General features: G+C 40.0%; 1 long non-coding RNA gene across 1 annotated transcript; it reads left to right on the plus strand.

Moving 5' to 3' along the window:
* The first annotated feature begins 43,608 nt into the window (after positions 1–43,608).
* On the plus strand, positions 43,609–116,612 carry LOC123393339. Its single transcript, XR_006608104.1, has 3 exons — positions 43,609–44,102; positions 105,459–105,536; positions 115,218–116,612. It is a non-coding gene; the product is annotated as an uncharacterized LOC123393339 (long non-coding RNA).
* Positions 116,613–144,179: the final 27,567 nt, after the last annotated feature.

A 144,179-nucleotide genomic window follows, 5' to 3' on the forward strand; every position in this document is an offset into this window, starting at 1 on the left:
CTGTGAGGGTGTTTTTTGGATATTGGTATTTTTTAAATTTTATTTTTAAAGATTTTATGTATTTACTTGAAAGAGAGAGAGAGCAAGGAAGAAGGGTGGAGGGGTGGTAGAGGGACCAGAAGATTCCGTGCTAAGCACAGGGCCCAACTCAGGGCTTGGTCCCACGACCCTGAGATCATGACCCCAGCCAAAATCAAGAGTCAGATGCTCAACAAAATGTACCACCAAAGCACCCAAATATTAATAATGAAAACAGCAAACATTGAGTAAAGCAGATTACCCTCCATAACACAGGTGAGCCTCGTCCAATCAGTTGAAGAGCTTAAAGAAACAAAGACTGACCTCCCCCAAACAAGATGGAACTTCAACAGATGACAGCCTTCAAATAAGAACTGCAGTATGAGCTCTGTCCTGAGTCTTCTGTCTGACCCGTAGATTTTGGATTTGCCAGTCTCATCAATCACATGAACCAATTTCTTAAAATTGCCCTCTCTCTATATACACACAAACACACATACACACATACATATTGATTCTCTGTCTTTGGAGAACCCTGACTAATACAGGGGTATTCTGATCTCAATGGGAAAGTCTCTAGTCTCTAGTCTCTAGTCTTAGCATACTCATATTCATGTCCATGACGGTGTCTCCCACATACTTCCCACACTGATACTGGAGGAACTGGTTATCCCTGCCCCTCCCCTGACAGCCTTCATGATACACCTGGGTAGGACCCCCACTTGGGTTAACAGCTATCAAGGAAAGCCTAGTCTTTGGAAGTTGGACCCTAAGCACCTACCCCTGGTACCTCCTTAACCTCACTCATTCCAGTGTGTTCTCAGGGAAATCACCCAGTTCTGCTGGCTCCAAAGGTCACCTACAAACCTCCCTGGGACTGAAAATCAATCCTTAGTTCTGAGCCACACCAGTTTGCATCCTCTGCTGAGTTCATGCAAATGTCAAAGCAGCAGGAGAGTGCCACAGTAGGAAGAGGCAATCAATCCTGCCCCAGAGACAGCAGGCCACCTAGCAGCTCACGTACTTGCTAACCAGAAACCGTGCACAAAGGTCTGATCCTGTCTTTAAAAGTCCTTCATTCCAAAGTATTCATTCGCTCATTGGGATTGGCCTGGATCTCAGCGCCTTTGGGCCCTTACATACCGTCTCGGCTTTGCTCCTGCTTCCCCTCTGCGTGGGGTGCTTTCTTCCATTTTTCTATCAGAAAACTACCCATTCTTCCAGCCTTCTCTCAAATGTTACATGTTTTCTGAAGTCTTTCCTGACCCCTGCCAGCAAAAGTTAATTACTCCCTTAACTGTGTTCCCAGAGACATTTAAATTTCTTCTGAAGATTAGAAAGGACACATCAAAAACAGGGTCATATTAACCAAATATTCAGACATCAGCCCAATGAAAGCTGTTCGAGAAAACTGATCTAACTATGAGAAGGTTCAGGTTTTACTGGTTCTATTCTCTCAGTACCAGTCTTTAAAAATGCAATTTGTAGGAGCACCTGGGTGGTTCAGTTGTTAAGCATCTGCCTTCGGCGCAGGGTGTGATCCCAATGTCCTGGGATCAAGCCCTGCATGGGGCTCCCTGCTCGGCGGGAAGCCTGCTTCTCCCTCTCCCAATCCCCCTGCTTGTGTTCCCTCTCTTGCTGTGTCTCTCTCTGTAAAATAAACAAAATCTTAAAAAAATTAAAAAAAAATAAAAATGCAATTTGTAAACAGGCTGACAGCACTGGACAGCTCAGTAGCGGCTACTTTCCAGAGATTAGTTGGCTCATAAACCAGATATAAGCCTCAAATATGAGAACTCCAAAATATAAAAACATGTAGTGCAGTGCTCATGAGGTAAGTCCTGGTCATTTCTCTCCACGTAGCTGGGTGTGCACTCTACAACTACAACTGTTCATATCATAATCACTCTTGTTACCTCTATTCCTTAGATCCTTCCTCCCTAAGAGGGAATGGAATTGTGCTGTCTTCAAAATAGTTCAAGTGGCTATTAATTTATTCCACTGAAATGTCCTAATAAGATGCCCCCCAAACTTTCCAAACCATCACATGTCAAATCCATTTAAATGCCCCGGACTGACTTTAGCACATATCATGTGGTGATTTGCAAAAGAAACAATAAATCTGAGCTACTCGTGGAAATAGATGTTGGACGGGATGGCCAACAGACCGTGCTAAGAACTACCATAAACACGCCCTGATTTTTGCAAAGTTCATCTGTAGCCTGGAGCCCGCAGAGTGGTGTGTGGTGGCGGGGGAGGGGGGCAGCAGCTTCAGTTTGGTACCGAACTTAACATTCACGTTTTCTGGGCAGGTTACATTCAAACATTAATTACACAGAAGTAATAAAATAATCTCACCCTTACTGAAACTCCCAGCATCCTGTGTTTTTCCCCACCACAGCATGAGGGGTGCCATTGTGGCTTTTATACCAGATAAGTCAACTCATCACTTATAATACTGCTCCAGAGGCGGGACTGGGTTCCGGCAGCTTCTGGACGTCCTGTCCAACCTAGTGGTTGGCACAGAGCAGGGACTGCCCCTTCTGTGCTTGGTCGAGAACCAGTCTCTGGCTGGGGTGTCTTCCATGTCTCTCAAAACTTGGCCTTGATGTTGTATGATGATAAAGGCAAGTCCAATGACTCATGTCCCACCGATTATACCTGGCACTCAGCAGTATTTTTTACAAACCCCCTTCTCCTGAAACACCCATGCACCTGGTCCCCAGGGCGCCACACAGCCCTAGTGTCCAGCTTTGTGGCAGTCCTTCTCAAGTCTAGAAGCCTCTTCTTTCAGGAGCTCAGGCTTCCAACTTCCCCAAGCTCACACCCCAGCACCTCACATCCCATCGGACTGTCTTATATCCACCTGCAGGCCGCTGACTTCTTCAAGTATCTCCTTTTCCAGCCTCTCCCAAGAGCTCCAGACAAATCCACACAGCAGACACAAAGGGCACTCGAATACAACTCTTCTACAGCCTCTCTGGAAATATGCCCCTCGGACTTCCCGGTATCCATAAGGAGGCACAATGACTCCCTCAGGCAATACGAGACTGTCCCCTGCTCAAACACCAGGGCTACTTCAGCAGCAAATCCCATCAGCTTTATCTCCCACTTTCTGCGACTTTCTGTCACCACGGCCTCTCCCCTGGACCACAGTGTCAGCCCCTAACATTAGTGATGTTTTTTTTTTTTTCTAGTAATAAATTTTATTAGTGATATGATAGTCTCCATACAGATCATAAAACATACCCATAGTTTAAACCATAAATTTATCTGTCTCCCATTTAAGTACCTAAAAGTAGATAGTTCAAAGCTATAGTGTTGGGACCCTGGATCTATCAATCACATCACTCTATTGTAGAAGTTTATATTTGCAAAATCATTTCATGTTCCAAGATATCCAGTCATCATAAGTCATGATATCTCTAATTCAGTGAGAATTAATTCTAATTCAAGGAGAAATTCTAAGATAAGTCATGATATCTAAGATAAGTCATGATATCTCTAATTCAGTGAGAATTAATTCTAATTCAAGGAGAAAGAGAAGGAGAATGAGAAGATGAAGACAAAGATGAAAGATGAAGAAGATGAAGAAGAAGAAGAAGAAACAGCAGTAGAAGCACCAGAGGAGGAGGAGGAGAAACAAGAGGAAGAAGGGTGAAGAGGAGGAAGAGGAAGGGTTTATGTTTCTTTTTTTTTTTAATTTTTTATTTTTTATAAACATGTATTTTTATCCCCAGGGGTACAGGTCTGTGAATCAGCACTCACCAAAGCACATACCCTCCCCAATGTCCATAACCCCACCCCCTTCTCCCAACCCCCCTCCCCCCAGCAACCCTCAATTTGTTTTGTAAGATTAAGAGTCCCTTATGGTTTGTCTCCCTCCCAATCCCATCTTGTTTCATTGATTCTTCTCCTACCCACTTAAGCCCCCATGTTGCATCACCACTTCCTCATATCAGGTAGACTATAGTTTCAGGGATCATTTCTATAGTCTGTTAGTGATGGTTTTAAAGTATAAATCGAATCCCATCACTTCCCTGTTCAAAGCCAGTCCAGGGCTGCCTGGGTGGTGCGGTGGGTTGAGTGCCGGGTCTAGAGTTGGGCTCAGGGTTGTGAGATCGAGCCCCACGTCAGGGCTCCATGCCCAGAGTGGAGTCCGCTTGGGACTCTCTCTCCCCCTTTCCCTATACCCCTCCCCCTTCAAATAAATAAATACATCTTAAAAAAAAAAAAAAAAAAAGTGCCAACCTAAGGCTCCTCATTACACTCAGAAGTGGTCTGGTTTCGTTTTTTCTGAGGAGGTTGGGAAAGGTGTGGATTAGAGGGGATTTTATTTTTGTTGTTGGCAATCTTAAATATATTTTCAGGGTGGGGGTGAATACCAGAGATTTCTACTATGTAAGGCTCCCTTCCTCTGATTCTAAGTACTATACTGATTTGAAGATCCAACCATACACTGTTACGGCTTAAAACCCTTCCATGGCTCCTCACTGCTCTTGGACAAATACCAAAATCCTGCTGTGGCCTGTAGACCCTGTTCCAAGCCCCCTCCTCCTCAACCCCCAAGGCTGCAGTGAAGCAGAAAGAGGCCTAGATGGGAAGGAGCTTAGGCCAGCATTCTTGGCCCTGCCACCTCCTCCCAGCAGCCCTCCCTAATTTTGCCCACATGAAGGTCCTCTCTTCAGAACATCCCAGATTCTTACCTTCACACCCTGAGGCTGGACAGAACCAGGTCCCTTTACGCCTCTGACTGCCATTCTTCCCCTCCTTCACCATGGTCTCCCCCCACCACAGCCTTCTGGCAGCTGCCTCCACAAGCTCATTCCCTCTCGGGGCCCTATTTCCTCTGCCTGGAACTGCATCCCCTTAGATGATCACATGTTCACACGCTTACTTTGCTCTTACGATCTTCAAAGACCTCTCTCCAGAGTGGCCCCTCCTATCCATAACTGGGCCGAAGCATCCTGTCCCCTTCTCTGCTTTATTATTTAAATAAGTTGTTTAATATCTGTCTCCTCCACTAAAATGAAAACAGGGAGGAAAGGACTTCTACGAACTCATTCGCCACGGACTCCCACTCGGGTCTTGGCTGGCAGTTCAAGCTGACCGGAGCTGGCTCTGCTCGCCCAACCTACGTGCCACAGAAAAACCCACCCGGATGCGACTTAGTGACGGCATCTCTGAGATACAGAAAAAAGAGTTTAGTTGAGCATCTGAACGTGCTTCCTTCGTTCAATGAACCATTTGTAAGACCTTTATTTCCCACACCTGTGCCTGAGGATTGCCTGAAGGACTGAACGGGCATGAAATCAGAACTCTTCCAATTGCAAATGTACAGAAAGCCAATTCCAAATAACGTATTCCAGAAAGAAGGAAAAAAGGAAGAGAGGCAAGGAGGAAAGGAAAGGAAGGAGAGGAGACGAAGAGCAGAGGAAGGAAGGAAGGAAACAAGCAAGCACGAAGCCATCCAACAGCTCAGAGGAGGATCTTTAAAGAATATTGTTAGGACACATTTTCTCTCCCATCTCTCACCTCGCTCATCCTCTTTATGAAAGCTGTATTCTCCCCTGCTATAAACATGCTCCCTCTGTGTAGCAAGGGAGTAACAACTGTCAATTTCAGGACTGTAATCATTAAGTAATTCCAGTGGAAAGAGGATTTCTTTTTTCCAAAAGCCTTTTATCAATCCCAGGAATGACTCGAGGGGCCTGTGCGTCCACCACTGGACACATGCCTTGTCCAGCGGGACACGCCTGAGGGCGGTGCTCACCCCCGCGGTCCAGCTGAAGACTAATAGAGCTGGGGCTGGCCAGCATGCTAAGCAACCAGACTGAAGGAGTGGGCAACCCACAGCAAGCAGAACGAACCAGGATTTGCGAATGTCTTTTTTATCCCAGGTATGACAGACATTTTTCATCTCAACCTGCACACAGAATTTAGGTCTAGAAGAAAATCTCTGTACTCAGCAGCAAAGAGGGGAGGACAAACCTCCCACTCTTTATCTGCTCCCACATAGACCCACGTGGACCTTCTATGTTCACAGAACCCAACATGCTCACAAACGCCAGAGAAGCCCTAAAGCTAATCTCCCAGGACAGCTGCAGAGATAAGTAATGATCAATAAGTCAAACTCAAAATTGAATTATAGGCGGAAATATCAGCATAGTTATTTATCTACAGCTCCCCCTTTGGTGTCATCTGGAATTACGGTTTTAAAGACCATTCACCCACCAGTAACTCTCAAGTCATTTCTCTAGACAAACCTCTCGCCTCAACCTCACACTGGCCAGTCCAATAGTCTGCATGTCAATATCCAAGAGGCAGCTCAAACCTACGACATGTAAAACAGAAGCCCTCCTCTTCCCAAATCTGATCCTCTCTCTTGTCTTCTGCTCAGAGGTGGCAACTCCGTTTCACTTCTCAAGCAAATACCCTTGAACTTGAATTTACCCTGAATTCTCTCTCTTCCACCTGACATCTGAAGCTTCACCCAATCATGTCAGCTCTGCTTCAAAGTATGTAAAAAATCAACCTAGAGCTGGCACTTCTCTGCCGCTACCCCCTGGCCCGAGTCACCAGCATCCCTTACCTGGGCCACTGCAACAGCTTCTCAGCTGGTCTTCCGGCCTCTGCACTCAGTGTCCAACCAAGAAACCAGAGTGATCCTGTTAAAAAAAAAAAAAAAAGTAAGATCATGTCACACCTCTGTTCTCAAATCCTCTGCTACATGCCCATCTCATGAAGCCAGAAGTCAAAGCCAAGGAGCCTTGTGCGATCTGGTCCCTGTTGCCTTCCTGACATCACGTCCTGCTACTGGGCCCCTCACTGGTTCAATTCAAGTCACCTGGGCATTCTTGTCAGTCCTCATATATACCAGGCATGGTCCTGTTGCAGGGTTTTGGACTAGCAATTTTTTCCACCTGGAATCCTCTCCCCTAAAAATCTTTACCTTTACCATTATGAAAGCTGCCCAAATGTACCCCCAGGCAAACGCTTCCTCTCTCATTTCTTCACCTTATTTTTCTCTAGGTCACATCTCTCCACTGATATATAAACGTTTTGTTTGCTGATTGCCTGTGTCTCCCCAACAGACTACAACCTCCATGAGAGTGGGTGTGTGTGTGTGTGCATGTGTGTGTCTGTGTGTGTGCTCTATCACCAGTGCCTGAAACTGTGCCTGGGATGTAGTAGGTGTTCAGTAAGTATGTGCCAAATTAATCAATTACCTATCTGTAAATTTCTCTTGCACCCACCAAAAAAAAAGAAAAAAGAAAAGTATATGACTTAAAGAAAAACCCTCTCTTGCCTCCTCCTCATCCTCTCGCTCATACAGACTTTAAGAAACAGAAAAATATTTTTAAGAGTATCTGCTTTTTGAGCCCAATAGGTTAAAAGAATGTATTAAATAAGAACTACTTGAAATAAGATACAAGCATAGAAAAATGAAATATGTAGTAACTGAAATAAAATCAGTAGGTATACATAAAAGCAATTCATACCATAGAGAATAAACTTGAGAAGCACTCCCAGAATAAATGCCAAATGAATGAAGTTGTAAAAAAAAAATGCACAAAAGAAATGGCATACTTGAAGGGCAAATCTTAGATAGGAAACCCACCCGTAAAAGAACAAATGGATAAGCAACAATAATAGAAGGAAGGAGAAGATAAAATATTCCAGACCTAAAAAAGCAAACTTGACATCAGAACTTGATAGGTTAACATCTTCCAGAGAAACTTAATGAACAGAAATAAATATTATGACATAGCCTCATAAAAATTTAAAACTTAAGGAATATTTTTAAGGTGTCCTAAAATCAACCAAACAGGGGGAAAAAATCGACTACAGTTTCTTTTCCATTATCTTTTCTATAATAATAAATGCCAGACAATAAGGCCGTTTACAGCACATGGAGGAGAAAAGTTTATGATTTAGGATTTTTATAAGTATCTATGTGCTATCCATATGTTAGGACAACATCTGTTAAGCAACTACACCCACAAATGAGGAATGTTATTAAAAAAAAAATCAGCTAGCAGATGAAAAAAGCTGATAAATTTACCTCCCAATAAGTTTTTTACAAAAACTGACTGATGATACATTCCAACTCACCAAGAGGTTAATTTAAGTTAAGTTAAAAAAAAAACGAAGACAATTAATAGAAAATAATTACCAGTAGACATAGAAACGGGTTAACTGCCAAGAGATAATTAAATAAATACATTAATAGTTATGAAAAAATGATATAGTCTAACAAATATAATTTTAATTAATATAATATAGTAACTGAAACAGAATGCAAAACATACATTTATTGAAAAAAAGAGCATGTTATTCCAAAAGATTTGTTTATTTGTGTGTTAACTTTCAGATTAATTTCATGGAAGTATAAATCTGTGTGTGCACTGACGGAGTGGATAATGGTAGGGAAATTTGAAAAGCAAGAGACTAAATTCTTATTAAAATGTGAAGCACTGGTAGAATTTAAAAGAGACTATCTTCCTTCAATATACAAAATTTTGGAATAAACCTAACAAATGTGTGCAAAACATGCATGAAAAAAAAATACAACTCTTTTGAAAGACACTAAAGACTCAGAAAGAAATGTCATGTCTGTGGGTCAGAATAATATACTCAATTTTTTAGACATTTTTGTTTCTTCTCAAATTGAACTTTGAATTAAATGCAATTCAATCAAAATTCCAGACATGCTTTTTTTTTTTTTTTAACAGAACTTGGAAAGTCAATTCCAGACTGTATATGGAAGAGCAAAAAGCAAGAACAGCACTTGAAGACAGAAAAGGTAAGAGGATTTGCACTCTCAGATCTTAGGACTTACAATAATAAAACTGTAGTGACTGATCACCATAGTGTGGCACTAACTTACGGACAAATGAGACAGAACAGAGATGACCCTCTGAGCCTCTTACACATGAAAATGTGATGTATGGCAGAGGTGGCATTGAAAATCACAAGAGAAAGGATACAAGTTTAATATATGGTGCCAAGACAACTCATTATCCACATGGGAAAAACAAAATTGGATTCCGCATCACAGCACACTCACCACACCAAGTATTAAAGACTTGAATTCAAATTGAAAACCTAAAAAACTTAAATATATAGGAGAATATCATTATGGTTTCAGGTTGGAAGGAAATTCTTAAGTCACATGAAGAGATAATGAAAGAAATTATCAATACATTCAACCATCTTAAAATTAAGAACGTCTGTTCCTAGAAAGATACCCTGAAGAACCCCTCATGCACTGCTAGCTGTAGTGTAAAATGGTACAACTACTTTGGAAAACAGTTGGGCATTCTCTTAAAATTTAAAATTTAAATGCACACCAATCATACACCCAGCCATTCTACTACTCAGTATGCTAAAAGACAAAAGAAATACATGTTCATCCAAAGGCTTCTGTGAATGGCTTTGTTTTTAACAGCCTAAAAATTGAGACAACACAAATATGCAACAAAAACGGAATGGATGGGGCACCTGAGGGGCTCAGTTGGTTAACTCTACCTTCAGCTCAGGTCATGATCCCGGGTCCTGAGATCAAGGCCCTCATCAAGCTCCCTGCTCAGCGGGGAGTCTGCTTCTCCCTCTCCCTCTGCCCTTCCCCCTGCCCCCATTTATGCACACACACTCTCTCAAATAAATAAAACCTTATAAAAATGGGGGGAATAGATAAATAAATTGTAGCCTATCCATATAATTGAGTATTAGTCAGAAATAAAAACGAATTAACTATATATGCAACAACATGGATGAATCCAAAATAATTGCACTAAGTGAATGTAGCCAGGCAAAACTGAATGCAGACCATATGATTTCCTTTGTATAAAACTCTAAAAAATGTAAATTAATCTAGGTGACAAAATAGATCAGTGGATACCTGGAGATGGGGAGTGTAGGGAATAAGAGAAAAGGATTACTAAGAGGAACAAGGGAACTTTTGAGAGTGCTGAGTAAGTTCATTATCTTGATTGCATTGATGGCTTCCTATGTATATAGATGTCAAATTTTTTTTAGTTGCCTATTTAAAATAAGTGCAGTTTATTGGAGGTTAATCAAAACTCAATTAAGCTGTATTTTTTTAAAAAGGTATCATAAAGAAAGTTAAAAGACAAGCCAAACACTGGAAGAAGACTATTTGCAATACATATAACCATCAAAAGAATAGCATTCATTATATATATTTTTGTATATATATAAAATACACACACACACACACACACACACACATATATATATAGAATAGCATTCAACATATATTTTTAAAGTCCTTAAACCATGAGAATAAAGCAAGTAATACAGTAAAACAGGCAAAAGACATAACAGGCATTTCACAGAAGAGGGACGACAAATGGTAAATAAACTAAGAAGAAGATGCTCAATCCCATTAGTAATCAGGAGAACATAATTGTAAAATCATAATAATGTACCATTTTACTTCCACATATTTATGGAAAACAATACAAAGCATATGCAAGGATGCAGATCAATAAGAACTCTTACACATCACTGGGAGAGCTAAAATGGTATGCCACTTCAAAAACGAATGCTGCCTTCACATAAAAACTGAAGCTCTTCATACTCTATAACCCACCAATTCTGTTCTCAGGAACACACTTTAGAGAATTCTTGTACATGCACATTAGTCAACACCTACAGCAGCATTCATAGCACCATTATTTACAATAGTAACAAACTGGAAAAAACTCAAATGCTCATCAACCAGAGAACAGATGAATAAATTGTAGTATATTCTTTCAACCAAAAAAAATTTATCAGGAAAAATATGGATATACTAAGTCTAAATGCAACAACACAGATAATTCACAGAAATGTCATATTGCAGATGAAGTACCAAGCTGCAGAGAATGTATCTATGGTATACAATTTTTTAAAATTAAAAAAAGCAAAAGCAAACAAAGCATTGCTTTAAAAATGCAAACATACGTGACAAAACCTTAAAAATAACTTCAATGAGCAAGTCTTTCACCTCCTTGGTTAATTTTATTCTTTTGATGCTATTATAAATGGGACTATTTTCTTAGTTTCTCTTTCTGTTGGTTAATTAGTGTGTAGGAATGCAACAGATCTCTGTATATTAATTTTGTATCCTGTGACTTTACTGAATTCAGTTATTAGTTCTAATCATTCTTCACTGGAGACTTTAGGGTTTTCTATACATAGTATCATGTCATCTGCAAATACTGATGGTTTTACTCCTTCCTCACTGATTTGGAGGCAATTTAATTATTTTTCTTATCTGATTGCTGTGGCCAGGACTTCCAGTACTATGTTGAATAAAAAAGGCAAGAATGTGCATCTTTGTCTTGTTCCTGATCCTACAGGAAAAGCTTTCAGCTTTTCATCCTTGAGTATGATGTTAGCTGTGGGTTTGTCATGTATTATGGTCTCTATTATGGTGAGATATAGGCCTGCTATATCCACCTTGTTGAGTTTTTATCCTAATTTGGAGTTTTTATCATAAATTGATGTTGAATTTTTTCAAATGTTTTTTCTGCATCAATTAAGATGCTCATATGATTTTTAGCCCTCATTTTACTAATGTGATGTATTACATTGATTGAATTTGTGGCTATTGAGTCATCCTTGCAGTTCTGAATAAATTTCATTTGGTCATGGCATATGATCCCTTTAAGGTACTGGTGAATTCAGTTTGCTAATATCTGTATCTATGTTCATCAGTGATATTGGCCTATACTCTTTTTTTTTTCTATACTGTCGTGTTTTTGGTTTGACGGTATCATTGGCCTCACAGAATGAATTTGGAAGCATTCCAACCTCTTCAATTTTTTGGAAAAATTTAATAATAGATATTAATTCTTTATTAAATGGTTGGGGGAATTCACCTGTAGAGCCATCTGGTCTGTGACTTTTGTTTGTTGAGGGTTTTTGTTTTTTTAAGGTTTATCTATGTATTTGAGAGAGAGAATGAGCGAGCAGAGGGACAGAGGGAGAGCAAGAAAGAAACCTTAGGAGACTCCTCACTGAACTTGGAGCATGAAGTGGGGCTTGATCCCACAACCCCAGATCATGACCTGAGGTAAAACCAAGAGTCAGATCCTTAACTGACTAAGCCACACAGGAGCCCCAAGAGTTTTTTGATTATTGATTCAATTTCATTACTAGTAATCAAGTTGTTCAGATTTTCTATTTCTTCTAACTTAGTCTAAGAGAATAATAAATCCCATAGACTGGTGCTTACCAGTGAAGGGGAGGCTAGGAAGAACACACCAGTGAACTGATGGGGGTAAGACAGCATTAAGGTAAATGCTGATGTTCTGGTTAAGCTTCTGGGTTCCAGTTACCTTGGTAACATAGATTTATTTTTACAACTTACACATGTGTTTCAACATTTTGTATGTATCAAATACTACATGGTAAAAACATTTGAAAGAAAAAATTTACACTTCTTAGCATGATAAATAGCAATAAGTTAATATTCAGAGATATAAGAAAAATGTTAGAAATACAGTAGATAAGTTGTCAGGTTAACGAAGAACAATTTACAAGAGACCAAATGCACCCAGAAAATAAACTTGGAAAAAGATTCATTCTCACCTAAAATCCAGAAAATTGCCTCTTGAAGCCACATATTACAGCCAACTAAATTATCAGCTATTATATAGCTATAATTCTATTGTACACTTACAATCCTGGAAGTTGTTTATCCTAAGATACTACTAAAAAGTCAATAAGCAAAACATTTTAGCATCTGAAAATATTCTTCTACTTTAAGCCAAATATCTTATTTTTTATAATCTTTATTTTTATAGTTCATTCATCATAGTGAAAAGTAAATATTCAACAACATGAAAAATATCTAGAAAATCATCATGTATCTCCTCAAAGGCATAAAAGTTGATAGTTTTGAACATTATGCAACAACAAAAAAGCAATGTTAATGAACATTTGATGAAAAAAAGGTAAGGATGTACACACATCATTATGACAACTATACTTTTAAAAAGAAACAAGCCTATAAAAAGTCATGGAATTAAATACTCTAGAACTATAACACTAGTTTTATTGGGTTGATAACAAAGTTTTTATCTGTTTTTTTTTTCAATTTCTTTTTACTATTCTCTATATTCCAAGATTTTCGTATGTGAATTATACTTTTTTTTTATCATTAGGAGTTAATAAGAAAATGAAAAGCTAGTGCTTTAAATATTAGGCTTACCATTTATAAACAAATTAGTTTTATCTCCCCCAAAGTCATAGGAACATTATCCAAGCTGGTACTAAATAAAATCAAACACCAAAACAAAACAAAACCTAACAAAGTGAATTTAAAAGCACATAAGAGTTAAAAAAAAGAAAGCTAAATTTAGTTGGAATGGTGAATAAAATGAATAGAGAAATATTTCCTTGAATTCACATAAAAGGACAACGCAGAGAAAAAAGTTGCAACAGCCTTTTTCTCTCCACACAGAGTGGTTCATTTTTTTCAGTGTGAGCACAGAAAAGAATATGAACCCCTGAAACATATTTTTCAAGTGAGAAAGTATATCCATTTGAACTTGACTTTTAAGATACACACATTTTTAAACAACAGGACACAAAGGTGAGGAGTTGGTGTGCATATCCATTAGCAGACAGCTGCTTATAATTTTGGTTTAGAGTTGGAACACTATTCTTGGAATAACCAATTGTGTTCAATTTGTAACAGATGTAACCAAGTGTTTATTACAGTAAAATGCTAGTTTCTGTAAGTCAAAAGTTCAATGAATAAACAAGCCCTGTATGTAAGCAGAATGACATTTATTGTTCCAAACCAAAGAATTCACTCTAATCAGTGGTGGACATTAATTATTCCATTAACTATAATGTTCTTAATTTTATTCCACTTGGAAGAAAGGGGGAAGCTAGCTCATTTGTTGCATTATATTTAATTATTCTCATAGATCCCATACATGATTGCAATCATAAAGTTAAACATAGGGAAATACCTAAACATTTCACATGAATCAACATTTCGCCCACATAACCATCTTTAATCAAAAGAGGGGGAAAAGTCTGATTCAAGACCTAGTTCACAGTCTCTCTATAGTTTTTATGTAGGAACATCAAATCACACCAGCCTTCCTGCCAAAGAGGCTTTCTTTCAATGTGCCTTTTAATGGGTGTCCCTATGCTGTTGCCCACTGAAACCTTCACACAAACCATTCTCAGGGCAAGTTTCCAGAAAGACTGACTCAGTCACCCTATTTTATGAAAACCTTCAGTTTTCAGTACTCCTTTATGGAATGGGCTGAGCTAGGGTGCAGACAGCAGGATAGCTAGCATCCAAATCCAGGGTTTAAAAGGGTAGAAAAATGCTAGAAATACAGAAGCAGTTATAGCTGAAGACATAAGAAGGAAGGAAGATCGGTGAGATTGGCGGGCTGCAAGAACTTTGCTAGAAAATCTGGTGTAAAATACCGGATATTGGAGGGAGCCCACTGGGTTAAACTGAGGCAGACACAACCACTTCAAACAGCTGAAAGAATGGACTTGAAGGGTTCAACTTCCACCTGGGACCAAGGTCATGGCCAGATGGGCAATTTCTCCCGGGCATAGGACAATCTGAAGGCAAAGCTATCAGATAAACACGGCATCAGTTAAACTGGTGCATCAGTTAACTCAATGACAAGTAATCAAAGCATAGCTCATATTAAAATAATTACACACATATTATGGAGGGGAATAAGTTGCAACACGAGGACTTAAATAAATTTTGATTTTTTTTAATTTTTTATTTTTTTAGACCACTTAGGGCTAACTACCCTAGTTTGGAATTATGCCTTCATTCTCTTCTTCCTCCTTCAGGGATAATTACTCAGGGGTAAAATTTGCGAGAATCTACTAAGTTACCCAACATGGCAATAAAAATCTTTCACAATAAGATTCTTGTCCACCTTTCAACCTTATCTTCCCCTATAATAAGTAAATCTTCCCCTGTGACAGATAGATTGATCTAGTAACACTGCCAAAAACAAACAAACAAACAAACAAATCTTGGACAACACCTTAAGAATGCTAAAAATTCTAATTCTACTAATTGTGTAAAAAATGTACAAGTATTGGGGTGCCTGGGTGGCTTAGATGGTTAAGCATCTGCCTTTGGCTCAGGTCATGCATGATCTCAGGGTCCCGGGATAGAGCCCCACATCTGGCTTCCTGCTCAGTGGGGAGTCTGTTCTCTCTCTCCCTCTCTCCCTCCACCCCACTTGTGCTCGGTCTCTCTCTCAGAAAATTGATAAAATTAAAAAAAAATTTAATGTACAAGTATTACGTTCTCCTTTGTATAACTTCAAATATTCACAATTAGAAGTTACTCATGAGCCCATGTCAACTACTGAGAAACTTACGAAGCAGGAATAAATGTGCAAACATCAATGTGCAGAGCAAAAAGAGATGATGCCAATTAAAGCTCACACATTTTTATTTTAGAAGAAACCAACATACCATTACTATTTGTCTATTTTTAAATTTGTATATAAACCCCTAATAAGGTGACTTTTTATCATTTTCCCAGGACACAGCAGTTAAAAAGTAGATAATTACATAAGCAGGGGGGAATGAGAATAGTAGCAGGGACAAGTGCCCTACCAAAAAGTGGAAGCAAGTGTTAGAAACAGTGACAGCAAGAGTTAGAAACTAACCAACCAGACACAATCATCAAAAAGCCAAAAAAAGTGTAGGGCCATTCAGTGCAGAAAGACATCAAAGACATCAATAGCCCCAAACAAGTGGCATGGACAGGCTGATGGTCCTTGTGCTGGATTCCTCAATATCCACTTGACCCCAAATTATAACAAGTTAATCACTCTCTGTTGGCCAGTGACTGGTCTAAAAATGGTCATGCAAACCAATCCTGTCCAATGAGTTCTATGATGAGGTCTGTGCAATGACCCCCAAGAATTCATTGGCCATTTGCCACAGACAGAGAATGGTGCCCAACACAAGAGGTAGGGCAGAATTAAACAGGAACAGAAGAACAGCTAGACCCAAATACTAGACTCAAAACCTGGCCATCAGGAGCTATGTGAACTGTACTATCTACCTATTAAAGCATTTTTCCATTGGGATTTCCATTCCATGCAGTCCAGAACTTCTCATCACACAGATTCAGTTGAAGACCTGGCCTCAGCTGAACTGGGTGACTTGGGAGTAAGGGACTTAATCTCTTTGAGCCTCAGCTTTTTCACTGAGAAAAGTTTCCTCATTGATAACTGTGAAAATTTAAGGCAAAAACATATTGCATCATATGGCAGTCTGTTCCTCCAAAGGCTGGCACATCCCAAAAATCAAGACTAGAAACAGACTATATTTAAGAAGCTAGATCGAGTGGAACATATTTTTGTCCAGATTTATTTTAAGGTAATTAATAACAAATTCTAGGAAGTTTTTTCTTTAACATGACAATGAGTATCCTAATCCCAGAGCTAATAACAGATCTAATGGAAAGTGCTGTAACTGTTTATTGATATATATGCATAATATTTTAATTTATATATATGTAATTTTAATTGTGGTAAAATTTACCACAGAATTTACCATCTAAACCATTTTTTTAAAGATTTGTTGATTTGAGAGAGAAAGTGAGAGGCCACACAAGTAGGAGACACAGAGGGAGAGGAAGAGAAGAGTCTCAAGCCGACTCCAAAATGAGCCTGGAGCCCAATGTGGGGCTTGCTTTCAAGACCCTGAGATCACAACCTGAGTCGAAACCAGGAGTGGGACACTTAACTAACTGCACCACTCAGGTACCCCGACCATCTTAACCATCTTAAGTGTCCCATTTAGTAGCATTAACTACCTTCATATAGCTGGGTTATCATCACCACCTTTTATCCCCAAAACTCTTTTCATCTTGCAAAGCTGACACTTTGTACCCATTAAACACTCACTCCCTACTCGCCCTCCCTCCCTTGCCAAGGGCAAGCACCATTCTATTTCTGTCTCTATGAATCTGACCACGCTGGGTGCCTTATAATGGACTTTTTTTTTTTAAAAAAGATTTTATTTATTTATTTGACAGATAGAGATCACAAGTAGGCAGAGAGGGAGGCAGAGAGAGAGGAGGAAGCAGGCTTCCTGCTGAGCAGAGAGGCCGATGTGGGCTCAGTCCTGGGACCCTGGGATCATGACCTGAGCTGAAGGCAGAGGCTTTAGCCCACTGAGCCACCCAGGTGCCCCTAATGGACTTTTTTTGTAACCGGTTTCTTGCACTTAGCATAATGTCCTCAAGGTTCACGCCTGTTGTAACATGGCTCAGAGTTCTCTTCCTTTTTAAGACTGAATAATATTCCTGTGTGTGTGTGTTTACCACATTTTATTTATCAATTCATCTGTCAACGGACACTTGGGTTGCAATGGCAAAATATCTGGAAAACCAAAAAGAAAGGAAATCTGAATAGAAACAAGAATAATGAAGGAAAATGCAGGAAACCTTGTGTGCCTGATTAAATGCAAAGGAAAAATTCCAAAATTGTTATCAGAAGCACCCACTGTGTGTGTTTAGGCATCAGGATTGATTTCTTTTCAACTCTGAACAGAGGCGTTTATGCTAATTTCATCCATTGCCCCAGAAGGCAAATACTCTGATTCCTAAATGAGGGAAATTTTTCAGTAAAATTTTAACACCTTATTTATACTAAAGGGAACATACTCAGAGAACATTCCAAATGACCTTCGTTGGTTTGGATCGGTTTAGGTAACCAAGAACAGGGATTATTGATTTACTTATACTTTTATATAAGCACTAAAAAGGAGCAACAGCCCAGCAGTGAAAGCAATAGCAGGATTTCATTATTTTTTTTAAAAAGAATAAAAGATGTTATTCATAATAGTGACCCTGACTCCAACAGATGATAATGCTTTACCTATTATTTTACCCACATGCTGTGCAGTGCCTGGGGTCTGTCAGAGCCAAGCAGGTGAAAGGTGACAACTCTAAGACATTAAATTAAAATAATACTGGGAACAGGAAGCCCTTAACCCACTTTCCAATCTGCTTAGTGGTCGCACTTTTGGGGCAGAAGTGGTCAGGATGGGATGAAGGAGTGGGTTCTGATGGCAGTCTGGAAGTTTTATCTGACTTTTCAAGGGCACTCCCTCAAGGAAACTGGCTAATTTCCCAGATGTTTTATGAAATTCTCACATTTTCATTCCAAAAATGATTTTTTAATGGGCCTTAAAAACGAGGACTTAAAGACAACAAAAGACCATACAAAATTGGGTGCGTGGAAGCTATTATTAATGCCCTGAATCCAAAAATATTCCTAGGGTCTTTGATAAAGTTAAAAAGGTGTCAGTGGAATTCATACCTTTTCATTTTAATTTTCTAAGCAAAACCCAGACGCACAGGTTTTTCATCCCTTAGAGGACATGAGCCATTTCTGTATGGGTGACCTGTGAATGTTAGTGCAATAATAATTCTAGGCTTAAAGTGGTTAATATACTTACACTGGATTTTTAATCTCTGAAATTTTGGATGGGTTTTCCTGTCCCAGAACAGAGTATTCTTACAATATGTCCAGGAGGGAGCTTTGAGACTCCAATGCCCTTTTTTGTTTAACCAAATGGAAAACTGAAGGCAAAGAGAGGTGTTTAGGGCAGGTAAATAACAAAAGTGGAAAGGGGCTAATAGGTTTTTGGATTCCTGTTACCTCTCCTTTCGTCTTTGGGGAGGTCCTTTGCGATGCTATAGTACTTCAGCCCAGTCCCTCTGCCTGTCTCACCTCCTTCTGTTGCCTCCCCCACAATTCCTTTCATGCCTCTATTCAGCTCAACCTCAAAATCCAGCTCAAAGGTCATTGCCACAAGGAGATTTGAAAAAAAAGTAACCCTCTGTATTCTAATTGGTTTCTTTACTCAATACTTCTCCGGGATCTTGATATTTCATTATTATTTACTGTATATTACTATAAAATATTGGTAAGCAACACCTTAAATTTTTCATTTTATTTTACAAAGGCACACACACACAGGTTAAATAGGTTAAATGCTATCTCAAGGTTTAAAAACAGAAATACTCTGACACTACCCCACTCTCTCCCTAAACCACCCCTCTTCTGCCTTGGAGGCAAACACCTTCGAATTTCTCAGCTGTTTGATCTGGCATTTACTTGTCTCCCCGTTTCCCCATAATATGTAATATACGGCTATTTCTTGATTTAACAAGGTGAATATCACATAACATAAAATTAACCTTTTTAAAGTGAGGAACTGAGTGAAACTTCAGTACATTCCCAATGTCGTACAGCCACCACCTCTACCCACTTGCAAAGGATTTCCATCATCCCAAAGTAAAACCTCTTACCCGTTAAGCAATTTCTCCCCATTCCATCTTCCCCCACCCCAGTCCGTGGCAACCACCAATCAGTGTTTGGTCTCCATGGATCTATCTGAATATTTCTTTTAAATAAAGTCATCCAATAGATAAGCTCTTCTCTCTGGCTTCTTACCATAACATCCTGGAGGTTCAACCATGCCATAGCATGTACCATGACCTTGCTCCTTATCCTGGCTGTATACTATTCCATGTTTTGTAGACTCCTGTACAAATACATGTACTTGTTTGAATACCTGTTTTCAGTTCTTTTGGGTATGTACTTAGGAGTGGAATTGCAGGAATATATGGTAATTCCACGTTTAGCTTTTGGAGGAGTCATGAAGCACAGAACTTATCTTGTGTGTACACTCCAAATAAATTGAAAGGAAGGCCTTACTCTGAATTAAGTCTGCACTGTGCTTGCTTGTTTTCCTTCTTTCCGTCTCTTTTTTTTTCCCCAAGTTATATGGCTCCTGATATACCTTTGCAGATACTCCAAAACTACTTATTCAATAGTGACTTCATCTACATAAACCTGGAGATTGCTCTAAGAAAATATTGCAAACAATATGGTCCTTCTTAACTAAGAGAAATCCCATCATTTATCTTCTTTCGCTAAACAGATTTCAGGTTTAAAAAAGTATAGATTTTCCTTGCTTGCCATCTCTGTACATTTATTCCGCATCAAACTAGTCCTGATGTTTTCTCCACCCACATACTCTTCTCCCCAGATAAAGGATTTATCAGTAACTAAAAAATAATGCAATTTTAAAACTGCTTTAAGGTTGTGATGAATAACAAAGCAAGCAAATGAGAATCATTTAAACGTGGAAAAAACAAACAAGACAAATCCTGAATCATGAAATATTCCCGTGTGACAACAAAACTTGCATATAAACAAATGGCTCTTCAGAATATCCTCTGCTATCCTATACACCATGTTGGAATATTTTGAAAAAGAAAACTGTTCTCCTAGGTACAAAGATATTTAATAGATGAAAGGCCATTTCAAAGGCCGTCCCTTAGGTTAACTCCTGGCACCACACTATTGAGGATACAGGGTGAGGAGGGACAGAACATTCGAATTGATGCTGCACCTACTAAATCACACCCTGAAAATGGAAACAAAGCGGATTTATGCTAACCAGCAGGAAAGCCTGATCGTAATAACTCTGACACTAAAACACAGCTCTAGAAAGTTAAGAAACCCATATGAAAAATGTTTTAAGAAGACACACATATTTTAATGGGATTTATATGTAATCCACTATGATCATTGCTATGATCATAGGGTCTGGGTCTCATTATCAGCATTAGCTGCACTTTTCCTGAACAACTGGTTTGTTTTTACATGGTAGACACAACGAATCATGTCGCTGATGATGTTTTTACCTTGGCATTGGCTGCTAATGAGCTCAGAGCCCAATTTTCCAATCCACATCTCCAAGGAGGAGGATTTCATAGCATACATTTTGTATACTAATCTCATCCTCTGGTCACTTTCTTCCTATTCCTGTTTCCACTCTCACTGTATGTATCTCGACTGCTCTGACTTGAGTTAAAACCCAATAGGAAGAATGTAAGAATATAAAGAAATCAGCATCTCCAGCCATCCCGCTCACAACCGGACTTGGGATATTAGGATTCTAACCTTATATGGTATCTTTTCTGTAATCATTTAAGGTTGGGGCAATCTTAGGGCGGTCTTTACTGTTGAGCTTGAGAACATGGGCACAACTTTCTGGGCTTCACTTTCCCTCGTAGTCAGTGGGTAAAATTCATACCTCATCGTGTGATTGCGATGCAGGACTTACACAATCCATGCAAAGAGTTTAGTACTCTGCATGGACCATACTAAGTGCTCAGTAAAAATCGGCTCTTGTTAGCCACGTATATTAACAAGACCTCCTGTGAGCTGAATTTAGAGCAAATTGAAAAAAATCTGAAAGCAGAATCCAATTTACTTCATTTACAAGTGCACTGGCATGAGGGAAACCCAGTATTTCTTAATACCAAGAAGAATTTTGAGTTTAGAGAAACCTGGAGGTGAAGATAAGGTGAAGAGGTAAAGACAAGTTGTAAAAAGAAGGGCAAAGTAGACAAAGAGCTTAGTATTGAAGGAAAATGCTATTTTTGTGCATGGTTTCTGTTTATTTGTTTAAGGTGTGTTTGTGCCCTGTGTGCATGTTTCAGATGGGGGAAACATGTGGGGTGCCTGGGTGGCTTGGGTCCTGATCTTGGGTTCATGGGATCAGCCCTGCCTCAGGCTCTACCCTTAGCCAGGGGTTGGGAGGGGGAAGTCAGGGTGGGGGGAGAAGGGAGGAGGAGGAGGGTAGTCGGCTTGAGAGCCTTTCCTTCATTCCCTCTCCCTCTGCCCCTCCCCCACCATGCTCCTGCTCATTTGCTCTCCGCACCCTCCCAAAATGGGTGAAACACTAATATACACCATGAAAGGTTCAGGGACAATGACAACAAGTATAAACAAACCTTACATATGAGAAGTTGAATACATGAAAAATAAGTACCTCAAAGAACTACAAAAGATGTCAAAGATTTAAAAAAAAAAAAAAAGGTCATGTCCATTTGCTGTTATGGACATGTGAATACCTTTTAATTTACACAGTAGATGGAGATATAAAAAGCTGCTCCTAGTAAACTAGATCAGCTTTCCCCACAGACTTGTAGCTTCAAATTTTGCAATGTGTGTCCAATGCTGGGCCAGACTGGAGGTGGGGAGGGGGGAGAGTCACCAGAGGGAGATGTCAGTTGTAAATACAATACTTGGGAAGGTCCAGCAAATTTCATTTTATTTGGGAAAAGACAAAGTAGGGTTTACCCTGTAAGTGCAGGAAATCCTAACTGTATATACTGAATTTGTTTTAATTTGTAATTTGTTACCCCAAATTTTTATATGTTGAGTTGATTTAACACAAGTGATGCCTAGTACAAAATGATGATGAGTTTACCTGTTCAGAACCACGACAAAATGTACGCATAAGAATCCAACACAAAGGGAATTTGATAATCACACTAAGCCCTACATCATATATCAGAGTTTTGTTTTAGATGGATTTAAATAAAGGTATTGCTCATTTATTTCATAAGGAGAAACTTTCCAAATGCCCTGAGCAAACTTTTGCTTCATTTTGGTGCACAGTTCATATATTTTAATGATACATTCTCATCTAATGTGGAAGTATAAGCATAAAGTTCTTATATATGGCAGTAGTCAGAATGCTCCCATAAGAGGAATGAAAAGAACAATGACTCCTTTCAAAACAGAAACACACCATTTGTATCACTCGCGCCACAATTTCTACTTTCTTATCACAGTTAGAGCAAAAATAAAACCATTAACTTGCAAATTAGGGGAAAGTGTTTCCCTTTAAAACAAAACTTTTTTTTAAAGATCATGTCCTTCAAAGGTCATTTTGGTGAACTTAGTAATGCCATTTATCTTTTAAATAAAATGCTGTAAAAGTTAAATGTAAAATCATGTCGGCTTTGCTTTTCTCTCATGGGCAAGTTTAACTGTTGAAATTTAGGTAATGTGATTATTTCCTTTAGAATCAGTTCCACTTTTTTTTTTTTTTTTTTTGGAAAGATAATGTCTACAGATGAGAGAAAATGAATATATACGTTTTGACATTGAAATTCCCAAAGTTACATGATAATCATCTGCTTCATGCTCATTTTAAATCTCCCTGGTATATACTTGAGGCTTCACATTGTGAAGCATAAAATAAACATAAAATCTGATAGCTACATCGAAGAGACTCCAAAATTAATCAATTTTTATCATTAGGTCACATAATATTCAATAGTAAAGAGGAAGTAAGGTAAAATAAGGAATCACAGGCTCATCATAAATAAATTATTTAGGACATTCTATGTACAAACTCTGGTCATAGTACTTCCATCAAATTTATTTACTTCTTCACTCACTTCATTGACTGAACAAACATTGAGCTAACTGCCAAAGGGATAAAAATGAACAGGCCTCGTCTCTCTCCTCTACCATCAAAAGGGAGAGACAGACATGCAAATAACAGTTACAATATAATCAAATAACTGTTAGACTAGAAGTGCTTACTTATGCTGGGAAGGCACAGGAGAAGAAACTACCCTGGGGATAGAAGAACCACCCCACAACTTACCTGAGAGGTCTCAACTACCAGTTGTACATGGACAAGGTCAAGGAAGAAATCTAAGAGAAGTGCAGGTTATCAGACTTGGACAACTCGCTGGCATCTATCTCTGAGGAAGCAAATATAGAATGGGGAGTAATCTGGAGGAATGGAAGAAAGGGGAATTATTTCTGATTGGTACTTCTTATGTCAGTGTATATGCAGGTCTGGCTTCAGAAGAGAACTCTAAGCTAAACAGATTTGAGAGTAAGTGTGAAGCCAAGAATATAAAGGAAATTTCCTAGAAGTACCAGACATAGGAGATCATGAAGCATTAATTTTGCAAAGGACTGGAATAATCTAAACTGACTATTTTTTTTAGAATATTTTCAACCCCAAAATCACATCACATATTCTACTGGGAATTAAAGCCAAACTTTATTAGAGACACTGAAGAGTTTTAATGGGTGGCTTATGTAAGAAAAACTCCTACAGCTAATGATGATAATGACAAAAATATCACCATGCATATCAACACAAGCTCCTAGATGGAGAAAAATTTGGCAGAACCTTAATAATTAGACCATAGAAGAGCAAAACTTCCATATTAACTGAAAACATGATCTGCAGAATGGTCATGATTACTGAAATGATCATTCCTATAATGCTGGTAAACAGGCAAAGGGCCTTTAAAATGTTTGCTTATGGATGCGTTTTTAGAGAAGAATGGTATTTGGATCTTCCTTCTGGTCCATGACAGTCCGCTTGGGTAGGAATCAAATGAATCTGCTAGAAGTACAGAAGCAAAATTTCTGATGATAAAATAAAACTGAAATGATGAGTGACTGTGAATGGAAATCAACAGCTCTTGATATTGGCCTTATGGTTCTTAGAAACGGAGACATGTCTCAGAATGATAGCCAGGGGCAAAAGCCAAAAGAACAGTTTTACAGACCAGAACTCATGCCTGATGGGCTTGTAAGGGCCACCCCAGGTACCCGAGCAGGTAAATGCAGTCCAAAGTATGATCGTTTCAAAGAGTACTATTCCGTAATGTCCTAACAATTTGCTCTCTGCACGCCTATCGTCTGCTGTGTCAATTACTCCATGACTTATCCCTCCCCCTGCTCTTTTCCAAACCCTTAGATCACAGCTGGAAACCTTGGCTTGACTTGGCTTCCCACCCTGCCCAGTTTACAGAGATTCCTACTAACCTCCTGCTGTTACCTTTGGCTTGTTCCCCACCTTCATCCTCTGAGATTACATATAGAACCAAATGCCTGTCTGCTCCACTCCACCCCAACCAGCCCTCTCCTTGCTGCTTTTGGCATACCAGAAGCAATTCTATACTTTTAAGAGGCAATTAACAACTGAATAGGTAATATTCAACTCATCTTAAAATACTCAATTGACAGCAATAAGAAATAAGGCATGCATTACTCAATTAAATGGTATTTATAGTGATTAATAATTAGATTACAGTTACATGTGCAACTTCATCAAATGTTAAAAAGTAGAAATAATGGCATAACATTTGATCTTTCACAGTAAACACAGAAGTTCAAAGGCCCTATGAAAATAAAATTCAACTGCTTCTGACATTTGCAATGAATATTAATTCAGCTTGAATTATTTGTTAAAAGCTTCAAAGAAAAACGCCCTTGAAATAATATAGGTTCAAAATAGATACCTGCTAAGTTGCAGTTACATTACAACACAATCATTTTAAAATTTACCCACTAGCATTCAATTTCACATCCACCTCCTCTCTCTTCGGGACGGGGTTACTGCACAGCTCTGCAGTTAACAAAGAAATTGGCAGCCCTTCATTCCCTGGGCCCATAATGGCGGCTACAGCCCTGCCCCAACAAGTCAAGGGCACAAAGGAACTGGAGGTTGGAGGGAGGGATGTTTATTCTCCTTCCTTGTACGCTTCAGCCCTCGAGCTTCAAAGGGGTAAAGTCTAGAAGCTATACTTCTCCCTTAGCAGCAAAGTCCCTACCTAGAGCTGATGTGAAATTTGCAAAGTGCAAGGTACTGTTCTTGGATGGCAGTCACGGGTGGGCTCATGGGTATCAGCAGACAACCAAAGTGACATTTGACCCAGGGATTTGACATGTCCATATTTCCTAAAAATGATTGTCCTTGGCTTGGCTCTCCCATCTTCTAATGGTTGTGTGCGTCTCTAAGTCCCAGAATTAAACTTGTTCCCATGAAGGTGTCTTAACTGACTCCGCGTGTTCTCACTCACTCTTTCCCAAGAGGGAAGAGTGGTTGGTTTGATCTTCTGAAGCTTGCTATTCCTTGGATGATGTTTTACCAGCAGGTAGGGGTACATTTTCTTTCACAGGGACCCAGAGGACTTGTCCATATTCCTTCTTCCATGCAATAGGCACATCTGGACAGCGCCCCCCCCTGCCCCCGCCAAATCTTCTGTATTTGTTTTTTATTGCTGCTGTAAAAAAAAAAAATGACCACGAAGTGAGAGAACTTCATTATCTTAGAGTTCTGAAGGTCAGAAGTCTGTCTCATGGGGCTAAATCAGGGTGTTGGCTGGGCTGTGTTCCTTCTGAAGGCACTAGGAAAGAATCTGCTTCCTTCCCTTTTCTATCTCCTGTAGATGGTCCACATCACCCAACTTGTGGCCCCCCATCACTTCAGTGTCTGCTTCTGTCATCACATCTTTCTCTGCGACCCTTTGCTCCCTCTTAAAAAGACCCTTGCGATTATAAGAGAGCCACCCAGGTAATCCAGGATAATATCCCCCTCTCGAGATCTTTAATGTAATCGTATCCACAAAGTCTCTTTTGCCATGTAAGGTAAAATATTCGCAGCTTTTGGGAATTAGGATGTGGACACTGGGCGGCCAGGCACTATTCTGCCACGTCTTCCTCTGGAAGCAGCCTGCCAGCCTCTTCCACATCCAAGCAGGTGGTACCAGGGTCTGCTATGGATATCTAGTCTCTCCATCCCTCTGCAAGCACACTTGAAGTTGTAAGGCCCAATTCTTAATAAAGAATAGAAGTACAAAGTCCTACTTTGAATGAAGCCAAAGCACATACTGTAATACAGATTGCACAAAGCTCTGCATTGAAGATGATACAGACAAAATCCCTACTTATATTTTCCATCTGGCTAGCAATCTTGCCTGGTGGGTTTGCGTTACAGATCAGAATCCTGGAGAATGAGAAGAGGAGATGGTGTCCCAGTCCCCAAAAATCATTATACCCACTCTGCAGATATGTGATGACCTACCCAACTATTCTCTTATAACAGACTTGGTTTCTCTTTTTTTTTTTTTTAAAGATTTTATTTTTAAGCAATCCCTACAACCATCATGGGAATCAAACTCACAACCCTGAGATCAAGAGTCACATGCTCTACCATCTGAGCCAATGAGGAACCCCTCTTTTTTTAAAAAAAAAAAAAAAGATTTTATTTATTTATTTGACAGACAGAGATCACAAGTAGGCAGCACGGCAGGAGAGAGAGAGAGAGAGAGAGAGAGAGAGAAGGAAGCAGGCTCCCCGCCGAGCAGAGAGCTGGATGTAGGGCTCGATCCCAGGACCCTGGGATCATGTCCTGAGCTGAAGGCAGAGACTCTAACCCACCGAACCACCCAGGCACCCCAAACTGACTTGGTTTCTAATGTACCTCTTCTGCAATTCAGGTTTAGTGAAACAGACTCTTCAAAATCAAGGCACACCTGTAGAAATCTGAACTTGAGTGCAAGTTCAACACAACACGGACCCTCTGCAAAATATAACGAATTCTCCAAAAACACTTTCACTATTTGACACTAAAATACAGTAAAATCATAACGCCCTGTATTTTCCTATTTCCTATCGGTACATAACAAGAAGCCTAGAGAATGCTGATCAGCGAAGCAACTCTGCTCATTCCCACTGAATTAACAAGCAAACCCACGCTGTTCACACTGTCAGTTTCTTCAGCCAATACAATCCTCATTAGCTATAAATAAAGTTGTCTTCCTGACATTCGTAACTGAATATCTAAATCAATATCAGATGCAGAAATGTCCTTGGTGACAACAGAGCAACTTTGTTTAAAGAACATAATACCTGCTAGGAGCCTCATCATCTGTTTAACCGAGAATAGCATTATTTGATTAGAACACAACAAAGCATTAATGGAAATTCTAAAACAATAGGATGGCAAAGCCAGAAATTACGCTGGCCTGAATTGTAATGCAGCTCAGGGATTCTCTGGCCTAGAAAAATGCAGGCTGCAGAAGGTTACAGAAAGGCCCTATTCCACTCCTGCCACTGTATTTCTTATTCCCTCAAACATCATTCATTCATTCATGTCTGTCCATTCATTCATTCCCTCACTCTGCGTTTATTATATGCCCAACCCCGAAGATCTGAAAGTAAACAGCATAGTCCCTGCCTTCGATTTGTTCACAGAAAAACATTCAAAAGATGAGCTCTTCACATGCTCTGCCAAGAGCTATAGCAGAGGTCACTGGGGGCGAGAGGAGCAGTCAGTCATTTTACACAGAGCTCCCAGCAAGAAGCAACACAGCCAAGTGGCGGTGCGTGGGTCTGTGGAACCAGGCCACCTCTTGGTGACTAATCTGTGCTTTTTAGTGCTGTGTATTTTTTTTTAAGATCTTATTTATTTACTTGAGATAGATAGCATTGGGGGAGGGGCAGCAGGAGAGGGACAAGCTGACTCTGTGCTGCGCAAGGAGCCTGATATGGGGCTCAATCTCACGACCCAGAGATCATGACCTGAGCCGAAGTCAGGCTCATGTCTGAGCTACCCAGGTGCTGGGTATGAGTCAGAAATTATGACAGCACTTTAGGCACAAGAAGAGCTATACAGACATAGTGATAAGGGCTAGACAGGCATAATAAATGCTATAGAAGTGTTACATAACTAACTTGACCTTTCAAAGAGAGGTAAGATTTTGAGACAGGCTTCGAAGAACAGATAAACACCCGAGTTTCTCTTTCTTTCGGGATCTTCCCCCACTGCTGGTGGGGCAGCTTCAGGGAGAGCCCTCCCATACGTCTACTTCCAGAAAAAGCTAGCTCCCTCAGGAGGACCTCCACTGCCCCTTTCTCTCGTCTAAGCACATCCAACATCCTCTGGGAAGTTCCCCAATGCCTTAACGGTACCATCTGCAAATCCTATCAATTCTAACTCGAAACCAGATCTCTAGTCTGTCCATGTCTGCCCACGTCACCTTCCACAGTCCTATCTGGATGGGTCACCTCCGTTCTGGTCCCATTTAACCTCTTCTCCACAAAGTAGCAAGTCATTGTCCTAATATGCCAAACTTTTCATGTTATTCCCCTCCTTAAAACTGTTCACACTGCCTACCCAGCCATCACACTATGGGTTTTTACCCCAAAGATTCAAATGTAGTGATCTGAGGGGGCACGTGCACCCCAATGTTTATAGCAGCAATGTCCACAATAGCCAAACTATGGAAAGAACCTAGATATCCATCAACAGATGAATGGATAAAGAAGATGTGGCATATATATATACAATGGAATACTATGTAGCCATCAACAAATGAAATTTTGCCATTTGCAATGATGTGGATGGAACTGGATGGTATCATGCTGAGCGAAATAAGTTAATCAGAGAAAGACCATTATCATATGATCTCCCTGATACATGGAATTTGAGAAACAGACAGAGGATCATGGATGAAGAGAGGAAGAAATGAAACAAGATGAAACCAGAGAGGGGAACAAACCATAGGAGACTCTTAATCTCAGGAAACAAACTGAGGATTGCTTGAGGGAAGGGAGGGGTGGGGATGGGGTGGCTGGGTGATGGACATTGGGGAAGGTATGTGCTATGGTGAGTGCTGTGAATTGTGTAAGCCTGATGATTCACAGACCTGTGAATGTCAACTAAAAAAATAAATAAGTGGGGGGCGGGCTGTTCACACTGTGCTCAAACAAGATCCACACTCCTTACCAACCTCCAAGACACTCTGTGAGGAGGCCCCTACCTAATTTCCCTGCATGCCTCCTTGCCTGTGCTCCAAACACAGTGGCCATCTTTCAGGTCTGCATTCAAGCTTTCTCCTGCCCCAAGGACTTTCTCCTGCCCCGAGGACTTTGCCTATCAGCCCCTCTCCCTGAAGCCTCTTTCAATGGCTTCTTTTCCTTTAGAGCTCAGTTTGAGAAACAGTGTCCACCAGAGGAAGGAGTACTCAAAGGGAAGGTGGGCAGGTGGAAAGGGCATCCCAGCTCTGCTGCCTCAGGCTAGGTGAGCAGGGAAGTCACCTGGTGGTGTTTCTGGGCCTATGCGTCCACCTGTAAAGTCAGGGGAGGGGGCCAGATGCATGCTCATTCTTCTGTCCAGCTCCCAACCTTCTTCTTCTGCCCTTAAACGAACGTGACCTTGTCATCTTCTCTTCCTTCCTTCCTTCTCTCTAGGACCAGCCTGAACCATCTTTCCATGCCTCATTCTATTTCATGTCCCCCTGGTCTCCACTCTGAACCTCATAAAAGTGAAAACCTAAAATAAATGGAAAGAGCAGAAATAATGAGGGATACTTCCTTCTTTCAGGAAAACAAGAAACAAAACTATGATTGGTGAATCCAGACAAGGAAATTTAAAGAGTGAAAACATGCCATGTGCTCTGAGCTCATGATGCAGGCCTGTAGTCTGGACTTGCAGGCCATGGTGGTCTGGCTCTTTCAATCGGCCTCCTGCCCGTTCTTCCTCCGGCTCTGTGCTCTCCACCCACACTAGCCTCCCTCACTCATTCCCCAAGCAGAGCCTTCAGGCACGCTGTTCCCACCACCGGAACGTTCAACCAAACTCCCCGATTACCCACGGTCAGGCCACCAGAACCCTTCCCTTCATTGTCTTGAATGCAGCTGTACTGCTATATTTAATTTGTGACTATTTTTATTGTGTCTGCCTACTCCTTTAACCTCTATGTTCTCATAGGATAGGAACCACCTCTATTTAAACTTATAACAAATGTACCTCCATCACACCTATTAACAGAATATTAGCAGAAAAAGAACGGAACAGAACACATCCTATATATAATGTATTCCCAACAGTAAGTCCCCAGCGTGGTGTCCACTTGGCAACCAAGAATCCTGTGGTCTCTGCAGACCCTGCTGGGGTTTTCTTCCCCATATCCATGCTGCTGCCTGGGGTCCAGAACACCACTGACTCCCTTCTCTTCTTCCCAGCTTGCATTTGTACTGTTCCTGAAGTGGCTAGAACAGCAGTATTGAGAATGAAGGACAGGAGAGGAGAGGCCACTAGTATGCTGATACCCAAACAAGATGAAGATGTATCACTAGGAAAGAGAATTACAGACCAATATCCCTTATGAATATAGACACAAAAATCCTTAACAAATACCAGCAAACTAAATGTAGCAACATAGAAGGACTGTGCAACACGACCAAGTGGAATTACCCCAGGAATGCCACACTGGTTTAACATGTGATTAACGTAGCATATCACTTTCACAGAACAAAAATCAAACAATCATCTCAATAAACACAGAAAGCGCATTTCCCAAAACTCAATACCATTTTATAACGGAAACACTCCACAAACCAGGAAGGGAAAAGGAACTTCTTCAACCTGATAAAAGGCATCTTGCAAAAACCCCAGGTATCATTATACTTAACAGCAAAAGACTGAATGCTTCCCCCCCTAAGATCAAAAACGAGACAAGGATATCCAATGGCACCCCTCTAGTTAACATTGTTCTGCAATTTCTATCCAGGGCAAGAGAGAAGGAAGGGAGGGAGGGAGGAGGAAGGGGGGAGGGGGGAGGGGAGCGAGGGCAAAAAGGAGGGGAGGGGAGGGAGGGAAGGACGATGGGAAGGGGGAGGGAGGGAAGAAGAAAGCAAGCATTCAGATTGCAAAGGAGGGGGAAATATTTTAGAGTAATCTAACAGGGTCGCCTGGGTGGCTCAGTGGGTTAAGCCGCTGCCTTCGTCTCAGGTCATGATCCCAGGCTCCTGGGATCGAGTCCCGCATCGGGCTCTCTGCTCAGCGGGGAGCCTGCTTCCTCCTCTCTCTCTGCCTGCCTCTCTGCCTACTTGTAATCTCTCTCTGTCAAATAAATAAATAAAATCTTTAAAAAAAAAAAAAGAGTAATCTAACAAACAGGTATAATACTTAATGCTCTTAAATTATAAAACATTGATGAAAAAATTAAAGACCTAAATAAATGGAAAGCCATCATGTGCTCCTGTGTCAGAGGAATTAATATTGTTAAGATGGCATTACTCCCCAGATCCCTCTACAGATTTAACACAATTCCTATCAAAATCCCCACCCGCTATTTTAACAGAATTTGACAAACAGATCCTAAATTTTATGGAAATTCGAGGGACTCAGATAGCCAAAACAGTCTTGAGAAATAAGAAGCAGGCTGGAGAACTCACACTTCCAATTTGAATTTACTACAAACCCATCGTATTCAAGACAATGTGGCACTGACATAAAAGCAGACATACTGATACATAAATGGAATAAAATTTAGAATCCAGAAATAAACCCTCCCATTTATATTCAACTGATTTCAGCAAGGATGCCAAGGCAATTCAACTCTTCAACAAACGATGCTGGGACAACTAGATATCCACATGCAGAAGAATGAAATTGGATGTCTTCCTCAAACCAGACACAAATATTCACTCAAAATGTATTAGACCTAAATTAAGAGTTAGAATTACAAAAGACTTAGAAGAAAATGGAAGAATAAGTGTTACTGAATTTGGATTTATTGCACAAGTGACAAAATAAAAAAACAGATATATTGTACTTAAAGTATCAAAACTTCTGTGCTATAAACTAAACCATCATTAAAGTGAAGACACCCACCTTTAAGGAGAAAATATTGCAAATAGTGGATCTGATGAGGAACTTATATCTAGACAACTTACAAACCAAGAATAAAAGGACAATTCTATTTAAAAATGGACCATGTGGGGCACCTAGATGGCATAGTTGGTTGAGAATCAGACTCTTGATTTTGGCCCAGGTCTGGGTCTCGGGTCAGTTGTGGGATCGAGCCTGCATATGGCTCCATGCTCAGCAGGGAGTCCGCTTCCTTCTTCACCCTCTCCCTCTGCCCACCCTCCTCTCTCTCTCTCTCCCTCTCTCTCTCAAATGCATAAATAAATAAATCATTAAAAATGGACAATGTAGGGACGCCTGGGTGGCTCAGTTGGTTAAGCAGCTGCCTTCGGCTCAGGTCATGATCCCAGCGTCCTGGGATCTAGTCCCACATCGGGCTCCTTGCTCTGCAGGGAGCCTGCTTCTCCCTCTGACTCTGCCTTCCACTCTGTCTGCCTGTGCTCGCTCTCGCTCGCTCTCTCTGACAAATAAATAAAATCTTTAAAAAAAAAAATGGACAATGTATGTGAACAGACATTCACCTATTACCATTAGCCATTAAGGAAATGCAAATCAAAGCCACAATGAGATACACCTCACACCCATTGAGAAGGCTGTAATCAAAAACAAGAGCCAAACTGGGGAAAACATGGAGAAAACAGAACCCTCCTATACTACTGGTGAGAATGAACAATGATACAGCCTTTTTGGAAACCAGTTTGGCAGTTCCTCAAAATGCTAAACTAAATTATCATACCACCCAACATCCCTATCCCTAGATATCCATCCAAGAGAACTGGAAATGTGTATCTATACAAAGACTTGTTATACAACTCTTCCTAAGGGCATAATTTGTAATAGCCAAAAATTGGAAACAACCGTAATATCCATCAACTGATAAATGGATAAATAAAATGTAGTCTATCCATGTAATGGATGATTATTTGGCAATAAAAAGACATGAAGCACTGATCCAACATGGACAGACCCTAAAAACATTACACTAAGTGAAAGATGCCAGTTGCAAAAGGCCACATATTTATGATTCCATTTATATTAAGTGTCCGGTAAAGGCAAACCCAGAGACAGAAAGTAGGTAAGTGGTTTGTTTCCAGGGACTGGCAGAGCAGGCAGCAGAAAGGGAATAGCCAACGGTATGAGTTTCTTTTAGGGGAGATGGAAATGTTCCAAAATGAGACGGTGGCGATCACTGCATGATGCTATGAATTCTCCAAGAAAAGATGAACTTTAAAGTTGTACTTTAAATGGGTGAATTTTGTATTATATGAATTATATTTCAATAAAAAAAAACTGGGTTTTTTTGGGTAAGAAAGTGGGTAGGAAAAAAACATACCCAGAGGCCATGCTTTTCCTTATTTACCACTGAGCTCACTATCAATTTACCACTGAGCTTACTCACTCTGAGCGTCCTCATCTCTTTTCCCACCCCCAATTCCCAGGGACCCCCTTCTTCCAACAGAGATGCAAGCTTGGCTCCTATGGTGAAGCTCAGGGTAACTTCACCTAGTCTGGACTTTTTCTATGAAATATATATAATTCATGTGATGTATCATATAATCTATATTATATGTTTTCTTAATTAGATATTTATGCATCCTCAATTTCAAATTCCTGAAATTAGAATTTCCAAAGGTCTACTCTGATCATCTATTCCAGGGGTCAGCAAACTAAGACCCACAGACCAATCTAACCTTTGGCCTATTTTTTGTTTTCATACTGCCCTGTAGCTTAGAATACATTTTATGTTTTCAAATGGCTGGGGGTTTTTTATTAAAAAAAAAAAAAAGTATGTGACAAAAACTGAATGTGGACTGCAACGTCTAAAATATTTACTATCTAGACCTTTATAGAACAAATGTGATGACTCTTGGATCTGTCCAATTTTTTTCTACGCTTCACTGAGTGAAAAAAGGCAAGGCTGCAAGGTGGGGGGTGGTCAGAAGAGGGAGAAGACAAGAGGAAAACTTATTTTTAACATGACTGTTCACAATAAAAAGACTAGACTGTGGAAGCCAGCTAGTACAGATTCATGAGAGCTAATTATTAGATTTTCAAGAATTTTGTGAGCCAGTTGATGGCATGGTGAAGCCGACTATCGTAAAAATAGCCACGATTTTCTCTCTTCCAGAGACCCAGCTAAATGAAAACTTTCTGAAAATCTTGTCCCTTCTCTCCTTTTCAGAAAAGAGAGGGTAAGAAAGATGCTTTGAACCTGCTTTCTGGTCCACTGGGAATGTGTAGGTAGGACACCACGGTACAAAGCTAGAAATGAAATAGACAGGAAGTACATAGGGCAATGTTTGAGGTCCTGAAAAAAACCTTAGAGTTTCACTGTGACTGTCTCTAATCCCCTACCCCCTACCCCCTACCCCCTGCCCCTCCTCTGCCAAGACACCCACTCTTTGCATGATTGTCTGCCTGGAGGATATCCAGACCCAGGTCCCTGGAGGCGGCTGTGAGTTGAAGGACCCAGCCACAGCCAAGACTGCAGCAGGTAAAAACAAGCTCCTGGCCTTAGCCCAGGTAACCCATTGCTAAGAAAGTCCATTTTAAAATGTTCTCACCACAAGAAAAGAAATGGTAATTATGTGACATAATGAAAATGTTATACTCTGTATAACTGAAACTTACAATGTTCTGTCAATTACATCTCCATTGGGGGCAGAGGGGGCGGCAACTGGAAGGGAAGATTTCTTGATCACCACTAGAGGGAGGGCAGATCCCACTTTGCACAAAGGAACTTGAAAGATCAGAACGCTGGTCAAAATGAAGCCACAAGGAAGGAGGGGAAGACTGCGGAACAGAGGGGAGGAGGAGGAAGTGGAGAGAAAAGGGCAATTGCTTTCTGTCTTCTACAAAGAGGTACTAGATGCCAGCATCCAATGTGATGGACCTGGTGAGCAAAGGACACAGGTGAGATTGAGAAAACTGGCATCAAAACTCTCAGTGAGTTCTCAACAAAGTACCCATATCCTGTGCAGAGTGGAGTCAAAGCAGAGGCCTCACGGTGGGAGGCTAGGAGAACGTCCTGATTCCCAACATCAACCCTGATACTTGCCTTGCACGAAATCTTAATTCTCAACAAGGTCTACATACTTCATGTTGATATGCATTTTTTACATTTAATTTACACTTTGTTAATTTAACATGATTTTATAAACTTGTTTTTAAAAGCTAATAAATAAATAAATAAATAAGACACACGGTTGACCCTTGGACAAGGTATGCTTGCGTTGTGTGGGTCCCCTAATACACGAACTTTGTACTGTATAGTCTATGTTTTTTCTCTTCCTTAGGATTTCCTTAATAACATTTTCTTTTCTCTAGCTTCCTATACTGTAAGAATACAGTTGATAATACAAGTAACATACAAAATATGTGCTAACTGACTTTATGCTATAGGTAAGGCTTTCATCCAACAGCAGGCTATTAGTTTAAATTTGGGGGGAGTCAAAAGTTATATGCAGATTTTTGACTGCATGGGGGGTCAGCACCCCCAACCCCACATTGTTCAAGGGTCAACTGTATTCTGTACTGTAGAACAAGCATGTAAGGAGCCAAGAGAGAGACTACATGCAAAACTGCTAACCTAGATTTTCACGGTGTAACATGAGAGGTATTAGAATTTTATTCATTAGAAATTAATACTCATTTTCCCATATAAAAAAATCAAACTATACTATCATTTTTTAACACTCAGCAATGAATTAAATAGGCTTTCCCCAAGACATCTGGGAACCTAAATTCCACACCTAACACTGTCCCTATGAGAAAAACATTTCCAAACAACCTACTTACGAAAGCCATTCCAAACAAAATGTGTTTGTAAGCTAGGCAAAAAATTATGTGTATACCAGTTGTCTGAAAAGCTAAAAGTTACTTCCTCTCTATTCTTCATTGTTAGGACAGTTTGGGTTTCTATCCTTGAATTGGAACCACCACCGACCCCACCTCCGTGCCCCCAACAACCCTGCTCCCCCAAAACCACAGTCTCTCCTTTAGAGTTGCTTTGGCTGCATCTTTCACAGTTAAAAGAAAATGGATTTCTCACGGCTATAGTTCATGGTTGTTGGCCCCATTTTTGCTGTTGTGGTAACTTTTCCTGGCTCCAGAAAAGCCACTCTAAACTAACATAAATTGGACAAGGTCACAGAGAGTGCTAAGAACAGAACTGGTAACCTATAAGCCCTAAATCCAAGGCTCTCTTTCTATTTCTAGAGCAAAAAATGGGCACAAGGTAACATTTCTCTCTGTTAAAGCAAAACCATTATGAACACTTCGGACTGAAAAGACTGCCTGTTAAGTCAACTTTATAAGTTGCTCTGAGCTCAAGACTGCTCTGAGCTAGTAGGAATTATAAGCTGTAGAGTTTAGTGTGGTAATTTTACAGAAATGTAATAGTGTGCCCAACTTTACCACACAAGCACTATATCTGCTCATAACATCCTGGTAGAACCCATAAAAACATCCTATCAGTTCAGCCAACAATGCATTAAACAGGGACAGCCTATTATTATGCAATTAAGGAGTGTTATTTAGCACAGGCTGTTCCCAGCCCTTGGATAGCTTTACAGGGATCCTTTTATTTAATTATTATTTTTTCATGTAGTGTCTCATTGGTTAATTGATATGGCTTCATAACTCCTCCTCAGGACAACCAGTGAGAATAGCCATGTTAAGGGATGCTTGGGTGGCTCAGTCAGTTAAGCATCTGCCTTTGGCTCAGGTCATGATCCCAGGGTCCTGGGATCCAGCCCCACATCCTACTCCTTGCTCAGAAGGGAGCCTGCTTCTCCCTCTGCCTGCTGTTCCTTCTGCCTGTGCTCCCTCTCCCTGTCTGTCTGTCTGACAAATAAATAAATAAAATCTTAAAAAAAAAAAAATAAGAATGGTCATGTTAAGACAAGCAAGAAGAAAACCCAGTAGCAAGAGACAAGAAAAAGAAAAGGAGTAAAAATCCGACCTGCGTGATCAACTAGGTGATGTATAAAGTTCCTCCCAGTTTCCTCTCACATTCCTGTTCTTAAACCTGACTTCAGTAGGTGACTCCATTAAGACAGAATGTTCCAGCAACAGCTCTGTTTTCCAATTCGGCCCTGATCTCCACTTTTGAGTCCTGGAATGCCACTCTTTCTGGCCTCCCAGTGACACTGCCATTAAGAAATACAGTGTGGAACCTCCACATTGGCTGCACCAACTTGCATTCCCACCAACAGTGTAAGAGGGTTCCCCTTTCTCCACATCCTCTCCAACACATGTTGTTTCCTGTTTTGTTAATTTTGGCCATTCTAACTGGTGTAAGGTGATATCTCAATGTGGTTTTAATTTGAATCTACCTGAGGGCTAATGATGATGAACATTTTTTCATGTGTCTGATAGCCATTTGTATGTCTTGAGTGGAGAAGTGTCTGTTCATATCTTCTTCCCATTTTTTGATATGTTTGCCTGTTTCGTGTGTGTTGAGTTTGAGGAGTTCATTATAGATCCTGGATATCAACCTTTTGTCTGTACTGTCATTTGCAAATATCTTCTCCCATTCCATGGGTTGCCTCTTTGTTTTGACTGTTTCCTTTGCTGTGCAGAAGCTTTTGATTTTGATGAAGTCCCAAAAGTTTGTTTTCGCTTTTGTTTCCTTTGCCTTTGGAGACATATCTTGAAAGAAGTTGCTGTGGCTGATATCGAAGAGATTACTGCCTATGTTTTTGGAGAACAGTGTGGAGATTCCTCAAGAAATTAAAAATAGAACTTCCCTATGACCCTGCAATTGCACTCCTGGGTATTTACCCCAAAGATACAGATGTCGTGAAAAGAAGGGCCATCTGTACCCCAATGTTTATAGCAGCAATGGCCACAGTCGCCAAACTATGGAAAGAACCAAGATGCCCTTCAACGGACAAATGGATAAGGAAGATGTGGTCCATATACACTATGGAGTATTATGCCTCCATCAGAAAGGATGAATACCCAACTTTTGTAGCAACATGGACGGGACTGGAAGAGATTATGCTGAGTGAAATAAGTCAAGCAGAGAGAGTCAATTATCATATGGTTTCACTTATTTGTGGAGCATAACAAATATCATGGAGGACAAGGGGTGTTAGAGAGGAGAAGGGAGCTGGGGTAAATTGGAAGGGGAGGTGAATCATGAGAGACTATGGACTCTGAAAAACAATCTGAGGGGTTTGAAGTGGCGGGGGTGTGGGAGGTTGGGGTACCAGGTGGTGGGTATTATAGAGGGCACGGATTGCATGGAACACTGGGTGTGGTGAAAAAATAATGAATACTGTTTTTCTGAAAATAAATTAAAAAAAAAAAAGAAATACAATGTGATCCCTTAGGGAAAGAAGACCCTTGCCCCATATAGGAAGGACTTGCATGGACAGCATGATAAAATGTGATATGTCACCCCAAGGATGGACCTTACCCCAGCATCCTTCCAGAAGCCCCAGGTCAGAAGGTATTTGTGGAAATGATTAGGCCATATCTTGGAGAGATAACTGCATTTTATTTCCTAATTATTTCTAGCAGCAGATGTAAACAACCCCTGGGACTCCTTCAAGGTCATTTCCAAATGTAACAGCTGAGGATCCTGGCAGAATTCTGCCTCTGACCACAATCTTGGTCAAAGGAGAGACTAAAAGGCCAAGAGACCATAGATGACACCGTAAGAATAATGTCTTATACTAATTAAGCATGTACTGCATGCCAGATGCACAGAGAAACACAAAATGTAGCTTGAATAGGAGATATGGTATTTATAGTCACAAGAGCTAAAAGGGAAATTAGTGCAAGAAAGGATGGAACATTAGAGGGGTATAATCGTAAATTTGGGTAGCAAAGAGAAGCCCTATGGAGAAGAGGAATTTAAAGAAATATTTGAAGGGGAGCGCCTGGGTGGCTCAGTGAGTTAAGCAACTGATTCTTGGTTTCAGCTGAGGTCATGATTGGGGGATTTTGAAGTCAAGCTCTAGGAAGGGCTCTGTGCTGAGATGGAGCCTGCTTAAAGATTCTCTCTCTGTCTCTCTCCTCCGTCTCCTACCCCACGGGGCTGCTCTTGTGTTCTCTCCCATTCTGTCTCCAAAAAAAAAAAAAAAAGGATTTGAAGGAAGTGAAAGAGTACAAAGCAGGAGTTTAGGAGAGAGCATTTCAGATAATTGATAGAACAAGTCTGAAGTTTCTTAGGAGACAGGGTATGTGGTATGTCACAGGAAGAGGAAGGCAGGAAGTACATTGGATATCAGTATGCAGAAACACAGTGATTGCGGGGCAGCAGGAGAAGTCAGAAGGGCTAGAAGGGGCTAGATCATTTTCTTTACTAAAAGAAATGGGAAGGTCTCGATGAAACCTAAGAGTAAGGTGGGAATATGTAAAATGTAAGCAGAGGATAGTGTGACCTGACTTTGGTGCTGGTAATTTTGCTCTGGCTGTGTGCTTACCCTACACTCTGGGGTGGGGCAAGAATGGAAGCAGAGAAAGAAGTAAGGAGACCACTGCAATAATCCAGATGAGAAATGGTAGAAGCTTTATCGAGGCTGGTAGCAAGGCACGTGGTGAGAGCCGGTCAGATTTGGAATATACTCTGAAGGCACGGCAGAGAGATTTGTGGATGCATTAAATGCTAGCTGGAAAAGAAGGAGCCAAGGGGGACTCCGAAGCTTCTGGCCCAAGCCACCAGGAAAATGGAGCTGCCACTAGCTGAGAGGATGAGTAAGGGCCAGAACTAGGCTTAGAGAAAGGGCATTTCAGGGTCCCATCTACCCAGAAAGTGATACGCAATGAGTACAGCATTTTACATCTAGAATCTTTACAAGGACACGGCTCTCATATCCAGAATTCTAATTCTACCTAAGTGACACCCCCCCTCTTTCACTCCATCATTATATACTCACTTATTCATCATTCATTCATTCCTTTATTCAAACGTTTACCGAGCATTTATTGTGTGCCAGACAATATGCTTTGTCTTGGACATGCAGCAAGTAAGAAAATATACTTCGTTCCTTTCCCTATGAAACTTAAAACCTAAAGCAAAGCAATAAACAAACAATGATGGAAACATCTGTATCTATAGACGAACCAAAACAAAAATTTGATAACAAATAAACAAAGGTGCTGGGCACTTAAGTCATTGCCCGTGGTTGCAGAACTGGGGAGGGACGGGGCTAGAACTTCAGTGCAAGCTGTCTCTCTCCAGAGCCCACACAGTTATATTACTGGAGCCATAAAACACCAGCCAGTGCTGTTCACTGGAGACAGAACACAGCAGTCAAAGAGAATCAGAACTTGACCTAAAGTCCTGCACAGGGGCTGTTAGGGACTGTCACAGAATCTTTTCCAAGCCAGAGTGCTCTCATCTCCAAGACAAGCTACGTAAAGACCGATGATCTCTGAAACCCCTTCTGGCTCTGAAACCACGACCCTATGATGCACAGTGGGAAATGTAGGAAAGTAGACGTGGAAAGCACCCAGTCAAAACTTGACTCCCTCCATGGTTTTGCCTGGATCTAGACCTGTGTGTGAGGCTGGAAGTCATGGATCCCTGACGAAGTCCTGTCCTGTGAAGGACCTGGAAAAGCACCAGGATCAGGGAGAGGAGGAGGTGAGCAGGTGAGCAGGTGGGAAATTTAATCCTTCACCTTCTAGGCCCCAATTTTCTCATCTGCAGAAACAAGGCTAGGTGCTTTCTAAGTTTAGTAATCCAGGACCTCACACTCCCGTAACCTCAGCATCTCTGTACCCTAACTACATTTCCAAAATAAGTCCTGCCCTTTGGAATGTGCTCCTTATCAAATCTGCAAGTTTCATTCAAAGAGTCATTAGATCTAACACTGTAATTCTAATAATAATTCAAGTCACATAACCACCACAGAAGAAACATTTCAGTGTTTGGCTAAAGAATCCCAAAGTTCAGCTACCTTTTTTAAGTATTTATTTATATTTACTTCTAAAATACAATTTTTAATCATCGTACATTGTCCACAATCACAATACTCTTCCTAGAACTCTGATAATGTCTTAAAACATCTTCAAAATACCTAATAATGGAAAATATGGGTTATTTTCTATTTATTAAATACAAATCGTTTGTCAGTGTTGGTATACTAAATTAATGACATCAACCACAGAATACAATGCCTAAAAATAGCACACCTTACACTGACATATTCTGATTTTAAATGCCTAATTACATCAATTAAGTAAAATAATCTTGTTTCATAAGTAGAGAAAATTAAGTTTATAAAAATTCTAGAATGGTCCCTACTTACACAGCACTAAGAGGTTCCAATAACTAATCCAGGATTACCACATATAAACTCTTGACTCAAACCACCAAATTATTATTACTATTGACAAATATTGGTTTTAAAAAAGTAAGTAATACAGTTGTACACATAATTAAAAAATATGAAGTTTTAGTTTCTGGTAAAAGTAATACAATTAAATTTATGGGGACAAAACCCTTATCATTCACCTGGGAATTTACCACCTTCTACCTGTGTAATGAGTTCAATTCTTAAGCCAAGGAGAGTCTGTGTATGTGTTTAATCTACACTGCTTAAGATCTATGTATAATTATTTTAATCAAGTTTAAATCAAATATGGTTAAAATACACAAGTAGAAATTTGCACATTAAATAGCAAAATATTATAAGATGTTTGAAAAAATTATTTTGGTAATTCTAAAGAATGCTTTCATCAACCTGTTCCACTACCCTAGACACATCCCAATCACCATATTATCAACGCATCCACATGAACACGGCATCATGATCTTAATATTTACCATAACACAGTAATTAATAGAGCCTTGTTCTAAAAAAGTTAATCGATATCCACAGAGACGTATGTATTTCAGAGAGAGAGCACTGAGTTGGGTGCTGCAAATTTCCACTGGGTTATCATGGAAGACAAAAGCTGTTTGTTAAAGAATATATACTTCCAAATGTTCACAAGCCCTATCTTTTTTTTTCCCCCCTCTGGCCTCTCCAGATCCCTTGATTTCTTTCCCTTTCAACTCATTCTTTCTCCTTTGATGTTTCCCCAATACATTAGCCTCACAACCCTTATATAGGTTTACTTTCCAAGGCTTTAGTTACCCACAGAGGTTTGGTCAAAAGGTCAGTGGTACCCTAATGCCTCATCACAATGACTTCATCTCATTGGGGAGGTATTTTGTCATCTCACATCATCACAAGAAGGGGGAGTACAGTACAGTAAGATATTCTGAGAGAGACCACATTCACATAATTATTGCAGTATATTGATATAAGTATTCTATTTGTCATTGTTAATCTCTTACTTGTGTAATTTACAAATCAAGCTTTATCATAAGTATGTATGTGCAGGAAAAAACACAGTATATATATAGGGTTCAGTACTATCTCCAAAGTTTCAGACATCTACTGGGGGTCTGGGAAGTGTCCCCTTCCCTTCCCATAAGGGGAGACTACTATACAGCATGGTTAACTTTAAGACACTTGTCACTATAAATAATTTATCCCTTCATCCATTCATTTAACAGACTTTATCGATGACCTACTATGTGCTTGGCACAGTATTGGCCTCTGAGCATCAAACATGAAGGACAGTGCCCCTGCCTTCAGGGAGGATAAAATATAGCAGACGCTGGGCTCCACACTCAATGAGCCCGGAGTGAGTCACTGTGGTGAATACCAGGTAGCACCTGCCCTTTCCTGTAGGACATGTATTTTTCCCATCTTCTTTCCGGATCATGCTCTTACAAACCGTGAGCTCCCTGAGTACTGGTCATTTCTATGGCCCTGGCATCTAACACAATGCCTGGCACACACTGGGTCTCATAAAGTGCTTTGCACGAATGAATGAATGAATGAATCTGAGTAAATGAAATGGGGTAATCAGGATGCATCGTGAATGACTTTTTTAAAAGATGGGATTTAATTAACCATCTCCTTCTTCCTCCAAAATGGATCTACCCTTGGTCCCAGAAATTGGGTAGGATCCTGGTTTGCTAGGCACAGACAGTGCTACTTTAGAAGAAGATGTCTCCGTCGCCTTCCCAGAAGGATCGCATCACATTTTGCACAAAATTCCCTTAGAGCCCTCCCCAGGTGAGACGAGGTGGACGAGCCGGCCCGCGGCGCCCCCGCCTGCCCCCTGCGGGGCTCTGCTCCGAGCGAGGTGCGCGGCTTCCATGAACTTTTTTTTTTCCCCATTAGAAGTTTGGTCAGTTAAAGGATAGAACCTCCTCCGGGAGTCCGGTTAGAGATGGAAGCCGGAAAGAGCTGAACGTGCCCGGAGAACGAGTGCGCAGAAAGCTAGGGTCTCGGGCAACCCCGGCGGCGCCGGGCCTTCGCGGCGGCGGGGAAGACCCTGCAGACTCTGGGGATTCGAGGCGGCGTAGAGGGGGAGCAGCCGGAGGCGGGTGCTCCCAGCGCACTGGCCCTCGGAGAAGCCGCCCAATTACGAGCACTCGCCACCGAGGCTCCCGAGACGCCCAGCAGCAAGGGCAGCGACCTGAAGCTTCACCCCCCTCCTTCCTCGACCCGGGTCTCCTCCGTCGAGGCTAGCGCGTCTCAGAGGACCCCAAACCTCGCGCTCCCAGCTCTGGGTCCGGACTCGCCGGCGTCCCCACCCTCCAGCGTCGCCGCCTGGCGCCGGCTTCTCGCTCCTCTTGCCCTCGTCGTCCCGCGTCCGGAAGCGCGATGGCCTCACCGCAGCCCCGGGTAAGAAGCCACGCAATATCCTAGTCGCACGGTTTGCAACCTCTGACAAACCCCCGGCTCGCCACTCCAGGGGGGCACACCAAGGTCACCAGAATAGGCGTGACTACCTCCACCTTCACCCCCACCCCCCTCCCTTTCGGAGATCTCCAGGGTCGGGTTCCTCCAGCGTCTCTCACCCCAGCTGGAGTCTCTTCCTCGGGCACCCCTCACCCCATCGGGATCCCTCCCTGCCTCTGCCCTTCCGGGGTCCTCACCCCCTTTGGTAACGCTCACTTTCTCTCCCGGGCGACACTGCCTCGTCGTAAGTCTGCCCTCCGTATCCTCCGCGAACGAGGGGAGGAGATGTGCCTCCCACTCGCTCAAGGGGAGCGGCGGGGAAAGCGACGCAAACTTCTGCTGCACTTACTTCGGGCCGAGGCTGCCGCCCCCTCGCCTCGCCTCTCTCTCCCACAGGCAGCTGCTCGGCGGCGACCTGGAGCCACTGCGCTCGCATTCCCCACACCGGCGCAGCTGCGAAATGCGCAGGACCGGGGGCGGGGGTTGGGGTGGGGGTCTCTCCCCGGCGAGCGCGCCCAGGGCGGGAGTCCCGGGGCCGACGTCCGGCCGCCGCGCTCGGCTGCGAGCTGTGCAGCCGCCGCCTCCAGCAGCCCGGGGAGGCTGCGCACGGCGCGGCGCGCCCGCTCCTCCGCCGGGTCGTTTCTGTCCGAGTTGCAGTTTTCAGTGCATGCCAGGACTGCAGCACCCTCTCCGTCCTCCCCCGGAAACGACTTTCAATTCACCTGGAGGCTCGCGATGCTCCCCCGCGGGCGGGCAGCGTGACAGCGGGTGCAGAGGAGAGGGAGGAGCGCGGGAGCGGCGCCTGCCCGAGTGCGCCTCCAGCTTCCTAGGCGAGGAGCGCGCAACCCTCTCCAGCCGCTCTCCTCGGGACTGCAGTCCTGACGTCACCCCCCCCACCCCGCGGAGGAGCGGCTCGGAGGGTGGGGTGCCGGGAGCGAGGACGCGGGAGTGTGAGCGGGAGTGTGATTGCGTGTGTGTGCACGCGCGCGTGTGCCTCGCGAGGCTGGGGACTGGTCGGAACCGCAGCTGGATGTGCGACGAGTCAGAAAACCGAGCTCCCTGCAAACAGGCGCCGAGGGGCTGCTGTGAACAGCCGGGGGCGCTCGCTTCCTAGTTGGGGCGAGGATACTACCCCCGGCGAGTTTGAAGGCGACCAGAGGGAACGGATTAACGCGATAGGGACCTTGGGAGAGCGGGAGTTGGGCTCTCTCTTTCCCCAAAGTTGCAGGATGCGCTGGACGCCTTTAAAACGCTGCGCTGGAGATTGAGGAGGAAGACAGGAGTAAACCTTGTGGGAGGGTTGCTTTTCACCTCCTATAGGAAGAAGGCGGGTGGGAATGGAAGAGCCCTCTTGGGGTCTTCCATTCCGCCGAGAGGCCCTAGGAGGGGGCCCGCTTTGGTCCGCCAAGGGTGTCTGTCGCCTACTCGGAGCAGGCATCCAACCTGCCGCCGCTGTGTACTTAGAAGTTGCTGCAAAGGGATCAAGGGGCCGGGACTTACCCACCTAATTCCCCGCCCTGCGTCAGCCTGGGGGACTTTCCGCCCCAGCTGGACGAAGGCACCCGGAACCAGAGAAAGGGGTCAAGACCCAGAATGGGCTGCAGAGGCGCGATACCCTTCCCTCGGGTTCTAGGTCTCAGGCTGCGATGGTCAGAACTCTGCGCAGAGTCCCTAGAGACCATCAGTGTTACAAAGGCCCACAGTTGGAGTCTTTGCCACACTCCAGATCCTTACTCTTAAGAGACCTAAGTAGCCGCCCAACTTTCCTCGTTCTCTGAAGTTCTCCTGGGGACCAAAAATGGGAGACAGTTTCTGCGAAGAACTCAATGAGGGATCTTCGAGAGGTTCTGAGATGGCTAAGTTGTCCCTGACGCGTTTGTCCCTTAGCGGCGACCCAGTCATCTTTGGGGCGGGGTGCCTGGCTCCGTGCGCCTGCAGGACCCTGCACCGCTCTGCACCGCTCCGCTGTACCCTGCTGGGAGTGCCCGCCGCCTGCCGCCTCCCGGCTGGAGCCAAATGTGCAGTGCGCTCCCTTCGAGGCCGGATCCGCTGTCAGCAGCGAAACGTCAGGTGCGCACTGCAGTGACAGCAGCAGACCCTAGCAATTTTGCCCGCGTTGAGTGGCACTGATTTTTAACGCGAGCGTCTTCCTTCTTGAACGCTGATTTCTGATATGCCTCGTATTCATTAAAATACTTGGTTAAAACGGAAAGGGTGAGGTGTGGGAAGTGAAAAGTAAACAGCATGAAAAAAAAAAAAAGATCCCCTGTCCACAAATACTTTCTAACTTCAGATTCTTAAGGTTACTAAAAGTCGGCTCAGCCCTACTTGAAGTAGTAGAAAGTTTCATTGCATTCTTGAATCTCAAATGGAAGCTTAACAGAATAGAAGAACGTATGGGATCTTGGGCCACTGCCTTAGATTTAAAAGTCTCGGGAATTCCCACATTTGAAAATTAGAATTCTAGCTAATCAGACAATATATGGATACTCTTAACTGTGAGTCAGATTCAACAAATAGAATAATTAAAATAACTAAAGAAGCAGCATGTTCCTAATTAAAAAAACAGGAAGTTTTCAGAGAAGGACATAGGGTATCAGTTTCCAGGTCCTCTTGAAATGGTCCTTTATTTTTAATATATAAGTTGGAAAACACTCTGTCATCACAAAGCAATTACATAACTAGATCCTAATTATGCATGTTTCAGAAACAGCGATTCCTCAGTAGGAATGACAGTTCCTGAAAATGTTAATTCAGATTAACAGTGTGGGAATGAGCAAGGCATTGACAAAGAAATGGTTTGAAAACAAGATTTTGAAGTGGCAGCTAACCTGCTAGGTATGAACCTTCCAAGTTGGGGCACAATTTTGCTTCCTAATGTTCCCTGTCAACAGCTAATTAGTAATGCTATCTTTGCAGGTATGACAGCTGGCTGGCATAGGCAAGGTAAGTAATGGCTATTTAATGTGGCAGGCCTAAGTACTCCTTCCTTGATTTCCTATTATATTCTGTTCACAGCTCCAGGAGAACTTTTTTTCACATTCTAATGTGATTGGTTGTTTGCAGGTCTGTCTCCCTTCTAGATTTAAAATAGCCTTCAGAGCAGGAATTTTGCCTTTCTTTCCACAGGACCCAGGACAGTGCCTGGAAAATGATAGGCACTTAGTAAATACATGTTGACTGAATTAACTGCTTTTTAAGGAGTCTAAAATAACTACAAGTTAAAATCTGTGTGTTCCAAACTGTCTCATGCCATCTATGTGAAACAAAATGTATACAGTATATATATGTGTGTCATATATATATATATATGTATCATATATATATATATGAAATAAAAAGGGGAGGAAAAAAATCATTTCTCAAGAGGATAAGTGGCTGAGTTGGAGTTTAAATTGTCCAGAGAAATATCCCTTATCCTATAATCTTATCCCTTGAGAATCCTTTCATGCTTGTGAATTGACATTTATTTATGTATTTTAAGTTTGATGTTTGGAGCACAGAAGCACTATCCAAAGTGCATTACAAGTATTTTCCCACTGGTCAGAAAGCAGCAAATCATTTCAGTTGGGTCTATGCATTTCTGATTCGTTAAGAGGTGTTAGTTCAGCTCGCCCTGGACTTTGCCCTAATCAGTGTGAGACAGCTCATGTGGGTCCCAGACACTGCCAATATGGCCCAATAGGCTGCCGGCCAGTGCTTCTGCGACCATGCTCTCTAACACAGAACACCTGTGGCCAGGCAGTTCAATCAACAGACACAGTCCAGGGACCAGGTGGAAAATTACGTACGTGTACACACCAGTCCATAGCTACCACAGAGTCAGAATATCGTGTTTACAAATAAGGAACAGCTCTGCTGGGAGTCAGGGTGGGGGTTTTTCAAAGGAGGCACTTTAAAAATATAACAGTAGCTTTTTACCGCACACTCTGTAGCCATTAAAGCCTCTAAACCAAACCCTTTAGCAAATAAATGTTGGCAAAACTGTGGAGACTCATAATTCTGTTTTACCGGAAGCCATCTCTTGAGCAAAACAAGTTCTGTGATTCAACTTCTTATTTTCTGCAACAACAACCAAAAAAAGGGGGGGGGGGGAAGGAAGGAAGAAAGAGGGGAGAAAAAGGGACAAGAATGAAGATTAAAATTATTTCATATAGGAAAACAGTATGGAGGTTGAGGTTAAAAAGTTCAAAATAGAATTACCTAAAGACCCACCAATTGCCTCTACTGGGTATTCACCCAAAGAATAAAAAGAGCTAATTCAAAGGGATACGTGCATCCCTATGTTTACTGCAGCATTGTTTACAAGATAGGAAAGTAGCCCAAATATCCACTGATTGATGAATGGATAAAGAAGATGTAGTACGTACACACACACACACACACACACACAGTGGAATGTTACTCAACCATAAAAAGAGAATGAAAACTTGCCACCTGCAATGACATGGATGGCACTAGAGAGTATAATGTTGAGCAAAATAAGTCAGAGAAAGACAAATAGCATATGATTTCACTCATATGTGGAATTTAAAAAATGAACTAGCAAAGGGGGGGGGGGAGTAAGAGAAAGAGACAAACCAAGAAACAGACTCTTCATTATAGAGAAGCTGATAGTTAACAAAGGGGTGGTGGTGGGGGTGAAGCAGGTGATGGGGATTAAGGAGGGCACGTGTCCTGATGAGCACAGGGTGTTGTATGAGGTGTTGAGTCACTATATTGTACACCTGAAACTAATAGAACACTGTATTTTAACTAACTGGGATAGAAATAAAAGCCTAAAAAAAAAAAAGAAAAATGAAAAAAATTTATTTCACATAGGGCTTACCTAAAACAACAATTAACACATTTATCTTGTGAGGTACCTGGATGGCTCAGTAGGTTTAACTGTCTGCCTTCAACTCAGGTCATGATCCCAGGGTCCTGGGATTGAGTCCCCCACATTGGACTCGACTCAGCAGTGTCTGTTTGTCCCTCTCCCTCAACACCTAACCCCCCCCCACTCCTGTGCTCCTTCTCTCTCTCTCTCAAATAGTCTTTAAAATAAAAACCACATATATCTTGTATATATTTATTCTATGCATTTATTAAGAGAGATTATGGTCAAAATAATTTTAACAAATCTGTCCAATTATGTAAATACTACATTTTTTAAAAAGAATAAAAAGAACCCAAAATAGCTCACACTAAAGAAAACATCAAAAATTGTAAACATTTGTTTTTAGAACATAGTAAAATCGCTATAAAACACTGGAATTTTCCTGTAACTTCCCTCAGGTCTTGGATTTGCTCTTAATATTTTATGCCTCATGATATATTGATAGCTTTGTATTTGAACTATATAGTTTTTATAGTACCTTCTAATTCTGATAGAGTTAACCTCAAAGACAAAATCTAAGTGGCTGATTTATTTTAAGAAGTTAAAGTTATAAGTGATTTCAAATTTCAAATTTGACAAATGTCATAACCAAAACAAGGAGTTGGCATTATATATTTATAAATAGTGCTCTTTTTTGTTTGTCTGTTTGTTTTTTTGGTTGAGCAACTGCCTTCAGCCCAGGTCATGATCCTGGAGTCCCGGGATTGAGTACTGTGTGGGGCTCAGCAGGAGGTCTGCTTCTCCCTCTGACCTTCATCATCTCATACTTGCTCTCTCTCATTCTCTCTCTCTCTCAAATAAATAAGTAAATAAATATCTTTATAAAGAGTACTCTTGAAGTACCATTACAGATTAACAATAATTTTGTGATTAAAAATTGGATTAGGGTGGTGTTTTAAAATATTTTAAAATGGTATTTTAAAATATTACAACATTTAACTTATACATGTGTTTATATGTTATTGTTATGCCCCAATAATGGGTTTGTGATTAAAGGAGCGAGACTGATACAAAGTGAAGGTCAAGCGAAGCTTTATTTCGCACCAAGCATCAAGAATCTAACTGAATGTTCGGGGCCGCACCTCTTACAAGAGAGGGTGACCCTTCTCTGTTTCAGAGTCTAGCTTTTAAGGGCAAAGGCCATGCGGTTGGGCCTGGCCACACACAGATGACCAATGAGATTGTAACTCACACAGGAAACTTCATACTGATGCTAGGTGACCAATTGAGTACAATTTACCCTAGTAGACATTTGACACAGCCTATTACACCTTGATTAGGATTGGCGCCAAAAAGGGTTCCCAAAGTTGGGGCCCATACTCCTTGGTAACGAGGGAGACAGTATGCATCCCCCACTGATCAGATGTCTCCACCTGGCCTGACCCACCTTTGTATCTGGGCTTTGTTACCTGGAGCTGGTTTCTGGAACTTGTCTCCAAGTAAATCCCCTGGGGGAAGGGGAGCAGGGACAGTTTCTAAATAGGTCCTTACAGTTAAATGCTACTTTACCGTAGCTTTTCTTTCTTTCTTTCTTTTTTTAAATTTTATTTATTTATTTATTTATTTATTAACACATAATGTATTATTTGCTTCAGGGGTGCAGGTCTGTGAATTATCAGTCTTACACAATTCACCACACTCATCATAGCCCATACCCTCCCCAATGTCCATCCCTGGCCACCCTGTTCTGCACCACCCTCCAACGCCCACCCTGCCCCAGCAACCCTCAGTCTGTTTCCTGAGATTAGGAGTTTCTTATGGTTTGTCTCCCTCCCTGGTCCCATCTTGCTTCATTTTTTTCCCTTCCTGCCCCCCACGGTCCCCTGCCCTGCCTCTCAAATTCCTCATATCAGGGAGACCATATGATAATTGTCTTTCTCTAATTGACTTATTTTGCTCAGCATAATACCCTCTAGTTCCATCCACATCATTGCAAGTGGCACAGTATTCCATTGTATATGTACACCACATCTTCTTTATCCATTCATCTGTTGATAGATATCTAGGCTCTTTCCATAGTTTGGCTCTTGTGGACTTTGCTGCTATAAACATTGGGGTATATGTGCCCCTTCGGATCACTACATTTGTATCTTTAGGGTAAATACCCACTAGTACAATTGCTGGGTCGTAGGGTGGCTCTATTTTCAACTTTCTGAGGAACCTCCACACTGTTTTCCAGAGTGGCTGCACCAGCTTGCATTCCCACTAACAATGTAGGAGGGTTCCCCTTTCTCCACATCCTAGCCAACAACATGTTGTTTCCTGACTTGTTAATTTTAGCTATTCTGACTGGTGAGAGGTGGTATTTCATTGTGGTTTTGATTTGTAGTTCCCTGATGCCGAGTGATATTGAGCACTTCTTCCTGTTTCTGTTGGCCATCTGGATGTCATCTTTGCAGAAATGTCTGTTCATGTCTTCTACTCATTTCTTGATTGGATTATTTGTTCTCTGGGTGTTGAGTTTGCTAAGTTCTTTATACATTTTGGATACTAGCCCTTTATCTGATATGTCATTTGCAAATATCTTCTCCCATTCTGTTGGTTATCTTTTGGTTTTGTTGACTATTTCCTTTGCTGTGCAAAAGCTTTTGATCTTGATAAAGTTCCAGTAGTTCATTTTTGCCCTTACTTCCCTTGCCTTTGGCCAAGTTTCTAGGAAGAAGTTGCTGCGGCTGAGATCAAAGAGGTTGCTGCCTCTGTTCTCCTCAAGGATTTTGATGGATTCCTATCTCATTTTGAGGTCTTTCATCCATTTTGAGTCTATTTTTTTGTATGGTGTAAGGAAATCGCCCAGTTTCATTCTTCTGCGTGTGGCTGTCCAGTTTTCTCAACATCATTTGTTGAAGAGACTGTCTTTTTTTCCTTGGACGTTCTTTCCTGCTTTGTCAAAGATTAGTTGACTATAGAGTTGAGGGTCCATTTCTGGGCTCTCTATTCTGTGCCATTGATCTATGTGTCTGTTTTTGTGCCAGTACCATGCTGTCTTAATGATAACAGCTTTGTAATAGAGCTTGAAGTCTGGAATTGTGATGCCACCACTTTGGTTTTCTTTTTCAACATTCCTCTGGCTATTTGGGGTCTTTTCTGGTTACATATAAATTTTAGGATCATTTGTTCCATTTCCTTGAAAAAATTTGATAGTTATTTTGATAGGAATTGCATTAAATGTGTAGATTGCTTTAGGTAGCATAGACATTTTCACAATATTTGTTCTTCCAATCCATGAAGCATGGAACATTTTTCCACTTCTTTGTGTCTTCCTCAATTTCTTTCATGAGGACTTCATAGTTTCCTGAGTACAGATTCTTTGCCTCTTTGGTTAGGTTTATTCCTAGATATCTTATGGTTTGGGGTGCAATTATAAATGGGATCAACTTCTTAATTTCTCTTTATTCTGTCTTGCTGTTGGTGTATACAAATGCAACTGATTTATGTGCCTTGATGTTATATCCTGACACTTTACTGAATTCCTGTATCAGTTCTAGCAATTTTGAGGTGAAGTCTTTTGGGTTTTCCACATAAAATATATCATCTGCAGAGTGAGAGTTTGACTTCTTTGCTGATTCATATGCCTTTTATTTCTTTTTGTTGTCTGATTGCTGAGCCTAGGACTTCTAGTGCTATGTTGAATAGCAGTGGTGGTAGTGGACAGCCCTGCTGTGTTCCTGACCTTAGAGGAAAAGCTTTCAATTTTTCCCTGTTGAGGATGATATTCACTGTGAGTTTTTCACAGATGGCTTTTATGATAATGAGGTATGTACCCTCTATCCCAACACTGTAAAGATTTTTGAATAAGAAAGGATGCTGTACTTTGTCAGATGTTTTTTTCAGCATCTATTGAGAGTATCATATGGTTCTTGTTCTTTCTTTTATTAATGTATTGTATCACATTGATTGATTTCTGGATGTTGAACCAACCTTGCAGCCCAGGAATAAATCCCGTTTGGTCATGGTGAATACTCCTTTTAATGTACTGTTGGATCCTATTGGCTAATATTTTGGTGAGAGTTTTTATATCCATGTTCACCAAGGATATTGGTCTGTAATTCTTCTTTTTGATGGGGTCTTTGTCTGGTTTTGGGATCAAAGTAATACTGGCCTTGTAAAATGAGTTTGGAAGTTTTTCTTTCCATTTGTATTTTTTGGAACAGTTTCAGGAGAATAGGTATTAATTTCCTTTAAATGTTTGGTAGAATTCCCCTGGGAAGCCATCTGGCACTGGGCTCTTGTTTGTTGGGAGATTCTTGATGTCTGCTTGAATCTCCTCACTGGTTATGGTCTGTTCAGGTGTTTTTTTTCTTCCTGGTTCAATTTTGGTAGGTTATATGTCTCTAGGGATGCATCCATTTCTTCCAGATTGTGAAATTTGCTGACGTATAGTTGCTTATAATGGGTTCTTTTTTTTTTTTAAGATTTTATTTATTTATTTGACAGACAGAGATGACAAGTATGCAGAGAGGCAGGCAGAGAGAGAAGGAAGCAGGCTCCCCACCGAGCAGAGAGCCTGACGGGGTCTTGATCCCAGGACTCTGGGATCATGACCTGAGACGAAGGCAGAGGCTTCGTCTGAACCATTCAGGTGCCCCTTATAACAGGTTCTTAAATTGTTTGTATTTCTTTGGTGTTGGTTGTGATCTCTCCTCTTTCATTCATGATTTTATTAATTTGGGTCCTTTCTCTTTTCTTTTTGATAACTCAGGCCAGGGCTTTATCAATCTTATTAATTCTTTCAAAGAACCAATTCCTAGTTCCGTTGACCTGTTCTATTGTTCTTTTGGTTTCTGTTTCATTGATTTCTGATCTCATCTTTATTATTTCTCTTCTCCTTCTGGGTTTAGTCTTTCTTTGCTGTTCTTTCTCCAGCTCCTTTAGGTGTAGGGTTAGGTTGTGTACTTGAGACCTTTCTTATTTCTTGAGAAAGACTTGTGTTGCTATATACTTTCCTCTCAGGACAGCCTTTGCTGTGTCCCAAAGATTTTGAACAGTTGTGCTTTCATTTTCATTTGTTTCCATGAATGTCTTAATTCTTCTTTAATTTCCTGGTTGAGCCATTCATTGTTTAGTAGGATGCTCTTTAGTATCCGTGTATTTGAGTTCTTTCCGACTTTCCTTTTGTGGTTGAGTTCTAGTTTCAAAGCAGATATATTCATATCTGAAAATATGCAGGGAATGATCCCAATCTTTGGTACCAGTAGAAACCTGATTTGTGACCCAGGATGTGATCTATTCTGGAGAATGTTCTACTTGCACTAGAAAAGAATGTGTATTCTGTTGCTTTGGGATGAAAATATCTGAATATATCTGAAGATATATTCATCTGAATATATCTGTGATGTCCTTCTGGTCAAGTGTGTCATTTAAAGCCTTTATTTCCTTGTTGATCTTTGTTTAGATGATCTGTCCATTTCAGTGAGGGGGCTGTTAAAGTCTCCTACTATTATTGTGCTATTGTTGATGTGTTTCTTTCATTTTGCTATTAATTGGTTTATATAATTGGCTGCTCCTTGTTAGGGGCATAGATATTTAAAATTGTTAGATCTTGTTGGACAGACCCTTTAAGTATGATATAGTGTCCTTCCTCGTCTCTTATTGTAGTCATTGGCTTAAAATCTAATTTATCTGATATAAGGATTGCCACCCCAGCTATTCTTTGATGTCCATTAACATGGTAAATTGTTTTCCACCCCCTCACTTTCAATCTGGAGGTGTCTTTGGGTCTGAAATGAGTTTCTTACAGACAGCATATCAATGGGTCTTGTTTTTTGGTTTTTTTTTTTTTTTTATCCATTCTGATACCCTGTGTCTTTTGATTGGGGCATTTAGCCCATTTACATTCAGGATAACTACTGAAATATATGAATTTAGTGCCATTATATTGCCTGTAAGGTGACTGTTACTGTATATTGTCTCTGTTCCTTTCTGGTCTGTTACTTTTAGGCTCCCTCTTTGCTTAGAGGACCCCTTTCAATATTTCCTGTAGGGCTGGTTTGGCATTTGCAAATTCTTTTAGTTTTTATTTAACCTGGAAACTTTTTATCTCTCCTACTTTCCAATGACAGCCTAGCGGGATATAGTATTCTTGGCTGCATATTTTTCTTGTTTAGTCCTCTGAATATATCATGCCTGTCCTTTCTGGCCTGCCAGATCTCTGTGGATAGGTCTCCTGCCAATCTAATATTTCTACCATTGTATGTTACATACCTCTTGTCCCGAGCTGCTTTCAGGATTTTCGCTTTGTCACTGAGAACTTTAAGTTTTACTATTAGATAATGGGGTGTTGACCTATTTTTACTGATTTTGAGGGGGGTCCTCTGTACCTCCTGGATTTTTATGCTTGTTCCCTTTGCCAAATCAGGGAAATTCTCTGCTATAATTTGCTCCAATATACCTTCTGCTCCTCTCTCTCTTTCTTCTTCTTCTTCTGGGATCCCAATTATTCTAATATTGTTTCATCTTATGGTATCACTTATCTCTCGAATTCTCCCCTCATGATCCAGTAGTTGTTTATCTCTCTTTTTCTCAGCTTTTTTTCTCCATCATTTGGTCTTCTATATCACTAATTGTCTCTTTTGTCTCATTTATCCTAGCAGTAAGAGCCTCCATTTTTTATTTTATCTCATTAATAGCTTTTTAAAATTTCAACTTGGTTAGATTTTAGTTCTTCTATTTTTCCCAGAAAGGGATTTTATCTCTCCAGAAAGGGATTCTCTAGTATCTTCCATGGTTTTTTTTGAGCCCAGCTACCATCTTCAATCATCATTCTGAACTCTAGATCTGACATCTTACTAATGTCCATATTGATTAGGTCCCTAGCCATTGGTACTGCCTCCTGCTCTTTTTTTTTTTTTTTTTTGAGGTGTTTTCCTACCTTGTCATTTTATCCAGATAAGAATAGATGAATGAATGAGAGAACAAAATACTAAAAGGGTAGCAATGACCCCAGAAAAATATACACTAACCAAATCAGAAGAGACCCTAAACTAGGGGGTAAGGGGGAAGAAGAAAGGAGGTGAAAAAACAAATATATATATATATATATATATATATATATACACACACACACACTGGTGAATAGAACAAAGTCACACACTTTATTTTGAGTGTATTTTGGTCTGTTAGAAGAAACTGCCTCCCAAAATTTTGAAGAAAGAAAAACTTACATGTATACAAAAATAAGGGTAAACACAATGAAGGGATATAAGATGATTGTAATGATGAAAATTTAAAAAGACCCTAAAAAGGAATTGATAAAAGTTCGTTGAAAAAAGAAAATAAAAAGGAAAGAATGTGATCAGGCTGGTTTTCATGTGATTTCCTGTGAGTTATGCTGGATCTAGCATAACTAGACATTTTAAAAAATGAAAAAAATGGGCTCAGAGCCCAAACATTTGTACCTGGGCAAGTAGGGGAGGATTGAATTTATAAGAGCCAATTAGAACTTCTTAAGGGGCGTCAGGAAATCTTGTTAAGTGGATGTGGTTACGGTGTTTTGATTCTCCTTGAATTGTGTGGAGGAGCTCCAGTCTGAAGTCTGAAAGTACACTTGCTTCAAAGCTTCGGTCCTTCTAGAGCACTTATTTCTTTAACCCCATTTTGGGCCTGGTCTCCTCCTACTTTGGCACAGAGTAGTTTTATTTATTGTGGGGTTTTTTGTTTTGTTTTGTTTTTCATTTAGATTGTCTAATGCAAGCAGTTAGAACTTAGGTACCTCTGGGCAGAGCTCTTATCTGCCTACGTGTTTATAGAGCATTCTGTACACTTAGGGTACTTTATAAATAATAATAACAGTAATCACCCTCTATACAAAATTAGAATGTTAATATATTCAACCAGTCTAGTATGCTGATTTGCTCTAGTGCTTCATAATTATCTCATGAAACCAATGGTATAATGGGCACTACATTATACAATCTTCCAAAAATATGTTCCTATATATTCTGGCAGAGAGATGCACCTGTGGTTTTCCTCCACCCACCTCTAAGATTCAGAAATGGCAGGGTGATACTTAAGTTGTATTCATGCTGCAAACTATTCAGTGTAATCTCCTTTTCAGCCTTTTCCTCTCCAAAAGCCAGCCAGCATTAAGTGTGGCTAAGATATATGTGTCCTAAAGGAGTAACTTGAATAAGGAGATGGGAATGTATAATTTGCCCCACATAAAGGACCGCATGAGAATTACAGATTGCTACACTCACTTATTGCAGGAAATCTAGGGCCTTGGGTCATTCCTCTAAGCTTTAGCCATTGGTAACTACCAACGGCACAGCTGTAAGCTGCTTGATGTTTTGCTGTCTGATTAAATAGCAACCAGGAAATTAGTCTGATTTTGTTATAAAAACAGTGAACTGCCTCGGGACGCCTGGGTGGCTCAGTTGGTTGGACGACTGCCTTCGGCTCAGGTCATGATCCTGGATTCCTGGGATCGAGTCCCACATCGGGCTCCCAGCTCCATGGGGAGTCTGCTTCTCTCTCTGACCTTCTCCTCACTCATGCTCTCTCTCACTGTCTCTCTCTCAAATAAATAAACAAAATATTAAAAAAAAAAAACAAAACAGTGAACTGCCTCGCATTTTCTTTCTTTGTAAAAATTTTATTTATTTATTTGAGAGAACACACTTGAGCAGGGGGGAGGGGCAGAGAAGCAGACTCCCCCACTGAGCAGGGACTGGATCCCAGGACTCTGGGATCATGACCTGAGCCAAAGGCAGACACTTAAGCAACTGAGCCACCCAGGCACCCTGCCTTGCATTTTCAAACTCAGAGGAGAAGAGCGAAAAAATTGCAGAAAATGCAGTTGATAAATACCTCTTGCTTTATAATAAGCATTACTGATCTCTTCCTGCAATAAACTTACCAGGTTGAGGTTACCAAGTTAGTCCTACAGCTTCCATCTTAGGTAGACAGGTTACATGACCAAAATACCCACGGCATTTGAAAAGCTATACTGTTGAAAGAGCAGTGCTACATAAAATTGAAAACCTCACACCATTCTACTACCTAAGAAGAGGGAGCTCCCTGCCTTGCTTGCTTTTTTGCCCAGGGGTTTTCTTCTAGTGCAGTAATGTTATTTTAATGTGCCAGAATGGGAACCCTGGCCAGAGACTTCTACCATCAAAAATTCCAGTGTCTCAGGCTGTATTTTTAGTCTTCTGAATTAATTGGATATAGCACCCTATAGTAAAAACCCCTTTGACACTGACGCAGAAATCCCTAAGGCATAGTTCCCAGAAAGAGCTGCTGGCTGGCCACAGAGCTGAGAGGCTTCATCTGGCAAAGCCCCCGAAATCTGCACTCAACAATTCTGGCTCTCCGCATTCTCTCCAGCAGAGCAAAACTCATTGATTTTACAGTACATGGAGCTGACTTTGGAAGATGTTATCATTTGAAACAGTATCCAATCCACCAAAATAATCATTAGGTGTGTAAGTTTTCACTTGCAGCTACTTCAAAAAAAGAAACTTTTTTCTTTTAATAATGAAAAGCTGTCCTGACCTAATCCTCAAACTTGTGTGCGAAGGACCATGGCCGGTGAGAAATGCAAGTCAAAATGCCTTCCGGAACATTCCCATTAAAATGATTAAAAGTAGCAACAGCTCCTGAAGTTTTAAACTGTATATATTCTTAGTTAAAACACCGTGGAAGGATATATGCTACTCAGTGCTAGGAAGGAAAAAGATATATATGCCAGCAAAATATTTATAGCGGCAAAGATAGGTGGGTTTAAGGTGAAACACATTCCAGCTTGCATTTCAACTTGCATCCCAGAGGTCGACTTACAAGACAGGTGTAGAAACAGAAATTACTCTGGATATTTTGAGAAAGCAATGACTCAGTGTCCGGAATTAGGGTCTCACAAAATCATTGGAGGATCTTGAGGAAAAAGTTCTCACCAGAAATGGCATGCAGAAAATAACAGAACCGAACTTCCTGGCTGGCCATGACCTCTGAGGCTGCCCGGGCTCACGGGCCACCTCCTTGGACATGTTTCTAGAAAAGTTAGTGCTTGGCTCTCAGGGCTTTTCCCTCGCATGGTTTCTTCTTGTTGTTGTAGGATTTCAGAAGTTCCCCGGGGGTGGGGGGGAGTTCAGGCAGCAGAGTCATTGTTAACATCGCTGTTATAATTGAAGGCATTACTGGTAGTCTTGGGGAACAAATAAGCAAGTAGGCTTTGAGAGAACAGTACATTTCTTTATGGGTGTCTTGGCTTTTTTAAAAAGCCTCTTGGCTTAAAAAAAATTTTTTTTATATAGCTTTAAGTGGATGTAGTCTAAAAATACATATTCTGTTTGTCCAGACCACCGTAAGAGTAGAGACTTAATAAGGGTACACACACACACATAGCATTTATATAATCCCACCCCCACACTCTATGACAAGACTTTGATTCTCCACCTAAAGAGCACTCCATGCATGGTCCTGAGGTGTTGAGGAGTCCAGCTCTGGGCCAAAATCCTATGTGGGATCTTTACAGGCCAACCAGAGGAGATTACAAAGGCTCTGCGCAGCAGGCCCCACGCTGCCCTCTCCACAGCCGACTCAGGGCCCAGCCACGGCATTATAGTTTGCCTGGGGGAGCTGCCCACTAAGACTGAGGGCCCCCGAGGCCAGCCATGCCCATCCTCAGACCAGTACTCCCAGCACAAGCACCTCCATGTAGAAGCTTCCTTATGGGGACCCTGACTAAGGCACTTTTCTCAACTCTGAGTCAGTACTTTTCCATTCCTGGTCAGTCCTCCCCTTCCCCTTCCTCCCCCACAGGTGCATAAAAATGCAGCCGCCTTTTGTTCAGGGCTCCTCAGCACTGAACCCAGCTTCCCCCCACCTCCAATCAGCAGGTCCTGACCCTAGAGGCTGCAATTATTTCTAAGCCTCTAAAAGGTTCTTTCATGAAAGCTACTCTCAGCTACCTTGGGGAGCATGGGGTTTCCCTCTTCTCTGGTTCCTGGGTGGTCCAGGGGACCAGGGAAGTGTCCTCTGAACCAATGTTGATGGTGCTGGAGCCACCGTCTAGGGGTGGGAGATCTGCCATGCTGCCACAGTGAAAACAGCTAGTGCTCTCTTGTGCCAATGACATTCATAGTCCTCCTTCTGCTGTGTTTCCTGTGAAGGAAAAGTCCCCCTCCACCACCCTGTGTATATATATCTCATTACTGAGGCTCCTAGCAGAGCTTCTTTGTGTGCTTGGGGACTTGGAGAGGGTGCCATGAAATGCCTCATTCATTCTTACTAGAATTCTCTCCAAGTCGCTGACATAAAGGGACATGAGCGACAGTATCATCTGAGTGACAGACATTTACGGTTCTCAAAATGACCCCTTCCTTGCTACAGCCCAGCTCCACTAGACCTCTCCTCTCTCTGAGAATGGGTTGAGTCTACGTATGAGCTCCTTCTTGGCCATTAGTGGTTGCTACTATTCATCAACTCACTCGTTTGTCATCCCGGCACCTGGAGCTGAAGAGGCTGGAAAGCTACAAACTTCATTTCCCACAGTTCCTCTACCTAAGCTTTAGGATTCAAGGTAGGGCTCCCTGATAGATACATTCTCCCAAGATTTGCATGTCCGCTCATGGGCTAACTGCTTTATGAGCCCCTGTCTCCATTGCCTGTAGGACTCCCTGGAAAGCAATGAAGATCGGGCAAAGGGACATGGGTTGTTCCTTCTTAGATTTTTGGTGAAAACCCTCCACATCTTTTAGGCTCTGCTTTGTTCTTGTATGTTGTCTTTCTGTCACCTGTATACACATTTTTGGAAGTGGAGATGGATGTACACCCTGCTTTAAAATGCAGGTTTTTCTTGTCTGGAGGACTAACACAAGGGTTCCCATACTTCTAATGTAGGCAGTTTCTTTTAAAACACAAGCAAAGGTCCAATTATTTTATGTTGATTATTTTTAGTATTTGGCCTATATATGGGACATATGTCACGTCTGGCTTCCCAACACTTTCCAACACCTTTCTAATTTCGGGAAATGTTCCACTTTGTGAGTTTCACCTTTTCAAGATTAAACATGTGGATGTCTCACTTGTTCAACCTCCTTTGCAGCTAGAGTACAGGCAGGTAACTGGGTGCCAGTGGTGTGTTACTCCCCTGGGAGACTTCATTCCAGAAGTGGGCACATGAGAAACCACCTCCGTGCAAAGCATTCATTTTACTGGAGAGAGTGATGACAAAGCCTTTTGCTTTTAGCAGAAGCTGTGATTGCAAGGCAGAGTCTTTACGAGTGGGATCCCAGCTGGCAAGAGGAACAGTTGGAGCCAAGTTAAGTTGCAGGCAACTTTGCAAAGTCAGGAATCTAGTGCAGTGGTAACAATGGCCCTAGTTCTCCTCTAGCTCATTCTACCGTGTGGCTTATAAGTGTTAGCGGAATGTTAGCCAGGACCTTGTTGTTCTCCGCTGGGATTATGTGGAACCTGTAGATCAATTTGAAGTGAATTGATACCTCATCAGTTTTAAGTCTTCCAACACATGGGCACAATGTTTCTCTCCTTTTACTTAAATCTCCCTAAAATTCTTCTTAGCGTGGTTTGTAGTCTTGAACTTTGCTTGTCAGACTCATCCCAAATATTTCATAATTTTGGTACTGCTGTAATGATATTTTTAAAATTTCAGTTCCTGATAGCTCATTGCTAATACACAGAAGCACACTGACTTTCATATGTGGGTGTTGTATCCTGCAACTTTTCTAAGTTATTATTAGTTCTAGTAACTTTTTTGCACATTTCCCTCAAACTTTCCCCATAGACAACCATGTCATGTGTTTTACTTCTTCCTTTTTAATCTCAATGCCTTTTTTTTTTTTTTTCCTGGCCTGGTTTCACTGGCTATAAACTCCACAAGATGATCTACAAAAGTGGTAAGGTTGCACATCATTGCCTTGTTTCTTAGGGGGAAAGCATTCAGTTTGATTTCATTTGCTAGTTTGGTTAAGAATTTCATTATCTATGTCCTCTAGGTATATTGATTTGTATTTTTTTTCTTGTTGTATACTTGTCTGGTTTTAGTACAAGGGCATGTCATCCACATAGAATGAGATGGAAAGTACGCCTTATACTTCAGCTTTCTGGAAGAGTTCATATAGAATTGGTATTATTTTTTCCCCCAAAAGTTTAATAACATTTACCAATGAAAATAGGTTTTTTCTTTTTAGGGAATATCTTAACTATACATTCAAGTACTTTGATAGATATAAGACTATTCAGGTTATCTGAATTCTTCTTGAGTGAGAGCTTTAGTGCTTTGTGTATTTCAAAGGATTTGTTCATTTCTTCAAAGTTGTCAAATTTATTGGCATAAAGTTCTTCATAATATTTATTACCCACTTATTATCTGTAAAATTTATCATTACATTTCCTCTTTTATTCCTGATACTGGTAACTTGTGTCTTCTCTATTTTGTCTCTAATAAATAAGGTTACCAATTTTATTTGTTTTCATAAAAAATAAATAAATAGTAAATAAACAGTTTTTATTTATTATTGGTTTCACTGATTTTTTTCTATTGTTTCTTTATTTTCTATTCTAATCTTTAATCATGCCCTATCTTCTGTTTACTTTGGGTTTAATTTGCTCTTTTTCTAGTTTCTTAAAGTGGAAACTGAAGTCAATGATTTGAGAAATTTTTTATCTAATAATATAGACATTTATTTATTTATTAATAATAAATATTATAAGTAATATTTATTATTATCACCCTCTAATAACTGCTTGAAAAGCATCTCACATAGTTTGATATTTTCTGTTTTCACTTTCATTCAGTACAAAATACTGTATAATTTCTTTTTGATCTCTTAATTAAATACAATTAACCCGTAGATTATTTAGAAGTATGTTATTGATTTCTAACTTAATTCCACTGTGGTCTAAGAACTTGAGACCATTTTATGGTCCAAAACTCAATCTATCTTGGCAAATATTCCACACATGTTTGAAAGGAATGTGTATGCTATTGCTCTTAAAGTTATCTATAAATATCAATTAGGTCAGGTTGATTTATAGTATTATATATGTTCTGTATCCTTATAGATGTTCTATATCCTTATATATGTTCTATATCATTACTAACATTTTGTCTATTTATCTTATCAGCTAGATTTAATTCTCTGATTCCATTTGTGGATTTGTCTCTTCCTCCATGCAGTTCTGTAAGTTTTTTGATGTATTTTGAAACTTTTCTACTAGGTACATCTTCTTGATAAATTGAAGTCTTTATCCTTGTGAAATTATCATTTATCCAACATAATATTCTTTGTTCTGGGTCATCTCTGTTTGTTATTAATAAACCATTCCAGTTGTCTTTATATTAGTTTTAGCATGGTATATCCTTTTCCATTCTTTTACTGTTAACTCTAATATATTTAAAGTGGGTTTCTTGTAGGCTGCCAATAGTTAGGTCATGCTTTTTGGCCTATCTGAAAGCCTCTACCTTTCAACTAAAGTTTTTAAACCTTTTTTTTTTTTTAATATTTTATTCATTTATTTGACAGAGAGATCACAGGCAGGCAGAGAGGCAGGCAGAGAGAGAGAGAGATGGAGAAGGAGGCTCCCTACCTAGCAGAGAGCCCGATGTGGGGCTCAATCCCAGGACCCTGGGATCATGACCTCAGCCAAAGGCAGAGGCTTTAATCCACTGAACCACCCAGGTGCCCCTAAACCCTTTAATTTTATGTGATTAGTTATATGGTTAGATTTAAATCTTGTTATATTTCCCATCTGTTTGTTCCCATTTTCTTCATTTCTCCTATGTTTGAATTAATAAAATATTTTTACAGCTCTATTTTATCTCCTTTGTTGACTTATTAGATATTACTCCTCACATTTTTATTTTAGCAATCGCTTTAGGGACTTTAATATATACCTTTACCTTATCTTTAACCTCAATTGATATTGTAGCACATCTCATATTATAAAAGAACCATAGCAGTATACTTCCATTTCAGCCAACTGTCTTTTGTGCTGCTGTAATCGTGCATTTTATTTCTACATATGTTTTAAACTCCATAATGCCTTGTTAATTGTTTTTGTGTAAATAGTCAATTATCCTTTACAGACATTTAAGTAAACAGGAAAAAGTCCTTTTGCATTTATACATATAGTTACTGTAGCCAGTGTTCTTCATTCCTTTGTGTAGATCTATATTTCCATCTGGTACTTTCATTCTGTCTAAAGGAATCCTTTTTTTTTTTTTTCCTAAAGATTTTCCTTATTTTTTTGACAGAGAGAGAGATCACAAGTAGACAGAGAGGCAGGCAGAGAGAGAGGGAGAAGCAGGCTCCCCGCCAAGCAGAGAGCCTGATGCGGGGCTTGATTCCAGGATCTTGAGAGCATCACCTGAGCCGAAGGCAGAGGCTCAACCCACGAGCCACCCACGTGCCCCTAAAGGACTTCTTTTAATAGTTTTTGTATTGTATCTCTGTTGGTGCTATATTCGATCAGCTTTTGTATATTGGAAAAAGTCTTTACTTCATGTATGAACTTAAAAGTCATTTTTACTGAGTATAGAAGTCTCAGTTGACAGTTTTTCTTCCAGTAAACTTTCCAGATGTTGTTCCACTGCCTTTCCTCTTGTATTGTTTTGTGGGGAAAAAAAAAAATCTGCTGGTATCTTTATCTCCGTTTCTCTCTACTTAATGCATCTTTTCCCCCTCTGGCCCATTTTGAGATTTTTGTCCTTTTCATGGTTTGAAGAATGTGATTTTATGTGCATTGATGTAGTTTTTTGTTATTTTGTTTGTGTGTTTTCATTTGGGATTCATCGGTCATCTTGGGCATATGGGTTTTCAGTTTTCATCAAATTTGAAAAACTTTCAGTCATTATTTTTTCAAATATTTTCTGTCTCAACCTCATTGTATTTTCTTCTGTAGACTTCAAGTTCACATATTGAACTATTGAAGTGATTCCATATCTTAGTGATTCTCTTATTCTTGTTTGTTTTTTGCTTTTTTGGTTTTTTTTTTTCCTGTTTTTCATTTTGCCTAGTTTCTCTTGCTGTGTCATCAAGTTTAATAATTATTTCTTCTGTGATGTCTAATCTTCCAATAGTTCTATCAGTGACTTTTTCCATCTCTGAGATTTTAGTTATCATCTCAAAAGTATGATTTAGGAATTTTATTTATATCATGTCTCTACTTGTTCAATTTTCCTCCAGCTTTTTGAACATCTGGCATACAGTTATAATAACTGTCTTAACGTCTTTGTCTGCTAATTTCAGCATCTGTTTCAGTTCTGGGTCCACTTTGATTGGTTCAGGTTTTTATCCTCATTATGAATCATATTTTCCTGCTTCTTTGCATGCCTGATAATTTTTTATTTGATGCCAGGTGTTAAGAATTTTATACTGTTGGGTACTGGATATTTTTGTATTCCTATAAATCTTCTTAAGTTTTGTTCTTGGATGCAGTTAAGTTATTGCAAAACTGTGATATTTGTTTGGATCTGGCCTTCCTGATTTGTTAGTTTGGTTCAGAGTAGTGCTAGTCCAAGACTAATTATTTGCCTGAATTCTTAGGCAGAAGCTCATTGAGCATTCTATCATTTCTCCCAGAATTGAGTTTTTCCATTTTGGCTGTTGGCAACAAGCACTATTTCAGTCCCCATGTAAATACTAAGTACATTCATTTTAACCTTTTTAAGTGGCCCTTCCCTGTGCCTAGAGTAGTTTTCTCATGTGGGCGTGTTTATCCTTCCCTAAAGAATACTGAAAAGGTAATATCTGGAGATCTCCAGAGTTTCCTCCCAATGCAGCATTCTCCTCTCTAGCATTCTATCCTGTAGATTTTATCAGACTTCACATTCCCAGATACTGAAGTCCATCATGCATAACACCTACCTCATTTGTTTCTCATTTCTCAGGGGAAACTGCTCTTTATTCATTGATGCACAATGTCTTGGGACCCATTGTTTAATAGATTTTTCTAGTTTGTTGTTGTTGTTGTTTCTACCAGGAAATAATTCCTGTTATTCCACCATGACCAGAAGCAGGAGTCCTATGTCAAAGTTTGTTGGAAATGCATGCTGATCAACTCTTTTGCAAACTTTTCTTGACTATATCTAGAGCCTTTGAGAGGTATCTTGTATATGTCCTCTACAAATATTTGTACTGCAATCCCAATCAAAATCCCGGAGGAATTTTTGTAGATATCAACAAGGTGATCTAAAATTTCTGTAAAAAGAAAGAGAAAGACAACAACAATTTTGAAGACGCAGAAAAAGTTGGAGGCCACATACAATCTGACCTTTAATTTCACCATAAACCAACAAAACTGAGATATTTGGTTCAAGGATAGAGAAATGGAATAAGACATATAGTCCAGAAATAGACTCATACAAATATGGTCAATTTATTTTTGACCAAAGGGCAAGGAAAGCCAACAGTGAAAGAATCATCTTTTCAACAAATTTTGCTGGAAAAATTAGACATACATATATGAAAAAAAAACCTACTGTTCTGTACTTCACATCTTTACAAAAATTAATTTAAACTGTAAAATTAAATGCATGTAAAACAATAAAACTTGTATGAGGAAACATTTATGACAGTGGTTAGGCAAAGAAATTTGAGATATGATGCTAAAAGCACAATTCATACCAAAAAAAATGGATAAATTGAACCTCACTAATTGTACCTCACTAAAAGAGGTAAGAGTTTATGCCTGTGAAAGCCACTATTAATAGAGTAAAAGGACAAGCCACAGACTAGGAAAAAATTTTTGCAAACCAGGTATCTGAAAAAGCCATGATACATCCGGAATACATAAAGAAGTCTTAAAATTCAACAAAAGGAAACAAACACCCTAGAAAACATGGGCAAAATATTCAAAAGCTATTCTATCAAATAAAATATATAGATTACAAATAGGCATTTGAAATGATAATCAGCACAATTAGTCATTAGGGAAATGCAAACTAAAACCACTCTGTGATATCACCATTCAGCTATTAGAATGACTTAAAAAATAAACAAATCTTAGTACTGTTCCTGGTGAGGTTGCAGAGCAACTGGAACTCAAACTTTGCTCATGCAAATGAAAAATAGGCAGCCACTTTGAAAAACTGTTGTCAGGGTTTTTTGCAAAGTTAAATGTTCATTTACCATATGATCTTCCTTCTAGATGGTGGGATTTAATGAAAATTTTCATGAATAGACCTGTAGGCAAATGTTTATAGAAGCTTTATTTAATAATCACCAAACACTAGAACCAATCCAAATGTTCTTCAACAGGGGATTGGATGAACAATCTGTGATACAGCCATAGAACGGAATACTAATCAGTGAAAAAAAATGAACTGGGGATGTGTGTAATAGGATGAATGAGTTGTAAATGCATTATGCCAAATGATAAGGTAAAAAATGAATGACTCCATGAATATGTTATTCTAGCAAAGCAAAACCTTAGGAATGTTGAAGAGATCAGTGGTTGCTAATAGTTAGGGGTAGAGAAAAGATCAACTACAAAGGGCAAGCGTGAAGGTATTTTGGAAGATTATGAACTTGTTCTATTTCTATTATGGTGGTGGTTTGTGACTTTTTGCATTTGTCAAAACTCATAAAACTATACACCAAAAAAAGGGAATGCTACTGTATGTAAGTTTAAAAATAAAATTTAAAAACCTATATACTGAATATTGAGACACCCACCACTTTTCCATGACTCAATCCCAAGAATGCAGGCAACTAGACATGTTCCCCAAGGCTGGAGACTAGATAATTCTCTTCTCTTGAGATATAAAAAGATTGAGTGGAGGATGAGGGAGAGATTTGCATATATTGACATTTGATACTACTCACTGGTAGAGCTGGGCTTCTGCTTATGTATCTTGCATGAAGCCCTAGCAGATACGTCCGACCTGCACACACATATATTCCAAATAGCTTCTTAATAGAAAGAGATATCCAAGAAGCCATAGGCTTTCAGGGGGAATGTAACAATGCAAAGAGTTGAAAAATATTAAGCCTGCATTTAATATCCACAAATAGCTAAGAGAAGATAATGACTTAATTTAAAAAACAATAATAATAATAATAGGGGCACTTGGGTGGCTCAGTCAGTGAAGCAATGACTCTCTTTTGGCTCAGGTCCTGATCTCAGGGTCGTGAGATCAAGCTCCACCCCTGCTGAGCTTCAGGGCAATCTGCCTGAGACTGTCTTCCTCTCCCTCTGCCCCCCCCCCAGCTTATGCACAAATGCACACACGCATTCATGCATGCGCTCGCATGCGCACACACACACACACACACACACACACAGTCTCTCTCTCTCTCTCTCCCTCCCTTTCTCTCTCTCAGATAAGTAAATCTTTAAATAATAATAATAATAACCACAATCAGAGAAAGATAAATAATTCATAGAAGTTAAAAAGAGGTCAGCAAAATAAAAAATATCAGAAGGGCTAGAAGATAAATTGAGGGATATTTCCCAGAACAAAGAACCTAAGGAAAAGATATGTAAAACATGAAAGGAAATTTTTGAAAGTTGCGTGATTAATTCACAATTCCATATCTAAAATAATAGGTAATATAGAAAAGAAGATCAATCACAATCAAAACAAGCACACAGATGACAAAAAACAGAGCGGAGATTTGACCAATAAAAGATTCAAGATAATTTCCTAGCATTGAAATGATAAGCCCAGCAAAATGAGTAATAAATGATCTAAGCAAAGCATGTCATTACAAATTTACAAAACACCAGAGATTTTCTTAAAAATCCAAAAGCTTCCAGGAAAAAAACACTTACCTTCAAAGGCTAAAGAATCAAAATGACATTAGACTTTTTTTTTTGACATTAGACTTCTTATTAGAGACATTAGAAGCTAGAGGGCAATGGAGCAATCTCCAGAATTATGGGGGGAAAAAAATAAGATCCATATCCAGTCAACCTATCAAAAGTACAAAGGTAATATAAACACAGTTTTAGACATCTGAGATCTCAGAAATGTTACATGGAAATTCTCTATGATTATATCTTAGGAAGCTATGGGATGATGTTACATAGCAAAATCAGAGAAAACAAGAAAAACAAAGAAAGTAAATCTACACGGTGGGTGCCTGGGTGGCTCAGTGGGTTAAGCCTCTGCCTTTGGCTGGGGTCATGATCTCAGGGTCCTGGGATCCAGCCCTGCATTGGGCTCTCTGCTCAGTGGGGAGCTTCCTTCCCCCTCTCTCTCTGCCTGCCTCTCTATATACTTGTGATCTCTCTCTCTCTCTTTCTGTCAAAAAAAATCCTTAAGGTACATAGGACCTAATACAGAAGTGGAGAAGAGGGGAGTCCTGGATGCCATCTCTGCAATAATCCAGATCGCACGACCCAGATTAGAAGAGAATAGAAGGATTCGAGAACTATGTCTCTGGGGGGAAGCAAACTGGAATTGATAGATTATCTGCAATGTTTTACCATATAGGAAAGTATTTTAAATACTAGCACAGGTGTTATAGATCTTGTGAAGAGTTTGAAAAGGATTTGTGATAGGAACATGAAAAAATAATAAAACCGAAGCAGTGTCAATTCCAAGGAAAATGGAAATTTTGATTTAAAAAAAAAAAAGAAAATACATGGGGTGCCTGGGTGGTTCAGTGGGTTAAAGCCTCTGCCTTCGGCTGAGGTCGTGATCCCAGGGTCCTGGGATTGAGCCCCGCATTGGGCTCTCTGCTCAGCGGGGAGCCTGCTTCCTCCCTCCCCCTCTCTCTCTGCCTGCCTCTCTGCCTACTTGTAATCTCTGTCTGTCAAATAAATAAATAAAATCTTAAAGAAAAAAAAAGAAAGAAAATACAATCATAGAAAGAGATTTTGCTCAGCAGTAAATGAAACTTTCATAACCATCAAAATGTAATATTGATTATTGATTTTATTAAAAAGTGTTATATAAACATATTGGAAAGATAGAGGAAGGAGGAAGTTGGGTGGGGAGTGGTCTCATAAGAGTTCCAAATGCTCATCCTTCATGCTAAGAAATCAACAGACAATGTGTAAAACTGAAAAATCAAAGTGAAGGTAGTATTTAGAGTTATATAGGTAATCATTGGAAGAACGAACTGGAAATAATGAACAGAGTGCTTTTACGAAACCCAGCTCAGAAACTGGCAAAAGATTTTGATTGGGTGTGTTAATTATTAAAAACTTCATCCCTGTTTTACTTTGATAAAAATAGAATTTAAACATTTTTAACAGCTATTGGCTACTGTGAGAATGTCAGAGTGGAAGTCTGCAGGATAATATATTTTGGAGAAAAGAGAAGCTGTTTTCTATTTTTCAGATCTGCCTAAGTCTATAGCTGGCCCTCTCAGTTTCCTTCTGGGGAAGGAAAGAAGCACAGCATGATTCTTATATTTCAGACCGGCATTTTCTTATAGCATTTTTTTTTTAAAAGGAAGCAAAGGCATAAGAACTCCTATATTTTCAAGTTTTCTTTTTAGCTCTGTTTTCTTTTTTGTGAGGTCTTTTAAATAGATTTTTTTTCTGACAGCATAAATAGTCACGCAGCACTTTAATGCCCGTAATATTTTCCTGCCCTAGACAGCTGACGACCAGCCTATATAATAAGATTGGTCCTGACATTATGAAATTGACATAACTAAATGTCACTACAGACAGAAAACGCGGAATCAGATTTTAGTGAAGTCAGCCCTTAGGCTCTCCCAGAAAGAATTCAGCCCTCGGAAAAGGTCCTAGAATAACATCTTGAGGCTGAAGTTCTATGCCAAGATCCATGGTGTTTTAATAGTGAAGAGCTTTGTACAAGTATTTGGTCAAGTGGTCAATTCTTTGAGATCCGGAGAGACTTTTCAAAGAACTGCGAACTGACCTAAAATATCTCACCCTCCCAAGACAGTGACTGATGAAATAAAAACATGCCTCTGAAGATCTCCAAGAAACTTGGAGGCAAATTAATTCTGACTCGTGTGACATTTGTTGGCTCAGACATCTATGAATTTCTATTATGTTAGGCACCTGAAGTATTCAGAGTAGGCATAATTAGTATAGTTTCACACAGATAAACCAGGTAAAGAAAATTTCCATCAACTTTTACTTACTAACAACATATAGTTGGACTTTTTGACAATTAGACTATCAATCTTTGCTTTTAACATTCACTGTGGTTCTTTATATATTTGTCTTAATTTCTTTGATCTTATTTCATCCATTTTTTCTCTAAAGTTCACCTTTTTTCCTTCTAGTCTTCTGAGTTGATTTTTTTCTTTTCACTTCATTTTTTTCTCCCCTACAATGATTCAGAAGATAGACATTTATTTCTAGTTTTCAGGTGGTTGTCCTTGAAATTTTAACGTGCTTAACATTAAAAAAAAAGATTTTATTTATATATTTATAGAAGGAGAGCACAAGCAGGCAGAGGGGCAGAGGGAGAGGGAGAAACAATCCAAAGCAGTCTCCATACAGATCAATGAGCCCACTGCAGGGCTTAATATCATGACCTTGAGATCATGACCTGAGTTGAAATCAAGAGTTGAAAGTTTAACCAGCTGAGCCCCCCAGGTATCCCTAACATGCTTACATTTAAAACTCTTACAGTAATCAGTATCTTTACCAGCATACTGAATAATATAATGGCTTAGGATACTTTAGCCCAGTATCCCATGTCAGAGCTTACGTACCATTGTCATCTAGCTTTTTCATTCTGTTGCATTTTATTTGTTTTATTTTCATAAATAAGCTTATTTATTGTTCAGATCTGGTTGGGATACAAGAGTAAACTGGGGTCACAGAATGAATTTTGGACTATTGTCCTTCCCCCTCTGGTATCTGGGAGAGTTAGCAAAAGACTGGAATGGAATTCCTTAAAAGTTTGGTAGAGATCATCTAAAAACCTTCCTGGTTCTGACAAGAGTTTTAGCTATTGCTTTAATTTCTTTGATACTCACTTATAGTAAGTTTTGTTTTTCTAGGAGCTTTCCCATTTAATCTGTTTTCAAAATTTATTGGAAAAAATGTTATTGGGGTTTTGTCCCACCTTCTCTCTTTGCTGTATCTCTCTCTAGTTGTGTTCCTTTTTCATTCAGAATATTATTTCTTTGTCTTTTCTCACTTTTTCTTTAATAAGATTTCTCTGTTTTTATTTTTCAGATAGCCATCATTTCGCTTTGTTAATTTTCTCTACTGTATCTTTTTCTTTTTCATTGATTCCTGCTTTGATCTTTACTGCTATCATCTGCTATTGCATTTCCTAACTTTTGAAATTGGAAATTGCATTAATTTTCAACTCTCTCCTTTTCTTATATACATTTTTTGGCTGTAAATGTCCTTTGAAGCCTCTCTTTGATTGCACTATCTGAGTTTCAATATATAGTGTTTTTTGTTTTGTTTTTTAAAGATTTTGGTTATTTATTTGACAGACAGAGATCACAAGTAGGCAAAGAAGTAGGCAGAGAGGCAGGCAGAGAGAGAGAAAGAGGAGGAAGCAGGCTCCCTGCTGAGCAGAGAGCCTGATGCAGGGCTCCATCCCAGGACCCTAGGATTATGACCTGAGCCGAAGGCAGAGAGTTTAACCCACTGAGCCACCCAGGTGCCCCAATATATGGTGTTTTCATATCATTTATTTTCTAAGTGTTTTTAAATTCCATTTTGACCCATCTTTGATCCATGAGTTAGTGAGTTAATTAAAATTTCCAAATACACTGAGATTTTTTAATTCTTTTTTTTCGTGAAATTTTTTTTACTTATTTGAGTGCAGTCAGAGAATGTGGTCTATATGATAGCTGTTTATTGCAATTCATTGGGGGAGCCTGGGTGGCTCAGTTGGTTAAGCTTGCAATTCTTGATTTCAGCTCAGGTCATGACAGTGTTGGGACTCGATGCTCAGTGGGGAGTCTACTGGAGAGTGTCTCTCTCCCTTTTTCTTTGTCCCTTCCCTCCTCTCTCTTAAATAAATAAATAAATAAATAAATAAATAAAGCTTGAAAAATAAAATAAAATAAGGCTCCTGGTTGGCTCAGTTGGTTGAGCATCTGCCTTCATTCAGGTCATGATCCCATGGTCCTAGGATGGAGCCCCACATGGGGCTCCCTCCTCAGTGAGGAGCCTCCTTTTCCCTTTCCCTCTGCTTCTCCCCCCAGTCATGTTCTCTCTCGCTCACTTTTCTCTCTCTCAGAAAAATAAATAAATAAATCTTTAATTTAAAAAAATAAAATAAAATTTCACTGAGACTTGTTTTATGCCCTAGTATGTGATCAATTTGTAAATGTCCATGTTAGAGAATTTTCCTATTCTTTAACTAATTTTATATTGTCCATTGACTCAAGCTTGCTAATTGTGTTGTTCAAATGCTTATATTTTTTTCTGTAATTGATGATCCATAAATAATGGGAGGTATGTTGAAATTTTTATTGTGCAGTTGTAAACGTCAATTTATTCTTATAGTTCTGTTAATTTTTCCCTCGCATATTTTTAGTCTGTTATATTAGGTGTATATATATTTAGAGCTGTTGTAACTTTTTAGAAGATATACTTACCCACTTTCTAAATAATACACAGAGGTTTATTTTATTTCCAACCACTGCTAACCCATCCCCCAGCTTACATTCCATTTTTTCCAGTCTTTTAGTTCTATATAATTTATCATGAGCCCCACAAATTAGGCATTCTTGTTATATACTCTTAATACTGAGTAGATTTAGTGATACATTTGTGATTTTATTCATGTTACGTTTTTCCAATAGCTCAGATGTTCTTTTGGAGATCTCTTCCATTTAAAACACACCCTTGGCAAATTCCACAACTGAAAATTTGTTGGTGGTGAATCTTCCCAGTTTTATTATAGAGAAAATATTTCCCTCTTGTTTGTGGAAGATAATTTTTCAAGGAACACAATTCTTGTCTTAGATTTGCTTTCTGTCAGTACTTTGAAATTGTAATATTCTGCCATCCGCAGTTCCCATTGCTGCTGTGGAGGACTCAAACTTCCTTCTGCTTATTATTCCTTTTTGGGTAAATTTCCTTTTTTTCCTCTGGCAGCTCTTAACTGCTTCTCTTTATTTTTTGTGTTCTGCAGTATGACTTTAGATATGAATTTTTTTCTATTTATCCAGGGGGGAGATGTGTTGGTCTTCTGAACTGGAGATGTGTTTTTGCAACAATTCTGGAAAATTATCAGATATTTTGACCTCCCGTATGTATTTTCTGCTATTTTAATAATACGTATTCCTCATAATTCTCTCTTCAGCTATGTCTATTTGGTGATTTAACCATTCCATTAAGTACCTCACTTAAATATTACTTTTCTCATTTCTAAAATTTTAGTCTGGTTCTTTTTCTAATCTAAGTGATCATTGTATAACCTCTCTTCCCTCATGCATTTAAAAAAGTTACTCTTTTGGGGAGCCTGGGCATCTCAGTCAGTTAAGCATCTGACCCTTGATTTTGGCTCAGGTCTTGACCTCAGGGTTGTGAGTTCAAGCACCATACTGAGCTCCATGCTGGGCGTGAAGCCTACCTAAAAAAAAAAAGTTGGGAGCACCTGGGTGACTCAGTTGGTTCAGCGCCTGCCTTCAGCTCACGTCACGATCCTAGCATCCTGGGATCGAGCCCCACATCAGGCTCCTTGTTCAATGGGGAGCCTGCTTCTCCCTCTCCCTCTAACTGCCTGCTTGCCACTCCCCCTGCTTGTGCTCTCTCTCTCTCTCTCTGTCAAATAAATAAATAACATGTTTTTTTAAAAAAGTTACTCTTCTGTTTCTTTAAAAGTATAATCCTAGCTGTTTCATTGCCTCTGATAATTCTTTGTGGATGCAGTTTTGTGCGTGTTGTTTCTGCTAACTCATTCATATTGGCTTGTTTTTGCCTCATGCATGTGTGTGTGTTTACAGGCTCAGAGTTGTGGAAACTCCCTTTTTGGGACTGAAAGTCTTAGGTTGAGGGTGAATTTCCAGAGAAAGAATTTGATTTTACTTCTGAGGTCATCTGAGGGAATGTCTAAATAGGGCCACCTTCATCTCGGGATTTTATACATCACACAAATAGTACACATTCAAGACTTAAACCCCTTGTTATGACTGGGGACCCCGAAATCTTGAGGGAGATTCTTTTTCATCTCTACTCCAAATTGAGGCTGAGACAGTCCTTGCTGTCTCAGTCTTCTAGACTTGTTTTCTTCCTCTATTTCTTAGGTAGTAACGGTTCCTAAAACTCCTTTCAGCAAAGTGCTAGCAGGAGGCTGTCTATATGTTCCTGGGGATTGTAGCAGTTTCAGCAAACCCTGCTCTCCTAGGACTGACTTTCTCCCTTTGTCTCTGACCACAGTGCTTTTCTTAACTTTCCTTTGATATGATTTTTTTTTTAAATATAAAAGTCTCCTGGTATTTTTAACTGATTTGTTGTTGCAAGACTTTGACATATCTAGTCTACCGTATTACTGTAATAACAACAACTTGGGGCCATTATATGAGGTTCAGATACTCTTACAAGGTCCTCATGGACTTGTAGCTCCTAACGCTCATTCTTACTATCTTGGAACTTCAAAAAAAGCTCCCCACATTTTCAAGAATATGTATTTTAAACATCTTTTTCCCTCAGATTCTTGAAGTTATGGAAAATTCCATTCTGTTCCCATAGTTTTATTCTCAGAAACCCCTAGTCTATCTCTGACCTTTGCCCACTTCAACTCTAATGGGGTATCTTTCCTCTTATTCCTTTCTCCTTTATTTTTCTTCTCCTCCAGTTCCTATAAGCGCAACCAAAGTTCTTGTCACCAAAAAGTGGTTTCTGCAGAGTGGGCAAGTCCCAGCCACAGCTCATAGGTGACTCCAGGTACACCACCAGTAAGAAGAGGCTACCCTTGATCCCTGGGCTGAGAAGTCCTCACCTCATGAAATTTCAAATAAATATTGAGATTTTCTTGTTTGTGTTTGGTTTGTTCTGTTTTAAGAGCATAGAACAAACTGAAATCTGAGACACCTCTTACATAAGCAAACTGTCGCAGAGGGGCCAAAAGACCTTGAAAAGCCTACACGGGTCTTTAGAAAGAATGAAGGAGAATGTAGCAACTTAACATGACATTATTCCTGCTTTGAGTCAGCGTATTACCTATAAGCCCTTAAAAGCATGTTTATTGCTTCACTGGGTAATGCTCTTAAAACGTTCCAACGTGCAGCCCCACACTACACCCAAAGGAATAGGATTAGCTGTGGCTAAACATGCTGAGAATTCTTTATCATTTGCAGAAGAAGGAATTTTCCTTGATTTACGGCACCGCAAACAGGGCCAACTTTCTCTCGCTGGCTACCGCTCTTTAAGTGAGATAATGTGTTTCTGAGCAGTCAAATTAAACAAGGAACCTGCATAAGGCATGAATACTTGGAAAAACAGGCGAAAGATAAGAGCAGAGGGCCTTAAAGTAGAGAAGAAAAGTCTAAATCTTTCCATTCAAATGATACCTTTCATTTCTTGAATTTGGACCACTTTGCTGGAACCTCACTGGGACATTCCGTGCTCTAGATCAGAGTTCGTTAAACTATATCCAAAAAGGTATAGTTACTGAAATATCCACCTGATAAATTATTCTCACTTGTAAGCATAGTAGTCATATATCTTGGGCTTTTCTGGGACAATTCCAGTATAAATTTATTTTATTCTTTTCTACAAAGGCAGTACATTCAATGTTTAACCAAGTGTGGTTTCATATTATTCAATTTAGAGATGAGAAAACATCTAATGCTGGATCATGTGTTATGGTTTTGAGTCTATAAAAGAAGGTCACCATGAACCCTCAAAAAAAAATGTTATAGCGATATTCTGCTATGTTTACAATATTTAGAAATCTAAGCTAATTTAGCTTAGATTCACAAAATCACTGGAATGTAAAAGCACTTGGACGGTAATGTAATTTATCCTTCCCCTTCAGGTAAGCAGTCACACCTGAATCATCCGAGACTAATGAGAATTTATCCTGTTTCTCAAAATGTCAGAAAAGCAGATCAACAAACCTCTTCCGTCCCACCCTCCCTCTCTGAATGCATAGCCCTGTGCTGGATGAGAGAAAAAGCAAAATCCTAGACCTGTTCATCCCACACCTGTGGTAGAGGCTGTTTGCCGCAGTATCTAACTGACAATAGGGTCTAAATTCTGGGGTTTTTTCCCCCTAAAACATTTCCGAAGTCAGCAAAAATAACTACATATCCTACTAGCAAATTTTTCACACTATCAAAAGACCATCTCTCTACTATCATTTCTCCTCTCTCTCATGGGTCGCCTCATTGTATATAACCCACAGGCCCTCTTGAATCTCCATATCCAGGAAATAAGCTCCCCAACATCATTAACTTGGGGACCACTGCCTCCATCTCCTTCCCTAACTGAGGTCTATTGCTACTCTGAAGGATACTGCTTCCCCATCAGCCCAAGCTGCTAGAGACCTCGCATCTCCCAACAGTCTTGCTTCAGAGTCAGGAGGTAGAGTTGGCGTGGTTTTTCCACTTTCACATAAAAATGTCCTTCTTTAATGCTCCCATCCCCTTACAATGCCGCCTTCTTCTTCTTCCTCCTCTGCATGTTTATTTCTGAGGTCCTGATAACTTCTCTCATTTATTTTTTTTAGCTTCTCTCATGGGTCAGTGACATCTGGCTCACATCACTTTTCCCTAGCCCAAGTCTTGCCATATTGCTTCTTGTTTATATAGATGTCCCTACAACCTCAACTCTACTGACTTTCACTAATCCTTTGCAGCCCTATATCAATCACCAGGGCCACACCATGGCTCTCGTGGTCATACATAAGCATGCCTCTGAAGTCTTTAACTCTAGTCTTCTACTCTTTGATCTATCTTACTCTTCTAGGTCTTTCAGAACTTCAAGTCATTATCTGAAGCACTGGCTTACTTCATTTATTATTATCCCTCATATATAATTATAATATTATCCCTCATATATATCCCTCATATATAATATAAATATAATAATTATTATATAATTATAATATTATACCTCATATATATCCTTCAAATATATCCCTCACATATAGTATAAATATTTTATCATTATTATTATTATTATTATTATTTATTATCCCTCACCAGCTTACTTCATTTCCTCACACTCCAGGCCTTTTGCAGCAACTGCTTGGGGCTACAACGCTGGATTCTTACTACATATACTTTCTTCCATTTCATATCCCAAGGAATAAACCCTTCTGGAACTGCAGATTGGAGCCATTTAAAGCCCGTGTTCAACCTCAGCTGTGCATCAGTGCCTCCACCAGAAAATCCCATCAGTTTTCATTGGTCAGTCCCAAGTGAGGTTTCCGACCATCGCTACTCTCTCTCCTCTTCCCATCTTCCGAGCACTCTGCTCATCTTCCATTCCCTCAATTTCAGTAGACAAACTGGTCTCTTGCTATTGGGGAACAAATGAACCTGATGTGACTTGCCTCACATTTTCCTTCCCTTCCCATTGCCTTTGTAAGTTGTAGCTTCTCTCACACCCACACTTGCCCCATTTCCTCCGATCCCAGGCAGTAAGATGTTGTAGTCCATGGCTAAGATCTCTACCTGTGCCCTTGAGCTTATTTTTTTTCATGCTAACTTCAGGGCCCTGAGCCATCAGCCATTCCTTTCTTCTTTGTTACCTGTAGGACAAAGGCCATACTTCCTGTCATGGCTTATTCTACGCCCATCTCACTCTCATCCATTCCTTTATGCTCTAGAATTACACTGACCAACAGGGTATCCACTAGCCACATGTGGCTATTTAAATGTAAATTAATTAAAATCAAATTAATTAAAATTTGGTTATTTAGTTCTACTAGTCATTTTTCTCAAGCATCCAGTAGCCACATGGGGCAAATGCTTACTGTATTGGACAGCCCAGATATAAGACATTTCCATCACTGAAGAAAGTTCTCTTGGATGACACTGCTCACTTTTATTGAAAATTTTGCACTTTTTTGAAAGGACCAAGATTTCTCATATCTCTGGACCTTTGCACACACACAAAAATGCAACAACTGTTTCACAGCACTCACTCTGGCATCCAACACATATGGTTCTGTGGATATTCACATCCAGAAGCAATTTTGGTGTTGTTGCCAACAAGTATGGAAGTTCTTAACATCAGTCTTTGGGGTGGGGGGTGTTTAGTGTACCCTTAAGGCATGTTTTTGTGTTTGGGTGAAAGTAAAGACTAGGAAGATGTACTCATGGGGAGATGGAACCTTATATGGCAAGGAGGGCATTTAGATCCCATCGTGTCAGTCTTTCCAAATCTCCACATAAGCACAAATTAAACTGTCATTGTAGATAAAGCGATCGTCTTACCTTCAAGCTTATTACAGCTTCTCCCTAGAAAATCTTTTTCAATGCTTTTAAAAAAGAACCTACAATAAACTCCCTCATTATCTTTGCTGAAACTTTGTTTTTAGTGCATCCAAAGCATTAAATTGTCATGAAGCAGAAAGAACACTTGGACATTCAACCACAACACTATTTTAGGAAAATTTCAAGAGAAGTTGCGATGAGAAAGAGGAAACAAGTGAGTTTTTTCAACTTCTGTGTATTCTCCCTAAGTCAGATCTTGGCTGTATGACTTCATTCTTCATTTAACGTGGATTCCTAAATTCACCAGTAAATCAAAACCAGGAACAGCAACATTTAAACATAAATATGAAGTCAATTCCAAAAACCAGATACCAAGTTGGTGGTAATTACTTATCGCTTTGAATATATTTCATTAAGTACCAAACTGGAGTAAGAGGCGGGGGACTGGCTGTGCTATTAGCTGGCACACCTAATGGATGAAGTAAGAGAATCAGAACGGATTCTCTCTATATTGCTTTTCTACTTTAAAAGCAATGATATTGGGGCACCTGGGTGGCTCAGTTGGTTAAGCATCTGCCTTTGGCTCAGGTCATGATCTTGGGGTTCTGGGATGGAGCCCCGCATCGGGCTCCCTGCTCAGCGGGGAGTCTGCATCTTCCCATCCTTCTGGCCCTCCCTTCCACTCATGCTCTCTCTCTCTCAAATAAATAAATAAAATCTTTGAAAAAGAAAATGAAGGCACTGGTATTGTTGGGTTGTAGGTGGGGAAAGGGCATTCTTTACTATAATTAACAATTTCTCAAATTTTTGTAAAGAGCACTGTAAATCCAGCTTCCAGTTCTCCCTGCACAATGGCCACCCTCTTAAGTCCTTGTGCTAGAATTCTGGATTCTCCATTGCCTAAAATTAGAGAAATAAATATAAGTGCAAGGCACCTACAAGAGCAGTTTATGGAGGTAGGGAGGGAAGGGGTGTAGGAGGGAAGGTGCAAGAGAAGAGAATTTCCAGGCTAGTGTGACCTCATTAATGTAAGTGGGCTTTGCCATCTGTCTCCAAATAAGATGCATTTGCCTTTAGCAGTACATAGCACTTGTCTCGTTCACCTTGGTTTACTCTCCGTAGAGAGCCACATCTCTAGCAGGAAGTACTCTTATTTTAAAATATTATAAATATACAAGTATTATTTGTAAATATAGTGTCAAAAACACTTAGTTGTTTCGGTGTCTTTGCTCATACTATAGGCTCCACACCCTGGAGCTTGTAGAGACTTACAGGTTTCATCTTGGATGTTTGAGGTGAGAAGGTTAGACGCGAAATGCTGCTTTGGTTTACTATTTTTCAGCATTATGGTGATAAATGAATGGAGAAAAGGACACACACCAAGGTGGAGGAAAGAGTATATTTTTCTTCAGCAATATGAAACTTTTAATTATTTTAAATGTGTGACTTACCCAGCTTGGAACCAGTCCACCTCAAAGTAAAATAAAAAGAAATGAAAATTGATGATAGAATGGTTCAGTGATTAAAAAACTTAAAGTTATTACAAATAGAGTATGAAAACCTTTCTAAACCAGGCAGTTGCAACTTCTGGGGGAGTGTGTGTGTGGGTATGTGTGAGTGTGTGTGGGGGGGGTGTTCAGTTAAAATATTGCACAGATTACTTTTATTGTCTTTAAAGACAAAAATAAAGGCTATTTTTAATGTGCCTTAAAGATATATAAATTCTTTAGAAAGCTTTTTATGTCACACATTTATTTAAGGAACAATTGTATACAACTACATTTACCAACACTACATGCTCCAATTCGCTCCTCTCCAAACAAAACCAGAGAAGACTTTTTGGCTTGGAAATGATTCTGAACTAGCCCTCAACAACAAATACAGCTTTCCAAATGCATTGGTGAATCCAGAGGTTTAGATGGCCTAATTTTGCAAACTTTTGTAAAGAGTCCAAGGTCCAACGAGGAAAAGGTGAAATTTCTACTTTTAAAAATCATCACCGTAGGCACATAGATACAAAAAAGCACAATGTGTAAACTGTCAAATTTCTACTCACTGATTTAATAAATCATGATATAGACCAGCTAGGGAATCCTTCACCACTCACTGTTGAAAGGAGTAAGATGAGCAAGATGATCCATTAAGGGTAAATGAATAAATAAATATAGTATTAAATTTTTTAAAATGCATACTAATATTCCTTTTAGTAAAAATACTAATAAATTATTATAGTATAATGTACATACATGCATATGTGTGTTTGCATAAAATATAAAGTTGATACCAGTGGTCATCACCCTCTTCCAGAGGGGTGTGAGAATAAACCTCACTTCCCATATATTTTTGTATGATAACATTTTTAAATGACCAGGTATTATTTTTATATTCGGAATAAATATTAAAGGGTTTTTTTTAAAAAGATTTATTTATTTATTTTAGAAACAGAAGGCACAAGCAGGAAGGCAGAGAGTATCTCAAGCAGACTCCACACTGAGCATGGAGCCCTGTGTGGGGCTCGATCTCACAACCCTGACATCACGACCTGAGCAGAAACCAATTGCCGGCCATTCAACTGACTGAGCCATGCAGGCACCCCTAAATATGAAAGGGTTTTAAAGAAACTTCATTAGAAAATTAAAAAGAAATAAAAATAAAAGGCAGTCTCTACCCCAGCATGGAACCCGACACAGGGCTTGAACTCACCAGCATGAGATCAACACCTGAGCTGAGATCAAGAGTGGTCGCTTAACCAACTGAGCCACCCTGGTGCCCCTTCATCAGAGACGTTTTGAGGCAAACATTGGAGCCTGAGCCTATGCATCTCTTTCCTTCCCCCTCTCCTACTTTTCCACTGAGGGGAGGGAGCCATATAGAAGAAGAAACGCAGAGCTGTGACATAAGCTAGAGCACTATGCCAGCTTCTATGCAGAGACAGAGGGCTTCTCAGGGAGACTGGCTGGCGAAAGCAGAGAGGGACATGGTGAGACAAATCCACAGCCAACATACCGCTGTTTGTTGTCCTGGAGTCCGTCAGGTCAGCTAAGGGATGCTGTCCTTCTCTCTCCAAAAGCTCATTAACATGGGACAGGACAAACCCAAGACGAGGTAAAGCCGAGTTCTGAACTTGAGTCTCGGGTTGGAACTCACAGGGGAAAAGTTTCAAATCAAAGTTTAATTTAAGACATTTGAATTTATCAAACGAAATACAGTGAGGGTGTATCATGTAGTCACAAGATACAGATGTGGAGCCAGAAAAGCTGTAGTGGTTCTTACTCATTAAGGAGAAGGTTTCGACCTCAGCTGAATTTGGAATGTCAGGGACAGTATGTGAACAAACGTGAAGGTCCTTACCTGCATCTCTTTATGTCCCTAAGACAACAATAACAAAATCAAAAGCTGATCATTTATACCTTTCCTCCTCCTACTGCCTAGAGCTGAAAGGAGTTGCTGGGCAGCCAGGGAGTTCAGAGAAGGAGGCTCTGGAAGTAGTATTTACTAACCATACAGAGGTATTTAAATATTCTGACCTCTGGTCTGGCCATGCCTCCATGTGCCAGCTGACTGACTCTCAGGTCAGAGTCAGCAAGGGAAGCTCCTGAAATTTTCCTCATGACCTGCTTGGGTCTAGTCTCTCATATAGAACTCAGGAATAATCTAATTCTGAATTTGGGTTTGCCTTCTCTGTCCAAGTGCTTTTGCTACAAATCATCATCCATGATCTTACCAGATGTCATTTTTGTTGTTGTACTATTTCACACGATACTCCTCTGACCAAGGAACTCATTTTATATATTTTTAAATGGGACAATGGACTTATTTTTACAAGATTTGTGGATCTTAACTCTGATCTCAACACCTTATACAATGGTGAGATGGTCCACTGAAAACTCATGTATGCACCCGCTGAAAGGGAACTCCCTGATATTGAGGACAGTCTTATAATACGGTGCTGATTGCCTGTCTTTAAAATATGAGGGTCTGGGAATCAAGAGAGCAAAGTGTGAGTGGTTCCTCTCGCTATCATAAGACTCACTTGCAAAATGTTTACTTCCCTCTGCCATGATTTTGAACTCTGCTGGCTTAAATTTCTTATTTCCCAATGGATGGCTACTTCCACCTATGATACAACAGTGGTTTCACCGAACTAAAAGATGAGTTAGCCAGCCAGCCACCTTTGGATTCTCTTGCTACTGAAGAACAAAGAACAAAGACAAAGAAGGGATTTGCTGCCCTAGCTTGAGTGATTGACCTTGATTATGAAGCAGAAATAGAGTTACTGGTATATATCAAGGGCAGGGAGGAGTATTTATAACCCAGAGCATCCCTTGGGTGTCTCCTAATACTTCTACATTCAATACCAAAGATTAATGGGGGACCTCAGCAACACAACACAACAGAACTCAGGCAATTATGGAAGGCAGGCTTAGGTCACCCCATAAAGATATAGAACATTGAATTGATGACTAAGGGCAAATTGACCCATAAGATTGTTAGTAGACAAAGAAAGTTACAAATTCCAGTGATGTTTTTCTAATCTGCTGTAGGACTGGGGGACTATCCTAACTGTACATGTTTTTCCTGCTTGCTTTATTATGTGTATATTTGTATGTATTAACCAATTTTCTATTTTCTCTTCTCCTTTTCATGTCTATATCTATGAGGTGATGGTTAACTGTAATTTAGTTTTGAGGTTATTGCATACCAAGATGGGTACATAACTGAACTGGAAAAGGACTGAATGTCTTCAGGGGTAGATAGAGGATTTCATGGGATTTGTGCTTTTTCTTTTGGTAGAGAGTGTGTTTTATTGGTATGGGGTGTAGTTGCATGTTAGGTGGGAGTAAGTTTTTGCTATTGTGACTGTCTGGAAGGCTCCAAATGCATAAAAACTTGCTTAGGGATATTGAGTAGCCAAAGATTTACACTATGATAGATTGCTTTGACTCTCTCAACTAGTTCATCCTTTTTTCTTATTTGGAAATATTAGAAAGCTAACAGCTACATTCCTCAGATTATCTTACTGTGAGGATTCTGGGTATAAATTTGGTTCTGCCAATCAGATGGCTTTTCATGAGCTTTTTCAAAAGCAGAAGAAGGAGTTACACCATCTTTCTGCAACAATGTGAACAGACAACCAAGCCGTCAAGGGTGAGGGAGTCCCAAACGTCATCATGCTTGTCTTAGTCATTGTGGACGGTGGTGATGAGAGCGGTGACAGCCGCTATCACCTGACGCTGGGATCACATCAGCAGTGGCCAAAACGGAAGCCAGAGTTCCAATGGACTATCCTCACTTACACACCTCCAGCACTTACAATTATTTTATCAACAACTTGTTTCTACATTAAATCCTTTTACATTTGGAAAGCCTAAAGTGTTTTCTATGGCCTGAGTTAAAGTGCAATTGACATGTAACTCTAGGCATGTAAATTGATGCTGACTTCAACATTGCAGTAGCTTCAAAATAATTACCTACATGTCTAATCCTAGGGGAATGGGCGGAGAGATTATGGTGCGTTTGTATTATGGGATGCTGCAGTTAAAAAGAATAAAGTAAATCTATACATATTAACGTGAAAAAAGCTCTATGATATGCTGGTCAGTTTTTTTAAAAAGGAAGTTACAGGGGTGCCTGAGTGGCTCAGTGGGTTAAAGCCTCTTCCTTCAGCTCAGGTCATGATCCTAGGGTCCTGGGATCAAGCCCCGCATCTGGCTCTCTGCTCAGCGGGGAGCCTGCTTCCTCCTCCCTCTCTCTCTGCCTGCCTCTGCCTACTTCTGATCTCTATCTGTCAAATAAAAATAAATTTAAAAAAAAGGAAGTTACATAATAATTTGTGCCCTATTAAACTATTTATTCTAAATATTGTACATGCAGCACATGGTTTGGGTATATATGGCATGCATCACCATATACTTGAAAGGACAGATCAAATTCACAATAGCAATGACCTCTTTGGAAGGAAGTGACATTGCCAGTGGTAATAGAAGAAGACTTTAGTTTTATGTGTAAAGATTAAATTTTTACAATTAGAATATATTCCTTTATTACTTGATAATTGGAAAGAATTTTTTAATTTTTTAAAGGATTTTATTTATTTATTTTTTGAGAGAGAGAGAAAGAGAGAGAGCAAGTGAGCACAAGCAGTGGGGAGAGGCAGAGGGAGAAGTAGACTTCCTGCAGACTAGGGAGCCTGCCTTGGGGCTTGATCCCAGGCTTCATGACCTGAGCCAAAGACAGAGCCAAAGCCATCCAGTGCCCCAAGAAATAAAATTTTTAAAGAATAATAATTATGGTTGTGAAGGGTAAAGCGATTATAAACCTTGTTCATGGGAAAATACATAATATTTTAAAATAACCTAGAGCTACTTAAACAGAATCTAAGGAAGGACTGGAAAAGATGCAACATAAAACATGCTAACTCACCAGCTTTTGGGGAAAGGAGAGAAAAACAGATCAGGCAAAGTACATAGATATTATTTTGTTCTTGAGAATGACAGAGAAATTTAAATTCAAATATATTTTTAACATAAAGATAATGAGTAATAGAAAAAAATTGGACATGTAACCTTCAAATCACCAGAGAAGAGAATACACATGATAAAGAAATGACTTTATAGGAAGAAGTAAAATACCAAAATTGACTCAAAAGCATAGCAAATTTATGGAGCATAATAATTAAGAAAAAAACCAAAAAGTTTAGAAAATAATAATAATAATAATAATAACAAAAAGAAAAGAATAAACAATAGACCTACATGCTTTATAGACAAGATCTTTCTATTCCTTGAAGATTTGATCATGTTCTATGTTATCTGTGCAATTACAAAAGAGAGAAACACTGGAATGTTTCCCAGTTAATTTTATGAGGTTTCCATTGCTCTAAAGTTAAAGATGTACAAGAACATAATAGACACGAACAGATGAACACTAATATTTTTTAATATAGTTGTAATTTTTTTTAATTTTTAAAATTTTATTTATTTTTTAATTAACATATAATGTATTATTTGTTTCAGGGATACAGGTCTATGATTCATCAGTCTATGGAAAAGCCAAAAGATTCTTCAAAGAAATAGTTAAATTAATAAGGGAAACTAGCAAGGGCTAAGCAGATCTAATATCAATATATTGAAAAATAATGTTGGATACACTATCAATAGTTATAAAAGAAAATTTTAAAGCTATTTTATAGTTGTAAAATCTTATAGGGAACATTAAATCCAACAGTACATTAAATCACAGTAAACCCAACATTATATTAATTCCAAAGTTGAATTTTTTTTCTGAGAATTTATTAATCAGTCAACTGTAGGAAATGTAGGAAAACTCAAATGGTTAAAGTGAGAAAAATCATGTGAATATTGCCACAAAAATACTTGAGAAAATTCAATATCCAATCGAAAAAATCTTCACAAATTAAGGAATAAGAGAATATTCCCTTAGTGTAATAAAGAGTATCTACTAAAAACAAGTAGTGAAATCATAGTTCAGAGTAAAATATTAGTGGCACCACCACTGAAGCCATGATTAAGACAAGCATATCAGCTTTTAAGACTCTATGCTACCTCATCCTGGAATTACTAGTAATAAGAGAAAAAAATAAATAAGGTAAAAATTCATTAAATAAAGGCACAAAACCAAAATTATTTGTAAATATGATTTATTACTAAGGAAATACAAGGGAAACAACTGAAAATAGAATTAAAAGTCAGAGGTCAGCTGAGTGCCAAAGATAAAAATAAACATATAAATCTTAATAGATTTCTTATGTGTCAGCATAAAAAAAAAGCGGGGGGGAGGTGTGTGAAAAAAAGATCCCATTCACAAATTCACAATAGCAAAATCCATTATAAAATGCCTGATAATTAAATAATCAAGGTCTAATACAGATGAAATAATAATTTCCTGGACAATATAGAACCAAAAAAACAAAAAATCTTGAATTAATGAAGACAAGTTAGTTGTTCCTAAATGGGAAGAGTCAATCTTGAAAACACTGAATTCTCTTTCAATTTAGTCTATAAATTTATTGTGAGCACATAATTGCTTCCTGTTTGAAAAATTATTTTTGAGGAAAACCTACTTTTTTCCAAATTATCTGAAGTAAACTGCTTTTCCTATTTCCCTATTATCTAAGACTCCAGTGTGTGTTTCCTACAAACAGGGACATTCTATGGAATGGGAATACAACAATTCAAATAAGGAAATTATTACTGTTATATTACTGCCATCTAATTGTTAAAGCCCATAATCAGATTTCATCAATCATCTCAATGATCTTTTGCAGCAAAAATATCCAGTTCAGAATCATGCATGTCAATTAGTTCTCTCCCGTAATATACTTCAAGTCTTAACAGTGCCTTACCATTCCTTTAACTTGCATGACCTTGATACTTTAGAAGACAATAGGCCAGTTGTTTTGCAGAATGTACCTCAGTCTGGCCTTGTCTGAGGTTTCGTCCTGATGGAATTCTAGTTATACATCCTTAGCAGGAATGCCATAGATATGAACCAAGAGCTTTTGATTCCCCTGCTAGGCTGTCCCCACCTTTGTGGTTATCCCCCAGGCCCTCCTTAGGCTTTGACACCTGATTTCAAAAGATGGTTCTGAATGGTTTCCCTCTTTACCCTACTTGCACCCTGACAACTCCCTCCAGACTGCCCCCCCCATATGAACGTCCTCTGTACCCTGCTCCAGCTTTGCTATCCTTTGCAGAACTCTATAAATGTAATGCAATCTCATTCGTAATTCCAAACAAAATCTATTTAGAGCTTCAAAAAATGATGCTAAGATTCTACTTGAAGAACAGCTTGAGATGCACAAAGATATATTTGAAAAAGACTGGAAAGGCTTACTTTACCATATACTGTAAGACCACAGAAATGAAAACAAATAGATGCTGACTCAGGAATAGACAAATTCATGAAAAACAAAAAGATTAAAGAAAGAGATGATTAAAGAAAGAGAAGATCTTCTTTATCTCATTTACTATGTCTAGTCAGTATAGGCATCGTAAATGAGATAAACAATGGTGATTTGGAGAAAAGCATTAACTGGCATTGTATGTTGTGAAATATCCAAAAGTTTAAGTGTAAAGAAAATAAAATCATAAAGTAATGTCAATTCATAATATTATAATTCGGTGCTGGGAAATACCTTGCTGGATATAGCAAAGGAAATCAAGATAAAAAAAATTAGCCTATTTATAAATTAAAATGTCCTGTATGGTAACAAAACACAGGTAGCTCCAGACCCCTACTACATGTCCCTTCCTATGGAAAACGAGGGCTTTGGATGGATGATTTTGGATATCTCTTCAAGCTCTGAAATGATGATTCTCCTTATTTTATGCATACGATTGGACTTAAACTGTGCACCTGTCTATGTTGCATCTTTCATATAATGGAAACTCTTTGAAGGTAATTTGCTATTTCACTTTCGTGTGCCTTCTTCAGTTACCCCAGCTGTGGTCATTGTTGTGAGTTGAATTGTGTCTCCAAAAAAGAACATGTTGAAGTCCCAAGCCTGGGCACCTGAGAGTGTGACCTTATTTAGAAATAGGGTCTCTGCAGATGTAATCAAGTAAGGTGAGGTCATATTGAAACATGGCGAGCCCTACACGCAATGAATGGAGCCCCTAAAGGAGACAGAGATTTGAAGACACAGTCCCAGGGAAGAAGTGCATGTAAAGACAGCCAGAAGTTAGGGCCAGGAGGCACCAGAAGCTAGGAAGAGGTAAGGAAGACCTCTTTCCCAAAGCCTTCTGAGACACCACAGCCCTGGTGACACTTGAGGTTCACACTTCTAGCCTCCAGAACCGCGGGATGATAAATTTTCTGTTGTATTAAGTCACACAGTCCATGGCCCTTTATTAAGGCAGGCCCAGGAAACGAGTTCAGTCACTTAAATCAATGATTTTGTTTCTCTAGGTAATCGTACAGTCCACTGTCAGAGCCCTCACATTTACCCGTTAATGTTTGAGTGATGAAAGCCAACATTTTCCTCTTCTCAAGTGTGTTCTCTCTGCTGCTCAAACACAAAAAGGTTTGGCTCACTTCATTCTAATTAGAAATAAGTTTCATCAGCCCTGCAGCCTCAATATTTTTCTAGTTTGCCTCATCTGTCAGAAAGCGTCTCCCTCAGCACCTACAAGTTTTGCTCAATCTCGAACTCAGTCCAAGTCCCTCCCAGCCTCCTCCCAGAGGCTTCTGTTTACCCCAGACTCAATCACTTCCCTGAAATGGGACCCTGAAGGACCTTTTTTCTCCTTATCGGGTAGTGAATTCTATCAGTTTGATGTATTGTAACTGCCAAGGTCTGTTGTGTTTACATACTCATGGAAACTATAACCTACTTCAGAGAAAGCTACAGTATTTGTAGATGAGATCAGTAAAAAGAAGAATGAATTAGTATTTGATTGTGTTCAGGAGATTCTATATTCATATGCTTTTACAAGTCTGACATTCTGTCATTAGAGCCATCTTTTTTCTGATTCTCTATGTGCCATTATTTTAGATGCATTCCTATCTTATTCCATCTTATTCCCTATTTCACTTGCCGGTAATGCTTCTAAGAATATATCATATTTTACTACAATCTTTCACAAAAGAAAGAATATTACTTTGCTCCACAATAGATTAACTCCCAGACAAGTGGATTATCTGTTAATTTGATGTCACCCTTACTGAACTAAAACTCTCACTATTGAATTTTACTAATTATATATTACCATAAAGTAGCTACTTAGAAAGGCGTTTTAAATAAGCATTTAGATCCAGAAATCTATTATAATTCCTTAACCCTGGAAAAGGGAACAAGAATAGTGTCGCTCACATGCTGCACAATGGCTGTCCATGGATCTGAATGGAACATGCCCAGTGTGGTCTGTTAGGCATGCAGAGTGATTTTAAAACCAAATATGAAATAGTTTCAACATCTAAAAATTAGGAGAGCTTACAAAAATAAATTCTTATTTCTCTCTTTTGGGGAAAAGAATCAGAAAAGAATGTTGAACTATTCTGGACAGTCTCTTCAATAAATGGTATTGGGGAAACTGGACAAGCAAAAGAATGAAACTGGACCCCTCTCTTACCCCATACACAAAAATCAACTCAAAATGGATTAAAGACTTGAATGTAAGACCTGCAACTGTAAAACTTATAAAAGAAAATGTAAGTGGTAAGCTATTTGATCTTGGCGGTACTTTTTTGGGATTTGACACCAAAAACAAAGGTAACAGAAATAAAATACACAAGTGGCACTACATCAAACTAAAAAGCTTCTGCAACCTCTGGAATGAGAGAAAATATTTGCAAACTACATACCTGATAAAAGATTAATTAAAAAAAAATTTAAAGAAAGCAAAAACAAATAACCCAACGAAGAAATGGCAAAGCACCCAAATAGACACTTTGGTCAAAGACAGACAAAATGTCAACAGACACAAGAGGAGCTCAACACCATAGAGCAGGGAAATGCAAATCCAAACCGTAACGAGAGAGCATCATCTCACACCAGTTAGAATGTTCATTATCAAAATGACAAGGGATAGCAAGTGCTGGTGAGGATGTGGAGAAGAGGGAAAGGTCATATGTTGTTGATGGGAATGTAGACTGGTACAGCCACTATGGTGAACAGTGTGGATGTTCCTGCAGAAACTGAAAATGGAACTACCATTTGATCCAGCACATCCACTTCTGGGGATAGATCCAAAGGAAACCAAATGATGACCTTGAAGAGATATCTGCACACTCTGTACGTCACAGCATTATTCACATAGACAAAGAATGCATGGAAACAACCTCAGTGTCCATTGATCTATGAGTGGATAAAGAAAAGGTGATATTAAAAAAAAAGGTGATATTGAAATATATATGAAATATTACTCAGCTTTAAAAAGAAAGAAGTCCTGTGTTTGTGATAACCTGAAAAAAACTGGGGGCAGTTATACTCACTGAGATAAACCAGATATGGCATCGTTTATATCTAAGGGATAAATCTAAAAAAAATCTTTTAAAAAAATGTCAAACTCATGAAAAAGAGTAGGAAAGCGACTGACAAAGCATAGGGAGTGAGAGAGACAGGGGGAGGATGGTAAAAGTGTGCCCCCTCAGAAACCGACTCTGAATATTTTTGTACATGTCTTTTTGTAGAGATTTCTACTCCTATCTGTTGGACATAGACTTTGGAGTAGAATTACTGAGAATCTGAAAGTAGGTATCCATTTAGTTTGAGTATAGAATTCTATCTTCTATACTCTTTTACACTCCCACCAGCCATGTATAAGAGTTCCAGTTGGTTCATGTTGTTGCCAAACTGGGTGTTGTCAATCTTTTTAATTTTAGCCATCCTAGTGGGTGTGTAGTGATATCTTGTTGTGGTTTTAATTTTAATTTTCTCCATGACTAATGATGTTAAGCATCTTCTTATATGCTTACCGTCACATACGCTCTTTTCAAAAGTGCCTGTGAAAGTCTTTTGCCCATTTTTTTAGTAACAGCATTATTGAGAGTTAATTCACATACCATAAATTTCTCGGTATTCAAGTACGAATCCATCAGGTATTAGTATATTACAGAGCTGTACAATTATCAGCATCATCTAATTTCAGAACATTTTTATCACCCCCCAAAGAAACCATATTCCCATTAGTAGTCACTCTGCATCTGCCCCCCACCCCCTACCACAGCCCCTGGCAACCAGTGACTTACTTCCAGTCTATATCCCTATTCTAGACGTTTCATATTTTTTTTAAAAATCATGTGATATGACACTTTGTGCCTAGTTCGGGGGGGGGGGCGTGTTATTGTTTTGGAGGGGATTTTTTGTTGCTTTTTTTTCTTACTGAATCTAATGTCTTCAAAATTCAACCATGTTGTACCATGTATCCATATTTTATTTGTTTTTATTGTTGAACAATATTCCCTTATGTGGTTATGCCACATTTTTTCTTTAAATGAAAGGGAAACTTTATTGAAGCCCCTGTGGGCCTTGGGCCTCCTGCGGACAAAGAAAAAGTGGAGGGCCCTTATGTGACCTTCTTGGGGCACAGGTTGCCAGTATGGCCTCGTCCTTCTTGTGACAGCATGGGAGGATGGGTGAGCATACCCTCGGGGCAGATCATCTTATTGCAGGTGTATTTCTGGGTGAGCTGGTGGAGGAAGGCTATGGAAGGATGATGCTACCCCAGAGGTGAACTGCCAAGGGCTCTTTCTGGATATTATAGTCTGAGTGCCCAGCCATCCTCCAGCTGTTTCCCTGTGAAACTCAGACATTGCTGAGATGCCCTCCTTGCCTTAGATTTTGGTTTTGACATTCTCAGTGGTGTCACCGGGGTCAACCTCAAGGGTGATGGTCTTGCCTGTCAAGGTCTTAACAGAGATCGGCATCTCTGCGGCCATTCTACCAGCTGATTGAACAGAAAGACCATGTCACTTTTTTATTTCTGTCATTACTTGATGGACATGTAGACTGTTAACTCTTTTGGGCTGTTATTGATAATTTGTTTACCCATTTTTATTTATTTTTATTTATTTTTAAGATTTTATTTATTTGTTTGAGAGAGAGTAGGAGAGAGAGTGAATAGGGGAGAGGAGCAGTGGGAGAAGGAGAAGCAGGCTCCATACTGAGCAGGGAGCCCAACATGGAATGGATCCCAAGACCCTGGGATCATGACCTGAGCCAAAGACAGACTCCCAACCAACTGAGCCACCTAGGCACTCCTGTATACACGTTTTTAAATGAACATATATGGATATATACCTAGGAGAAAAATTGCTGGGTCATATGGTAACTCTATGTTTACCATATTGGGGAACTGCCAAACTTCCAAAGTTTGCACTATTTTAAAGTATCACAAGCAGGGACACCTGGGTGACTCGGTCAGTTAAGTGTCTGCCTTTGGCTCAGGGTCCTGGGATGCTTGAGCTCCCCCTCAGGCTTCCTGCTCAGTGGGGAGTCTGCTTCTCCCTCCCCTTCTCTCCCTCCTCCCTGCTCTCGTGTACAAGTGATCTCTCTCTCTCAAATAAATAAATGAAATGTTTAAAAAAAAACACCATGAGCAATTCTTCCCACATGCTCATTGGCACTTGTTATTGCCTTTCCTTTTTTTAAAAAGTGCTGCCATCCTAGAAAGTATCTCTAGAACTGGTATCTCATTGTGATTTTCACTTTTCTTTCCTCAATGACTAATGATTTGAACGTCTTCTCACATGTGTAGTGACCATTTGTATACTTTATTGACAGAAATGTCTATTCAAATTCTTTACCCATTTTTAACTTGGGTTGTTTTTCTTTTCACTGTTGAGTTACTGAATATATCTATATACTGACATAATATATATATAATATGTATGTGTATATCTATATAAGATAATATATCTATATTGACAGATATATAAATTACAACTATCTTTCTCTATTCAGTGGGTTGTCTTTTCAGTTACTTGACAGTGTCCTTTGACATACACAAGTTTTTCATTTTAATGTAATCCAATTTCTTTGGTCCTCCTTTTGTTGGGTATTATATCTAAGAAACCACTGTATAATTTAAGATCTTGAGATTTACTCCCACAGGGCACCTGGGTGGCTCAGTGGGTTAAAGCTCTGCCTTCAGCTCAGGTCATGATCCCAGGGTCCTGGGATTGAGCCCCGCATCATGCTCTCTGCTCAGCGGGGAGCCTGCTTCCTCCTCTCTCTCTCTCTGCCTGCCTCTCTGCCTACTTGTGATCTCTGTTGGTCAAATAAATAATAAAATCTTTAAAAAAATATTTACTCCAAAGTTTTCTTGTAAGAGTTTTGAAGTTTTCGTTCTTACATGTATTTCTATGATCTATTATGAGTTAATTTTTGTATATGGTTTAATGGGGGTCTAAAGTTCATTATTCTGTTTATAGATATGGATACAATTCCAATTGTTGAAGGAAAAAAAAACAAACCTGTTCTTTCCCTCTTGAATTTTCTTAGTATCTTTACCAAAAATTGACCATAAATATAAGTGTTTATTTCTGTGCTCTCAATTTATTCTATTAATCTGTATGCCAGCCTTATGTTAGTACCACATTTTCCTGATTATAGTAGTATTGAAGTCAGTTTTGAAATGGGGAAGTGTGAGTCCTCCAACTTTTCTAAGATTGGCTATTCTAGATCCCTGGCATTTCCATATGAATTTTGAGATCAGTTTGGTAATTCCTGGAAAAATTTAGCTGGAATTTTGATAGGGACTATGTTGAATCTGTAGATTAATTTGGGGAGTATTGCCATCTGAATATTAAAACTTCTACCCTATACAAATAGGATGTCTTTCTGTTTACTTAGTTTTCTTTAATTTCTTTCCACAAAATTTTGAGTTTTGACTATATACATATTGCATTTCTTCTGTTAAACTTATTCCTAAGTAGTTTATTCTTTTGTAAATGGAACTATTTTTCTCAATTTCATTGTCAGGTTCTTCATTGCTAACAAATAGAAATATAATTGACTTTTGTGTATTGATTCTGTATCTTGTATCTTGCAACCATGCTAACCTGTTTACTAGAACTAACATTTTGTATGTGTGTAACTCCTTGGGATTTTCTCTGTGTAAGCTGGTGTCATCTATGTATAGAGATAGTTTCATTTTTCCATTCTAATCTGGATGGATTTTATGTCTTTTCTTACCTAAATGCAGTGGCTAGAACCTTGAATACAGTGCTGGATGGCAGTGACAAAATTGTTGTCTTGTTCCTGATCTGAAGGAGAAAGATTTCAGGTTTTCACCATTAAGGGTTAAACTGTGGGGTTTTTGTAGGTGGATTTAATCAGTTTCAGGAAATTTCCTTCTATCACTTTGTTGAGTGAATGTTTCTATCATGAAAAGGCATTGAATTTTGTCGAATGCTTTTTTTTTTTCTTGCTTCTATTAAGAGGATCATGTGATTCTTGGTCTTTTATTGTATTAATTTGCTGTGTTACGTTGGTTGATTTTTGTTTGTTAAATCAACCTTGCATTTCTGGGATCAACCCACTTGGTCATGGTTTATAATTCATTTTATGTGTTGCTTTCATTTTATATTTTTTATGTTTAATTTTATGTGTTTGCTTATATTTCTTTGAGGATTTTGTGTCAATATTATAAGGTATATTGATCCATAGTTTTCTTTTTTTGTGATGTCTTTGGATGATCTTTGGATTGTTGTAAGCCTTTAATTACTTTCCAGAGTTCCAAAAAAAGTTTTATTTTGACAATTTTTATCTGCCTGCTTTTAATGGAGGAGCAGATATTTTGAGATCCTCAATCTATCATTCTAGATGTGTTCTGCTGTTTATTTCAATTCTTATTGATTTATAGGAGTTGTCCATTTAACTTTTTAATTGATTCTGAATACAAGTCCACAGTCAAATCTGTGCATTGAGAATATCTTTTCCCAGTTCATGTCTCACCTTTCACTTTGCTGCTCACCTTGTACTTTGCTGCTCAGCTGAAAGACTTAATAAATGAAGAAAATGTAATGTTGCCTCTTCCCTCTCTTCTGCTCATGACATAATATTGGTTGTCAGTACTTGATGGATCCTTCCTAAAACTTGCCTGTGAATGTGTAAACAGACACCCACCCACACACACACACACAGATGTTTAGGTGTTGGAAGATTTATAAATGGGATCTACTAGCTATATACTTTATGACTTGATGATTTTCTAGTATTGCTTTTAAAGGCTGCATAGGATTCAATAGTAGCAGAAATACCATGTTTTGCTTAAAATTTAGATGATTCCCAATTCTTTATGCTAAAAACAATACTGGAACATCTTTGTACATATGTTCCTATATTTAAGTGTAAATATTCCCGAAGACTTGAATCCCAGAAAGAATGGATGGGCCAAATCCTAGGAACTTTCTATCATTTATGTAAGTAGCAAATTGCCTTCCAGAAGGCTATATCAAGTTACACTCTCACCTACAGTGTATAGAAATGTATATTTTCCAGCATTCGTACCAAATAGTGGAGATAAGCATTTTCTCCAATTTGGACAGTTTGATGGCTAAAATATATTTTGAGATTTTATCTGTATTTCCTTGATTACCTGTGACATTAAGAACTTTTTCATTTATCCCTTTTTATTTCCACTTCATGAATTGTTTATATCTTTCAACTAATCTGAGTTTTCTTTATTGATTTATATATTCTCTGTACATGTTCTGGATAGTAACCTTTACCTATTAAATATGTTGTAAATATTTCCCCAGTCTTATTGCTCATATTTTAATTCTCCTTTACTGTCTTTTTATATTAATTTTTAAAGAAGCGATTCTCTGTTTTAGCTTTGTGTTTCTAAAATTTTTGCCTTGCTTAGGAAGGCCTACCTCAACTCAGTATTATAAAAACATTTTCTAGGGTGCCTTGGTGGCTCAGTGAGTTAGAGGTCTGATTCTCGATCTTGACTAAGGTCTTGATCTTGGGGTTGTGGGTTCAAGCCCAGTGTTGGGCTCTACATTGGGCATGGAGCTTACTTAAAAAACATTTTTCAGGGGTACCCAGTCTGTTAAGCATCCAACTCTTGGTTTCAGCTCAGGTAATGGTCTCAGAGTCTTGAGGTCATGAGATCAAGCCCCACCTCAGCTCTGGGCTCAGTGTGGAGTCTGCTCGAGATTCTTTCTCCTTCTCCCTCTACCCCTCCCCATACTCATGTACTCTCTCTCTCTAAAATAAATAAATGAAATCTTAAAAAAAAATTCCTATATTTCCTCCTAATAATTTTTGAATTTTGTTTTGTACTTTTGTTTTCTCATTTTTATACAGAATGACAAAATGCCTTCCAAGAGGTATTTTATTCCCTTCTTAAATACTTTACTTGTGCATGTTGGTACATTATAGCTTTATATTTTTTTAAATGTTGGGAAATTATCTAGTAGCCATTTATTAAATTGCTTACCCCTTATCTCCTATATGAACTGCTACCCAGGGGTGCCTGAGTGGCTCAGTCTTTGATTGTCTGCCTTTGGCTCAGGTCATGATCCCAAAGTCCAGGGATGGAGCCCCTCATCAGGCTCCGGGCTCGGCGGGAAGCCTTCTTCTCCCTCTCCCCACTCCCCCTGCTTGTGTTCCCTCTCTCACTGTGTCTCTGTCAAATAAATAAATAAAATCTAAAAAAAACCCAAACTGCCACCTATATCAAAACTCAATCCCCATATTTACAGGAGGAGTCTGTCTTAGGACTCCTGGGTTTTATTGATTGCCGTGTCTATTTCTATGCACTATCTTACTGTTTTATTTATGATAGCTTTACTAGGCATGTTTTCCTGCCTGGCAGGGAAGATCTCCCTTTCTCTGTTCTTCTTCTCCATAAATTTCTCTGTTACTCTTGTGCATTTTATATAAATACATATAAAAAACCTTTTACATGTAAAATAATAAAACCTTTTACATCTATATGTAAAACATACATATATATGTAAGAGGCTTTATTTATTTATTTATTTGACAGAGAGAGAGAGAGAGAGAGCGCACAAGTAAGCAGAGTGGCAGGCAGAGGGAGAGAGAGAAGCAGGCTCTCTGCTGAGCAGGGAACCGCATACAGGGCTTGATCCCAGGACCCTGGAATCATGACCTGACCTGAAGGCAGCCACTTAACCAACTGAGCCACCCAGATCCCCCTTTCATGTGATATTTAGAATAAATATATATTAGAATAAATATATATTTAGAATAAGCTTCAGAATATATTATATATATTAGAATAAATATATATTTAGAATAAGCTTCAGATTTCTGAATAAATTCAGATAGTATTTTGATTGGTGTCATATTTATTAATCAATAAATTTGAGGTAGATTTGATGTCTTTATAATGTTGGCTGTTCCCATGAGGGAAAGAGAGAGAGAAAGAGAAAGATGCCTTGATACAACAATATATATACACCTTGATTTATGTCTTATACATTTTTTTCATTTTATTAATATAGTTCTAACATTTCCTATCAGATTTTTTTTTAAGAATTTATTTATTTACTTGACAGACAGAGATCACAAGTAGGCAGAGAGGCAGGCAAAGAGAGAGAGAGGAGGAAGCAGGCTCCCTGCCAAGCAGAGAGCCTGACATGGGACTCGATCCAAAGACCCGAGATCATGACCTGAGCCGAAGGCAGAAGCCCAATCCACTGAGCCACCCAGGCTCCCCCTATCAGGTATTTTAAAGATGAGTTGCTAATTGTAAATGGCATTATTTTATTCATTATATTTCCTAATTGGTAATTCCAGAGGCCATCAATTTTGTATGTTCTTATTTTCATCCACATTTTTAATTCTCTTGTAAGTCCTCTCTAATAATTTTTCCAGATCATTTACTTGATTTTTTTCCTTGATTTATTCCAATAATTAGAATGACCAAAAAATACTGAATAGTGACAGTGCAGTAGTTATCCTCATCTTTTCGCCAATTATGGTGAAAAGGGGATTTAATGTTTCATCATCAGGTTTATTTGGGGAGTTTATTTAAGGAAGTTCCCTTCTATTTTTTTTAATCGTGTTTCAAATAATCATTATCATGATTGAGGGTTGAATTTGGTCTCTCTTTTCATTTGTTATATCGTGAATTAGATTAATAATAAGTATCCTGATGCTGAACTACCTTTTTTATTCATGAGATGAAACCTACTAGGTCACCATGCATTTTTTAAAAATACTACTGGATTTGATTTCCTAATACTTTATTTGTGCATTTGCATCTTTATTTTCAAATTGGATTTTAATTTCTTTCATTTGAATGCCCTGCCTATCCAATTTTGAAATCAGGTTTATGCTAGTTATACTGAGTAAATTAGGAAGCCTCTCCTTTTCTTTTTTAATACTCTTCAACAGTTTAAAATATTAACCTGTTAAACCTGTTTAAAATATTAACCTATTAATATAAACCTGTTACTTGACAGGTTTGCAGAATTCATCCATAAACTAGATCTGTTGCCTTTTGAGACATGTTGATATTTGTCTGCTTTTCACTACTATAGTTAATGATCTAAACAAATTTTTCTCTTTTTGAGCCAATGACTTTTAGATTATCATTCATTTCAGTTGGATTTTCTAACTTTGAGTACTGCCAAGTAGAAAGGTATGCAAAAGGCTAAAAATAAAATGTTTCAAATAAGTGGACCAATGAGCATTTGGGTGGAGAGGTGTTGGATTAAAGATGATCGTGTTTTTTTCTTCTTTAAAATGGAAAAAAAACAACAACCCAGTTCAGATGAGTAGTTGGAGGAGCTATGATTCAAACCATCTATTAAGCAACTGATAAAACAAAGCAATTCAGTTTCAAATGCTTCTTGCTTAGAACCTAATGTGTTCGACAAACTTTTATGTCCTGATCCTATAGGTCCTCAAATTTTAAGTGAAAAATTAAGCCCTTTAATAATGAAGAAACCATTTTTGTTAAAGCACTTGAAAGCGGACTCAGACATTGGGATTCCTGACAAATGATGAACACTTTAGGGATGTGGCTGTCTCGTTGGAGTCACAAGCTCCAAGAGCATGTGGTCAGAGGTTCTGCAGTGAATCTCGCATGCCCTAGAGCGACAGGATAACCACAGAGAACATGTGTTGAATTTGTGGTTGTTTCCACAGTGGCCCCTGTACTGTCCGTCCACTCTCTTGCAGCTGCAGGGGTGAGACCCAATAAACCAATCAAGTCAATCCCATCTGCTCTGCTGCTAAGATTGGTTCTGATAACCAGACCAAAGCAATTCATCGCATGGCATTTTTATGTAACATTTATGGGGCTGAATTTTTGCAGTTCTGCTCTGGTGTTGAATTGTATTTTCCTGTCTGCACCTCCAGGGTTCTGGGTAATATTTGAACAGCTTCATCCATGAAGTTCAGCATTGGGTTTCACGAGTGGCCTCTTCCGCTTCTTTGTGAATGTTATGCCCCAATAATGGGTCCATGATTAAAGGAGCGAGACTGATACAAAGCGAAGGTCAAGCAAAGCTTTATTTTGCACCAAGCATCAAGAATCTAACCGAACGTTCTGGGCCGCCCCTCTTACAAGAGAGGGCGACCCTTCTCTGTTTCAGAGTCTAGCTTTTAAGGGCAAAGGCCATGCGGTCGGGCCTGGCCACTCACAAGTGGCCAATGAGATTGTAACACACACAGGAAACTCCATAGTGATGCTAGGTGGCAACTGAGTTACAATTTACCCTAGTAGACATTTGAACCAGCCTATTACACCTTGATTGGGATTGGCGCCAAAAAGGCTTCCAAAGGGCGGGGCCATACTCCTTGGTAACCAGGGAGACAGTATGCATCTCCCCCACTGATCGATGTCTCCACCTGGCCTGACCCACCTTTGTATCTGGGCTTTGTTACCTGGAGCTGGTTTCTGGAACTTGTCTCCAAGTAAATCCCCTGGGGGAAGGGGAGCAGGGGCAGTTTCTAAATAGGTCCTTACAGTGAAAGGGCACGACAATTTCATAGTCCCCTGGGCTCAAGAGCCAACTTCAGAGGCAACAACTCCAATTAGAGAAGAATGGAGCATCTGGTTTCAGGCATTATCTAGGTAAGATAAGGATTTTAATTTGGGTTTTTAGGGATGGGATTCTGGGGTTCTAAAACATGCTTGAATTATAGCCAAGATAATGTGCATTTTCCTGGGAGAGGATCCATTGCTTTTATCAGATTCTCCAAGGTATCAATGAATTTAAAAGGATTACCATATCAGTCAGGGTTCTCCAGAGATAAAGAAGCAGTAGGAGATAATATATAAGGAAGTATTGGCTTATGCAATTATTAAGGTTAAGAAGTTCCATAATATGGAACTTGTAGGCCAGAGACTCAGGAAAGCTGATGGTGTAATTCAGCCCAAGTTGGAAGTCTTGAGAATCAGGAATGCCGATGGCATAAATCCTAGCTGGAAGGCAGGAGACTATGAGATGAGACCTACCAGCTCAGTTGGTGAGGCAGGAAAAAAGTGAGACACAATCTTCCTTCCTCTGCCTTCTGTCCTATTCAGTTCCTCCAAAGACTACATAAAGCCCAACCACTTGAGGAGGGCAACCGAATGTATGGAGTCCACTGGTTTCAGTGCACCCTCACAGACACACCTAATGTGGCCACCCATGGCCCACGCAAATTAACCCATAAAATTAACCATCACAGTTAAGAACCGTGGTAGAGGTTTTATAGGCCCCTTTCCTTGAGTTCAGGCAAAACCACGGAGGCAGCTGTTGGAGACACACCAGAATCAGAAGAGGCAAGAGAGATTCGAAGGGCAGAGAAGAGAAGGGATGCAGATCTCAGCTGTCCCGGCAGGGGTTCCAGCTCGGCTGCTCTGTACCACTTCCGGGGATTATTAAAAATATTCCTGATGCCCAGAAAAACCCCCAGGCAAATCAAATGTGACCGCATTATTGTCTGGATTGGAGGTGCTTGTGCTTACATCACATCCGGATTCCCAAGGAGAGGACCTTGAACAGATTCACTCAGAGAGGTCGTTTCCTGCCTTTGGTTCTGCATTCCCATATCAGATCAGGTTGGGGTTACTGGAGGGTAGGAAATCAGCCACATTACCTGGCTTGCTAAAATGTAACACAGAGGCTGCTGGGGGCAGGGAAGGTTTCTGAGAAGGGCGGAGGCATTTGGAATGTGGAGGCCCGTAGCCCCAATAAGGCCTCAGGGAGTTGCCTTCCCTGCGGCTTTCTCAGCCCAAACAGCCACCCTGTGATCTAAGAGAGGCAAGCATTGTCCCTTAGGCTCTGTTTAGCAGAACTCAGAGAATAGGCAGATTAGCACCGTGGATTAGCACTTTGTATCTTTCCCATAAACAGCTCCTCCTAGTTCCAGTAAGACCCTTTGTCACACATCCGGTGCTTGAGAAACAGTGATAAGGATTTGTGATTATCCTGAAGGACCAATAAAAGTGGGAACAAAGAAGAGCAAAGGGTCTTTGGTCCCTAAGCGTTGACCCCCTTGCCTTCTCTCTTTCGGAGCAAAATTTGGAGCAATCTTTCATCCAGGCCATTCCCAACAAGATCAGGCGATTGCTCAAGATAAACATCCCCATCCTTGCCGGTAGATAGACTAGGACAATTTACACTTCTCCAGAAAATCACTTTGGGAAATAATTACTTGTTTACTCACAGACACCAAAGTCTAACCTGCTCCGGAGCTAAGAGATAACATTAGTGGTGTGCTTGATAATATTCTTGAGTGGTATTTAGGAAGCACTGGGATATTTCCTGCCGAATAAACAGCCTCATAATCACCTTGGAGCTTAGCTGATACAAATACCCAGGACTTTTACCTGTTCCCCAAGAAGGCTTTCACCCAGTCTAAGTGTTTAAAACCTTATACTTTCTTGATATTTGTCCCAAGTTTTCTGTTGTTTCATTTGATCTCATTACTTCTGGTTGTAACCCCTTTATATCATAACTATCTTAACAAATTACTCATCTAAGCAACAAATTATTTCAGAGAGAATTCATTCAGAGCAAAAGCATTTATTTCTAAAAATCGTCATTCTCTTGGTGGCCTGGCAAAACTTATCATCATAATTAGGCATATAGTCACTATTTAATTCTGATTAGTGATCTACAAAGTAAACTGTAGAAACACAAAATATCCAAATCAGGACACAGTCTGAATGTAAGTCATGTTAGCAATAGACTATGGTAAAATATTTAAAAGAGATTTATTGCCTAGCTATTTTTAGCATTTATCTTAATTATTTAAAAACCAATTTTTAAGCATTAAATAATGTTTCCTGCAAATTCCCCTTTGGTTTAAAAGGTAAGTAGGCATTAACTCCTTTTGTAGATGACAACAAAAGCTTGAAATTAATTGCCCCCTTCCACACTCTCTGCAATTTTCCCCCTCGCTCCCAAGTATCTATCGTTGCCATCCTGCTCCTTCTTGCATAATACATCAATTAGACTCTGCATTTTAAAATATAAGAAATATCAAACAAGAGAAGACATTGGTAAAAAGTTCATCAGGCACTTGTATTTCATACAGCAATTTGTCTGTCTCTTAATTTTAATCAGATGAACACCAGTTTCTGATGATCTGTTTAGGAAGTGAATGGTAAGGCTGGTTTAAGTGACACATCTAGGAAGCCTGAGAACTCCACATCCTGGAAAGGCCCTTTACTATCAAGTTTCTAGACGTTTGAGGTACTGGATGACAGCTCTTCCTCTGTGAAAATAGAGCCGCAAAAGGGCACAGACATTAGAACCATCCATGGGGCCATGGTTCAAATCCTCCTTATGCCCCTTAATGCCCTGCAACCTCCATGAAAGTCACAAATTCTGGGATGATCCGTTTCCCATGGAGAATGTGATTACTACCGTCCACCTCTGAGGATTTTATGAGGTGTACAGAAGACACTGGCCGGGGGAGGGGGAGGTCTTCAAGAAGTGGAAATGATCACGGTTTGCACGTTCCTAGAGTCTACAAACATCACTGCATTTTCTTTGAACAAATAAAAACATACTGAAATCCCTTTAAGAATACTCATTTTTATATAATTATACTTTCTAACATTTTCTAAACCAGTAACAAATATTTATTGAGTGTTTACATGGCATCAGGGATGGGGTTCAGTACTGAGGACAGAGTAGTAACAAGGTAGATACAGGCTTGCTGGTCATGCATTTCACGGGTAATAAAACCCATCCATCCACTTTGTTCATCTTCAATTGTTTCAGCAAAAAGTGTAGTAAGCCCTACTTGTCTGAAAAATCACAAAAAGTATGACTGACCTTTGAACAACATGGTTTTGAACTCTATGGGTCCAATTTTATGTGGATTTTTTTTTTCGATAAACCCAGTAGTCAAACATATTTTCTCTTATGATTTTCTTAATAAAATTTCTTTTCTCTAGCTTACTCTATTGTAAGAATGCAATATATATATAACATACATATATGCAGTATATGTGTGCATATATATGTACGTATGTATGTGTGAAGTACATATGTATGCAGTATATATATATAACATACAAAATACGTGTCAGTCAACTGTTTACATTATCGGTAAGGTTTTTGGTCAACTGTACGTTCTAAGTAGTTAGGTTTTGGGGAAATCAGTAGTGATATGTGGCTGTCTGATGCACAGGGGATCTGTGTCTCTAACCCCTGCGTTGTTTAAGGGTCAACTGTATATTGTTCCTTTTAGAGAGTAAAAACCTGAATTTACTGAACACTAACTATAATAAGCATTTATAGACTAACTCAGCTGTTCTTCACAATTATCCTGTGAGGCACGTCTATCATTATTGCCATTTTACATAGGAGGAAACCAAAGTATAAAGAGATTAGGTAATTTGTTCACATCACAGGGTGAATACTGGCCAACCTTGGACTATCTGGTGGTCTGGCTGCAAAGCCCTTGCTCTTAGCCTTCATTCTGTGCTGTTTTGCATAGGTAGAGTGAGGCCCAGAGGAAGCCTTGTCTTCTTGGCCTCCAGGGCATGCAGGACAAGTAAGCATGTTGTGCTCAGTGACACGGATATGATTTGGACAAATGTCCAGAACCTCCAGGAAAGACCCAGACAAATGATTGCAGTCCGCTGGTTCTAGATTTAAACTGCTCCAACATGGAGGAAGAGGTGGGCAAAAAATCACCCCTATACTTCCTGGGAAGGGTTCAATATGCAAAGAGGACTCATCCTGAGATGTGCCACATTGTCCTGAAAACTCATCGCCTTCCTCAGTACAGGGACTTGTATTAACAAAGAGTGGGTTAAATGAATGCATCTTTACTGGGGACATCAGAGGACAGAAGTAGCAGGGCCTTCCTGCTGTGAGCTTAGTATGTAAATTGTGGTTCTGAAGTTGAGGGGTTTGGGGGTGTTGAGAGGTAGACTACAAGAAAGAAAGAATTAAATCATGATCTGTCATCAACAACCCCAGCATAAACCACAGAAGAGTGGCTCTGAGAAGAAGGGTGCCACCACCTTGTACAGAGCCGTGCATCGTCTCCATCAGGAATTGTCACCCCCACGGCCCCCCTCCACAACTGGGGCCCTCATTCTAAAATGTAGTACTGCTGCCCATAGATGGCTGGCCTGGGGCCTGACATGGAACTCACAGAGCTTTCTAGGCTGGTCAGCAGTTCTCCTGGGGCCTGGCAAGAAAGCTCTTTCACGAGAGCTCCACACAGAACAGTGACTGACGGGCCTCACTGAATCTGTTTTTTAGGAAGTCTGTGTGTAACCCAGACAGACGGAATCAGCACCGAAGGAGGCGAAGCAAAAGTGGAGAGACACAGGGAGTACGGTAAGGAGAAGTCATAACATAGAAGTTCGCTATTAGCTCCAGCAGCAGCAAAAGAGGCAAATGGTAGCTGAGATGCCCTAATAGTGGTTACCCCTAACCAAGCAATGACATCCAAGGTGAAGTTTACAAGAGACACTGAGGCCATTAGAAGAAAATATTAGAACACTATTTACATTTCTTTATCTCATTGTTTCTTCATTGTTACTATTTATGCACATTAAAAAAAATACCTATATTGAAGCACCTGGATGGCTCAGTCAGTTGAGCATCTCTCTCTTGGTTCAGGTTCAGGTCTTGATCTCAGTGTTGTGAGATCAAGCTCTAGGTCAGGCTCCAAGCTAAGTGCAGAGAGTCTGCTTGGGCTTTTTTCCCTCTTCCTCTCCCTCCCCCTCTGCCCCTCCCCCTGCTTGCTCAAGGGAGCGCTTGCTCTCTCTCTCTCTTTCTCTCCCCCAAATAAATAAATTAAAAAAAAATTTTTTTTTGGTAAATGCATGTATTGGGGAAAGCACGTTCAAATGTTTTCACTGATGAATTCAAAAATAATTTTGAATTATTATTCAAAACACTTGTGGCCACTGCAGAAATGTATACAGAGTAGTAGTCACCCAGTCCTGCAGGGACAGCCACCAGAGTGATGTGGCATCCTGAAAATGCTCCTTTTTGCCATGAAGCCCAGAGTTAGGGCTGCTGTCTGACCTTCTTCTCTCCCTGTACTTCCTCACATTGAATCCCCACTAACGAGTCACCCCAAGTGTGTCCCTGGAAAAATGCCCAACCACCAGACAGAGGCCAATTTTGATCTGTGCTGCCATGAAGACAACTGCCTTTTATGTCCAGAGACGGAGGAAGGGAAGATCAGAACCACAAGCCTTTGGAGGGGTGACTCAAATGATCACAGAGAGTGTGCAAACCATCCTCAGACGCTGTCAGGGAGAGGAGGGATTTGGAATCAAGGCTAGCATCCCACTGACAGGCCTTAAAAAATTGCACCTTTTCTGTGATTCATTCTCTTTTGGAAGCATGCCTCCAATGTGGTTAACTTGAGTATTTTAAATTGAACTTCTAGCTTGCTATGCAGTGGAGTTCCCTAGGGATCATTTAACATTAAACATGTAAAAACATAAAGAAATTTCAAGGAAAGGTCTTTGAAAGTAATCAAACTTGCATAGATTTTCAACAAATTTCTAACTACTCTATAAGTCTGGTAGCTGGAAAATTTTTTTCCAAGAGAGAAAAATCCCAGAAAAAGCTGTAATAAAGAAATGACAAGAAATCCACTAAGAAATAAAAAGAGGAGAAATTTCCAAACCAAAATATTGAAAGAATTTTAATGATTGGGTTCGGTAACATTAAGCAAAAACAAAACAATTGTAAACATAAGGTAACATAGTATTTTATACCTTTTGTGCTCTAAATTCTATAATCATAACTGCTAAAGGTAGAGTTCTTGAGCATGGTGGACTAGATTAGTGAGTGTTTAGTCATACTTTCCATATTCTATACATGTGAAAACACGCTATGTTTCCTCATAAATGATTTTTCTTGCAAAAGGAAAAAATACAGCAGTAGTGTTTGGTTTGGAGACAGTATCTCTTTGTTGGTTCTATTTTTCCCAACTAAAAATATCTTAATATGTTAAAATATTGCAAATTGCTATTATTATACAATTCATGACACCTTCTTTCCAAAAGACCCATCCAACCTCCAAAAATTTGGCCAGGTTGCTTCCAAACACCTCTAAGCTCTGGTTAAGTGCCCATTTCTATTCAGCAAGGCTGTGGACAAACACAAAGCAAAATTGATGATGGTCTCTGGGCTGGAAGAGTTTGCACTCTAGCAGGGGAGGCAAAACATGCTCATAAATAATTATAACACAAAATCAAATACGCTGTAGACTGCAAAAATTACATGACTGAAATGTGGAAGGATATCAAAAAGGGAATACTCACTCCTAGAGGGGTGTGTGTTGGGGGGGGGCGAGTATCAGGAAGATTTCGAAGAAAGGTGCATTTGATCCAGACATTAAAGAATACGTCTGATACAGGAAGTCAAAAGAGGGTGAGGAAGGGGAAGAGGCTGAGAAGGTGGGGGAAGGTAGGGGCGAGAGGTGGGGAACTAGGATGGGGGAGGGGCGGGAGGGTAGGGAGAGGGGAATCCAAAAGAATCAAACTTTCTAAGACAAAAAAAATAGAAAAACTTGGAACCCAGTGAAAGAACAAGAGATAGGACAGGGTTTTAACTTCAAGGTAGTTAGAGGCAAGTGAAGGAACAGGTCATAAAGAAGAACAGGTTGGTCGGCTAAAAGGCTAAAGGTTAAAACAGCTTCTCTTACCTTTGCCTATTTTCTTCTTCCAGCCCTATTTGTCCTCACCCCATTTTTGAGCTCCAATAAACTACTGATTTTATTTGTTTACTTCTCTGAGTCCCTTCTCTGGACTAAGAGCTCCCTGAGGGTAAGGCTAGTGTCCTCTTCCTCTGTGTAGCCACAAAGTCCAATGTGGAGATTGGCGCACGGGTGGGATGAGTGAATGCCGTCATCTCTGTGAAGGAGCAATCTGGTTATGTTCAAGATTTTGCAATGAAAGATGAGGTCTCAGCATTAACAAGGGCGTGACACAGGACAGTAGCTCAGCATGCCTTCTGGGCAGTCAAGCAGACCTGGGTTAGGGTCCACCTCTGCCATTCTTGCCATCTGAGGGAGACTCTCCATAAATATTTCCCTGATGAACACGCATGACTCTTACCTATAAAATGATTATAATAGCCATACCTCACAGGGTTGCTGGGAGGATTAAATCAGCTAATGTGTGCTGGACACTGAGCACTTGCCTGGGCTATAGTAAGTTCTTTATTTATGTAAGCTATGTAAGTTATCTTATTAACATTAAATAAAGCTTGCCAATGACAGTTGGAAGGCTGCTCAAGATTTCACCATGACATTGGTTTATGTTTCAAAGCACAGAGGCTGAGTAATAACTTTTATTTTGGAGTCTAAAATAAGACCAACATGATTCTTTTTCTGGGGTGGAGATATATATATACACACACATATATGTGTGTGTATATATATATCTTTGACATATGATACACATCCAGAAGAATGCAAAAACATTGAAATGTATAGTGTAATGTATGATTATGTAGGAACTATGCTGGCAACCAATGTCTAAGATATAAAATGAAATATTGGTTGCTCCTTTGAAGTTCACAGGTTGTCCCTTGCTAACTGAAACCCTCTTTCTCTTTTTAGCGGTAACCACTGCCCTGGTTCTGATGGTGATTCCGTCTTTGCGCTCATAGTTTTTCTTTATAATTTCATCCCCTCTGAAGTACAGTTTCTCCTATTTTTCAATTGTATATCAGTTAAGAATATACTGTATATATTCTTCTGTGCTCTGCTTCTTTTGATCAGTATAGTGTTTGTAAGATACTTCCCCCAAAACAAGCTCTGATTTTTTTTATGTTGTTGTAAGAATTTCAGTGTACTAATGTACATACCACAATTGATTCATCCTGTTAATGGTTATGGCTATTTTACTCTTAATGGACACTGGGTTCATTTACAGTTTAAGACTATTATCAAAATTCTGCTTAGAACATTTTGTGCATGTCTTCGGATATACAAATGCATGTATTTCTCTAGGGATATACCCAGGAGTGGGATTGCTATATCATGAGTTATGTGTAGCTCCAATTTAATTAGAAAATGCAAACTGGATTCCAAAGTAATTATATTAATTTCTGCTCCCACCACTAGTACATGAGAGCTCTCATTCCTCCACATCCCAGCCAACACTTGTTTTTTTTTTTTTTTTTTTTTCTCTCCAACACTTGTTTTTATCAGATTTTTTATTTTGCCATTCTTGGTGTGTGTGACATTAGCTTTCTGCTTGATTTAGCTGGTACTTCCTGATCATTAGTGGACTTAAACATCTTTGCTTATTCTTATTAGTTTTTGCATTTCCTTCTGGTGAAGTGCTTGTTCAAGTCTTTTGCTCATTTTTTAATTGGGCTATCTGCCTTTTTCTGATTGACTGGTGGATACAAGTTCTTTGTGGATTATGTGTTGCAAATATCTCATTCTGTGGCTTGTATTTTCACACTCTTTAGTGTCTTTTCATGAGCTCAATTACTTTAATGTTATTATACTCTTTTCTCTTCCTATGATATTTTAAAATACTTCCCAATGTCCTGGAGATATTTATAAATACATAAACACTTTATATTTTTTTTCTTTCATGTTTAAGTTTACAACCCACTTGGAGTTGATTTTTGTATATGGTGTGAGGAAGGGGTCCAGTTTCATTCTGTTCTCATTTAGATACCTAATTATCTTGGCATCATTTAATGAGAAGACAGTCATTTCCCCATTTGTTTTGGAACATTTCCTTTGTCATATATCATATCAATATAAACATGACTCTATCTTAGGTATCCCTATTCTCTTCCCTGGCTCTATTTACCTGTAACAATACCACAAAGTCATGATTGCTGTAGCTTCACAAGTTTTAATATTTGGCAGAATAAATTCTCCCTTGTTATTCTACTCCAAGAGTGTCTCAAATATTCTTGGGATTTTCTTTATTTCTTTATAAAATTTAATATCAGCTGGTCAATATGAAAATTCAGACTATTGAGATTTTTATCAGAAGTACATTGAATATCTAGTTTGATTTGGGAAAGGTTTGAATCCTTGTTATATTAACTCTTTTAATCCATATACATGGCATATCACCACATTGATTTAGATCTTCCTTAGTTTCTCCCATTGAAGTTTTATAATTTTTATGAAGCATTTGTGCATTCTTGCCTAGATTTTCTTCACTAAGGTGAAATCTTTTTTCCCCTCTTTACTGTGAATTATCAACTCATTTATAATAGCATCCATTTTTTGGGTCTAGCTGTTTTTCAGATATCATATTAGCACTTCAAATGTACTATGTTGTAATCCTCACAACACCCTTTTTAGGAACTCCTATTGTTATACTCATTTCATTTATGAACATACTGATGTTCATTAATACTTCACCCAAGTTCTTACAGTTAATAATTATCCAAGCCAGAATTTGAACCCAGGCCTGAGTCCCAAATCATGCTATGCCACCTCAGTGGGAGACTTGCCCTCAAGGAAGTGAATGATAGACTTTGGTGGGGACAAGGCAGGAAAGATTGGTAATGTGGGACACTGGCCAAGAAGGGTATAAGGCAGGGAAGGATCCCAAGCACTCAGGAAACTGAAGCAAGATGTTGAGGTGAGTGATGGTGGGAGAACACATAAAGTAGGGAGGTGCTGAAAACAAATATCCCCCCAGTGACCATTTTTCTTAAGGCAAAGAGGAGTCAAATAGCCTGGGAACTGTTAGGTGTCAGGTTTGCCTTAGTGACATCACTCCTGGACACACAGAGGCCATTTTACTAGCTAATGTTACTCACTTGCTATTTCTAAACTGAGTTTTTTAAAAAATTAATTAATTTATTTTTTAAGTTAACATATAATGTATTATTTGCCCCAGGGGTACAGGTCTGTGAATTGTCAGGCTTACACACTTCACAGCACTCACCATAGCACATATCCTCCCCAATGTCCATAACCCAGCCATCCTATCCCTACCTTCCCACTCCCCAGCAACCCTCAGTTTGTTTTGTGTGATTAAGAGTCTCTTATGTAAACTGTGTTTTACTACCCAATTTCCCAGTCTCTCTCAAATGGTACCTTTCATTCGGATTTTCGCCTGAACATATTTCTTCTAATGCTTATGGCTGTTTGCTCAAGCCAATTTTGAGGCTAATTTTGGGAAAACACATCTATTTTGAGTACATAGGACATATGAGAACATTCTTTCCTCCTATAGAAGATTTTATGAACAAAAATTATTTGACATAGTTCCTAATCATGGATATGCATTTTTAAATATAGTTAAGAGTGCAACTGGCCAAGAACTCTAAGAAAGCAGGATAAGAGTACAGATGGTCCAAGATTCTTAATGTCTGCTCCTAGAGTTCAAAATGATGCTATTTAATGGTGTTGATGAGCCTGCCTCTTGAATTCCTCAGAAAATGCATGTTGTGTTGCAGCTGATTTTGAAGAGAGATATCTGTGCTAGGTGAGCAGCCATTAAGTGCAGCTTTGGAATAATTGGCCTTCCTCCATTGTTCAGTTTATAATAGCTACAATAACTCAGACTGCTAAAATAGATCCAATTATGTAGAAAATATTAAAGAAACAGAAAGCTTTTCCTTAGCTACCATACCTTGCCTAGAACGTAAGCAAGGATTTTTTTTTCTTTTAGTTTGTGACCATACAGAAATTAAAGGCCCAATATTAAATACAGAAGTCCAGAAATAAAAATACAGAAGAAAACCTCACTTAGCAAGGGCTCAGACAATACTGAAAATAACAAAAGCTAGAGTACAGTGAGATATTGCAAGACTATAAAAACCAGGAAGCTTGATCTGTTTTATTAATTAAAAAATTGGACACAATATTTAGCACAATATAAATTTTTTTCAAAAAATAATTGTGGTACATATTTATATATCTGTGTCTAGTCCAAATATATAAAATTTTAAATGAAAATAAATTAGTGGGGCTCCTGGGTAGCTCAGTATGTTAGATGTCGGCCTCAGCACTCTCCCTCTCTCTCTGCTCCTCCCTGATTCACATGTGTGCTCTCTCTCTCAAAAAAAAAAAAAAAAGAAAGAAAGAAAGAAAGAAAAGAAAAAAGAAAAGAAATTAGTAAAATAAATTCATATATGTGCATTTTATCCTGTGGTGAATGCATGTTATCTGAGATAAAGTCTAGAAAACAATGTAGTGAAGTTGAGCATTAATGTATTTTGTGAATGACTTAATTGTTTCAAAGTAAAGCAAGACTTTTCCCCCTCCATTTTGGTCAATTTTAGTAGCTCCTTTCATGAGCCATTTCTTCTTTTTTTTTTTTTTTTAAGATTTTGTTTATTTATTTGACAGACAGAGATCACAAGTAGGCAGAGAGGCAGGCAGAGAGAGAGGGAGAAGCAGACCCCCCCCACTGAGCAGGGAGCCTAATGTAGGGCTCCATCCCAGGACCCTGGGATCATGACCTGAGGCGAAGGCAGAGGCTTATCCCATTGAGCCACCCAGGCGCCCCTCGTGAGCCATTTCTAATCTCATCTGTCATTTGTTCCATTCCTAGTTGTGGAAATTTAGATTCTTGTGATTTCCATAGCTCTTTAACTTTAAGCTAACCCCATCTTACGATATTTTGCTAAGAATGTTGTAAAAAATAAATTTTTAGGAAATTGGGTAGATACTGTTCTTTAGAGAAATTTGTTGTTCATGGTTATTAGGTCCTCAAGACAGTTTATTAAAAAACAACCAATCAGCCAACCAAACAACCTATTTTTCACAAACTGTTGCTGAAGTTTAGCTCCAGTAAAATTTAAGAGTCTATGTACCATTTCTTACAGTTATATCATGGGAAATTAGTTGTGTTTCAAGCTGAGGTGTCAGAAATGCATTTTATTCCCATGCTGAGGTGAACTGTGAACATCCTCTTCATCTGTCCCTTCTTCTGTCTGAGGTCAGCCCATGGGGAGAACTTCTCCAACCCAGAACACTTAGGGAGGCCTCTGCAGGCTAGTGTAGGGGCTTGAGTGGGCAGGACTAATGATGAGACTGACAGGAAATGAGGCAGTGAGGCAATGCCTCAATTCCCTAGGTTTGGGGGAAGAGATGCAGAGATATCTTTCCCCCTAAGTTTGGGGGAAGAGATACAGAGTTTCAGGGCCAATTTCCTGGGTCAAATCTTTCCCCTCACTATTATGACTTGCATCAATGTCTTGTTTCTGATACTCTTCACAAGCAGCAGCTGACCAGAATCCCTTCTCCTTCCCACTCCCTGTTTCCTCCACCCAAGATGGCGTTCCTCCCTAACCATACAAGAACAAGATCAGCCTACCAGGTTCTCCCCTTCAGGCCTCCAGCAAGGACACAAGCTCCTTGAGGAATTCTCAGAGTGTAGAACACTGGTTGTTATTGAGAAACACATGAGTGATAGAGTGAACTGATCCCCTTCTTTCTCTTTGTCCTCTGCACTCCCCCCCAGAACATGGAAAGGGACATCTGGTCTGCACATATATGTTAACATATATGTTAACAATGAGTTTTGCATATAAAGGGCTAGAGTAAGAGTTCTCATGTCTCATAGGGTGTGGAAAAAAGCTTTCTGGGCCTTTTTTTTCACTAAAGGAGCTAATAGCTACACGTTGCAGGAATGCATGGAGGATGAATAAGGTTAATGTGGGTAAGAGTACTTAGCAGAGTACTTGGCATACAGTATGTCTTTAATAAATGATCATTTCTTTTCCCCTTATGGGATTTTCGAAGTTTGGTCCAAAGAGGAAAGCAGTTACTTTCATAAAGCCAACAACCCCTTGGCAGGTTCAATTTGAAAATTAACATACAGTATGTATTCTGCAGATCCCGTTAACAGAGATTGTCAAATGGGGGTCCACTAAATTAATTACACTTGACATCTTTAACGAGTAAGCACAGATGGCAATTTGTAGTCAATAGTAATCTCAGATCAAACTATTTTAGCATCAAAATTTGACTTATTATGAATTAATCTTCTTACTTTTGAGTTTGATTCTTTGTAGAAATGTTTGCTCATGAATTCACTGACTACCAATAAACCCCCAAAACTAAAGTGTAATTTTTGCAATTGATAATAGGGCAAAAGTAAGCTAATCTTTTTGCCATAAAGGGCATTATTTTAGGGGGAAAGTTCATAATATGGGAAAAATTATAATATAAATGATGTTGTCAAGTCCTATTTTTCATGCCATTACTCTTATTGCAGCAGAAACAAAATGAAACTAACAGTTTTAGGGGAAATTCTCATGGGAGTTAGAAGTTCTGGTTTGTATCACTTCTGAGTACATCAATTTTTGTTCACGGCAAAACGGAAAGCCACTGTGAGGGGGCATCATAAACATGGAGCAAGAATGGAATGGGAAGGATCACAAAAGGGAACAAAGCAAGCTTTTGATGCCAGGTCCTCTGGGGGTTGAATTCCAGCTCACCACCCAGAAGCTCTATGATGGTGGGCAATTTAAACTCTGAAAATCACAATTTCTTCGTCTGTAAAAGGGGATAATATATGAGGACAGGACTATCATAAGGATTAAGTAGAGCCTAATCTGTGTGCCTTAATGGTTTCTGGCATATAGTAGGTGCTTAATAATGTTTGTTTTAAGATTGATTTCAGAAAGAAAGAGAGAGAGAGAGTGAGTGTGAGTGTGTGTGTGTGTGTGTGTGTGTGTGTGTGTGTGCATGAGCCGGGGGAGAAGCAGAGGCCAAGGGAGAAGCAGGGTCCTTGCTGAGCATGGAGCCCCACGTGGAGCTTGATCCCAGGACCCAGAGATCATGACCTGAATGGAAACCAGGGGTCGGATGCTTAAGCTTAACGGACTGCACCACCCAGGCACCCCAGGTGCTTAGCAATGTTAATTCCTTCCTCCCACTTCCAAAACCTGACCCCTTTCAGATAAAGAAATGTAGATAGCATGCATGGAGTATTTTAATTCACTTTTTAGTACGAACGTTCACAAATAACTCATTTAATTCTCATAGCAACCTGTTTTGTGAAAACCCTACTATAATTTCTGAAAAGTGCTATTGTTCTCTCTGTCTTACAGATGAAGAAACTGAGGCACAGAGTGAACAACTTGCCCAACTGGCCCAGCAGATGAGTGGCGGGGCCAGGTTCAAACCCTGGTCATCGGTTTGCATTTCAATTCTACACCTGCTGTTTTTCATAATAACAAAAGAAAATGTTCAACCCATTCTTCATTGTCAGAATTGCATTACCAAGGTTGAAATATAATATAAAAGATATCAAAGGAATGGGCATATATAAAATAATTATTAAAAATAAAATAGTTTTAAATATGCAAAAAAAAAGTGTACCTTAAGGGGTCTGTGGGGCAAAGGGAGAAAGTGAAGAGAAGAGACAGCGTCATGGCGGAGGTGTAGGGGAGCAAAGGTGTAGGGAGCAAAGAAAGAGTGCTAAGCCAAGGTCAGGACATCATTAACCAAACTCTTCACAACTGAAACTGCTTTCCTACCCTGCAGAGAAGCTGTGATTATGGCAGAGCTTTTCCCCAACTTGTAGAAAACTGGACCATGGCCCCTGGCTGCCACGCTTCTCCTGAGTCGTGAGCAGTTCTTTAAAATAAAACTTTCTGTCCTAATGGAGCTCTGATTCTCTGGGGTCATTAACTGAGTTACAGCTGTGTTAAGAGAGAAAACTGCAGAGTTTTGTAGTGGACACTCCCTCTAGGATGAAGGACTGGGCCTTCTGCTGGCAGAAGCCCCTCAGCTGTCAGGGCCCTTTGGGAACTGTGTCACCCTGCCCTTGAGGGCAGATCAGTCCAATGACCCACCAGCAGAGTGTGAAGGGACAGTGCCCTGGCTCCAGCTGGCTCCATACTGAAGGACCACCCCAGCATCAAAGCTTCGCAAACCAGCTTCTCCATTTGCCCAATCTCGCTGCTATCCCTTCTCTTCCAGAGAGACTGATTCCAAATGCACTGATAAGCTGATAAATTACTCTTCATGTTAGAGTCTATTCCCCAAAAAACACAACTTGCGACTTTCATGCACTGTCCTGTATCTATGTATCTATCTCTATCTGTTTGCCTGGTGACCCCAAGTTCCAACCACTGCAGTTCTAGCAGATTTCTCTTCCTTCTACACCAGCGAGACACCATTTTAAGGGAACTGATTAACTTGTCCATATGGACAGGACAGCAGGGGTCCCCTCAGGCTTGGGTCACACTTTGCGATCCTCACTGATAGAGGCATTCAGTGGTTATTTCAGAAGACTGAGACACTTGAAGACATAGACATGATAACCATTGTCCTGACTATCTCTGGGCTGGGATCCCTGGATGCTAAAAAATTCTTAATAAAATATGTTCCCTAAAGAGAAAGCTAGTTTTATTCCCGAATAATACGAGGACATATAGGGATGGGCTTAGGAAGTAACCTACTTTTTTCTGGTTGATTGGTGTATATGTGTGTGATTGTTTTTTGTTGTTTTGTTTTAAGTAGCAAAGGCCGATGCAGATTTTACAAACATGTCTTTGAAACAAGGCTGACCAAATTTCAGGCCTGCACATTTCTGTGGGTTCAATGATCAAATGGAGCGCTCCTATTTTAAGAAGTGATTAAGAGCAGCTTTTTTTAGACCCAAAATTTAATCGACATTTTTCTTGCTTTTGCCAATTGTTCTCTGACAAGCGAATTCATTTCCAAGTACATTAGGCTGAATGAGATTCCATGAGGGCCATGAATGTCCTTCCAGATTCTGTCTCAACAAGGGGACAGTGTAGTTATCAGATCAGAAAGCTCTCTTCAGAAGTCACATGTCACAAACCGGCTGGCAAGACTGAAAGCTGGTTGAGGTCCTGCCAGGAAGCTGGCGAGAGGCCATGGCCCAAGAATTCAAACATATGAAACCCTGATCCAGTCTGCTTCTGCTAAGGACAGCCAAAAGACACGAAATCTCTTTTAAAAGTTCAAATTGTTGATCTGTGGAACGGTAGAGCCTTCCCGTACTTCCTGCACTCTGCCCTGTCACTTTTTCCATTTGGATGCTTGTTAAAGAAGCAAAAGCACTAATGAAAACTGACACAGTGCCTTTTTGGGTGGAGGCTGGACCAGCGTGAAAGGGCCACGCTCTACCTGGAATAGTTCCCAGGAATAATATAACAGGGTGCGGCAAAGCATAGGAGACATGAAATGCAGTATTCACGTTCAAAACAAATATGAAACAATAGATTGTGACAGATATGAGTTCGATCCTTGTTCAACTGATCTTAAGAGATCAGTGCATAGAAAACTGACCTTAAGACTGATCAGAGGATGCTCAAAAGTCTTATTTTTTCCATTTAAGAGAAAAATATATATGTGACACATATTGAAAAAAACTCTAATGCACCAAATTTCTTAAAAATACATATAGGCGGGGCGCCTGGGTGGCTCAGTGGGTTAAGCCGCTGCCTTCGGCTCAGGTCATGATCTCAGGGTCCTGGGATCGAGCCCCGTATCGGGCTCTCTACTCAGTGGGGAGCCTGCTTCCTCCTCTCTCTCTGCCTGCCTCTCTGCCTGCTTGTGATCTCTCTCTGTCAAATAAATAAATAAAATCTTTAAAAAAAAAAATACATATGGGCGTTGATTACCCAGTTTTCTCAGACCCTGTCCCCTTCCTTGCACGTGGTAGGGGGAGAGGGTGGACACTGGATCTCCTCTCCAGTTTCTAAGAATGACATCAACGGATGGGGATAGGATCTGGTGGGGAGCTGGTCTAAATGATACACGGGGCTGTTGGAAGGTGGCCTTGCGTTGACCATGGGCATCTCAGTACAAGTCTGTCCCTGCTGAAGAACCCCCAAAATTTTTTCATAGGCTCGAAGCTGCAAGAAACCTGATTGCAGGGATTGGCACCCTCAAAATCTCCCCTAGTAGAAGACTCCACATTTAAAAAAGCTTAAACTTGGGGTGTCTGGGTGGTTCAGCAGGTTAAAGCCTCTGCCTTCGGCTCAGGTCGTGATGCCAGGGTCCTGGGATCGAGCCCCGCATTGGGCTCTCTGCTCAGCAGGCAGCCTGCTCCCCCCCGCACACTCCCACCTGCCTCTCTGCCTACTTGAGATCTCTCTCTCTCTGTCAAATAAATAAATAAAATCTTTAAAAAAAAAAAAAAAGGAAAGAGAACAATTGTCTCTTTCTTTCCATTTTCACTGTCTAGCATTTCCCAAAGCATTGGAGGAAATAAATGGGCTTGAGGAAAGCACAGAGTGCCCACTGCAGAGGGCTGCAGATTCTACAAGCTGCTGATGTACATCGTGACTCTCTAAGGGAGAAATAAAGCATGCGCTGTACCCCAGATTGACATGACCACTTAACTTCCTGTTCCTAAAGAACAACTTGGGGCCTAGTGTCCCGAAGAATATATTTTGAGAAATGTTATAATCATTTGGGGAACTCTTATTTAGAAATCTTAACAGTTCTTTCCCAGGATGCTCATTTTGTATCCATACTTAAGAATTCTTGGTTCAAACATGTCCTATATGTATTCTTTTATTTGACAGCATGTGGTCAAATATTAAAGAAATCGAATTTATGTGTGTGTATGCTTAACTAACCCAGCATCTAGAAAAAGGACAATTTTGTGTACTCAAAGGCAGTACATTTTTAAGGCTTCTAGAAATTTCAGTAGAAGGTTTCAAACAGATAATAGGCAGTATTAGCATAGTTCTAGGGCTTTGAGTCAAAGACACCCATTTATAGACAGCAAATTAGGTAATTCTTACTAACGTCTCATCACAGTGATGGAAAGGAATGCCCAAGTTGCTTGCTCTCTGGGAGCCAAGCACACTCTGTGTGATGAAGCATCTTTGATCTGCAGCTTCTGATAATGCCTATCCACTGCCAGCAGCCAACTTTGATACCCAGCTGAACAGAGAGGTAAGCCGCTTTAACTTGAAAAGGATCAGAAACAATTACAAAATCGAGTGAGGTGTTACTGACATGGCAGGGAGATGTGCATGAAGAAGCAAAGTATCAGGAACATGCATTAATCAACCCCCAATGCCAGCAACCCGCACCCTGCCCCCCGGAACTCATGCAATAAAACCAAACCAACATCATTGCAAAGGAGAAAACAAGTGTGGAAAAAATTACTTAGCTAATCTCCATGCTGTAGTTCCGTCATCCTTAAAACGAGAGCAGACTTGTTATACAAATTGAAGGTAATGTACATAAAGCACCTAGCACAGTGATTGACACATAGCAGACACTCAGTAAATAGGACTATTATTACTGTTAGAACATCAAAAGGTGAATGACCGAATGCTGTCAAAATTCTAGTAATTTGCTAAACCTGCCAACAATCTCAAGATGGCGTCAGCCCGTTATGAAGCCATAAACACTAGAAACTAGTCAGTGAACACACAGACCTCACTCAAAAGGGAGGATGGCAGAAGTAAGTTACAGATGGGATTTTCCATCCAAGAATCCGTGAGGTTCCATGTTTCCAAGGAGGACTCAGATTTTTGCTCTCTACTGTGTTGTCCTCATAAGGGCTAGCAGTTGTTACTGAAGTTTCCCGGGACTGGTTTTTTGTAAAGAGATAGCCACCAAACAGTAAAACCAAGCAAATTTGTGAAGATGTATCATCGGATTGCAGATTGTCTATTGCAAACTGCCTGGGAAGGAGTCAGCATGAAAATGTCGACCCAATCAGGTGAAGCATCTTGGTTTCAGGCGCCTCAAGAGAGGGCATAAAAATAGATTCTGAAGAGCTCTTCCTGGTTCCTCTCCTTCCACCTTCTACACAGCCCACCCTTAAATGACCATCACCGCAAATAAGGCATTAGACTGCCCCCATGTAGAGCACATTGAGCTATTTAAGGACAAACCCCTGCTTTAATTCCTGCTGCCATGGCGACTCTTATGTGTTTTTCACCCTTAAGGCAGATGGGCTATTGAGTTGGAAGAAAAAAAAAAAGATTATTTGCTTCACACTAAATTCCCATTTTTATCCTCAGGGTTTTCTCTTTTGATACAAAAGCATCTGGGTTTTTGCTGAATTAGGGTGAGGATCATTTTCCCTCAGTAGAACATTTATACTAATCCTTGGCCGTTCATGTATCTCAACATCTACTGTTGGACAACACATTCCTATAACCGTAAAATATTCTGTCCCCTTGGGACACCGGTTGTGTCCAAACCGGAAGACTTGTCCTTCATTTCATCAGAGAACTGGAAGAAATGTCATTTTCCTTTGGTCTGTTAAACAATGTGACATCTTGTTTTGTCTCGGCCTCTGGCTTCAGCCCATCCCACACCCTTCAGCATCCCTCACTCTTGAAGATACTGCCTTAGACTTTTTTCTTCCCTTTCCAAAAATTGGTGGTGGATAATGATGCTGGAGTGTTATCACACTCCTTCTAGAAATAAAATACTGATTTTTGACAATCGGAGGGGGCTCAGTCCTAACCTGAAGATCCTCTATGATGAAGAAAGCCTCTGTGCAAAGCTAGCATATCCTTGCAGTGAGAACATGCCTCTGGAAAGCAGCCAGTCTGCTTTAGTCAGGAGCGAGGCTGATAATAGAAGAATATAACTGAAGTTGACACATTCTCATTAGAGTAGCTGAAACAAAAGCACATATGGATCTTTCTGAATCATTGAACACACACTGCTTGATAAATTCTATTCTCATTTTCAGAGGCTCCATCTCCGAATGCCTTAGCAGGTAATAGCCGTCCTCAGGTCTGGTTGCTACTTTTCACCTCCCGTGAGTGAATTCAACGGGTGGGTAGGAAGGGGTTAGGAAAAGGTAATGATCACCAACAGGTAAGTTTGTCTTCGACGAGGCTTAGTTAAGTAAACCCCAAGACTGAACCTCCAGACAGGGTCCCTTTTCCAGAGCTATCACTCTCCGAGAAAGAGTAAGTATTCTACCAATGTTGAAAGGGTTGGAAAGAGTGGCATTATAAAATTATGCCTCTTCGACTCTGTTCCCTCTGAGAGTTGGTGATGACATCATTCCCTAAGTACCTCTTGGGGTCCTTAGGCCAGCAGAGTATCCTGAGAGAAATCTGGTGCAAGGAACCAGGTCAGATGTTAGAAAGGTCACCCCCCCTGCCCCGCCCATGAATGCTTCTGCGCTTTTTTTCACTTCAAGATCTTGAGGTCCAAATCTCAGAAAGAGCCTGTGTCAGTGAGGATTGTTTTCTTAGCAACAGAAACCCACTCTGAATCATTGAAGCAGAAAAAGAATGTGCCAGAAGCACATTGACTGGCTCTCAAAATTGGCCGGCAAGGCCAGGGAACCAGGACCAGAAATGCACATGGGTCCCTCTCTGCAGCTAGTTCCCTCTTCCCAGCTCTGAGGGCTGAGGATGGCCATGGCACCACTGCCCTCGGCAACTGGAGATGCCTTGCCTTTATGCACCATTTGCTCTTCATTCAGATTTCCAATGAGAGCATGTGATAGGTCAAGCCAAATCATTTTCTCAAATTTTGCTGGTGGGAGTGGGGTAGGGCCAAGTACCTGGCTTTTTTTCAGCCTCTTTAGTGAGAAGTAAGTGAGCAAGTGAGTTCAGGTGTTAACAGAATTTCTCCAAAAGAGAAAAGAAGGGAAGGAGGAAGAATCTAGAAATGTTGACTCATTTGAGAACCTCTCAACATTTCTGACAAAATGTAGCCTAAACCACTTTTTGTAGGAAAGGGGCCACTGTCCTCACATTATCACCTTCAATCCCCTCTATTCCTGTCTTGCCCTTACTCAGCAAACACAGTTTGAAAAAGACCCACTGGTAATTCAGATATAGGAGCTAACCCTAGTCTTCCAGACCCCCAGGGAAAAAGTGCCCTACACGTTTATCCAGATTCTTCTCCCATACTCAAGTTTTACATTGCCTTTTTTTCTAGACTGAAGGTTATTTTAAAATAAAACTGTCTGAACTGCTTAAAAAAGAAGAAAGAGGAAAAAAGTAAAAGCTATTTGTGATTTTTGAAAAGCAGTAATGAAAGTAACCTCAAATCCCCAATTTTTCTTCTACTTGAAAAAAAAAATGCCTCTAAGAATCTTAATCTCTCATTTCTTAGAACAGCTTTTAATTTTGTTTTTCTTCTCATTGGCATACTTTAATGCGAGCCCTACAGGAAAAGATAACAAAAACAAAGCTAAAAATATGTTTTAGAATCATGACACAGAAAATGTTACTTTTTTTTTAAGTAGTAGAATGGATACTATTCTGATTATAGAATCTGCAGAAAGAGAAATAATCTTAGAAAAACAAAACAGAAAATATCGCCGTGGTCTTTTTTTAAGTGTATGCCAATGCCAAATCCCTTGAGAAATGGAATCCTTGCTGGTTTTGCTTCCAGATGGGCGATAAACTACATGACCCCTGAAATTCCTTTTAGTGAGCCCCAGACGTAAGTTGTTAACTCATGCAACACATGGCCAGGCTACGCCACGGAAATAAACAGAAAATTGGGTCAATTCCAGAGGATTCATCCTCAACACTTCCCCATCCATGGCTGCAGAAAGTAAGCTCATTTGATTTAATTACTTTCTGTTACTTGTGGAGATCTATTCAGGAAGAATTACTTTATAACCCCAGGATAAATATTAAATTTTTGCTTTGCCAGTAGTAGTGTTTCAGATTTTTGGAGGGAGAATGTACTCGTGTATCACAAGTATAATTAAACACTGGTTTTTATTTATTTATTTTTATTCTTTTAATTTTTTTTTTAAAGATTTTATTTATTTATTTGACAGAGAGAAATCACAGGTAGTTGGAGAGGCAGAGAGAGAGAGAGGGGGAAGCAGGCTCCCTGCTGAGCAGAGAGCCCGATGCGGGACTCGATCCCAGGACCCTGAGATCATGACCTGAGCTGAAGGCAGCGGCTTAACCCACTGAGCCACCCAGGCGCCCTTAATTTTTTTTTTTTTTTTAACTCAAATGGTTGAAAGACCTTAAATGTGAGATGGGAATCCAACAAAATCCTAGAGGAGAACATAGGAAGCAACCTCTTTGACTTGAGCTGTAGCAATTTTTTGCTAGACATTTCTCCAAGGGCAAGGAAGAAAAAAAAAGTAAAAATGAGCTATTGGGACTTCATCAGGATAGAAAGTTTTTGCACAGCAAAGGAAACAGTCAGCAAAACCAAAAGACAACCTACAAAATGGGAGAAGATATTTGCAAATGTTTTATCAGACAAACGGCTACTGCCCAAGATCCGTAAAGAACTTATCAAAGTCAACACCTCTCCAGAAAAATCCAGTCAAGAAAGAGACAAGAACAGAAGACATGAACACATATTTCTTCAAAGAACACATCCACATGGCCAACAGACACATGAAAAAATGTTCAATATCACTTGTCATCAGCGAAATACAAATCAAAACCACAATGAGATACCACCTCATATCAGTCAGAATGGCTAAAATTACCGAGTCAGGAAACAATGAATTTTGGTGAGGATGCAAAGAAAGGGAAACCCTCTTACGCTCTTGGTAGGAACACAAGCTGGTACAGCCACTCTGAAAAACAGTATGGAGGGTACTCAAGAAGTTAAAAATAGAACTACCCTATGACGACCCAGCAATTGCACTACCAGGTATTTACCCAAAGGATACAAACATTGTGATCCGAAGGGGCACCTGCACCCCCATGTTTATAGCGGCAATGTCCATAATACCCTAAATGTGGAAAGAGCCCAGATATCCATCCACAGATGAATAAAGATGGAATATTTTGTGTGTGTGTATATATATACACATATGTACATATGTATGTATATATATACAATGGGATGGGCTGGGAGGCAAGGGCCTAAGGAGAGAGTGAATCCCAAGCAGCCTCCATGCCCAGCATGGAGCCCACGGGGCTCAGTCCCACGACCCTGAGATCATGACCTGAGCCAAAATCAAGAGTCAGAATCTTAACCCGCTGAGCCACCCAGGTACCTCTTTTATAGTTTTTATTATGGAAATTTTCATATAGTCAAAGATAGAGAGTCTAGTATAATAAACCTACATGTACCTTACTTCAGCCATTGTCAACATTCTGTTGTTTATGCTTCATTCTCTCCACCCCCGTTTTTTATTCTTGCTGCAATATGTTAAAGCAAACCCCAGCCAGACATTGTGTTATTTTATATCTAACACTTTAGTATGTATTTCTAACTAACAAGGTCTCCCCCTCTATTTTTTAAAAAGACACATACCTACCTTGCCATTATCATAGATAACAACATTAACAATAATTTCTTTAACTGCATTTAAAACCAAACAATATTTGAATTTCCCTAATTATCTCAAAACTGTCTTTTTACAGTTGGCTTATCTTTTTATCACATTCCACATAAGGTCCACACACAGCATTTCATTAATATTTTGGGCGTTTTCCATCTTATAACCACACCCCTCTCTCCCTCCCTTTATTTGTGTCATTGGTTTGTTAGAGAAGCTGAGTCATATTCTCAGAATGTCACATGTTCTGAACTTGGCTGGTTGCTTCCTCATTAAGCCAACTATTTCTTCTCTCCTTTGTATTTCCTAGAACAGAACTTCAGGTCTAAAAAACCTATTAGATTCAGATTGCTTTTTGTAGACAAGATTACTTCACGGATGATGTGGGCTGTACTGCATCATCAGGTGTGTAGTAACTGGTTGTACCAGTTATTTTGGTGATGCTAAAACTGGGCAGTGTGTCCATGTGGAATGAATTCAATGTCTCCATTATGAAGTTTGCCATCAACTTTCCTCCAAATGAGTGCCTTTTCATTACATGTTTACTGACCAGAGATTTATTATCAATGAGTCATGTACTCAAGACTTCTTCACCCATGCTCATTTTAGCTGCATCCCTGGTTCCCCTCCCACTCCTTATCCCTAGTTTGAACACCAATTTTATGCTTCAGAAAAAAAAGGCACTTTCTTTAACAATGTTCTGAACTCTCCATTTCCCCCAATATGCTGCCAAACTTTTTTTTTTTAGTTGACAGGGTTTTTTTAAAGATTTTATTTATTTATTTTAAAGAGAGGATGAGCACCATGGGAAGGAGAGGGAGACGGAGAAGCAGGCTCCCCACTGAGCAGGGAGCCAGATGTGGGGCTTGATCCCAGGACCCTGGGATCATGACCTGAGCCAAAGGCAGACGCCTAACCGACTGAGCCACCCAGGCGCCCCAACAGATAGTTTTCTTCACCACTTCCCCCTTTCCCTATCAAATGCTGATTTGTCAGTGTTTTAAAAACAGATGTGTTAGTAAAGTCCAGGATGCTCTTTAACTTGCTCTCTGCTGCAAGACTACACAATTACAATGTGGCATCATCCACTTGATAGGCTTGCGGGGCCTTCATCTGCAAGGTCCTGTGGATTCACAGAGGCTACTTGGAGGAACTGCAGTGATTTGTCAGTGACCTGGAACACAGAAGCACCTAGAATCTAGAATCTTCTAGGTGATGAATGCTACTGAATAAATAATTTCTGATTAATTAATTACACATGAATTTTCACATGCTCATTGTTCACATGGTAAACAAATAGTAAATAACATATATTCTTATTATAAACCATGGAGCCCTGTCTTAAAAGCAAATGATTTCTTTGCATGGGAAGAAATTTAGGGTAGATTCAAAAAATCATTAAGAAAAAGGGCTTGGGGGGACATCTGGGTGGCTCAGATGGTTAACCATCTGACTCTTGATTTCCCCCCAAATCGTGATCTCAGGGTCTATGAGATCATGCCCCTGTTTGGGCTCCACGATGGTCATGGAGTCTGCTTGGCATTCTCTTTCTCCCTCTGCCCCTTGCCTTCCTCTTGCGCGCACACACACACACACACACACACACTCTCTCTCTCTCTCTCTCTCTCTATCTCAAAAAATCAAACAAACAAAACTGTAAGAAGTGTTTACTTTCCCAATTATCAGTATATTATAGATGTGCTTCAAAAGCTTTTACAATTCCATCTATTGGGGCACCTGGGTGGTTTAAGTTGGTTAAGCGTCTGCCTTCAGCTCAATCAGGATCTCAGGGCCCTGGGATCAAGCCCCACGTCAGTCTGCTTGCTCAGTGGGGAGTCTGCTTCTTCTTCTTCCTCTCCCTCTGCCCCAACCCTGCTCATTCTATCTCTTTCAATAATAATAAAATAATAAATAAAATAATGAATAAAATCTTTTTAAAAATTCCTTTTACTTACAACATACTAGAAATCTTATTTAAGCATCTTAGTTTAGGTAGTTACAACAGAAGCACTACAAACTGGGTGGCTTTTAAACAACAAACATTCAGTTCTCACAGTTCTAGAAGGTGGGGAGTCCAATATCACAGTGCCAGCAGATCTGGAGTCTGGCAAGAGCCCACTTTCTGGTTCACAGATGACATCTTTTTCCTGTCACCTCACACAGTGGAAGGGACAAGCTAACTCTCTCTTGGGTCACTGTGATAAGAGACCTCATGACCTAAGCAGCTCCCAAAGGCCCTACTGTCCAATATCATCACCTTGGCAGTTAGGTTTCAACATATGAATGGGAGAGCAGCAAATATATTCAGCTCAGAGCAAGCTGAAAAGAAAAAACTTTCCCTTAATTGTGGGATCCAATAGTCTAACTTTGGAGGTAGGGAAGTCATCAAGATCTGGAAGATCCTTGCACATAACTGATATTCACATAGACTTTCATCATCTTATGAAAAGAATACATATAATCAGTCTCCCTTGAAATGTTGAAGAGAACCTTTATAATTTCTTCATGATAAATGTACTCTTTGTGTCCTAGGGACTTTACTAGAAGATGGAGTGGCCCTGGCAAAAATTGACTGGTTTTGTTACCAACATGCTGATAAATTAGAAACACTGATTTAATCAAATATCGAATGGGAAAAGAAAAAAAAAGAGCCATACCTTTGAAAATGGGATATTTCCAATACTGTCTGTCTCACTATTATCCCTGGTACCAATGAAAGACCAGACTCACTGGTAGCCTTCGGTTTAATGGGTTAAATGTTTAAAGGATTAGAAAGACTAAGGAGAAAGAAAATCTCTACCAAAAGATAGTAACACCTGTTTCACTCCAGCAACACACACAAAGAAGATAAAGATTGGACATGTTTCTTAATGACCACTTTACAGGGAGGACAGGGAACGGTCAAGTCCAGGATCCTAAGGGTCATGTCTCTGACAAGGAGCATTAGTTTATGAGGTCAACTGAAGTGTGTCTCCCAGCTTGACATATACAAATGGAGGCTATCTCAGACAAACACAAAATGGTGTTGACAATTCCAAACAGTGTCAATGGACAAGGAATAAGATACAAGCATATGTGCCCTCAACGGCTGCATTAAATATGCATAGTGATGTTGCTGTTATGAATGACTTATGTAAATGCTCCCAAGGTCATTTTTAGTATCCTTGGGTCTCCTATTAACTAACTCAGTCCAATGGAAGAAACCCTGCCAAAAAGCTCCGCTTAGGGACAGCACTATCTCATTTCCAGATTGTTATAAGCCAATATTAAGACCTTCTGTTAAGTGGGAGTTCATGGCAGGCACCTGCATGGTTCAGTTGGTTAATCATCTGCCTTCAGCTCAGGTCATGATCCCAGGGTCCTGGGATCGAGCCCCACATCAGGCTCTCTCCTCAATGGGGAGCCTGCTTTTCTCTCTCCTCTGAGCTTTCCATCCCTCTCTCTCTTTCAAATAAATAAAATATTTTTCTTAAAAACCCCCTGGAAGCTCATAGTTGGTAGACCCTACATTTCAATATAAAGAAAGGAGATGCCACCATGCACAACCTGAGCCACATCAAGTTATCACAGAGTAAACTTGCATCACTTGGAATTCCTATTCTCATAGTTTATACCTAGGAGGGACACATTGTATTTGAAAAGAATGAATTTTCACACTTTCATAAAGTTTAGTTTGCTCTTGATAGCCCATCCCACCCCACTCCCACTTCCTATGACATATGCCAATCACCCCAGTTTTGGCCTTCACTTGCCAAACAACCCCATAAAAGGCACTGGGCCACACTCATCATCTCTTTCATTTACCAAACCCCTCCTGAGTATTAACTATATTCAAGCCCTAGTTTAAGCTTAGGGAGATCTGGAGCTGAAAAAGGATAAAGTATGTGTTCTACCACGTGAGAAATTGTCTATGCCTGTTGCTGTAAATTTGCAAAGCATCCTATCTTGTCAAATTGTTAACAGTATAGGTTTTGCATTTAAAGAGTTACCCTGCAATGATACATTTCAAAGCCAGATCTTCATTAAACTGATGTGGACATTCACTGGTGACATCTGTCACTTGGAATTTTTTCCCTTAATAAAATTGATGGTGAACAAGTAACAGAGGCTTACTGCTTCAGGACATCTGGCATATGGAAATGGCTCTTTGCAAAGAACCGGATATTACATGGTTTTCGTTAAAACAGGACCCTACCTGAGCCACATGCAAGTTTTGCTACAGGGTAAGACTTTTTCCTCCATCCAAACAAAGTTGTGTATCCACCGCTCACGTGGCACGAATGTTTCATGGGAGAATGAACAAATTATGCCTCGGAAGAGTAGCTGGATATTTATTCTGACACAGCTTCCACGGGATAACCAGCAACCTCATTTGAAGTAAATTCTTTAGTCTGTTCCAATAAGAATAATTGCGTTAGAACTCTGCTCCCTGCTCTAAAGAGGGCAAATCCATTTACTGTTGGAGAAAAGTCTCTGGGATGAATCTGGCCTATTCGCTTTGTGGGTTTTGATGCTGCTGAGTAAGCCAATGATATTTCAAGTCGGTGCTGGTTTGGACACAGTTGAGATAGCTCCATGGAGTGTTTTTTCTTCAACAACTCAATCATGACTGCAAAAACACGATCAGTATCAGAGATGTGGAGTAGTAACTCGTCTTGACAGCAGCGAACTAATGAACATCCATCACTAGATGGTTCGAACATCTTTCACAATAGAATATCTGACTTTAAAAGAAATTGTTGGACAGTCTTCAGCGTCTGTAGCATTCATCTGGAGCAATCTGCAGTGTTTATCTGTAGTTTAAATGCAAAAAGAAAAGAAAAATCACTCTAATGTTTCATGCAAGGCAGCGTCTGGAACAAAATTAATAATGGCTGCAATTTGCAGAATGGTTCTCTCATGTAGTGTAGGCTAAATCCGACTAATTTAATTCCTTAGCAGTAATGGCTTAAAATATTGCAGAGGACACATTCAAAATACTGTGAATGTGGAAAACACTACAGTCTTCTGTTTACCGATCTCCTTTAGAGAATGCCCAAGAACATTATTCTTGGCTCGATGACTTGTTTGCTTTCCCCCATAAATCTAACACTGCTTTTCCAGATTCATCCATTTTCATTTTTGGTGAATTCCAATTGGCTCCCACTGAGGCTTGGCAGCCACCAAACTGATCATATGCCAGTTTAATTGACTCCAGGGATATTTAACAAATTGTTCACTATTTCACTGTGCACTGAAGGCTAGCCGTCACTACTCTTTTTTTTTTTTTCCTGTCACCATAACCATTGTGACCATTATGACAGTCCTAGACATGATTTATTTTGTGGCGTAATTTTCTGTGCGGGACAAATAATAATGCTTCACCACCTCCATCTCTTCTACCACTGAAAATATGATGAGATTAAAGATAGACTCCTGCTTTTACATGAACAATAATGATTGCTAGCCTGTCAATTTGTAGAGCAAATTCTGATTCAATTCCCTATAACACCGGACACCTACAAAGACGTATTGAAGTGAATCATTGTGTGATAATTCATTCCATCCTTCCAAAATGAGCAATCAGATTTTTAAAAAAATGTAATAGGCCTATTCATCAGATGTTTAATGAATGAATTTTAAATAACACAGGATCATAGAAAACATCTTGGAAATATTTGAATCCAAGCTTTGTTTCTTTAAAAACAAATCCATTAGAGGGGAATAAATCGCACTCCATCATATTGTTTATAGACTACAAAGATTTAACTTCCTGGTAATAATTTATAAGGCAATGGAATGAAAATATGCAAATTTCCAAGAAGCATTCAACAGAGCCGGCTTCTCTTGTTTAGAAAAGTTTAGGTTCTTTGATCCTTTCAAACCGGTGAGTTAAGGCTGAGTAAGCACCGCAGACATCCCACATGACGGAGTGAACTGTGAGTTACGGCTCTAGATTCAGGCAAATGCACAGACTGGAAGGACAGATGGGAGAGCAGCGTGCAAAGATCAGGAGAGGCCTCTCTCTTAAATGAGAAGATGCTATAATCAGAGACGGGAAGAGCATTCGTCTGCTGACCTCTGGGAACAAAACGCCTTGTGACCATTACATTGTGAATGAGCCCAAAAGCCAAATGGCAGAGGTGCCAGGAGTTGGTATAAATTTTACAATCTAATCTGCTTTCCTCACATGAGGGTTTAGAATTATAAAGCTACGTTTTCATGCAATGAGGACAAAAGGGCACTTCCCCAAACCTCCAGTAACCGTCCATTCATTTCTTCACTTTTTTTTTTTTTTTTTAGTCTTTTGCCGGCTGTTTTCTTTTTTCTACCTCCCAACCCCGTGCCACAATTCCAGTGTTTACTGCTCTGTTGGGAGACTTGGGCATCTGTTGGACCGGGCATCTGATGTGTTGCTCGAGCTCATCAATTTTGGAGACAGGTGCTCTAACATTCAGTGACGCTATTAGGGCCAATGGAACAGCTCCTGGAACATCTTTGGTGGCTCTGGGTTGCCAGGTATAAAAGTCATTTACCGAGCGCCTGCTATGTGCCACACAGTGTCTCAGGCACTTATGATGTATTAGGGAACAAAGAGACAAGGGTCCTGAGGAGTCCCCCTCCAGGCCAAAATCCTACATGTGATCTTTCAGGCTAACCATAGATAATCACAAGGTCTTAACCTGGCAGGCTTCCCGGAGAACCTCCTGATGGCAGGAAGGGTCCTAGAAGATCTCTTCCTCCACTCTGACTCACACTCTGTACTTTTCTACCCCTTGCCCTTCTCCTTCTCCTGCCCCCAATTTCTCCTTCCACAACATGGCAGAAGACTGTGGTTCCATGCTCCCTCAGCAATATGTTGATCTACCTGGTTCTCACTCAGCTCTCTTTATGAGTACGTGAAACAGCGGGGAAGCCAGAACCTTCTTTCTCTTTGTGGATTTTTGCTGACACTATTGCAAGAAGTGAATAAAGGCTTAAGTGTTCGGCTCATTGTCTTAATTCACCGCTTTGACACCAGGCAGATTTCTAACTTGTCCTTGCCCTCCTGAAGCTTACATTCTAGATGACTCTGTGATTTGGGTTAAACACTCAATGGCTTTTGAAAGTAAATGTTAGAAGAAAGGTAGCATACTAATTCATTATTAATAACTAGCTACATAACTTGAGTTTTTCTTTCAGGACTGGTCAGTAGGGAAGGTACAAAAGATAAAACGTTGTCCAAGATTACAGCTTTGGGTAAACATATACTGAAAAGTCTTAGTAGTGTCTTGCTTGCCTTGGGTGGCTATAACAAAATACCACAGGATGGATGGCTTAAACAACAGACATTTATGTTTCACAGTTCTGAAGGTTGGAAGTCCAAGATCAAGATTCAGTTCCTAATAAAGACCTGTTTCCTGGATTGTAGACAGCTGTCTTCTTTCTAACACTGCTTTTCCAGATTCATCCATTGGTCCTAGAAGATCTCTTCCTCCACTCTGACTCACACTCTGTACTCTCTTTCTCTTCTTAAAAGAACATTACTCCCATCATGGGAGTCCCATTCCTCATGCCCTCATCTAAACCGAATTGCTTCCCAAAAGCCAACCTCGAAATACCATCACACTGAGGTTTAGAGCTTCAACATGTGGATTTGGGGGGAGTAGAAGCACTCAGTCCATAACAGTAGCCATGGAGCATTGTTATAGGTACCATATTTTTGAGAGTGATGGAGGGAGTTCATTGGGCATCTGTTTTTATTTTGTTTTGTTTATTTATTTTGTTGTTCACCCAGGATTTTTCCTTTCAGAAACTGCCATTCACCAGTGGTGGGTACCAGATGTAGACAAACTCAAGGTTAAAAACACAGTCCTCTAGACTACCAAGTCTCCTCAAAACTTCTGACACCAACTCTGATCAGTATGCCAAATGTCAAAGTCTGAAGGAACAGTTCTCACAAGCCTACCCTCACCTCAGAAGCTCAGAGGTTCCCAGGGCCATTTTAATTTCAGACTAGCTGGCTACAAATTTAGGGGATCCCTGAGCACACTCAGTTTGCTAGAAGTATGGCTTTATTATAGCAAAATGGTACAAATTAGAACCAGAGATACAGAAGGTAAAGTGTGAGAGGGTTCTAAAGACGAAGCTTGTAGCATACTCAGGGAAACTCACCCAAGCTTTGGTCTCCAAAGTCGATCTCATTACTTAGGCATGACTCATTGAATCATTGCCCACATTGGTTGAATTCAATTTCTAACCACCACCCTTCCCCTGATTTTTAGCTGATATCTCATGGTTTTAAGTCACAACTTTCTCATCAAATGGCTGATCTTTCTGGTGTGGCCATGACCCTGCCTTGAATCACCTCATTAGAATAAGCTATCAGACGTGGTCCAAGGAGCCAACCACGGGTAACTAAGACACTCCCATCACTTTGGAAATTCTAAGGGTTTAGGGCCAGGACCAAGGCCAGATCTCTCATTGGGTAAAGTCAATTCATTATTACACAATGGGATTGCCAACCTTCTAACTCACATTGGTCAGCTGGAACATCCCATCCTCTGACAATGCTCAGTGGGTGATTCAGGGTTGAGCATACCTCAGGCTGGATTTGGTAGAAATTTTGTTTGTGTGCATGAGAGGTAGAGACAGACAGAAAGATCTGACAATATCACTTGAGTCTCTAAATTCAGCCACATGGGAAATCTTCTCGACTTTAGTTACAAGAGCTGATAGAGTCCCTTTTTTTTTTCTTTTGGCTTAAGTTACTTCAAGTCAGTTTTCTGTCACAGTCTAAAAAGTCGTCTAATATCTGACAAATTTTTGTGAGTGTTGAAGTAGAGACAAAGGATGGCTACAGACCACCTTTACCACCTTTGTGAAGCTGTCCATGATCATTCCTACTGTCTAGTTTTCTAAAAGTACACCCTGGCTTGTTTTCACTTGAAGTTAACCAAGAAATTCAAATTGATCTATACCCCACAAGAAAGTCATGATAATTGATCAGTTGATAAATCAGTTGATAACTTAAAAAGTAATAAAAAATATTATTTCAAACCACAAAGGAACATCACGATCAAGTTTAATCCTTCTCCCCCTCTACAACCAGTCACTCTAATCAACGGGAATAATCCCATCATTAAGTTTTATTGACAAAAACATTTAAAAAGCTGACCAAAAGGTTATTCTCATTCAAAAACAGCTTTTAGAATTGTAGTTCTCAATCTTAGTGAAGCACCGTTCTGTGTTATTAATGTATAATGATACATATGTATATTAAAAACTTTAGTGGTGAATGCTTGACTGGTTCAGTTGGTTAAGCAGCTGCCTTTGGCTCAGGTCATGATCCCAGAGTCCTGGGATCCAGTCCTACATCAGGTTCCCAGCTTCATGGAGAGTCTGCTTCTCCCTCTGACCTTCTCCCATCTCATGCTCTCTCTCTCTCTCAAATAAATAAATAAAATCTTTAAAAAAAATTTTAGTGGTAAAGTACCCAAATTTGCAAATTATTTATCACGCAAAAGGTTTTAGAGTCACTACATAAGAACTATAAACTTCAGTTTACAGGTTATAATTCTGAAATATTATGTTTCTTTGCCCAAGAAAAATAAACTTGTCAAAGTCTTCTGACTCAATTTTAAAACATTTTCCATTCAGACTTGAACGTATAATTTTTTTGAAATTTTCCAACAGATAGTCCTATTTTATAAGGCACCTCAGATTCCCAGCCCATTCTGCTACCAAGTGTTGGTTGTTAGGGGCCAACCAACACTTGTTCTACACATGCCAGGCCTGAACAACAGCTGCTCAAAGTATTTGGCTTCTCCTAGAATTTCTACACTTGGATGAAGCCCCACACTACAGAAAGGCCAGATGATGCCACCTAGAATTAATTTCCCACTAGGTCTTGTGCTTTCAAGAACTGGTCCGAGAATGAGGTTTGGAGGAGAAGTAGGTAGCATTCTGGTCTGAAAGCCACGCCCCAAGATGGATCACAGGGGGATTCTAGGGAGATTCATTAGGTGGACAAAAGGATGATGCCATTTTGTAGCTGACATGTGTTGCTAATCGCGTGACTTACTGCACTCGCATGAAGCAGCAACTGGGCTTGACATTGTCCTACTTTTTCAATTCACTTTCAGTGTTTGTGAGTCCTAGGCCATGGGTGTGTGTTAAGCTCGATGACAAAGAGCACCAGTTTCTTCCAGACCAACTTCTTCACAGAGGTCAAAGGAAGCAAGAACAGATGTAGGCTCTGTTCTGTCCTCATGGACTTCCAGCCTGCTCATGATCACCTCCTCTAGACCATTTGTCCTGTGGACTTCAAGCATCAGCCTCAGATACAGAGACAGCTTTACAGGACAGTTAAGCGAGCCCCCACAACAGCATAAGCCAATTCCTGTGACAAATCCATGTATAGAGTCTCCCATTGGTTCTGCGTCTCTGGTTAACTGTAACTATAACTGATATACCTGGGATAGCCTTTAATAATGGAAAACAGGATATGGGAAAAAACAGGCAAATGAATCCCTCCACTCTCCTCCACTTTTCCCAGACTAGTCCAAGGCACAGTGCTGTATTATAGCCCATCCAGAAGCCTGTGTGGATGTTCTTTGTGCCAACCTCCTGGGTTTATTTCTGCTCATTATGAAATGTAACAAGTGTGGAGAGAGTCCAATTCTCTCAGTAGGTCTAATAAGACCCTTCCTGATCTAGTCCTTGCTGAGCTCACCAGCCATTAATCATCTCCACATTGTGTTGTGGCCCTTAATGAAATTGTTTCAGTGCCTTGAAGGTCACTTGCACCCTCTCCTGCGTGGGCCTTTACATAGGACGTTCCCAAGAATACTTTTCTCATCTCTGCCCTTCCCATCTCCGTCCTTTAGTTCTCAAATTTGGTGTCACTTTCTCCCAGAAACCCTCTTGAGTCCCTTAGACTATGGATGACGTGGTCCATAACTCCCTGCTCTTTTCCTTCTCTAACACCTGTCACATGTGACTATAATTGCTTGTTTAGTTATTTCCCCCACCAGACTGTATAACTTGTTTGTCATCACTTACTGCTGTGTGAGTAATGCAAAATACAAGTCCTGGCACATAGGAGACACTCTATAAATATTTGATGGATAAATGACCATCATTTTAATGAGACAGCATGGCTCCCAGGCAGGGCTAATTTCACCATGATATGATTAAATGTATTGATATGTCTAAATAAAGAATGTATAAATCATTAAAGGAGCCGGTCAGTTAGGAAACATAGAAGAAGGTGAGTCATTGAGGTAAATGGTAGAATGCATATCCAAGCATATCCAGGGATGAAGGAGAGTTAGCTAATGGACTTCAAATATTGTGGTCCCATTAGTAAGAACATCCCTTTTATGAAATGGATATGTTCAACTCTTTTAGCTGGATGCCATTAACTCCTTAGTTTCTAATTCCATTCTCATGTAGCAATTTTATAATTATTATTTGACTTCCCATGTCAGTCTGTCCATGAGAAGGACATTTAGATTCTAAGTATTTCAAATCTCTGTGACAGTGATTTCTCATTATGAATTAATGAATTACCTTCAGGTCATGGTGTGCTCTGATCATAAACTGAGGTGGATGGGCTCCCATCTACTTTGCTCTGTGGACATTTCAACTGCTCTTACTTCACTTCTCAAGTTCTGTGGCCAGCCCTTGCAGGAACAAGGAGCTAGGGGCCCACAACACAGGGTGGAAGGAGCAGGGGCAGGGGTCATGCACTGTAACTGTCAGTTCTTTCCAGGCCTCAGTGGGCTCCTGGATAGCTCAAGATTCTTTGTCAAGCAACCACAGCAAATCAACAGGCAGTTATTCCAACATTTTGTTCTTTGGCACATGGAGAGAGTTATCTTAAAATTTACTCACCAACCCGAGTAATTTCTAAGTCACACTGACCAAAGAACACAAAAATGAAAGATTTTTTAAAAGCAAACTTTTAAAGTGACCATGTGAAGTTAGCTAAAAATATAGACTCTTGGATCTGATAGTCAAGAGCAATGTTTTAGGTTCATTTACAATCACAGAAAATGAGAGTTCATATCAAAATAAAATAGATGGTCTTCCCTTGTTGCCGAAATTAAAAAAAAGCAGAAAATTCTAAAAACCCTTATTTCCATAATCAGTATGTATAATAAAAGATGATTTGACAAGTAAAATATAGTTTAGTAGGTTTCTGTATATTGGAAGGAAAGCCTAATGGTTTAAATTTCTATTTTTGCAAAATAAATGAAATTAGCAGCATCGATTTAGTAAAAGGATTAATGCAAGAAACCCAAGTAAAAAATTGTATAATTGACGCAGGAACCTTGTAGAAATATATGCATTTCACCTCACGTACACTCTAAGCAGCATGTAAAAATGTCAGCAATTAATGCTCCATTTCATCCAGGAAGGTACAACACCTCATTTAGATCTTTGTCCTTTAAAACCAAAAAGGACATGAGATAATTGGAAACAGTCTTGGAACCCCGCTACTTATGAATTTTTCTGAGTGGGTGTTGGTCTATGGCCTTCTTTCTGTTCTTACATCGGAGAGGGGGTCCAGTTAATTTAATGCAAAGTACAAGCATGTATAGCATTAGACTACACCTTTCATTTCTCTGATGGCTTGAGCAAAGCATGAGTTTCCTTTAATTAAAGCATGCACAGGGAATGCTAATGAAAATTTTGCTAAGGTTACACCTTTTGAAAACAAACCTAATCACGCACTGAAGAGAACACAAAGACAGAGAGAAGGAAGAGAAGAAGAAAAACATTTAAAACTAATCAAAAAGAAAAGTTAAAATAACAGTCATCAATCCCTTGACATTTGGCATCCTGAGAACTACAGTGTAGCATTTCAAGAGGGGAGGAAAATGAAATGAAGATATTTCACTTGCTAATAAAAACAGAGGTAAGAATGACATTGCGGTATGGGGTACCTGGGTGGCTCAGTCAGTTAAGTGTCTGTCTTCAGTTTAGGTCATGATCTCAGGGTCCTGGGATCCAGCCCCACATCTGGCTCCCTGCTCAGCGGGTAGTCTGCTTCTTCCTCTTCCTCTGCTTGTGTGCTCTCTCTCTCTCTCAAATAAATAAAAATCTTAAAAAAATAAGGACATTGCAGGAATCTGAAAAAGCAAACAAAATGTATCAGTGTGTAATCACTCTATGAGTAGGGAGGTAGAAGCTCAATCTTTAACGTAAGTGGAGGCAAACACAAGATTGGAAATTCTTCTATCTTTTGTTTCCCACATTTTGCAAGGTTTTTTTGTTTTGTTTTATTTTGTTTTTGCCTTCTGATTCTCAGTCTTCCTTAGACAAAACATGACGCCATGGCTCTTTTCGTTAGTGTGCTGGAAATCTTTTGTAGAATGAGTGGCACCCATGGAAGACTTGTGGGACATTTGTGTTAAAACAAACTGTATTATCTAACTTTTATTTTGAAGGTAAAAAGCACCACCACCACCAACAACAACAGAAGACCAAAGAGAGTACTCAGAGCACCCATCAGTCAGCAGCTAGGGCAGAATTTCAGGTCCACTGTTTCCTCCCACACACGTGATCCCACCATCCCTCATATTATAGCACAGAAATGACCCTGGATTGGGACACCTGGATGGCTCAGTCAGTTAAGAGTGTGCCTTCGGTTCAGGTCACGATCCCAGGGTTTTGGGATTAAGCCCTACATAGGGCTCTCTTCTCAACGCAGAGCCTGCTTCTTCCTCTCCGTCTGCCTGCTGCTCCCTCTGCTTGAGCTCTGTCGAGTAAATAAATAAAATCTTGGAAGAAAGGAAGGAAGGAAGGAGAAAGAAAGGAAGGAAGGAAAGAAGGAAGAAAAGTAGGTAGTTAGGTTTGTTTCTTGGATCAAGAACCTTGGATCAAGATCAAGATCCCTGGAATTGAGATCAGACTTTGCTGCTCATCACATGTGTGATTTGGGCAAAAGTAGGTGGCTCTGGTGGGCCAGTTTCCTGATCATCAAAACAAGGGAATGGACTTGATGTCTGTAGGTCCCATCCACATCTACATTAATCTGACGCTGTGGTAATCCTCCAGCTGAAAACAGTCATCTATCCCCTCTTCTGTGTATCTCTCTTTCAATAAAGTAAATTTGAATTTATATAAAAAAAGAAACTTCTGGGTTTTACTATTCTTCATCAAGACTCCTTCTCCTTGGATGGCACTTGCCACATCCAGAAGATTTCATTTTCAAACTATGCACCTGAATCTGGTTAGACCTTGGGACACCATCTTTGGGAAGTCTTCTCTGGGAGGTCCACATGGAAAGCTTAGTTCTGGGCTGAGGTGGAGACCCTGGACTCAGGTTCATACTTGAAGTTCACTTAGACTTGAAGTGCCAGGGAAACCCCTGAATGTCACCATCACATCATAATCATCTACAGATGATTTAGGACTTCCCATCTGAGGTCACCTTCTTCTGAACTAAAATCTCCATAGCTGCCCATGCTAGGGCCAATGAACAGGCTTTCAGAGAGGTACCTGTTCTTAGTCTTCCTAAAGGAGCTCTCCAAAGGGGCTAAAATGCCCCATTGAAAGGAAAAGGAAGAGGCACATGGTTTCTTTACCATATAGCTCAAAAGAGTAATCACCATACAAGAAATATTATCAAATGGTTTCTATTAGGAGCTGAGTTGTCTCCCCCACCAAGTGAGGTACCTCAGTATATGCCTGAATCTGGAGATAAGATCTTAAAAGAGGTAACTAATTTAAAGGAGGTCAACAGAGTAGACACTAATCCAATCAGACTAGTGTCCTTATAAGAAGAGGAAATTTGGCGCAGTTACAGAGGAAAGGCCAGGTGAAGACACAGGGAGACAATGGCCACCAGCAAACCTAGGAAAGAGGTCTCAGAATAAAACCAACCCTCTCGACACCTTGATCTCAGACTTGAAGCCTGTAGGACTGTGAGAAAAATAATTTCTGTTGTCTAAGCCACCTCACCCATGGTACTTTGTTATAGCAACCCTAAGAAACTACTATAGGTTCCCCTTTTGTTTTACTAATAGTCCTCTGTTATAAAAGGAACACATTTTCAGTGGAGAGACCGGAAGCTCTGTGAGGGCAGAACTCCATCAGCTTTATTCATGACCTTATCCATGGTGCCTACCATGGATTTCTCAAAAGTATTTGTTGACTGATTACAGATTTAAAATTACAAACAAGGATTAATTTAAAAATCACAGATTACAGGCAATTCCACTGACCACTGAAAACCATTATTTTCACATAGTATTATTTCTTCTCAGCCATTAAATATTCTTGAAAAACATGCTCTGCCTCTCTTGGAGACACCTACCTGACTGAAACTCTAGTAGGCAGACAAAGTATAATTTTAGCTTCTTCCTTACTGTTAGGTATTTAAATTGTTTACGTTTCTGTCATTATAAAAAAATACCATGAAAGATACCCTTGTAAAACATATTATTGTATTCTCCTTCTCCCGAACAGATTTCTGGAAGTGAAATGCTTAAGTCTGATGTGTACTCATTTTTAAGGTTTTAACATATGTCAAGTTTTTATTATTTAGGATTTTGCCAGTTCATACTCTCCCATCAATGCACTAGGTTTCTAGCTTCCAATAATAATTATTGTAATTCTAATGTTAATTAAGCATTTAATGATATAGTGTCCAATGATATAGTAAGCTCTTTCTAAGCATTACTTTACTGAAATCTCTCAAAACCCTTGTGAGGTGGTTACTACTATTATCTAACATTAGAGAACAGGCAATAGTCTTAGAGAAAATAAATTACATGACCCAGTCCCCATTGCTAGGAAGAGGAAGAACTAAGGAGCAAAACCAGTCTGATTCTCAGAGCTCCCCAGCCCTCTGCCAATACAGGGAATTATAGTTTCTTTTATCTTTGCAAACTTGATAGACAAAAGTAGATTGCTTTTATTTGAATTTTAGGCTTACTGGTGCGTTGCAACCCATTTTTCTATGTTCATTGTTTTATTGTTTTTTCAGAGTGAATTGTCTGTCTCTATTCCTCACTCTTTCTGCTGTGGATATGCAACACCCAGCAATGAAAAAGGGAAGTTGTCATGTGCCCAGGATACCCCTGCAGACTCCCAGAAACCTACTCTTGTTCAGATTTGGAACAGATACTTCTGATTCGTCATTGCAGTCAGATTTTCAAGACAGCATCATCTCATCAGTAATAAGCATTTGGAGATAACCCATCCAGCCACTAATTTTATTTTATGTCTTTTTAAAAAACGTTTTAATGTATTAATATATAATTTTAATTTATTATATCATTTTAATTTATTAATATATTATATACAATATTTAATTTATTTAATATATAATATTTAATTTATTAATATATATAATGTATTTACTTGACAGAGAGTAAGAGAGCAGGAGAGCATGGGAGTGGGAGGGCCAGGGGGGGAAGCAGGGACCCCACTGAGCGCAGGGTCTGATGCAGGGTTCCATCCTCAGAGTCCAGAATCATGACCTGAGCCAAAGGCAACCTCTTAACCCACTGAGCCACCCAGGTGCCCCAATTTTTTTGCCTTTTTCCTATGCTGACTTGGTGAGGTTATTTCAATCGAGCGGTTTGCTTTTTTTTCTTGTTAAATCCAATTTTATTGCTCCTCACAAAATCCTGACACCTTTCCCTCCAATTGTGGAAAGAAAGAAAAAAGGGGAGAGAAAAGGCACAGCCTCCACTCCCTCAGGCTCACGCTTGGCGTCCCGCGATCACCGCGGGAAAAGCGTGAGGAACCCCCAACCCCAGGCACACACCACCCAGCAAGGACTCACCGCGTGCCCGGTGGTGGCCGACAGGGAGCAGAGAGACGAGGATTGTTTCGATGCTGTGAACCAGCGTTGGCTGAGCAGAAACATTTACCTTGGAGATAGGTTCGATGTGTGGTTCGAGGAGCTTCATTTAGGCTAAGAGAAGCCGCTAAGTCACGGTGGTCACGCAGCGCCCCGCTAGGGCTCTGTGCTGTTGGGTCCAAGTGCTCCGTGGTGTGGGGCCGAGTCAAGGTCCAGCTCATTAAGTTGTAGGTCGTGTCTGCAAACGGACCCCTCGATCACCCAGCGGCTTGAGTCCGGAGGGCAAGAGGTGCTTCCTTCATCAACTGCTTCGGTTCCAAATCAGAATCAGGATATACGCACGACCCTTTAGCTTCCCCCGCCCCCAAATGTGAACCAGCGTTGTCTTTGCTAATTTAAAGAGGACAGACTCAGTTATTTGGCCCCCAGCAGACGTGTCCGTCGAGACATGTTGCTCCTTCATAATTAGGAGCAGTCCCGGGATCGCGGACCCCCAGCCTTATTCGGCTTAGCAGCAGCGCCAGTCGCAGTGTCCGCGGCGGGAAAACCAAGCCGAAGGCTGGGAAGCTGTTCAGGCAGCAGCATTAGCGCGATGGTGACAGCCCCCGACCCCCACCTGTGGCTCCTTCACCTGCTTAGCAGAGGCCATTCACAGCAGCCAGGTGGCCCGGGAGGCCTGTGCACGGGAGTTCCTGTGTGCCGACGTGGTGGCCGTCCCCTGGGGTGGCTGGAGGAATTGTGTCACGCTGGGAGCTTCCGCTGAGATCATTCTGTAACCACTATGGAATCATACAAACATCAGAGTTGACGCCGCTTTCATCGAACTCCAAAGGAAATATTATTAATATGCAGCTGCGAGTAAGAGAGTAGGCAGCGAGTCTCTTGGAAAGGCTTTAGAGCCAATTGGGATGATCTTAAAATAGTTCCGGGAAGTAGTTCACACTCAGCATCGGGGCGGGCGGGAGTGGGCGGAAGAACATGGCTGACAGAACGCAGACCGGAAGAGGCGTGCAGCAGCTCCTTTTCCTCGAGGAGGCCTTCCTGGAAGGCCCCGGAAGGAGCCGTCACTAGTATGGCACAGGGAGGTGTCCTGGAGCTGCTGTTCCTCTCAGCGAGGGCTCAGGTGGCTCCCCACGCAGCCAGAGAAGGCTCAGGTAAAGATCCCCTCAGCCGCGCTCTTGCGCTGACCTGGATGAATCCCGGTAACTACTCCATTTTCTCTCAGGGGTAAAAGGAGACCTGCCCAGACGCCCGCTGAATGCATAGCGCGTGAGTTGGGTTTTACTGGGGTCCGTGAACAAAGGTGGACAGGGACGTGATACTCTTTTTTTCCAGATGCCAGATATGGCATAGTTAGGATTCTAAAAAGAGATTAATCTAATAAATGGATCTCAAAGGCCAGCTCATTCAAATGCCTCTCCAAAGAAAAGGTACTATATCCTAGATAGATACCAATTTCATCCAACAATTTGTTGGAAACCATTATTTTTAAAACCACAACCCGTGTTGTCAGTCGTCTTTCATAAGCAAAAATTACTTCATATTTTAAAACAAAATAAAACAGGATTTTTTTTTTTTTTCACCTCAGAAGATAGAAGTATTGTAGGTTTGGATAAATTGTTCTACAATTGCTTGGAAATTATAAATATAGTTGAGTTTAGCTGGGGTAATCTTTATCCAAAATTATGTCAAGTATGAATACTGTGACTAAACCCTCATTTACCAGAAAAAGATTATTACATGCTAAACAAATAAAGCCAACCAAAATCATTAGTAAAACTTGGCTAATCAATCACCCAAATACTATTTGGCCATCCAGAAGCCTAAGAGTGTGCAGAGCAGGGGGGATGGGACATTAAGTAAAAGGATACTTCTGAGAATCCCAGAGATTGACAAAGGGATAACAATGTCCATGAATAATATTTGCAAAAGTGAAATTAGAGATAATGCTATCAGCTGCTAACGTGCCAGTTTCTAAAATATCATGAAGAAGGCCAGCCATTTCCTGATGGTTCTTTAAGATGCTTCTAGCAAAGTTTATCTATTTATAGTTTCTGATTACCACCACACCATTCAAGTGGCTAAGACAGGGAAATATGACCTCAAATAGTTTTGCACTATTTCCTTTCCTCAGAGGAAATGGGTTTCAGTCTTCAAAATCAGCTCCTCAGCCAGTGTCTTCTATTGACCCTTCCGCGGTCAACTTGAGATGCCCTTCCTGCACCCAGGGGGAGATGCCTCAGGTGAAGAGACACTGACTTAACACTTTCAGCAGTTTAACTTAACGGCCTCTTTGCTGTGGTTTATTTTAAAAGCAAAATGCTCTGGAAAGACCAACATTCAAAGGAGTAAACAATGAGAAGACAAGGAATAGAGGAGGCGCAAGAGAAGCAGAAAATACTGGAATAAAGACAGAAGGGAACAGTAGGTGTGCATATGAAAATTACCATGGGTGAAGATAGAGTATCTAGGCAATTGCCAGGACCAGATTAGGTGAAGACATTTACTTTAAATAAAAGAATTCATCAGTAGGGAGGTGATAGAAACAAAAAATTCAGAAGTTCCTCAAGGAAACTTAGTTATATCTCTTCTCTAGTGATAAGGAATATATATATAAATATGTGTGTGTGTGTGTGTGTGTGTATGTGTATATATATATATTCTAAAGATTGTATTTATTTATTTGACAGAGAGATCACAAGTAGGGAGAGAGGCAGGCAGAGGGAGTGGGGGGAAGCAGGCTCCCTGCTGAGCAGAACCCGATATGGGCTCAATCCCAGGAGACTGGGGTCATGACCTGACCCGAAGGCAGATGCTTAATGACTGAGCCACCCAGGTGCCCCAACAGCAAATTTCTTATGAGACCCTCTGGATATCTGAAGGAAGTGACACATTTTTCAAGTGCTGAAAGAAAAGAATCAACAACCTCAAATCCTACCCCCAGCAAAAATATCACGAAAGAATGAAGAGAAAATCAAGACATTCTCAGATTAAAGAAGAAAAAAAAGAATTTGTCACCTACGGACCTATCCTAAAAAGATGGAG

This window comes from Mustela putorius, unplaced genomic scaffold (genome assembly GCF_011764305.1).
Source record: "Mustela putorius furo isolate JIRA1106 unplaced genomic scaffold, ASM1176430v1.1 tig00000827_pilon_pilon_pilon, whole genome shotgun sequence".
NCBI classification, from domain to species: Eukaryota; Metazoa; Chordata; class Mammalia; order Carnivora; family Mustelidae; genus Mustela; species Mustela putorius.